The sequence below is a fragment of the Paramisgurnus dabryanus genome, chromosome 18 (genome assembly GCF_030506205.2).
Source record: "Paramisgurnus dabryanus chromosome 18, PD_genome_1.1, whole genome shotgun sequence".
NCBI lineage: Eukaryota > Metazoa > Chordata > Actinopteri > Cypriniformes > Cobitidae > Paramisgurnus > Paramisgurnus dabryanus.
Window position 1 is genome coordinate 24240115 of NC_133354.1, and position 111473 is coordinate 24351587.

General features: G+C 37.6%; 9 protein-coding genes and 1 non-coding gene across 17 annotated transcripts; 5 read left to right on the forward strand and 5 right to left on the reverse strand.

The window, feature by feature from the left end:
- The first annotated feature begins 12690 nt into the window (after nucleotides 1-12690).
- Nucleotides 12691-15296, forward strand: ripply1 (ripply transcriptional repressor 1). The gene is made up of 4 exons (XM_065287835.2): nucleotides 12691-13162; nucleotides 13631-13709; nucleotides 14401-14474; nucleotides 14635-15296. The coding sequence occupies exons 1-4, from the start codon at nucleotides 13092-13094 to the stop codon at nucleotides 14834-14836; spliced, it is 426 nt and encodes a 141-aa protein (XP_065143907.1). The 5' UTR covers nucleotides 12691-13091; the 3' UTR covers nucleotides 14837-15296.
- Nucleotides 15297-16082: 786 nt separating this feature from the next.
- Nucleotides 16083-22328, forward strand: LOC135776577 (transmembrane gamma-carboxyglutamic acid protein 3). The gene is made up of 4 exons (XM_065287389.2): nucleotides 16083-16176; nucleotides 17067-17112; nucleotides 17667-17827; nucleotides 19925-22328. The coding sequence occupies exons 2-4, from the start codon at nucleotides 17103-17105 to the stop codon at nucleotides 20474-20476; spliced, it is 723 nt and encodes a 240-aa protein (XP_065143461.1). The 5' UTR covers nucleotides 16083-16176; nucleotides 17067-17102; the 3' UTR covers nucleotides 20477-22328.
- Nucleotides 22329-26579: 4251 nt separating this feature from the next.
- LOC135776575 (transmembrane gamma-carboxyglutamic acid protein 3) lies at nucleotides 26580-31785 on the forward strand. Of its 6 annotated transcripts, none has more exons than XM_065287382.2 (8): nucleotides 26580-26652; nucleotides 27185-27402; nucleotides 27474-27583; nucleotides 28013-28107; nucleotides 29731-29910; nucleotides 30212-30277; nucleotides 30436-30511; nucleotides 31122-31785. In XM_065287382.2, the coding sequence occupies exons 2-8, from the start codon at nucleotides 27198-27200 to the stop codon at nucleotides 31251-31253; spliced, it is 864 nt and encodes a 287-aa protein (XP_065143454.1). In that variant the 5' UTR covers nucleotides 26580-26652; nucleotides 27185-27197; the 3' UTR covers nucleotides 31254-31785. The 6 variants fall into 6 exon arrangements, with proteins under 6 accessions (XP_065143454.1, XP_065143453.2, XP_073668616.1 ...); XM_065287381.2 differs by having other exon boundaries at nucleotides 29737-29910; XM_065287383.1 differs by lacking the exon at nucleotides 26580-26652 and adding an exon at nucleotides 26659-26844.
- A 5192-nt stretch (nucleotides 31786-36977) lies between these two features.
- On the reverse strand, nucleotides 36978-69936 carry amot (angiomotin). 3 transcript variants are annotated; one of them, XM_065287391.2, is made up of 13 exons: nucleotides 69688-69936; nucleotides 56059-56199; nucleotides 55433-55496; nucleotides 53582-54587; nucleotides 52320-52830; nucleotides 51936-52080; nucleotides 49810-49902; nucleotides 49484-49629; nucleotides 47272-47421; nucleotides 44843-45033; nucleotides 43071-43450; nucleotides 42613-42846; nucleotides 36978-42526 (listed from the first exon to the last, which is right to left on the reverse strand). In XM_065287391.2, the coding sequence occupies exons 3-13, from the start codon at nucleotides 55494-55496 to the stop codon at nucleotides 42399-42401; spliced, it is 3048 nt and encodes a 1015-aa protein (XP_065143463.1). In that variant the 5' UTR covers nucleotides 56059-56199; nucleotides 69688-69936; the 3' UTR covers nucleotides 36978-42398. The 3 variants fall into 3 exon arrangements, with proteins under 3 accessions (XP_065143463.1, XP_065143464.1, XP_065143465.1); XM_065287392.2 differs by lacking the exon at nucleotides 69688-69936 and adding an exon at nucleotides 59102-59367; XM_065287393.2 differs by lacking the exon at nucleotides 55433-55496 and having other exon boundaries at nucleotides 69688-69935.
- A 1465-nt stretch (nucleotides 69937-71401) lies between these two features.
- On the reverse strand, nucleotides 71402-83132 carry pgk1 (phosphoglycerate kinase 1). The gene is made up of 10 exons (XM_065287394.1): nucleotides 82974-83132; nucleotides 79800-79850; nucleotides 79306-79461; nucleotides 78876-79020; nucleotides 76282-76385; nucleotides 76057-76176; nucleotides 74967-75081; nucleotides 72851-73030; nucleotides 72201-72378; nucleotides 71402-72118 (listed from the first exon to the last, which is right to left on the reverse strand). Exons 1-10 carry the CDS (start codon nucleotides 83036-83038, stop codon nucleotides 71979-71981), a joined length of 1254 nt encoding a protein of 417 aa, XP_065143466.1. The 5' UTR covers nucleotides 83039-83132; the 3' UTR covers nucleotides 71402-71978.
- An 819-nt stretch (nucleotides 83133-83951) lies between these two features.
- cox7b (cytochrome c oxidase subunit 7B) lies at nucleotides 83952-85035 on the reverse strand. Its single transcript, XM_065287836.1, has 3 exons — nucleotides 84878-85035; nucleotides 84235-84356; nucleotides 83952-84156 (listed from the first exon to the last, which is right to left on the reverse strand). The coding sequence occupies exons 1-3, from the start codon at nucleotides 84912-84914 to the stop codon at nucleotides 84082-84084; spliced, it is 234 nt and encodes a 77-aa protein (XP_065143908.1). The 5' UTR covers nucleotides 84915-85035; the 3' UTR covers nucleotides 83952-84081.
- A 314-nt stretch (nucleotides 85036-85349) lies between these two features.
- Nucleotides 85350-85460, forward strand: trnal-caa (transfer RNA leucine (anticodon CAA)). Its single transcript has 2 exons — nucleotides 85350-85387; nucleotides 85415-85460. It is a non-coding gene; the product is annotated as a tRNA-Leu (tRNA).
- Nucleotides 85461-87460: 2000 nt separating this feature from the next.
- On the reverse strand, nucleotides 87461-91057 carry pgrmc1 (progesterone receptor membrane component 1). The gene is made up of 3 exons (XM_065287395.2): nucleotides 90710-91057; nucleotides 88352-88507; nucleotides 87461-88129 (listed from the first exon to the last, which is right to left on the reverse strand). The coding sequence occupies exons 1-3, from the start codon at nucleotides 90996-90998 to the stop codon at nucleotides 88035-88037; spliced, it is 540 nt and encodes a 179-aa protein (XP_065143467.1). The 5' UTR covers nucleotides 90999-91057; the 3' UTR covers nucleotides 87461-88034.
- Nucleotides 91058-95892: 4835 nt separating this feature from the next.
- On the forward strand, nucleotides 95893-103597 carry fam114a2 (family with sequence similarity 114 member A2). Its single transcript, XM_065287396.2, has 14 exons — nucleotides 95893-96042; nucleotides 96692-96998; nucleotides 97300-97399; nucleotides 98507-98608; nucleotides 98723-98826; nucleotides 99817-99951; nucleotides 100160-100318; nucleotides 100420-100543; nucleotides 101007-101089; nucleotides 101177-101293; nucleotides 101438-101577; nucleotides 101660-101732; nucleotides 101835-101888; nucleotides 101999-103597. Exons 2-14 carry the CDS (start codon nucleotides 96711-96713, stop codon nucleotides 102098-102100), a joined length of 1581 nt encoding a protein of 526 aa, XP_065143468.1. The 5' UTR covers nucleotides 95893-96042; nucleotides 96692-96710; the 3' UTR covers nucleotides 102101-103597.
- A 384-nt stretch (nucleotides 103598-103981) lies between these two features.
- mrps17 (mitochondrial ribosomal protein S17) lies at nucleotides 103982-104966 on the reverse strand. Its single transcript, XM_065287397.2, has 3 exons — nucleotides 104845-104966; nucleotides 104519-104663; nucleotides 103982-104348 (listed from the first exon to the last, which is right to left on the reverse strand). The coding sequence occupies exons 2-3, from the start codon at nucleotides 104639-104641 to the stop codon at nucleotides 104055-104057; spliced, it is 417 nt and encodes a 138-aa protein (XP_065143469.1). The 5' UTR covers nucleotides 104642-104663; nucleotides 104845-104966; the 3' UTR covers nucleotides 103982-104054.
- Nucleotides 104967-111473: the final 6507 nt, after the last annotated feature.

Genomic DNA, 111473 nt, shown 5'->3' on the forward strand with positions numbered 1-111473 from the left:
CAATCCTTTTTAAAGGATTTCATTTTTACTGATAAAGCCAAACAAAAAATTATTAATAATTTTCACCTTGCACATCGTGTTTTGATTGGAACACACTAAAATGCATCACTTCCGGTTTAGTTTAAAAAGTTTATTTTTTTTAATGCATCCCAAAGTTTAAATATTACGCCCCAGCAGATGGTTGGCACCCCACGCAGCCCCTTTCCGATCCTCCTTCTGGTTTATCGGCCGTCATTTGTCACGTACAGTAACCACATTGATTTTTAAATCAGATAAAGTTTCTCTACTATGTTGACACAGATTTAGTATTGAACGGAAATTTCATTCAACTCCAACAGTCGTGTCCAGATTTTTTTTAAGGTTTAATTACACATAATTCACGATAAATTAATGTATTTTATAAAATGTCATAAAACTGGGGCCCCCCGGCACCATCTCGCGGCCCCCCTGGGGGCCCCGGACCCCAGTTTGAGAACCACTGCTTTACATTATGTAGGATGATTTTATACAGTGAACGGTAAATAACAAATATAACTTCCCAGGCTGCAGGTCAAAGTTATTAACACCAATTATCGCTGATTATTTACTTAAAAATGCATTGTTTCGCGATCTTTTATACTAAAATGATTATTATAATACAATATATATTGTAAAATGTTAAAAATGTAAAATATGATTGGACTGTTCATTGGGTCACAGTGAGGTCTCCCGGGTCAGGGGTGATATGTGTAGGTGCAGCAGTGGGAACAGTGATCATGTATTTGGAGGTGTCGGTCCAGTATGAGGGTGAGAGGAGTGTGTCCATACAGAAGTGTGACGACTGGTGTCATTCACACACCACCTCAAATGAGCTCAAAGGTGTTGAGATGCACACGATACAGTGCAGTCTGAGCCTAAATGTTTATTCCCAAATTCAGCAGATGTCAACTCAACCTATATGACCAAGACACAAAGCGAAATATTTAGTTATGAATGAAAATGAAAAGCATACAGCAGCCATTCAAACATTCAGATTTAATGCTTACTATAAAAAACTGTTGCTTAAAATGTATTTGTATTATGATAATATGCGACCTCGTCTGAGAAATCCAGACTGTGTGTAATATACATATGAAGCTTTATGTGTTGCGCAGGCATTGAATACACTCTTATTATGTCTCGGGATTGTCATTCTCATCTCTCCAGAGGTCATTTGTGGAGGTGTGTGTGGATGACACCCGTCCTCGCACGTTCACGAACACACTTCTCCTCACCATCTCTGCTCTCTCACAGTAATGTACTCGGTTCCCACAATAGCACGTGCACACTTAGCCCTCCGAACTAGACACGCACGACCCCACTGCGACCTATAATGATACACACTTATTAGCGCTCTTGTCCCACTATCGGTATTGTTTATATTTCTTTTTCATCCCCAAACATTGTTTGTGACAAAGACGTAATTGATGCATTTGGGGGAGAGGTGTGCCAGTCAAAATGCTTGGGTCAGATAATTCCCAAATGGGTTGGGTTTGTCCATACATAATTTAACCCAAGTGGCTAAAACAACCCAAAGCTTTTTTAAATATAGCAATGCCCTTGAAAACAATCAGAATACATAAGCTATACTTGAAATGTTAGCTTGCAAACTTCTTTAGAAAATGTAAATATCTGGTTTTAGTTAATAAAGTTTTACTTAAAAACTACCATCAGAAAGGCTTCATTGAAATTGATTCAGAAACTAACAAGATATTTAAGATGGGGGTTGATCTGTGAGTCTATCACATCTAGATGACCCTAATCATCATTAATTCTCTTATCTATACATTTCTGACCATTTGGTCTCGGCACCCTAACACTAAAGTAAATTCAAAAGCTTATGTATCTAAAATCTCTCTTTGACCTCAAATACTGGCCAAATACTTTCTTGGCAAAATTAAAACAAAGCTTGAATTTGGATTCCCTAAGAATTTCATTTTTGATCCAGTGATCGCTTGTACAGGATTTAGTACACAACACATTTTTTATGCTTACAGATTTTTGCATAAGCTTATGGTTATGCCATAGGTCAGCGTCCAGGTCATGGATTGAGTATATGTAGGTGCCGATGTGGGAATAGCAGCCTTGGCTGAAGGTCTTGACCCGGGCACGTGTGTCTGAGCAGAAAGTGAGGAGAATCGTGATGATCTGCCGTGTGAGGTCTGGTGTCGACTCAACACCTCCTCAGATAAGAGATGAGGTGTGAGGAGCACGAGTGAACAGGGTCACTAGACGGTCGTTGCCTTAATGCAATTCTGGTAAATTAACCTTTTCATCTTAAATATAAATGCAATCATTTAAGAAAAGTATTTGAGTTTTGTACTGATACTATTAAAAAAAGTTATTTAAACAAAAATGTGCCCACGTTAGTCCCCAGCATCACTTGAGGGTTAAACTATAAAGAGTTTACCAACAGCAAATAACAGCAATTTTAACTTGTCCTCCATATACTGTGCTGAAGTTTTATGCCATCATGCCACAATTAGATGGATGTTGTTTTTGCAATTATATAGGGAACATTTACAGTATAATTACTTCTTAGTCCCTTTATTAGAATACAAACAGATAATAATATAAAAAATAAGCTCCTCTTACACTTGATCAAAACCAGGAACCTGCAGGCTCTCTTAAACCTTACTGAAATAAAATCCTAAGTTTTAATTCTAATCAAATGATTTCAGGACTGTTCTGAGTTCAGGTTGCGTTTAGTGCCAAGCCTTGGCACTTACTTTTACCAGAAGAAGCTATTTTGTTCAAATGGTGTTATTTAGTTTTGTGTTAATATTTCCTATATTCTGTTTTGTATTTTAATAAAGAGACCTGAAAAATACATATGGATGGGCATTAAAACTAATTTTAAAACATCAACGCTGACATTGGCCTAGACTTTTGCACAGTATAGTGACTGTATATTTTCTTCGACAGTATATTAGCAGAGATGTGAGTTGGTTACAATCTGTAAGTGTTAATAACACACTTGACAATCAAAGAGCTTCATGTTGGGCGGTAATTAAATGAATCAAATTAGGATGTATAGTCAGGCTTTAACAACTACTTAATAAAAACCATAATGAAATTTGGAGTTCCTGGAAGTTCCTGCGGCTTCATCAGTAAAGCATGCTGTTAGCAACGCATATCAAAAACACGCATAGTAAAAAAAGTATCAGTTGAACACAGTGTATACATGTAAGTAATTTAAAGGGGTTTGCATGATGCATACATGTACAGTAAATGATCTAATTTAGGTCTGTGTACCATTGTACAGATAACCCACATCAGTGATGTAAGAGTTTGGAAAATACTTTTATTTAAGACCAATAAATCGGTTAATCGGACAAAGTAATCATTTTTAGTTCTCTACCAATAATCCTAGTCATATAAATAATAGATGATTTACATAAAACACACATTTTCTAGAGACATGGTTGATGGGTGTGCTTTCAAAAGTCATAATAGTAAAGTAGTTGGAGTTACGCTCCCTCGTCAAAACTGAGCATTGGCCAAACTTTAAACCCTTTAACTGTGAATTTATGATAATCCAGCATTTCTTATCTAAAATAATATAACTTCACTCTGAAAAAGAAGATGCTGGGTTATTTTCAAAAAGGGACAAACTTAACCTGTTGGGTTGTAATTTAACCCATGGTTTAATTTTTGTTCTTGGTTAAATTAACCCAACGGCTGGGTTTGTCCTTTTGGACCAAACAGCTCAAAACTACTACTAAATTATTATTTTTTTTATTTTTGCAACAAGAAACAAAAATAAGTAAAGTGAAAAAGTTCAAGTTTATTAAAAATAAATTGTTTAAATAACTTAAAAATGTTACAGGAACTCCAAATATTTAAGTTGTTATACTTTTCTTTGTTAAATTAAGTTTACATTACTTAATATACATTAATTAATTAGTTGAAAATCATTTTTTACAGTGTTTAAACTGTATTTCTTATAAATATTTGATGTTTTATAGGCTATAATTCTCAATGAAACTGTTGTTGGGTTAAAGCGGGATCGGTGTGTATCTGTGTAGGTGCTGGTGTGGGAACAGTCACGCAGGTCTTGGTTCGTGTCTTGTAACTGGGTGTCACTAGACAGAGCAGAGGAAGGTGAGAGAAGTGTGTCCATGAAGGTGTGAGGGCTGGTGCCTCTACACACACCTCCCCAAATGAGCCGTGGCGTGATGCTTACGTGAGGAAAAAATGGGTCACCCAAATAAACCTCCAGAAACTGTGACCATGAACACAGGTTGACCTCATATTGGAAGAGCCATGTAAACAATTCATTTTCTGACTGCTAAACATGAGCTTAATGCTAAATCATGCTAGCTTCATGCAGTATGTCAGATGAGATAATACTTTATCATCGCCAACTTTTACATTTTGAAAGATATGCATTTTCCCAGATGCACTGTGAGACACAACACAGAAAGGGATCAAGGATGTTAAATGGCTGTAACCACTTTTATTCTCATCTAATCTGTCCTTTTAAAAGCCTTCTGTATGGACACGGCTGAAAACCATAAACTGCTTTGGGGTTCACATGTTTGAGCTTTGTGCTGCCACCTGTTGGACGACTTCTTATATTGATTTATTTTTAGAGCAATATCTAAGACATAAAATGAATTAAAGGTCACGTTCTTTCTGATCCCATTTCTTAAACCTTAGTTAGTGTGTAATGTTGCTATAATAGCATAAATAATACCTGTAAAATGATAAAGCTCAAAGTTCACTCCCAGGCGATATATTTTCTTAAGCAGAATTCCCCTTTTAAAGCCTACATTGAACGGTCGGTTTGGACTACAGCCCTCTACTTCCTGCTTTAATGACATCACTAGAACAGTTTTTTGACTAAACTCCGCCCACAGGAATACTTCAGTCGTCATCTAAGCTAACGGCAAGCTGAGCTGCTATCGAATCACAACACACTAATCAAACTACACAATCAGAACTCGTTATGTATTTCTAAAGGAGGGACTTCATAGAACAAGGAAGAGATCAGCCCGTTTTTAGGGCAGTGAAAACAGAGGTATAGAGATAAGTAAATTGTGTGAAAAATACTGCGTTTTTTTTACACGTGAAACGTGAACACATGTCATATTGCGCACTGTAAACACAATCAAAGCTTTAAAAACACACAAAGAACGGGAGCTTTAATGAATTATTGATGTATTGTCACCCTGCCTGGTGGAGTTAAGTCAGTTTTTTTTGTGAATTTCCCCATATTAAGAACTTTCTGTGAAAATATAACCTTGATATCTTTGACTGAGTAAGATCATGTTAAAGATTGAAATCAATGTGAAATTAAACTTTGATGCTCATAATCTCATGATTAGATTATGAGACTTCAACCTGGATATATGAACAGGGTCACATTTAAGTCAGGATGGGTCAGATTTAAGTGAGAATACTGGTGCTGATGTGGGAACACTGGTATTGGGACTGGGACATGGAAGGTGGAGTAAAGGGTGAGAGAAGTGAGTCCATTTGAGGCGTGAGGGCTGGTGCCTCCACGCACACCTCCTTAAATGAGCTGAGGTGTGATGCTTATGTAGACGTGAGAATGACAAGACACTGGAAGACAACATTACCGGACACTCTGACCCTGAGCTGGGGTCATAGGGTTATGTTTATCATTTTTAAAGGTAAAATAATGCATTTATCCAAAGTTATTGTATAGAGAATACAAATATAGAAAAGTGTACCTAACCCTATTTTCAACTCAGGATTTGGTCAAAAAGGGTTAAATTAAGCTATTACGAGTGGTATTTCCCTATAAACTGTAAACATTGTAACCCTGTAGGGCAAAACTTTAAGCTGTTTGTTACTAAATCTTTACCAACATGGCTCAGAATATGATTATCGGATATTATTGTGCCTTTAAAGCCTCAGTATGAGCAAAAACCAATACATTCAAGGTTACTGCTGAGTTAGCGCTATATGCTAGTTAATGCTATATGCTAACATTTAGGCTGAAGTTCTACTGATGTTACAGTTACGTTTTGCAACTTACCACTCAGAAACGTCCATTTATAATTTCCAAAATTGATTATTCCTCAAAATCTGTATCTATGTCTGATACAGACTCAAACATAAGATCTGTTTACACAAACACAGAGCTACTGAAAAGAGCTGCTTCGAGAAAGAGCCAATCAGAGCAGAGCTCAACATTATTATTCATCATGACCCTTTCAAATAAGGTAATAATAGACCATTTCATTCTAGGGTTGTAAATAGACATGTAAAACCATCTCTAAATCATTTTTTGCATTTATTAAACACACATAGCTCCAGAGGTGGGTAGAGTACCTAAAATCTGTACTCAAGTAAAAGTACAAGTACTTAAAATGTACTCAAGTAAAAGTATCAGAATTTCAGACTACTTGGAGGGTTTTCACAAACATCTCCTTAAAAGTCTCATTGCTCTGCTTATATGCAAGTAAAGCAGCCTATCTCAGTCCTGCAATGGGTACATTAACATCACATAACATGTCATTTGAGAAAAAATCTCAAACACACACACAGATGTTTTCTGACGGTTAACTCTGTATTTATTTTCATGTTCACAACACAAACTTGTCAGCGTCTGCCTTTAAACATGCAAACAGTAAACAAAAAAGAATGTGTGTGTCTGTTTGTTATCATGTTTTTATATGAATAGGTTATTTTCATTGCCATTAAAGTGCATTTACTGAACATAAACAGGAGCTTAATAAAAATTATCATTTTAGAATTTCATATGGAACTTCTGTTTGTGCAAATCAACTCTACATCTATTATAATATATAATACATGTTTCTTTAAAATCAAACTTTATTCTTTTATTTTTATTCATTCATTCTTTAGGAAAGATTTAAACAAAATACAATCCCGTTTTTATTTGAATGTATTTTCTACACATTAGTGAGGTGTCTGGATTTGTGTATAAATGCAAGACGTCATTACATTATGCTGTTCAGTTTGTTTAGTTGTGGGGAAATGATATGGATATGTGCAGATGTGAACGTGCTGTTTGTATGGTTTAACTTACACTAGGTTTTGTCATCGCTTGCACAAGAGTGCATATGGCAAAAAAACCTCGGACAGTGTGTGAAATGACCATTAATAGTGTTCAAATAGACATTACTGACACTTACCAGGTTGGATCTTGAAATTCCTGTACGCTGAGATGTCAGCTCGTTTATTAAACAAAGCATGCATCGCATCATGAAACTATTCTTTTTAACCTCTTGGAGTGAAAACATAGACCGAACTTGAAGCCACACATGATCTGCCTCCGATATCTCGCACAACATACACGCGCCCTCATCTGCTTCTCCTATCATCTACGCGCGGTCGCGTGCGCTAAAAATGGTGACCGCGCGGTCGCGCGCTAAAGGGTGACGCAGCCTGTCTTGCGAAACTTTCGAACACGCCCTATGAACTTTTAAAAATATATATATTCAGTAACTATTACCATTTGACAGTAGTGCAGTAACGCCGCCAAATGTAGCGAAGTAAAAGTACAGTTTTTTCAATAGAAATGTACTTGAGTAAGAGTAAAAAGTAACCATCCTTAAATTTACTCTAAAAGTACTAGTTACCCAAAAAAATTACTCAAGTAAATGTAACGAAGTAAATGTAATTCGTTACTACCCACCTCTGCATAGTTTCTAGGTATCAGAGAACAGAACATAAGTGCATTCTTTGGCACCTTTAAGTTCCAACTTTCATTTTATGCCTGTAATCCAAAGAAGCTTTTATCCAAAGTCACTGGGAGATACAAATAACGAATATACATTTATCAGTATGTGTGTTGCATGTGAATCAAACCCACAATGTGTTGCACTGCTAATGTAATGCTCTACGAATTGACCTATGAGGACAATTTCATTCTAAATTAAGCTTTAATACTTTACTGGTTTCAGGAGACACACACCAGTAGTTTAGGAAATGGCACTGGGTAATTTACCAGGGGTGAAAAAATGCAGGGCTATAAATTCAATGATGCTTGTCAGAAAGAGTTTAAGCTTTAAGCTTTAAGTGTAATGTAGTCCTGACCTTTATAGTAATAGCTGCAATAAAATGCATCTTTATTGTAACCAAAAAGTTTTAATGGAAGGTTAAGGACTTAGAGAGCTAATCTTCCCTCTCAACCAGTTTACAGTCAGGTAAACAAGTAGAGCAATACTTTGTCTATTAGCAATCAAATTTCACCAGAAGTGCATGGCAGCCATATTTTAAATTGAATAATACACTTCGCTTGGGGTTAGAACAACTTTCTGTTACATTTCAGACATCCTAACCCAACCCCCAACTCTAACCCCAAAAAATAGTTTTAAAATTGGAAGTAAAACATGTAGACACCAATGCATAAAATTACACCCAAACATCAAAGATTAAAAGAATAGGACAAAAACAATGAGGTAAAAAAATATAAAATGCCTCGAAAAAGAAAGTGCTACGTACACAAAAAATATTTATAGAAATTCGTGCTGAGTGGCACAAAAAAGACATTCATGCTCAATGGCACGAAAAATCATGTCCATGAACACAAATAAATAAATCAAATATTTTGTGACTATACCACAACTTTGAGATTTTGAAATTGTGTTGAAAGTTAAAACATATCAACTTAATTGTATAAGTTGTAGCAACTTATAAGATAAATAAGTTGAAATGAATTGTAAATCTGGGTTGAAAATTGAAGGCAGCAAATAATTTTTTACAGTGTAGTTTAAATAAAGAGTTTGGTTTTCAAAATGAGATAACTTTTAAATATTTCAAAAATCTGTTTTTTGATTTAATATTGATTTAATATTAATCAAACTGCAGTTGGTTTGTTTTGATTTAATCCTTAAGGACTAAAAAAATACAGCTAAGTAGCACAATAAAACACAATAAAAACATGATAACATAATAATAAACATGTATTTCAAAAATTAAAAAACTGGAACCAGATTCTTCAAATATTTTAAAGTAAAAAAGTATGTATTACAATGTTTGCTTATTACTTATATTTAAACATTTATTTGACAGAGCTTACAAAAAAAGCAAAATTATTATGAATGAAAGTATTATTTTCTGGGGGGGGCGCCAGGTTGGACACAGTAAGTGAAATATCAATATATTTATATGAATACATATCAGATTATGTCTTATTAAGTGACACAGTGCAATTAAAAAACAGAAATTCAAAAATTATTCAGATGTTCACAATTTATTTATTGTTTCCTACTTTCTTTCAAACCACACTTCTAAAGCAAAACTGTGAATCTGAATAAGGAATTTCCCTTCTAAATACTTTAAGTTACTTTTAAAACATTACTGCGCTCTCAGTGTTAATCTTGTCGTAAGGGAGAAGTTATTGCCTGGTTACTGCATTGTTAAAATATTTCACATAAAACATATGACTTAATCACACATTAATATCCGTTAGTGAAGAGCAACACACAAGACACCCACAGCTACTTTTAGTTTGGATTAATCATTTATTTATTCTGTCAATAAAAAAAAAACAAACGTAACAAAATAATGAATTGCAAATTCATTCATTCAAATGAGAGATTTGATATATTCTGAGTACCTTATCATGTTCATGTTGTTTTAAATTAAAGATTTGTGTTGACTAGGTTTAAAGAAAACACATTTGTCAGTCATGGGGAGCGGTGGGCTGGTGATTACTGACATTCCTGACCATGGGGGAGAAGATTTTTTAAGAGCTCTTGGTGGCAGGGGGTTTCCAAGACTCAGAGATCAGCAAATGTTAAAACAGACTGGGACTAGACAGACCACCATAAGCCAGAACACTCCCAAATGAACAGAATAAACAACATACCTTTTATTGCCACACATCTATCTATCTATCTATCTATCTATTTATCTATCTATCTATCTATCTATCTATCTATCTATCTATCTATCTATCGTTCTATCGTTCTATCTATCTATCTATCTATCTATCTATCTATCTATCTATCTATCAATCTATCGTTCTATCGTTCTATCGTTCTATCGTTCTATCGTTCTATCTATCTATCTATCTATCTATCTATCTATCTATCTATCTATCTATCTATCTATCTATCTATCTATCTATCGTTCTATCGTTCTATCTATCTATCTATCTATCTATCTATCTATCTATCTATCGTTCTATCGTTCTATCTATCTATCTATCTATCTATCTATCTATCTATCTATCTATCGTTCTATCGTTCTATCGCTCTATCTATCTATCTATCTATCTATCTATCTATCTATCTATCTATCTATCTATCTATCGTTCTATCGTTCTATCTATCTATCTATCTATCTATCTATCTATCTATCTATCTATCTATCTATCTATCTATCTATCTATCTATCGTTCTATCTATCTATCTATCTATCTATCGTTCTATTGTTCTATCATTCTATCTATCGTTCTATCTATCGTTTATCGTTCTATCTATCGTTCTATAATTCTATCAATCAAACGTTCTATCTACTGTATCTATCTATCTATCATCCATCTCTCTATCCATCTATCTATCCATCCATCCATCCATCTATCTATCATTCTATCGTTCTATCTATCATTCTATCAATCGAAAGTTTTATCATCTATTGTTCTATAATTTTATCATTCTATCTATCATTCTATCTATCATTCTATCTACCGTATCTATCTATCTATCTATCCATCCATCCATCCATCCATCCATCTATCTATCGTTTATTGTTCTATCTATCGTTCTATAATTCTATCAATCAAACATTCTATCTATCTATCTATCTATCTATCTATCTATCGTTCGTTCGTTCGTTCGTTCGTTCTATCAATCGAAAGTTTTATCATCTATCTATTGTTATATAGTTTTATCATTCTATCTATCATTCTATCTATCGTTCGTTCTATCTATTGTTTTGTATCATCTATCTATCTATCTATCTATCTATCCATCTATCTATCTATCTATCTATCTATCTATCTATCTATCTATCTATCTATCTATCTATCTATCTATCTATCTATCTATCTATCTATCTATCTATCTATCTATCTATCTATCTATCTATCATTTTATCATTCTATCTATTGTTCTATCCATCGTTCTATTGTTTTATCATTCTATCGTTCTATCATTCTATCGTTCTATCAATCGAAAGTTTAATCATCTATCTATTGTTCTATAATTTTATAATTTTATCTATCTATCTATCTATCTATCTATCTATCTATCTATCTATCTATCTATCTATCTATCTATCTATCTATCTATCTATCTATCTATCTATCTATCTATCTATCTATCTATCTATCTAGCTATCTATCTATCTATCTATCTATCTATCTATCTATCTATCTATCTATCTATCTATCTATCATTTTATCATTCTATCTATTGTTCTATCCATCGTTCTATTGTTTTATCATTCTATCGTTCTATCATTCTATCGTTCTATCGTTCTATCAATCGAAAGTTTAATCATCTATCTATTGTTCTATAATTTTATAATTTTATCTATCTATCTATCTATCTATCTATCTATCTATCTATCTATCTATCTATCTATCTATCTATCTATCTATCTATCTATCATTTTATCATTCTATCTATTGTTCTATCCATTGTTCTATTGTTTTATCATTCTATCGTTCTATCAAAACAGAAATCTCTGTCTGTCTAACTACCTACAAAAACATAATTCTCAATTTTAAGTGCATATATTGGCAAATTTATTGTGTATATTTGTTTAATTTCAAGGAAAAATGAGATTTATGTAGTTGTAGTACAACAAATTAAAATAATAAGTATGTAGACATATACAAAAAAATCTGTCTCTCTGTCTGTCTGTCCATCTTTCGATCTATCTAAATTAACTTTCTTGGTCATCTTGTTATATTTGACTATTTGAAGAGGTTCACTTGCTCGTCAACTCTTTCAGTAATGAGATTAGTCAAGTAAACACAGCAGTTTCAATCATGGTAAATGTTAATCGCATTATCTGTTGCAGTAATAGCACGTTGCCATCTCCATTTGTGCCGTTTGCCTGATGCGCGTCAGTTTGCTGGCCCTACAGGAGGTCGCGGTGACGCAGTCGCGCAAATTTGCTCCTCCAAATGGAGCAATGGAGTCCATCAAGCCCCCATTAGGACCTCATTAAATTCTCTTAGTGAGATATTTTGCACCCTTCTTAACGGGCTGAGGTGCGAGCGCGTGCTTTAATACAAACAGCGCTCGAGGCGCTCTGACTGACCGGGGGTCTGATTAAGTTTTGGGGGTTTTGAGTGATTCTTGCAAGTGCATGAGTTAAGAACTGTCTCCAGATCAGTTCATGTCAGTCAGAAGCGACAGACAACAAGCCGCAGGAAAATAAGTTTAAGCAATAGACTTGCAGGAGTTTTGTACTTCTTTCATATTTAAAGACCATTTAAAGTTAGCATAAAATTAAAGAAAAGGCCGTTAATGTTTAGTTGAATTTGTTGCGTTATAGCAACTGTATAAGCAATTGATGTTTCATGATGGTATTAATCATTAGCAATTAGCGCGATTTTATCCACTTTTTTCAGCAATGATGTACGAATTATATGTTAATTTTTAACCATTACCGTCAATGTTAGTTTGTGTGATCACGTCTGGAGAGTTTTTAATTTAATGTAGCCCCAAAACCTAATAACTAACTAACAGTATTATATATGACCCCACTCCTGTGTCGATGCCTGTGGTGTCTTTCTCACAGATGGTGTGCAAGTTTGCCCCTCTGTGTTGTTGCAATAATCTCAGGGTACCAGAATTCTCACCCTCACGCTGGGGCGCATTGTTTATACAACTGGAAAAGCCTTCACACCAAAATGTCTATAGCAGCCTCCATCGCAATCATTTGGCAAACAGCACCAGGCTCTCCAAACCCCCTCCTTTAGTCATTTGGCATTGGCACCAACGTCCTGCCTCCGCCCCTGCGGCTCCGGCTTTATATAAAGCCCGGCAGCGACTGTGCTTCATTCATTCACTGACCTGCCGAAGACTCGACGCCTTATACTTATCTTCCAGCTCCAGCACCATCAAATTTTCCTAACCGGGACTATTTGGGAATATCTCCCTGAAAAAACAAAGATGAATTCCGTGTGTTTTTCCGCTCCTGTTTCTAATACTATGAAGACTGGCATTCAGCAGACAAATAGCAGGTGAGCATTACATAGCCTACTTCATTTACCTACATATATTTGTTATATAATATTAATAATGCATTTATTAATTTAGCAGACACCTTTATTAAAAGCGTCTTACAAATTAGAGAGCATTGTGTGTTAACGAATCCTATTATTATCCGTTACGTTATAATTATTCACAAATACAATTAGATAAAATAACAGGTTAAAAAAATAACTAGTAACAATAAAATGCGATAGCTACATTAGCATGCCAATGACTATAGGCGAATTTAAAAAAAAAATGGGAGCCTATCTTATTAAAATTATCGATCTTTTGTAAATCGCAAGTTTATGTAAAATACATCCTTTATTATAGGCCTACTATCTATGTATAATGTTGCATTAACCTATAAAATATATAAATATTTTGTTGTTGTTGTCCTGTTTGTTGTGTACGCATCGTTTGATTGACACTCACCATGTTGCTCGTGTCTTTCACAGCCTAGCTTCCCTGTGGAGACCGTGGCTCGTGACCCGCAAGGATGCACAAACTGAATGCAGGAGAACCAAGATTGCTTGTGTAAGTTTTTCTTTTCATCATTTTAGTTAAAATAACCTTTCAATTGAATTTTTATCAGTGGTGTAATGTTATTAAGGTATAATATGGACTTTTATCAGTGTGACGTCATTTATCAAACCACAGCTAATTCCACTCAAACAGCACCTAGGAGAAAAAAGCAAAATTTACAATTGATGTAATTTTTTATCTTAATAATGTTATATGGTGACTCGCAGATCATTAAAGGGTGGCAGCAGGTAACTTTAAAGTGCCAGACAGCCATGTGTTGTGCATAGTCACGTTACGCCTGAGCAGAAGGTGTGACTCTCTAGCACTGAGCCACACATTAACGCAAAGTGAGGCTCAACTGCAGCACCAGAGACACTCTGCCATATGGCACCACAGTCTGAGTGTGAATACTGAGCCTGTGCCCAAAGACGAGGTGTAGGGAGAAACAGTTCCCAGAGACGAAGCGCTCGCTTGCCAAGATTTAAGCAGACACCTTAAGGTTTTGGGAGGCAGTTGGAATCAGTTTCCCACAAACACTTTAGCCTGACACCCTCCATGTCACAGCTTTCGCATCCTGCCCTGGGTGTTATACACCCACGAAAGCTGGCAGTGATTTCACCTCATAAATACCGTACAGGAAGCCTTGTTTGATGGTTTGTGTTTTGTACATGTGGTCTTACAAGTCTTTTCTCACTCTTTACAGCCTTACTCCAGGCCAACAGTACCCAGCAACACTACAACAGATGCCAAAACACAGTCTTTCCAGCACCCAGTCAGGTCAGTACACTGTTCATTTTGGTTGAGCAATAGTTTTGTAACTCAATTTCATTTTAGCCCTTAAATACCCCTAATCCTTTTCAAATAAACTGATAAATTTAAAAAAGTGATACCTGAAGTTTTTCAATGTTTTAAATAACATTTATTTTTTGTATTTTAGGCTTTACTGGCCCAGATCAAAGTCTTTTGACTACCTCTTCAGTGACGGTGAAGCTCTGCTCAGAAACTTCCCAGTGCAGGCCACCATCAACTTCTATGATGAGTCAGATAGTGAGGATGAGGAGGACAGCTGTGAGGAAGATGACGACAGTGACACAGAGGAGTGTGTTAAACTTAATGGACACTTTACCAGATACAACTGAGTCTTCAAACTTATCCACGGTTCTATGAATGTGGACGTTCATAAATTTAATATAAACACTGGATAATGATTTATTAGAGAAGTCACTATATTTAATAATTGAGAGAGCATGGAAATGTCATCTGTCTGAGCATGCAAAGCACAGCCAAGGATGATTTTATTAATACGGATTTTTTTTCATGCCAAAACATCGGCATTTTGGAACAGAACAGATAAGTCCTGTAAAAAAGTAATTCCTGTTGGGAACAGCAAAATGCATTCCCACATTGGGAAGTGTTGTGTCAGATTGATCTCAGGGTTCATGCCTTCTTTTGTACATAAAATTCTATTTGTATTTTATTATTTTCATGCTTAACTTATGATGTGTGTACATACAGTACATTTTATGTATATATGTATTTATGCCAGATTGTCTACTTTTGTACTTGTGATTTATAATAAAATCTATTTAAATGAGTGCATACCTTGTGCCTGTCTTTATAGATGTCTTTATTTAACTTACTCATGTTCCTTTGATGTTTTCTGCCTCTATCTGTTGACCAGAAGGGGTCTGCTGTTTATCTTTGCTTTTAGACAAGAAGAGGTTTGATAAAGGACAATGTCCTCTTAAGAATGTTTGATGTTTAAGATTTGAAGTCACAGGTCAATAAATTCCTGACTTGATGGTTTCATTACCTCTCTGAATAGATAATTGAAAGAAAAAGGGCAACAAAAAAAAACACATATTTATGATATTTAGCACCTTATTTGATGGTTATACATTTTCAAATGAGTAATATTGTACTTTTATTTTTTTTAGATATTTATTCAGATTGACTAAAAAATAAAACGTATAACTAAATAATATACATTTTTAAATAATCTAATAATTGCTATAAAATGTTCAGCGATGAAAGAGTGCAATAACAGCGGTTTGAATTATGGGTAATGCTGTTTTTTACCACAAGGCGTGGCATCGCGAGAGACCCCTGACTCTGTTTTTATATCGTAGCCTGTCTCTTTGAAATCTCACGTAGTGTCGTTGCTCCACAAATATTCCGATCAGAAAATAACATTACAGTTTAGACATAAATGCGCAAATGCCTGTTGAAATAACCTTGGAGACCTGTATACGTGTGCACGCACAGACTACAGTACCCAGTTTATTTTTCCCCCACTCCCCTCGCATTCAGATTTTTGCGCGTACGTAATCATCGATATTATTCCATTGGACAATCAGGGGGAATCCGTGGCTCCCATTGGTCGATCAGCATGTCAGTCAAACCGCATCTGTGACTCATGTGAGCGTTCCCTTGTTGGAAACAGGGATGAAATGGACTAGCAACTGCAACAGCCTGGAAGGTAAGCTTTATTATTCATTTGTGTCTCCGCATACGGTCAAAACATAAACATTGTTTTCTTTGAGTTTAATAAGAAATAAAAATATTAAACGGATGTGACACAGACATCGCTGTTTTATGAAAACCCCTACACGGACAACAGTCAGGTGCTCGGACTGAATATATATCTGATTAATATTTGATTTGCTTTCAGTGAAGGCAGCTTGAACTGTAATAACAGTACATGGTTTTGTCAATATTTCTTTAAAACTTACAGCATACTTTATTTCAGAAGAAATAATTTGAACGCACCAAAGTCGACAGAAATGAACGTTACCTATGCTTTAATGTTTTCAATGTCTTTTCGTTTTCATAGTTACAATATCGTTGGTTGTTTAAACAGTATGCAGTTTGAAGACTTTACTAAGGGCAAATGTACGGCGGTAGTTTAGTAAGTAACTAACGTTAGTGAATTAAATGAATTGGTTAAGAACTGGAGCTCAACTGATATAAATTTAGCTCGCGCATCTCTCTATCTGCCCGCTCCGTTACTATGGGAACATCCTCCCCCGCCCCTCCTCCACCTCATATCAGCGTATCTTACGTAGATTTATAAAGCAAGATATCAGTTTACAAATGGCAATATTTAATATATTGTGGTGTGAAGTTCAGATAAAAGCATGTTTCTATTCTAATATTGTTTTTAATAAGGTTATTGTGTGCCTGGTTTTAAAACGGGTAATATTTGATTATTACAGGTCATTTGTTGTTTGTTTTCCTGTGAAATGAACCAAAGATTAATTTATAATATCAAATTACCATAATAATTTATCGCTAAAAATAATCATATATTGCATAAGTAAACTTTTTTGCAAGTTTTAACTCTTTTAATGCATTTCCTCATCAACCCAGGTCACAATACCTCAGCTTAAGGTCTCTTGTGGTAGCATGGCAGCAGGTAAGGACCATGTCATCCATATCAGTTTTAACAAAATTGTGATTTAATAATGCCTTTACATTGGTTGTGCTAACGTCACAGATAGTGCATGGTATCATTTATATCATATCAAAACATGGTTTTGTATTTCTTAGGTATTGATATAAAAAAAGCCTTGTAAGTCATGACATGCCTTGTTAAATGACACAAACTTTGACGTGATAGATGATGTCACAGGTTTTAGGGTTCTTGTAACTCTTCAGCCAGTCAACTGTGCTGCACTTATTTTAGCTTTGAAAAAACCCAAATGCACTTAATTTCTGGAAATCCATTTTTCATAAGATGGAGAATGATGAACGGATGGAAAAAAATGAATCCGAGAACAGTATTAAAAATGTATATCCTTCTTAAAACTTTAAAAAGTTTATCTACTTACAAAACTTTAAACTATTAACTGGCAATACAACTATATTACACATACACACGAACAAACACAAAGTATTACTTTGCAAATACAGCCTTGTTCTAGATGTATCTGCTTTCCAAAGAAAACACAAAGATTTTCTCTATCTCAGCATTCCTTGATGGGAAGAATGCAAACTCTCTCCTCAAACGTTTTCCACGTGCCAATGGCTTTTTGGAGGAGTTTCGGCAGGGCAACATTGAGAGGGAGTGTGCAGAGGAGAGCTGCAGCTTTGAGGAGGCCAATGAAGTGTTTGAAAACAAGGAGCGTACGGTAAGTCTTCCTTCCATCTCTCTGTGGTCTCAGCCTCCGACGGCACGTTTGAAGTTTGTCTGCTGCGATGTACAGTGCACCTGATCTATACCGTATGCTTAGATTGTGATCTACTCAACTTCTGGTTATCAGTATTTTTTTAACTCATCTTTGAATATCATAATAGCATATATAAAAGTTTTACCTGTCACAGTAATTTCTTCATGCCCTAAAATAGCAACTTTAATGCAACTCTACACCCTTGCCTCATTTATTAGGGGTGCACGGGGCAAAAACTAATGTGGGGTTAGTTGTAACACGGACTGTTAACATTGTTGCACAAGGTTGAGCGTTGTTTTTTTCCCACTGCCAAAAGATGATCTCCTGCAAATTATTGTAAATGTATAATGTTTTTCTAGAGAGTTATTGATGAACAAGTGTTTTGGTGGCGTGTAAGTACATTTTTTCATCATATGTTTTTTGGTTTCTAAGTTGGGTGTGTAAGATACTAAATCCAATGCTATGTCATATTAATCAGTGTCTTGTTGACTAAAACATAGCATCATTTTGAAATATGTCTGCAGCTCTTAACAACTTTTTTGGTGGACTTGAAAATATTTTGACCCAGCGGGGTTAATAGCTGTGTCACAACTAACCCCTCATCACTTACGATATGAAATGGCTAAAATCAGACTTTGATGCTCATTATCTCATAATTTGAAACTGTAGTATGGTTATTACAGACTGAGTCACATATAAAACATTTTTTTGTCATAATTGTGCTGCTTTTTCTCACATATTTAGACATTTGTATCCATTTATAATTGAACTATTGTTAGAAAAGGGCTGGATGAATTAATACAGTGTGGATACCTGTCTATTATAGACAGATATATAAACAATATCCACTTCAAGTATATAGACAAAAAAGTATTGAAATATTTGCCTCCAAACTTAATTTTTATCAAGTGTTACAACTAACTACCCCACCTATGGGGTAAGTTGTAACGCTTCTGTCATGTTTGGTGTAATTGTCCAAGAATGATAAGTAATAGAAACAAACTTCAAATGTTCATTTGTAGCAGAGATGTGTGTGTTGCTTGTGTAAAAATATAATTAATCAAACTCAAATATTTTTTGAATGATTGAGCCAAAACCAAAAAGCGTTAGGTTGTGCCCTGCTCTCCCCTTTATGCAGACTGTGAATATGCAAATTAGTCCCTTCCTCATCAGTCACACAGCTCGGACCATACATATGAATATAGAGACTGTCTGGAGAAAATGCTTAACAATAAATGATGAATTTCCCCATGGCTTGTCTTAAAACACCATATAGACATATAAACAACAATAAAAAGCCTGATTTTCCCCACATTAAGATTTTAAAAGGAAGCAATATGTTTCACAAGGCTCACAGGCCACGCAATTTAAAGAAATTGCAAATAGCTCAATTTGCAGAGTTTTGCGAGGTTCATGGGATCAGAAATGCACTGCATAGTACATGAATACACTACAATATTTAGGCACATTTCCAGACAAGATGATGGTACATTTGCTACAATGAAAGCTGCTTGAAATCCGATCTGACCATTCAGACTGAGATGCAGTCCAAAAAAAATCTAATTTAAATCAGATATCCTACCACATAAGGATGTGGTGTAGTAGATCAGCCTTGCAATACATTTTTTTTTTTTTTTGCTTTTTGTTATTAAGGTTACAAACGAGTTAACAGATTATTAGCGGTATCTCCACAATCCACTTTTTTCGGAAACATTGTTTTATCGTGATTTGTGCCTACATCAAGAACGCAACAAGGGGCGCGCTACGTGGAGTAAAGGATGCATATACCTTTTTTCTGCGTCCGCATTCGGCTTGCGTGCACAAGCGTCCGCTGAGCTTTCAAAGTATACTGACTGAAAAAAATCTAAGAAATCCCAGATGCATTTTCTGTGTATTTTCAATAATGTCTCTATGAAAAGAGCTTTTTAGTGCATTCAAGCCAAACATTTTATCAATACGTTGTGTGTTCCCTGGGTATCAAACCCACAACCTCTTGCAATGCTCTACCACTTTTACACAATTATTTCAGTCATTGCTAATCTCCGACTTCCTCCCCAGATGGAGTTCTGGAAGAAACGCACCGTCTACACAGTAAACACCAATGCTGATTCGCGCTCAGAGCGGCCGGACACTGTCTACATGGTAGTGCCGCTGCTGGGCGTCGCTCTTCTCATTATCATCGCGCTCTTCCTCATCTGGCGTTGTCAGCTGCAGAAGGCCACGCGACGGCGTCCGGCTTACACCCAGAATCGCTACTTGGCAAACCGGAACACCCGCAGCCTTCCACGCATCCTGGTGCACCGCGACCCACCCTCGCATTCAGAGAACTCGCATGCCAACGAGAGGCCTAGCGTAGTGGTCAGTGGTGCGGAGAGGGGTGGAGCTCCCGTCACGACCCAAGACGCCCATCATCACGCTAACCACACCCCGAACAATCGCTCGCTGTACGTACAAGATTCATCTTTGTCCGTCGCATCCCACTTGTCTGGGGCCACCCCACCACCTTCCTACGAGGAAGTTACCGGCCACCTAGAGAGCAGCAGCGACGAGACGTCCGCCCCCTACAGCGATCCTCCGCCTAAATACGAGGAGATTGTTTTAGAAAAGTGAAAGGATAGGGACACATGTGTCGCCACCAAACGTAAGGGAACATTTGCACTAGTTCCCAAGCACTTATCCTAATGTGGATCTCACTCGGAGCAAAGCGTGCCAGTTTTCCGAGTCATAAGCAGTTGCCTTGTGTTGTCGGTCGGTACTGCACTGGTAAACATGGTCGTTTTAGATTCAATCACATCCTTAAAGTCGCATCTTCTTCTTTTTTATGCAAGGTGTCCTTTTTCGCACAATATCTTCATTCCATGCACCTTTTACTTCTCTTTTTTAAGCTTTCACAGCACAATGCATGATTCTCAGCTGCTACCTTTGAGAAAGATATAAAAGGGTCGGGAAAAGTTTCGGGTATAATAATCGGGTATCAAGCTTCAGAATCTGCTAGCCAAAAATGTGGGAAAACAGGTCGATGTGCCAAATCGAAAACTGGTATATCCTATGAATGATCAGACGCGATGTGAGACACTGTGGACGTTCATCAGACTGATATCAATGTGTGGCCTGTCCGACTCCTTTTCACATCATTTACAGGCATTGTTTTATCATTTCTTCAGCAACACAGAAATGTAAACCCTGTGAATTCTTATACCAGCAGTATCTCTGATTCCTTAGGATTAGTAATACACTATCGTGTAGATTGTAACTAACTCTGAGTAGAAACAACTATCCGAATCACACGACAGCAAGACCATCTGATATTGTTTGCACTCTTATGTATGCACAAGCGTTTGCTTGTTTACAGACACGTACACAGAAATTGTATTAGAATGTAATGCGCTCATATATATCAAGCACAGAGGATCACCTCTGAAAACAAACTCATCGTAGGCCTTAGCTAATGTACAAATCAATGGTCTGCTTGTGAATCTACGGTTAGTTACCTCAAATGCTGTGCTCACACAATCACTCTTTCCCAAAACACAAATGCACAAAAACCCGCGTCGAGGGCCCAATCACGGATAATACGACATTCCAGGCCTTCCGATTCCTGTTGTTTTTTCCTCCCCCTTATTCTCAGACTGTTTACAAGTGCTTAAGTTTGTATAAAGTCTTGACATCACTGGGTGCTATACTGTGCTATAATGCTGCTTGTTCTCACTTTGTTTTAGCCTTCACTGTCTCTTCATGTACGTGTGTGTATCTCTGACATCTGGCTTGTGCGCAAACCAAACTGCCCATCTATAAAATGCGGCTGAATCATGTTTTCCAGCTCAGGTTTAAGCCAATGAACTGCTGCCGTTGCAGTAAACGTGTAAATAATCTCTCACACTGCCAACTTTCGAGTGACTGGGATATGTTAAAAGAGCGGTGTTGTCATTAGACAATGTTGTGCATCACATGCAAGATCGACGTATAAAAGTATGCGTGTAAAAGTATTGGCAAGCAAGTCTGATGGAGCCTTAATATAACCACTGTATTACAAATGCTAATGCTAATGCTAAAAGACCTTAAAGGAATAGTTCTCCTAAAAATGAAAATTCCGTCATCATTTACACATCCTCGTGTTTTTTTTAAACCTGTATGAGTTTTTTTATTTTGATGAACACAAAAGAAGATATTTTGATAAATGATGGTAAGCACTAACCTGATTGTAACCACCAGTGTTGTGGGTAACGCATTAGTAACGTGCATAATATTACTTTTCTGAAGTAACGAGTAAAGTAACGCATTACTTTTTAAATGTACACATTAATATTTGAGTTGCTTTTTCAAAAACGTAATGCAAGTTAGTTTTTTTGTTTAATTAATTAGATTATTAACCCTTCTGGGTTGTTCAAATTCACTACCCTTTCGGGTTGTTCGTGTACAAAAACGGCCACTAAATTAAACGGCGGTAAAAATGTACCAGATAATTTTTAAATCTGTTAATCAATCTCAGTATTGATCAAAACTACCAAATGTTTACAAAATTTCCATGATTTTAACTCTTTAATTGCCAAGTTCATAAGTGGTGTCACTGATTTAGGGAAAAAACACACATATTGATCGTTTTTCAATATAAAAAGTGATTGTGGACTGGATTTTTTTTTAGTTTTTCACAGTCTAGAGCTTGTCAAAGATTGGTAAAAACATTGGCTCTGATGCATTTTTGTGCAGCATCAGTTTTTATTTTTTTCTCCCTAATTAGTTGTTCGTGGCTTTTTTTGCCCCATTGACTTCCATTATAATGACATTTTTTGATTGCAAAGCAATAACAGCTTATTATCATGCATTCCTGATTGTTAGCTGGTTTTCCTTTTGCTAAGAAGTCAAATTTATCATTTTTACTGTTGATCACCATGTGACACCATTAACCCTTTAGTAGGCCTGTGGAAAAAACAGAGCTTAATTTCTGGCTTGTACATTGAGTTATATGGAGTATAACAGCATCAGTGACACCACTTATGAACTTGGCAATTAAACAGTTAAAATCATGGAAATTTTGTAAGCTTTTGGTAGTTTTGATCAGTATCAATACATTTTTACAGCCGTTTAATTTAGTGGCTTTTTGTATACGAACAACCCGAAGGGGTAGTAAATTTGCCCACGGTATATCGTTGAGTTTTTGAAAAATAAAAGATAAACAGAGAAAGTCGTGGCCAATTTAAGACATAAAAAAAACCAAAAATGGCCTCAACAACCCATAAGGGTTAAACTAAACGTGGTCACATTATGCACTCTATGCGAGTATGCGTACATGCTTGTGTGGGAACAGTTTGAGTCAGAAACTGAGATGGCAGGCCAGAGCTCAACATTTTTGTGATGAAATATGCAATTTACGAATGCAGAACTTTTCAGTCATAAAAAACACCTGCAAGGCCTGAAAGAGATCAAGCCTTAGCCAAGAAAAAGTAATGCAAAAGTAACAAAAAAAGTAACATAAGCATTACTTTCCATGTAAAGGAACTATACTTTTTTTGGGAGTAACTTAATATCGTAATGCATTACTTTTAAAAGTAACTTTCCCAACACTGGTAACCATTGACTTTCATAGTAGGAAAACAAATATTATGGAAGTATTGTGATAAATGATGAAGAAGACATTTTGATAGATGATGGTAAGCAGACAGTTGACAGTACCCATTGAATTCCATTGTATTTCTTTTTCCTACTATGGAAGTCAATCTGTGCTTACCATCATTAATCAAAATATCTTCTTTTGTGTTCATCAGAATAATGAAATTCATACATGAGGAAGACAGAATTTTAATTTGTTAGGTAAACTATCCCTTTAACATAACCAAACAATCAGAGGGCTGAATGGATTAAATGCAGCACAGTGACCTTGCATATGCTCGAAGATGTTTGAAGATGGGATAGCTATGTACACAAACTGCTGATTCGACTTGGATTGTGTCTTTGGTTATGTCCCCCGATCAATCCCACAGTGCTTTGACAGGCTGTCTGTCGCACTGATGGAGCACCCAGCCCGGGAGTGGCTGGCAGAAACTGCAGATCAGGTTCAGGCTTGGTTGTGGAGAGACTGACAGCCAAGACAACTCGCCACAGATCTGCAGTGGATGATGAGTATTGAGAAGTGTCACAAAACAGGTTTTGTGTTGTCAGAGGTAGCAAGGTCTGTGTGGTTTATTGTATACTGAAAGAAAAATTGTACGTATGAACAAATGTGGGAATAAGTATGTGTATATATATATATATAAATGTATGTGTTCACATGCCTGTTGCCAGCAGCACCTACCTGTATGAAGAAAGTGCCAGTGGAGCCACGGGCTTTGGTTTATATGCTAAATATATGTGTACTGAATACCAAAACCATTGTTTTTTTTCAAAGCCAAACTGCATGATTTTTAATCATTCATTCTTTTTTACATTTTATTTTTTATTAATTTATTACTGTAGCACTGGTAAATTCAATGGCTATTTTTCATTTTAGACACATAACAACTATTGTAATTCATAACTATATATAACACAATTGTACTTTTGTGTATGTACTGTAACAGATGTCTTTTCCCAAATTATAGGTATCATGCCAGTTTCTATTCCAAGTTAAAGGTATTGCGGAGGATTTTCTTTTTCCAGGTGGATCATCAAGACTATTGGTCCTCCTAGTTGTCAATCAGGAGTGTTGCGCAATTGCATTTTGTAAAAAAGTGGAGAAGGTGATTCTTTTCTAAAATTCGAGAAAATTCTCCGCTACACCTTTAATATAATATATACCCATTTTGTTTGAATATACCTACATTTGGATATGTGACACATACAAGTTAATAGTAAACTGATGCATTAACTTTTATTTTTTACATTTTTTTTTTCATGTTATTGCTCATAAAAGTTTAACAAATATTTGTGTGCTTTGTGTCAAACGCAGGTTTGAATGCTTTTTTAAGTACTTTATGAGGTTTAGTTTGTATTGATTAAGACCACTGAGTTTAAAAACATTTTACGGTAAAATAGTTTTTGGAGTCTTCCGTAACAAATCTGTCTATTCATCTGGATCTTAACAGAGCTTGTATTCATGTATTCTCTCATTATTAGTTAAAAATTGTATGATTATTGTAATTTTTCATCAAGTCTGTATTCACAATAACAGTTTTGCATTTGATTCTTGTGAAAACAGGTCACATATGTTTGATAATCTTTAGAAATATGAATTTATTTTGTTTTATAGCCATTATATCTTTATTATTGATAACATTTGAAGAGATAAAACAACCTTTTACAGGTTTAAATTCAACTACAGTATGTTATTTCTTATCATTTGTCCCAGCTGAAGAATGAAATGAGTGAGAGGGCACATTACATTTTTTAATGTTGGAAAAAACGTCGTCCACTTAAAGATTGAGCCTGTACACAAACTCCTTGGCTATGGTATTAAGGTAGCTCACTACTCGCAAAATAATATATTTTTACTACACACATAGTAAACATTTTTGTTACCATGAATCAAGGTTACCATAGTTTTGCATTTTACATTTGGTTTTGATTTTTTTTTTTTTTTATCATACCGCTGACCTTACTGAGCTGCGTTACATTATAATTACAAATTACAAAATAAGAGCATAAACTCAACGTTGAACAAATTATAAAAAGAGAAAGAATAAAAAACTATACACGAGGCTTACGTAAATTAACTTATATTAATCAAAAAGTAAAATAAATTTAAGGGCTTTCTTATTATAAACACATTTAAGGATTTGTATATAAGTTTAACCTTATTTAACCACTGATTAAAGTTGGCCTTTGTACCATGTACATTTATGAAAAAAACTTTGCAAGACAAATCAAGAAATTGACAACCAAATGTAAATTCTTGTTTTCCAAAAGGATACCAAATTTGATTATCTGTACGGGGAGGGGTGGGAGAGTATAATCTCTTTGGCCTGTAACCAACTCTGCACATCTCTCCAAGTAAAAATAAACTGAGGGGGCACAATTCAGATCGGACAATGCCCCCTCGTGGCCTGTCTTTAGCCCATTTCCATACCTCCTCTTTACACTTTTAATTTAATGTTTCAAGTGCCAATTTCCGTTTGTAAAGGCTGATGTTCTTGGCAAAATAAATCTATTAAAGAAAGAAGTTCATTTTGTGGATGTCCTGTGTTTTTTTCGTATTTTTTGTGTTTTGGAATGTATTGCTATGTTCCGCCCCAAACTCACGCTATTGGCTGAGGTTTGCATGGAGCCTATTGCAGGTCTTTTGATTGGCTGAGAGATGTTATATATTATTTTTTATGTTAAGTTTTTATTTTAGAACCATAAATAAATAAATAACTACATTTTACCCAAGTTCCTAATTCTTTTTTATTTAGAAGTGCAAAACATACAACATACGACTAAACAGAACACAAAAACAGGAATTATGATAATGATATTATTATAAAGCATGATAATAAGCAAAAATTATAAAAGAATTTTAATAATTGATTATTTAAGTAATAATAGTATGTATAGTAATAATAACAATAATAATTCTAAAGATGGTTATGATTACAGGGATATTTTGTAATAAAAGTAATAATTGCAATGCTAAAAGCTTAAAAGTTAATGTCCATAATCTTCATATAAATAACAACTACAATATTACAATAAAATATGGTGATGACAATAATATTTTGTGATGACGGTAACATTTCAAGTTCAGATTCTTACTTGAAGCTGAAATGAATGCTCCGCCCTCTTTACGCCACGGACATATGACGTCACGTGCGTCACTCAACGTGACCAGACAGAAGGTGAGTTAGCAGTTCAAGAAGTGTTTACTGTTTATATTTTTGCAAAACGACATTTCAAAAACTCCGAACAAGAGCACACATTATTAGTAAAGATATGAACAGATAAAGCGCAACGGAACCGAGTCGCGGACAATTTATAAGCATGTGACACGTGCGAGGTTATACATTTAACCGATGAAGGTTTATCAACAGGTGTTTTGTTTGTTAATGCCCACTAAACAGTTACAGCTTTATAGAAACGTGTTTAAGGCAGAAATTTATATATACGTGGGCGACTTTAGGTAAAAGCCAGACGATCTTGAGTCGGTAATGGTTGACTTGTGGGTCACGGACTCGCTCACTTTTAATTTATATCAGCTAAGCTAGATAGCAGCTTACAACCACTGCATGCTATATTATATATATAATGTTAAGCTATAAGTAGCTTAACATTTGCTGTTTGTTGGCTGTCAGTCATGATGTAGTGTCATTAACCTTACCTTTACAAAGTCCCGTTTACCTATATGACAACCAGATATCTGTGTTCATGTAGTTTTGGGATAGTTATGGCATCTCCGGGGTATTTTGGTGACGGTCCGCACATGTCTGAACGTGACCCGTATTTCACTGAGGTCATCAACCAGAAGATGCGCGTGCCTGACAGGCTGAGGTTCGGTATCGGGCCTCATACGCACGAGCCTGGGAACCAGAGACCTGAAGGTCCACCTGCAGCCTACAGCATGCACATACCAGACAGACTGGCTTTAACAGGTAATTAGTGTTATATAAATGTATATATAAATGTTTAATGTCTTGTAATGATGGATTTAATTTATGCACAGATGTTCCTGACCTGAGTCCACGCCCTCTCTTCTCCAAAAACGCGTCATCATTATGGGACCTGCAGCATGGTTCTTGGGACAGGGAGGTGTTCATGAGAGAGCCTGTTCAGGTAGTCATCACTTGCTTTTCTTTGGTTGGATGTATAAATGCTGTCAGGCCTGTTAAATGAAGTGATTACGAAAGATGTACACAGGGTGTGATTTGTGAAATAAACAGAGGTCGGATGTTTTTCCAAATATTTTTCTTTATTGTCACAGGAGCAGAAGCGCTGACACATACTCCATTCCTGATTTTACTGTTGTTTGCACGATTGCATGGCATTTTTACTTAGCCTAAAATAAAGACAATGTAATATGTTTATATGGCAGTTTGATGACCATTAATCACAGGGGATAAATTTTGTCCCCACTAAAGATAAAAAAATTATTAATCTAGAGGCATTGATATAAAGGTCAGGGGGGTAAGCCACAACCCCCCCAGAAAATTGCACCCTTGCTGTACAGTTCATTAAATTACATCACTTTATATTGTTGGGCAGAGTCCACTGCGTAGGTCTTATAGTGACCAGGCTTTTGGTCGGACCCCACCTGGAACCCCCACACACTCCAAACAAGCCCTCCACTGCCAGTCACCGTAAGTGTAATATTTACTTCAGTCTTCTTTACGTGTTGATATTCATCATTTCTGATTTAGGCATCCGTTTTGGTGTATCTGTCTACGTAAGGGTGGGCAATAAATATGAGATATGATGAGATACGCATGAGAATCGCAGAGGATTTATCGCCCAACCCTAAGTAGTTTGTCCCATAACAAAATATAAGATCAGTGTAATAATCAGTGTTCGAATTATGTCAAAAATTATGGTGGTCCCCAGCTAAGCCCCCTGTCATTATAGGGTCTCCGTGATTTCACAAAGTAAGATGTGATCCTGGGTCAACAATTATTTTATTTTATTGGCCCTGGATCAACGTTTTAATCAAAGAAACCCAAAATTACCCCTTAACTCAAACCCTAACCATTTGTACCCCTCAAATTAGTGTGAAATAATAGTTTGGGTAGTTATATAATAGGGCTGGGTATCGATTCAGATGTTCCAGATCGATTCAATTTCAATTCTCGATTCAATTTTCGATTCCGATTCTCGGGTTGGTTTTTATACTCGATTCTTGATTCAACTCAATGAATATAGATTTAATACAAATACTATATTAATAAAAAAAGAACATTGAACATAAGTTTACAAGTGGGTAATTAATAAAAAGAAATTAAAAGCCACAACACTAACCTTGTCGTCTTGCTTGCAAACTCTAAAATGCTTCCATACCTCTTACTTTTTATGTGAAGGTAGCATCAACGTCGATGAACCCCCTAAAATTGCCATTTTAAACGCTGAATGAAAGAATGATGGGCTCCTTGGAAACATCGCGCAAGGCAAAAAAGATGGTGACATCTAGTGAAGAAGACTAGTAATTTGATTAACGTTAATCTTACGTTCAATGTTTGCAAAAAAATATGGGGAAAAAAATCGATTCTGCTCTTTGAGAATCGATTCTGAATCGACCACGTTTTAAAAAACGATTAATCGAAAAATCAATTTTTTTGCCCAGCCCTATAATAGTTGAAATATTAGTTTTTTTTAAAAGCCCCTAAACCAATCACAAATCTAACAGTCTGTCAATTCCTCCAGAAAAAAGCGTGAGGCGTACTTGAGTTTACATTTTTTAGACTTTTTTTTTTTTTTTTTTTTTCGTTTATCGCAAAATTTGGACAAATTATGTACAGTATCGCTATGTGGCGCAGAGTATTTAAATTTTAATAAATATTTATATTTTTGTACTTTAAAGGTGTCCCTCAATGCTTATAGGAGGTCTAGGACCACCCCAGCCTCCCCTCAATTTGAACACTGGGTTTAATGCACTTTATATTAGCGTGCACTTCATTCTGTTATATTTTACTCGGGCTACATGCTAAATTCTAAGTATCCACTAGGTGTCAGAGAAGGACATGATAATTTCCCATAATATCTCACTTGGGTTTTTAGTTCATTGATATTTGAACATTTCAAGATGGCATGATGCTAATCTAGTGCTTGTGGCAAAAATGTTGAGTGCTTCCTCATTTGTTGGGCACTTTGGATCTCCTAAATATATCTTTTTTGTCATTAAAATCATATCATATAGAAAAAACTCTATAGTAGCATTGGTTCGCAGTCTTGCTCTTATTGTGTTCGTCCCCCCTTCGATCTCCCCGTAATAGTCGCAGTGTTGGACGTACCCCTGTTGTACACACGATCCCGTCCCGGCCAAAACCCCCGGGACCTCCGAGCATCCCACCCAACCTGCTCTCTCCACAGAGCATACTGCAGGCCGCCAAGGTGCTGGGCCAACAGGCTTCTCAGAAAATCCTCCAGACCGTCACCAAAAAATACTCCAACAGGTGAACCTCATCACCCCTGCCTGTCCTCCTCCTCCTGCTCCTGCTGTGGGCTGTAACTAACCAAAGCTTGAGCTTAAACCCAACCTATCCCTATATGTGTTTACTGTATCAGATTAAGCAGCTATGTGTCTATAAAACTTTTGGGGGCTTTCACATTTGGCTGTTTTTTCTAACAAGCATCTGAAGCGGTTCAAAACAGAGCTATCGTGCTTGTTTGAGCTTTCAGTTCTCGCTTTAAATGGATTTGTACAAGTAACCTTGTTCATTTCCGACTGCTGTGGTGTCTCTACTGTGTTTTAAGGTTCGGTCACCCTGAAAACCGCCCGTCCCAGGCTGTGGTGGTTCATCCTGATCAGAGCAGGACAAGGTGAAAGCCTTGTATTTGGTGGTGTATTGTATTACGGGTCTCTTATCGTATTTTTTTTTTATATATAACAGCTAAACCAATCAGTGATGTTTGGTGTAGGACATAAAGTAGCTTTCAGTGGACAGGTGATGTATATAATGCTAATATTGGTCTTACAGTGCCTCACAAGAGTACTGGCTCAGCCCAGAGGACGACACAGGAACCGCTGTTGAATTTATGGTTCTCCGCAGACAGGTCAGTGCTTTAATATTTTTAAAGGGGACAGAGAATGAAAAACCATTTTTAGCTTGTCTTTGTTGAATAATGGTAGTCTACCCACATTCACAAACATACAAAAAGTGCTAGACATGCTAAACATCTCAGTCTCATAGAAATTCCTCTTTTAGAAATGTCAGCCAGAAAACGGCCCAATCTGAAAAACTGATGCTTATGACATCACAGGCATCTCACTGCCCCTCCACTTTAAAATAATTGGCTACATTTTTTGAGTGGCAGCAAAGTCAGCCAATCAGTAATGAGATTGCAAGTTAAGCCAGTAGGGGGAGCCAAATAGGTGCAAAACCACTTGTTTAAAATCCCCCACTCTAATAGAGCTATCTGAGAGAGGTTTTTAGGAAGCTTCTAAGGCATTACAGACCCAAACAAAACATTTTTGTCTACATGTCACATCACAGAACAAGGATAAATACTCCGTTCAATCATTCTATGTCACCTTTAAAATTGAAAATCCATGTCATCGATTGTTCGTCCTTGTCCTTATTTAAATGCATTGTCTAGGGAGCATGCATAATGCACTGTAAAATGCTTTTACATTTTCAATCTTGTTTCTTATTTGATGGTTCAGGTGGTGAAGATGAGCAGGCGGATAGCAGGTCTTGAGAGACAAAACGCAGAGCACAGACAGACCGAGCTGGTGTTGTTCTCGCTGCTGGCGTCTGCCTGCCTGATCAACGGCTGGCTGTGGATGCGCAGATGACAGCTCATACCACAGACATACCCAATAACACTATATAAACACACAGCTTTAAAAGAGAAATGCTGAAGATGTACGTTTTAGCTAAAAACGGGGTGTATTTGGGAGCCAGCCAAGTTGAGGGATGGATGGCATGGAAAGCGCTCCTGTATAGGACTGTACATTGTGAAGACAAGAGGCATAATTATGCTGTACTATCATAAAATCACAGTAGTGACATGAAGCACTAATGGAAGTTTGGTTTATAAATGGGAGGTGATGTGTATTCTCATATTGAGCAGTATTGTGAATATCTACACTTTAGCAGTTGTTTAGAATTGATGTCTCTGGCTCTTTTTATTAGAACCCTATAGCAGCTGTTGAGCATGGTCAAAGTGTATAAAAATGTTTGCATGCTTTTTAAAATTAGCTAATTTTGCTCCAGATAATATTATGAATTTGTATTTTGCTTCCAGTTAGGTGTTTAGATACCATTTTCAATAAAAAAATGAATATGTGTAATGTATATTTAAAATAAATATTGGAATAAATTGTTCTTTTTTGTTTAATTTCTATTAAGTTCATATTTTGTGAATCATTATATGGTACTCACAACACATTTGTGAAACCTGGACTACAAAAACAGTCATAAGGGTCAATTTTTTAAAATTGAGATTTATACATCATCTGAATGTTAAATAAATAAGCTTTTCAATGATGCATGTTATAAGACAATATTTGGCCAGTGACGGCCGGTGACTTATAAACGGTTTTGAAGCGTGGGCAGAAGGCACTTATTTTGACAAAACACATGGTTCACAAGATGCACCAAACACATATTTTGAAAACATGAGCAACATTCTGAACACATATTTTTAATTTGCACCCCTCAGAAGAGCAGTCACCAGCTGCCGCTGGATTTGGCTGAGATAAAACTTTAAAAAAAATCTGGAATTCGAGGGTGCAAAAAAATGCCTTTAAAGTTGTCAGAATGAAGTCCTTAGTAAAACATATTACTAATGATAAATACATTTTTGATATGTTTACAGTAATAAATTGTTAAAATATCTTCATTGAACATGATTTTTACATAAAGAGCACCTATGGTCCGATTCACATTTTTAAATTTCCTTTGGTGTGAAATGTTAACGAAATGCAAAAGGTACAAACCCCAAACGAAACGATGACACGAGTTATCGTCTCCAATGTAAATCTCTTTTCTTGGACTACAACAAACACACAAATTGTAGGCAACATTTAATTCCTGGGATTGGTGATGTAGACAAGACCGACATTATCATAATTCCTCACGCTTCTGACTCAACCTGTAAGTTAACTCCTGTTAGCAACCAAATCTTTCAAACATGGTAAGGAGCCAGGGCCGGCGCCACGAGGGGGCGTGAGGGGGCGTCGCCCCCTCAATGGCACTATCCCGCCCCCTCAGATCACCATTAATGTTGAATGGGATTTTAATGATAAAATGCGCTATTTAAAAATCACGTTTGCCTTGTGTATTGTCTTCCTAAAGGGAATTTTAAAGTCTAATTATTTAACAAAACAAAAAAACAAGTGTGCATGTATTCTACCGTGACACACGCCCACTCATGTATAGCCTATAGGCTTGTTCGAATTCATCAGGCGAAGACGTCAAAATGCCGCGAGAGCGAGACGAAACGACACTTAGTATGATTTCTCGAATCGTTCTCGCGGTACTTTGACGTCATGTGGATGTTGGTTCTTGCAGCCGCGCCTGAAGTTGAACAAGTTTGTGTTGACGGCTTGAGGCACGCCGACAATGAGCCCGCGTTCTGAGTCTCAGAGGGAAATCAAGATGTCGAAGTGGGAAATTATATAAAAATTTACAGACAGGAGTGTGAGAGTGACCTGGGCCTGCCCTGTAGCAATGGATATATGGAAAATAGCATTGGAAGTTCTACAAACCGGACTCCGGATTGTCACACATCAATTAATGCCGTGGCGTGGATGAATTATCGGAGCATTTCAGGTGCAAAGATCCAAATATTCGGCTGTCATTAAGTCAATTCGGGCACCATGAACTTCAGCCAGACTGTACATAGTTTTGAAAAGTTCAGATGTTCATGTTCTTCAGCATCCTTGCAAGTCAACGTACAACCAACATCCTATTATTGTTCTGCATTTAACGTTAAAGGTAAGCCTGTACGATCTCTCTCTCTCACACACCTGTTTATCAGGAGTAAATAGATAAAAAACAGACATTGTTAAATTTATAATTAACGAATTTGAATTAGCCTATCCTACAGCATAGCTGTATATGTAAACGAGTTATTGTCATTTTGCTATTGTGGTTCTCTAGCTGCTTAATCGCTAGCTTGGTGCATTACTTGTGGCAGTTAAAATAACTACGTTGTATGATCAAATTGAACCAAAATGTTGATAAAATGTTGCGTTTGGACCGTTTTTGGGCTGAAAACCATCAACTCTATTTGCCAACACTGCCCCCCACCATTACGTAAATTTATTTCTACCTCTGGGTCTGAACTTCAAATGAGTAGTGTTGTGCTAATATGTAACGTTAGGTATGCGTTTTTTGTTGTTGTTGTATTGTTCAGAGCTCTGTAAGTTGCTCACTATAGCTGTAGTTTTTGTGGTTGTATTACAGAGATGTTATAACACTTTAAAACTACCAAACCTATGTATTTTCTAGCTGGGGGAATTATATGCATTCATGTGATCGCCCCCTCTGGTATTTTAGACGCCCCCTCATCAGCGCTCGGCTGGCGCCGGCACTGTAAGGAGCGTCACATTTCCGGCTGATATCAGAGGTATTCAGGCCAATCACACTTTCATAATGTGATATAGGCATGGGCTGATTACTGGTTTCATGGTAGACCACTGAGGTTTTAAAGAGTTAAAGTTTCAAAACCTATAAAGTTTTCTGTGATACAATTTCCAAGGTATGAGCAAAAATGTATTAAATCATTTAGTCATGTAATTGATTTGATGTTTACATTTATTGTATATTACAAAATATATTTTTTTGAAAGATTATATTTCAAAAATATAATTTTTACCAGGCATACATGTTGCTTAAAGGAATAGTCAATTTTCTTAAAAGAAAAATCCAGATAATTTACTCACCACCATGTCATCCAAAATGTTGATGCATTTCTTTGTTCAGTCGAGAAGAAATTATGTTTTTTGAGGAAAACATTGCAGGATTTTTCTCATTTTAATGGACTTTAATAGAGCCCAACATTTAACACTTAACACATAACAGTTTTTTTCAACGCAGTTTCAAAGGACTCTAAAAGATCCCAAACGAGGCATAAGGGTCTTATCTAGCAAAACGATTGTCATTTTTGACCAGAAAAATAAAAAATATACACTTTTAAACCACAACTTTTCGTCTAGGTCTGGTCCAGCGCGACCTAACGTAAATGCGTAGTGACGTAGGGAGGTCACGTGTTACATATATAAAACGCACATTTGCGGACCATTGTAAACAATAAACTGACACAAAGACATTAATTAGTATCAGTTGACATACAACAACGTAGGAACGGTCCTCTTTCAAGACGCTTGTAAACACTGGGGCGGAGTTTTGCGTTCGTCCTCTGTGACCTCTTGACGTCATGACGTATTGCGTGGGGTCACGCTGGCGCATCACGACTGGATCTACATGACGAGAAGTTGTGCTTTAAAAGTGCATTTCTTTATTTTTCTTGTCAAAAATGACAATCGTTTTGCTAGATAGGACCCTTATGCCTCGTTTGGGATCGTTTATAGTCCTTTGAAACTCCGTTGAAAAAAAACGTTAAGTGTTGAGTTAAGTATTAAGTGTTGGGCTCTATTAAAGTCCATTAAAATGAGAAAAATCCTGCAATGTTTTCCTCAAAAAACATAATTTCTTCTCGACTGAACAAAGAAAGACATCAACATTTTGGATGACATGATGGTGAGTAAATTATCTGGATTTTTCTTTTAAGAAAATGGAATATTCCTTTAAGAGTAAAATATATTGTGTGTCCATTTAAAAAAAGTTGTTTTTATACGCAGACATTTGAAAATAATATGTTGCATTAGCAATACAGCAACACTGTGAAGCTGGTATTTTTGTTGAAGGTTATCACAGTGCCAAAATCTCATACTGGCTCATGCCTGATGTAATGTAGGGTGCACTTCATTGGGTATTCTTTGAAATTAAATAAAATTACAGCAGTGGCAGCTCGTGACTGCTCTTCTGAGAGGCGCAAATTCAAAATATGTGTTCGGAGTGTCATGTGTTTAGCTCATATGTTCAAAATATGTGTTTGTTGCGTCATTTGAACCACGTGCATCACGTGTTTTGTCAAAATAAGTGCCTGCTGCATTCGCCTCTAAAGGGTTTATGATAAAAGAGACGCTCACGTTCACAAAATACACTCAAGACGCTCCCTTAACAGTAAACTCTGATTACGCATGAGATTATGTGAGTATCTGGCAAACGCGAGCGTCTCTTTTATCATAAACCCTTTAGCAGTGTTGGGGCTAGTTACTCAAAAAAGTAATATATTACGTATTACATATTACTCTCAAAAATAGTAATGCCTTACTTTACTTTATTACTCCCTGGAGAAAGTAACTAGTTATATTACTAGTTATATTACTAGTTACATTTTTTTTCTGGACAAGAATGTTTATTTGGGCAAGCCACGGCCAAGAAAATGCTGGCTTCCTTACCCGCTACTGGACGTGGGGCACAGCGTTTGGAGAAACATTAAAGAGTGTGCACTTCACCGTCAAGTTATTTTCCTTCCTCTGAAAAAGAGCTTGCCGTTGTTGACGCTTCCATTTACCCGATCTGTCTTTGAGTGTGCCGCTGCCGCTCTGTCCTGCTGGCTGCCGGGTGTCGACCAATCGGTGATGGTAAATGATACCTCGTGCCAAACTTAGACCAATCACTGTTCCATTCACGCCCTCCTCCCCTTCCCTTTTGTTCTCTGTGTTTTGTGCCTTGTGTGATGAAGGTGCTACTGGCGAATGTAACTTAAGTAACTAGCTCGGGAAAACTGTAATAATATTACCATTTTCAGACGGGTAATGCCTTACACTACTAGTTACTGAAAAAAGTAATATTATTACAGTAACTAGTTACTTTGTAACTAGTTACACCCAACACTGCCCTTTAGACGCGTCTGTAGCAGGCACTTATTTTGACAAGACACGTGATGCACATAGGATCACTCGACGCGCAGAACACATATTTTGAAATTATGAACCACACACATGACGGGCTACATACATGTTGTGATGAACTTCGCATCGAGCACCCTCGACAAAAGAAGTCACCGGCCGCCACTGAATTACAGTAAAGTCAACTGCCGCTAAATGATATGTGAGCCGGTCTGTGATTTTCAGATTAAAGTTAGTTGATTTTCTATATAAATCTTTGACATGACCTTACTCATCTATATTTATTCACAGAATATTATTTAGTAAATGAAGAAAATCTCTTTTTCACAAACTGGGTCACATATATCTCATGTTGGCATAAGATGGGCTTTATCACCACAGTAGCCCAAAATAACACAAGATTAGCTATTGGATAACATTATTTCCACCCTATAGGTGCAGGGAGAGAGCAAGATATCACATTGTAATGGAGGATTACAAAGATAAACATTGTGTTCTGTGAAATAACATGCAGATGAATGGTGGATAACTCAGGAATGTCATATCAGGACACGGGAAACAGGACTTCAATGGCAAACATGAAAAAAACGTAACTAAAATTGGATCAGTTTATTAAAAAATTAAATTAACCAAGACAAAAAGTTATGTGAAACATCTTTGACTATAAACCAAATTAAAAATGTCAAGCCTTATACAAAATCTGCAATAGATAAGATGTGAAGAACTGATTAACAAGAATACAATTGAATAAAAAATGAATCATGATTGTACAGTAACAACATTGTCAAGCAGCAACTAGAGTGACACTTTGTAATAAAAAACAAATACTAGTGAAATGAACGAAAACATTCCTTGTGAGGACAAATAATACAATTGGAAATCTGATGATGCTGAAATACAAAAACACATTCTCGTAACTCGTCCTGAGATGGACTATAACACATTCTTCTATGGAAATTCAGACTTTAAGTAACAAATGTAGCAAGACCAAGATAGCAGACAATACTGAGGCTTTGGTGGACTGAACTGATAAGTGACCAGGTCTTCAAACTTAATCGATTTCTTGCCGTTTTTGTATGAAAGCACATTGGGTATAACTTATTTCTAGTGTATTTTGAAATGTTTATCAGTCCCACCATAGCCTCAATGAGCTCTCAGGTCCATTGTCCTAGTTTGTGCCCAAATTAGATGAGTGATCTTCAAACATTTTAGTGTCTAAATTAAGAAAGTGGTCATAAAAACACTGCCGTTGAGCGTTTTGACAATGGGCCTAACCGTGCCGGAAATGTTCATTTCAGAAAAGAAACACAGGAAGGCGGAAAACGTGGCTTTCTATCTCAGGCTAATGAGATAAAAGATTGCTTACAAAATGTCAAGTACCATGCCAAAGCAAACACTATGTTGAACTGAGACAAAGATTTAGTTACTTCTAAATGAAAAGATTTGGTCTGTATCAAGAATCACGAAGCAACTATGAAATGTTTTTCTACGTAAGAAAAATCCTGTTTTGAACAATGGAATTGACATTTTGGGGGGAAAGTTCAATGCTATCAGACCAAATAGTTGCATATGTTTTATAAAAACTGGTAAATAGGATCTGATTTCTTTGGTCCTGAACAGTTTTGAAATGACATTGCATTACTTCACCTAGCAGTGGGCTGAATCACTTCCTTTCTAAATGGCTAATTTACAAACATTGTAAATGATAAACATCACCCAAATATCTGCTGAATGTTGCTATAACATTTATCAGGGAATATTGTAGAATCATTGTGCTGATGTGCAAACACTAGAGGTGTGACGAGATTCAAATGTCCCATGGATCACTCTCGCAGTACTTTTGCGATAACCTTTTGTAGTGCATGCATTATATTCAGTTTTTTCCTGCGTGTGCTTTCTTTTTTAGGTTTCCTTTAACGTTTGTTTGGGAACTCATATAATTCCAAAATGGGTTGTGTTTGATCAGTAGCTGCGTTTCCATTACCCATGCGCAAACTGACATTGGGAATTGAAAATAGTGCCAATGGAAATGTTAATTTCACAAAAACTCCCATATATCACAAAAAATAAAAATAATTATGCTTGCATTAGGTGTTTTTTCAGGCAATTCGTAATAAGTGTATTTGGCAAAACTTCAATGGAAACAGTTTATTCACATTTTTAAGTCAGCTGATGCAAGTAAGTCAAATCATTATTTGAAGATGACGCTCTTATGCTGAGTTTACACCAAACGCGGTTTGGGCGTCAAAATCGCGTCTACCGCGCGTGGTTTGCCGCTTGAACAATTTGGATGCATTCGCGCGTGTAGAGCGGAGTAGACGCGCGGAAAAACCAAGCATTTGACGCGCGTCAGAGGCAAACTCCGCTTCTTGTGGGAGGGGCAAGTGCTATGCGGTTGTCTGTTTGCAAAATGACTGATGTTGATTGTGCATTTATCGAGAGAGTTACCAGTTTGTATTTGGTAACCTTACTATGGGGAAAATAAACGACACGGGTCGATAAACGTCACGTTACTCAAAAGTGAAGTGTGTAGGCTATTACAATTACCAGGTTCCCCAATGTCCTCACTGACACTCTTCCAAGCGAGGTCCTTTTTATTCCTGTCTCCTCTATAGAAATAAGAACTTGTGTCGTATAGCTCCGAGTGTCTGCTTATGGACAATATCAAGCCTTGGTTGAGTGAGTGACTCCGGGCGGGGCTGCCACCACAGCAGCAAGCAGGCTCCTGATTGGTTAACGCGGCGCGAAATTCCGCCAAAGTTCAAATTTTTCAACTCGGGCGTCAGCCGCAAATTCGCGTGAACCGCTAGATGCACAAAAAGCACAATTCGCGCTTACCGCGCGTACCGCGCACAACGCTCAATTCGCGCCTTTCGCCCGAGCTTCACGCGCGAAAGAGGCGGAAACGCGTCTTCCGCGCCGCGCCGAACGCCTCTTCCGCGCCGCGGGACCTCCTGACGCGCGTCAACGCGTCTTCACATTGACTTAACATTGAAATCACTCGCGCTTCACGCCCTTACCGCGGTTGGTGTAAATGCAGCATTAGAAACACCTCAATACGTGTGTGTTCCCAAGAAGGGGTTCCTTGCCAATGTTTGGATAACACTCCTAAATCTCTTTTGATTTAAAATAATGTACTTTCACCTCTAAGAAAAGAAACACCTGTACGTTGCTGCTTCTAATACTGTGCGTCAGTGTTGTTCATTCGAGTTCAAGTCAAGACCGAGTCCAGAGAGGGTTGAGTCCGAGTCAAGACTGAGACCAGAAAAGGTCGAGTCCGAGTCAAGACCGAGTCCACATAAAGTTGGGTCTGAGAAAATTATCTGTAGTGCCACTCTGTATTTTAGCACCACCATCTTATCATTTTGGGTAACAGTGGCTTATCTAATGCTTAAATCTCACTGGATGGGTGCGTTTTATTGCACTGCCATGAGGTAAAAGTCATGGCAGTGCAAAAACCTCCTCAGGTCTGACAATCTGACCTCGCGCCAGTCTGATGCATGCAAAAGATCACCAATCACTGTTCGTGTCAATTTTACATCAGTTTAAAGAAACAGTCACATATAGTTTTTTGACGCACTTGACATCGGCGGTGTGGCATTAATGATTGGATAATACTTTCCTTCGGTTAAACACCACCGTTTTTCAATATTTTACTATGTTCTTACCTTAACTTAGATAAATTAATACATTCCTATCTTTTTTCAATGCGCGCACTTAATCTTTGTACAGCGTGTCGTGAATGTTTTAGCATTTAGCCTAGCCCCATTCATTCCTTAGGCGGAAGAGCACTTTTATCCGCTGAAAAAAATTGCCTCGTTTTATTTTGTGCCACCATACTTACTTGTGTAACTACTCATGTAACAGTCTTTAAATAGGGAAAACATGGAAGTGTTTGGTGGCTTCTAAACCCCCCCGTTTGGATCCTAAGGAATGGATGGGGCTAGGCTAAATGCTAACACATTCACAACACGATGTACAAAAATTAAGTGCAAGCATTGAAAAAAGATAGGTATGTATTAATTAATCTAAGTTGAGTTAAGAACATAGTAAAATATAAAAAACAGTGGTGTTTTCCTTTAAAAATAATGCAGTGGATGTGATATTAGTAAACCTACCAACGTCAGTCTATCGCAAGAGAAAAAACTTCAGTTGCATATCATCGGTTAATGGAAACGCCGTCATTTCGCAATAGATTTTTGTTGGCATTTAAAAATAGCGCTAAAGGTTTTTGCAAATTTGTAAAGGAAACGCAGATATTGTCAGATGTAAAGTGTGTCAGCAGATTAAACCCCCACATGATTCAATATCTGCATGTTCTTGCTCAAGAATTACAGAATTATTTCCCAAATATTAAAGATTTAAATAGAAATTAGATCATTGTTTGGCTAAAAGTAAACGTTTTCCCAATAGTAACTGAAAATAAAGATAACATGCGTGAGTCCGCTGACGCCCTCTGCAGGCATTTGTTATAATACATATTTCTGTTTTTTTTAACATATTTATGTTTAATTAAACTGTGTGTTTACTTGTTTTATGTGTTTTAACCAATTATTATTGCAGCGTCATTATTATATGTAATGTTAAAGGTTTGCTCACTTAGGTCTTTTTTATAATCCAAAAAATATCAAATGACTTCAACTAAAATAGTTGTTAGGGACAGTTGTAGATTAGTTCAAACATTTCAAAATGATGTGATTTCAGTTTCCCATTCATATTTTATCATGGAGGATTTTTTAAAGCAACACTATGTAGTTTTTTTACCTTTAAATAATGTCTCTAAAATTATTTCAGTGATAGAACAACTTTTAACTGGACAAATTGTACTGTTGCTGCAACCTGAGCAGCCTCCTAGCTGCTACAAGCACACTCTGAAAGTGGCGGTGGAGGGTAGGAAACACGGCCCCGCCCCTCCCCCTGCCTGCAGAAGAGTGTCTGATACCAGGCACTGTTGCGCTTTTCAACCACATGGGGGAGCTGTAAGTCATTTTTACATGGAAACTACATAATGTTGCTTTAAAAAGTGTAAAAATCTTGTTCTCGTGAACCCAATCATGTATCTCGTCACACCCCTTAAATGCACATATTAAACAGATGTCCTGATGGTACACGTGCTATCAGAGACCAGCCACAGATTACAATCCACAATGTCAAAAAATAAAATACAAAGCACACAACAAAATGACGAATATCTGCAAAATCCCCTGATTTTTCTGCTTTTTACTGATTTAATATGGTCCATGTCACATCCTTGTAATCGTGAATAAGGCCCCTATTGTAACCTGATTTAAGTATAATGTTGTTATTCAGATAACTTTGGTCAAAAGCTACATATATATCTAGCACCATGAGGCTGGACATAAAGCTATTTTGTCTTCTGTAACTGTGGTTCCTAACAGTGACCAGTACAATGAACAAAAGGGTTGAAGGCTTTCCAAACTTTATACTGTATGTGGACCTCTGGCTTCCATCACAAGCAAAACATGGTACCTCACATTAAAGACACCTGGAATGATGGACCTGGGTTCTGATAGGACCCCTGCAGGCTCTCACACAGACAAACCCAATACCAGTTGGGTCATTCATACTTTCACATCCAAAGAGCTTTTGGACCGGAGGCGAATACTTGTTGAACTCTACAGACATAATGCATAAATAACCAAACGCTCTGTGACATTCAGTTCTTCTGCGTATATGTTTTACAGTATTCTGATTTACACGTAATAACTGTTCGGCTAGTTACCATACCGCTATATACTCAAGTGCCACATTTGAAATATTAGTACAAAAAACATACCCAAAAAAGTAAGAAACACAACGCGAGTAGTGCAATGTATGTATAAAAAAAAATTACCAATACATTTGGTCCAAGGGTCTGGAGGGGAAATGACCACCAGAAAATACTCAAACTGACTTTCCGCACTACAATGAAAAGGGTCGTTTCTGAATACCCCATCAGTCTTGATCCAAACATGTCGTGGAGTGAAACGTACTGTGAAGTGTTCATGAATGAGATCAGATGAGAATTTCTACCATTTCATTATCCACGTCCTGTTGATTCTGGTTCTGTTGCGGGAGAGATGGAAGGAGGTTCTGCACCGGTGCTCTCCTCTCCAGCGTGCTGCTGTGGAACACTGGCACATCTGTACACACAAATATTTATTTCGTTTAGTATTCTGCTACTGTTTAGTATGTGTCAAGTACATCAATTTTTGGATAAAGGCTTTACCGGCGATCCGGTCCGGTATGTAGACGGGGCTCGGGCTGCTTATCCGGCTAGGTGAGGTTAAGCTCTGCAGGGCGGGCGTGCTCGGCTTGCTGCTCTCCTGACCCTTCTCCGTCTGGGTGCAGCTGTCCCTGCTGCCGGTTTTTGAGTGTGTGGCTGGAAGTACTGGAGATGGAGACGAGGAGATGGACTCGGTCCTCAGGGAGTCTCCTCTGAACTCTGGACCCAACAGAACACCTGATTGTTCAGAAAAAAGCATGCATAGGGTTATATTCAACTTTCCATTTCCTACTCAGAATATTTTAATTAAGAAAAACTCCCATTCCTACAAAAAACCTGATGTGATCAGACATGACATAAAGCAATGGATAACATGTTCACTAGTACTCATAGTATTTGTAACATACAAATGTATTGAATAAAGTTCATATTTATTCTCATTTATCTAACATCTTGCTCACCCAGGCTGCCCTTCCAGCTGCGGTCCTCTCGCCGTTCCTCTGTGATTGGGCTGCTCCCGCTGAGACCCAGCGAGTGTGACAACAGCCCGGAGCTGCCCGAGCTGCCAGTTCCCGTGGCGATGGACATCAGAGACTTGGAGGGCCGCATGGCCGGGGCATCTAACTTGCTGGCGGGTTCTTTACGCGAGCGCTGGTGCAAAACCTTTATCATGGCGTCTTTCTCTATGATCTGAGCGTGCAGGTTCTTGATCCTGCTCTCCATGTCCAGGCAGCGACGGTTGGCCATAAGGATCTCCTCCTCTTCTTTCTGGATTCGCGCCTCCACCGAAGTGTCATAGCTGCTGCTGGGGGAGTGGCTGATGATGGAGGAGGAGGTGTCTCTGGATACGGTGAGACATTAGAAGTTAAATATATATTTTTTATTTGAGTTAGTTTCTGTGATGCATAAATACTTTTAATTTCATTTCTATGTAATGACGATTACTCATTTTAGTTTCATTTTTATTCAGTTTCACTATTAGTTTTTGTCTTCTCTCAGCATTCCAAGAATTGTTACATACAACGACAGTTAATGGGGACATTTCACAAGACTTTTTTAAGATCTAAAATAAATCGTTGTTGTCCCCAGAGTACAGAGTTTTAGCTCAGAATACCATATAGATTATTTATTATAGCATGTTAAAATTGCCTTGAATTTTTCCCCCCAGATTCACAAACTTTTAAGGACCCGTGGGAACCCTGATCATAAGGGGAGCCAAATTTCAATGACCTATTTTTTCACATGCTTGCAGAGAATGGCTTACCAAAGTTACTGGGTTGATCTTTTGCACATTTTTTAGGTTGATAGAAGCAATTTGGACCCTATTATAGCACTTAAACATGGAACAAATCTGTTTTTCATGATATTTTCCATTTAAAGGGATAGTTCACGCAAAAATGAAAATTCTGTCATCATTTACTCACTCTAATGTTGTTACAAACCTGCATAAATGTCTTTGTTCTAATGAACAAAAAGGAAGATATTTGGAGTAATGTTTGTATCCAAACCGATCAGATGCCCCATTCACTTTCATAGTATTCTTTTATCCTACTATGGAAGTCAATGGGGCTTCTAATTGGTTTGTTTCAGTGGCGGCCGGTGACTTCTTTTTTCGAGGGCGCTCGATGCGAAGTTCGTCACAACATGTATGTAGCCTGTATGTGTGTGGTTCCTTTTTCAAAATATGTGTTCAGCGCGTCGAGTGAACCTGTGTGCATCACGTGTCTTATCAAAATAAGTGCCTGCTGCAGACCTGTCTAAAGGGTTTACGATAAAAGAGGCGCTCAGATACTCGCATAATCTCATGCGTAGTCAGAGTTTACTGTTAAGGGAGTGTCTTCCTTGTATGTATGTATTATTATCATAATTTTTATCGTTATCTTATTTTGACAAAACACGCGATCTTTTGACACGCAGAACACATATTTTGAAAAAAGGAACCACACACATGACACTCCGAAACACTAATTTTGAATTAGCCCCCCTCGGATGAGCAGTCACAAGCCACCACAGTTTTTTTACAAACATTTCTCAAAATATTTTCGTGTTCATTTTTGGGTGAAGGATCCCTAAAAAATATCAGACTTACAATATAACAGTCAATATAATCCGTTTTCTTTTTACTTATAAATTAATTTCATTTAAATAAAATTAAAAAATATTTGTCACTGGTAGTCTTCATGATAATCTTAAGGAGGTGTAGGTTTAAGTGTACAGCAGCATACTACAGTACCTTTGTGTGGCCACAGAAGCAGCAGCGTCCAGTGCAAACTGTCTCATGACGCTCTCCTCCAGGTATTTCTGCTCCCATTTGGTCATGTCGGCCTCCAGGGCTAAAATCCTCTCTTCCTTTTCTCTCAGATGCTCCATCAAAGCTGCTGTGCTGAACTCAGGACCAACTGTGTTCTGAGAGCCACCCTGCCTCTGTGTGAAAGAAAGAGACAAGGAGGAGATAAATAAGTTCACAGGTATACTACACACGTATAAGGTCCAACCTCATATGTTTACATGTTTTAGGAGGGTACAGATAGTTCAAGACAGTCCACAAAACATGATAAACGTTAATTATAAATACATCCATTTCACTGATACAGAAAACGAATTATAAAACTTATACCTAAAATTTCAATTTACCCAATAAATATACTCAAGTACATTGCTATGCACTTGATTCAAATGTGATGGTTTCTTTCAAATGTCCAGAGCTCTTTTCACACAGATATTACGGAAAATACACAGAAAATACGTCCGGGATCGTTTGATTTTTGGTTCATTCACATGTTTGTGTTCACACCAAGCCTCTCTGGCAATTTTACAGAAATTTGTTGGGACCAAAGTGCTGTGTAAATGGGGTACAGATGGCATAAACAGCATAAAGGAAGAGCGTCTGCTAAATTACTAAATGTAAATAGAGGAAGCATGTGCCGTGTCTTGGCCCATAATGAAGAATACAGCTGTCTGCTGCTCCTCCTTGTCTCTCTCTCACATACAAAAACATACAATGCACAACCTTTCCTCCAGTTTATGGTAAGGACACAGGACTGGATACACAGGAAGAGGATTTGTAGATGTATAGTGTATTTAAACTGAATGTATGTGTAAACACACAAGCTTATAAAGAGGCAGACTCAATGGCACACCAAAACAACACAAGCACATTGAAACTGAATTGTTTTGAATGAACTACGTTTTTTACTTTGTCAGCTGGAGTGGATGAATCTCATAAAACCTGTCAGGAACATGTCCAGGTTATATTTCAACCCAAAAAAGATATGTATGCCATGACAGCTTTACTGTTATGAATCAACTATGGAGTAATAAAAATACATTAAATATAAAATGCGTAAAAATGCATGGAAGCGTAACTGTCTCACAATGCAAACTTTTACTGGTGCTACACTGCAAACTTTCTTTCTTAGAAAACTACTAAGTCTTATTTTCTGTACAATATCTATAAACATTAAAATCCAGATGCATTTTCTTGATGAGCAAAATGACCTGAGAAAATAAGTTTAGTTTTTAGACAAAAAACAACATTTAAAGAATTAGTCAATTTTCTTAAAAAACAAAATCCAGATAATTTACTCACCACAATGTCATCCAAACGATCCCAAACGAGGCATAAGCATCTTATTTAGCGAAACGATTGTTATTTTTGACAAGAAAAATAAAAAATATGCTCTTTTAAACCACAACTTCTCGTCTATCTCCGGTCCTGTGATGCGACAGCGTGACCTCACGTAATTGCGTAGTGACATAGAAAGGTCACTTGTTACATTTATGAAACGCACATTTGCGGACCATTTCAAACAATAAACTGACACACAGACATTAATTAGTATCAATCCACATACAACAACGTAGGAACGGTCCTCTTTCTCCACACTTGTAAACACTGGGGCGTAGTTTCAATACGTCATCCGTGACCTCTTGACGTCATGACGTATTGCGTGAGGTCGCGCTGGCGCATCACAGGACCGGAGATAGACGAGAAGTTGTGGTTTAAAAGTGCATATTTTTTCTTTTTCTTTTCAAAAATGACAATTGTTTCGCTAAATAAGACCCTTATGCCTCGTTTGGGATTATTTAGAGTCCTTTGAAACTCCATTGAAAAAAACTGTTAAGTGTTGAGTTAAGTATTAAATGTTGGGTTCTATTAAAAGTCCATTAAAATGAGAAAAATCCTGCAATGTTTTCCTCAAAAAACATTATTTCTTCTCGACTGAACAAAGAAAGACATCAACGTTTTGGATGACATGGTGGTGAGTAAATTATCTAGATTTTTTTGAAGAAAATTGACTAATCCTTTAAGTAAATTTGTGCTTATAAAATAAGTTTTCTTTTATCTTAAAAACTTAATTCTAGAAAAAAAAATTGCTTATCCCATTGGCAGATTTATTGCTTGTTTTAAGCACAAATCTACTTAAATGTTATGTTTTTTCTCTAAAAACTAAACTTATTTTCTTAGGTCATTTTTTAGATATTTGTACTGAAAACAAGACAAAAATCCTGAGTAAGAAAGCCATTTTTGCACTGCAAAAAAAGAAACTTCATATGCAAAATTTTTACTGGAATGAATTCTGAATTTGGTGACAGGTTTGGTTAGATTCACTTCTGTGTAAATCAGACATGCATGTGCATGCGCATAATTGTGTCTTGTACCTGTTGCATGCGAAGAGATTCCAGCTCTCTCTCCAGCCGTGTGCGCAGTCGATGCTCCAGCTGCTCTCGCTTCTCACACGCAGCCTGAAGCTGGGCAAGAGCCTGCTGCATCCGCTCCACCTTTTCTACATACACCTGCTTTTTCTTCAGCTAAAAACAGACACAAAATACAGGTCAGACACCGCTACTCCCTCCTCACAATGCCCCATTGTATCCTTCATTTCTCTACATTTTTGAAAACCACTGACGGCCATAATTGAAGCCAAAATGAATGCCCCAATTTAGCTCGGGGGGACCAGAGAGCACAGAAGTATTTGGCTCTCGTTTGGAAAGGGTGGGTGGAGAGGGCAAGAATTCAGCCATCTTCAAGTCCTTTCATGGCAGGCAACTCAAGGGGCTTTGTTAGGGGAACAAGTGAGCGTTTGTGACAAGACAGAACAAAAGCGGAGCGGCCCGGTGCATTTTGGGACGGGAGATACGTGTCCCGTTCAGCGCGGGCCAAAAGGCCATATGGACGTGCACCAGAAGAGCTTGACCAAAGACTCCAACTGTTGCAAACGCTCAGTTCAGAGCAGTCAATGCTACTTTGGTTTGAAAGATTTTTTTATTGCTTTCTTCTATTGAAGTTTTTTTTGGCCTGAATAGAGGTTGTGTGGTTCCAGGGAAGGTTGTGGCCAACGGTTCATTTGAGCTTAGATCTTAACTGTTGAGAGTCATTGGGAAGGACTTCAAAAAACTTCTGAAGGCTGAGATTAAACACTGTGATGTAGTACCACCAGTACAGTGTTAAATGTGAGTCGTGACCATAGACTGTAAAAAATATGGGCTGTGACGTCACTGTGACGGTTTGAGAAGAGCTTTTTTAGAGCCAATAGTTGGCGGGCCTGCCATCGCTAGTTTGGCATCGTGTCACTGCGCATCAAATAAAAAAATGGGTGAAGAGGCGGGACGTGGATGAAGCTGAATTGGCTGGTTGCTTAAATCACACCCACCTAGCTTTACGGTAGTGACGGCAGCAGCAGTTTACCCATCACTCAAGTGGTCAGTCCCTAAATTATGCAGAACTCTAACCGCTCGAATGCAATCTCTGAACTCCTCTCAGGCGGAAGTTTCCGCCTTCTGATTGGTTGCCGCTGAACATTTCTGCCATCCGATTGGTTGCCGCCGAACCGCGTCATATCTCATTACCATAAAGTTGAGCTGATTTCAACTCTCCTCGACGCTCATGCTGTACATGACGCGCCGCGCCGCTGCTCGCCGCCGGCTTTCATTGAAAATGAATGACTTGCGGCCACATTGATGCTCTCGCCGAGGAGGTCTGAATGCACAGTAAGGCTTAATACAATTTAAAAGAACAAGCTATATACACCAAAAACAATTTTTGTACCATGCTGTAAACACTTTTATTTCTTGTCACAGTCGACAAATTTAATGTTTAATGGTATGTTCAAACCAGACGCAAATGAAGCGTTAAGAGTGATTTACATGCTAAGTCAATGCAAAGACACAATAGTCATCCTGCGGTGCGAATGACACGATTCGTGCAGATGATGCGGCGGGAAATTTGAGTTTTGGGCATTTGATGTGCAAATCGCACAAGTTGAAAAATCCGATATTTGGTGGATATTCGCGCTGCGTTAACCTATCAGGAGCTTGCTGTAGTATTGACATGAATACAACGTAGCGAGCTGAGGCAGAAATACAAAACAACAATGGAGGACAAAATCATTGTCGCTGTATGTGGACAACCATAGCTGTACGACACATCTTCGTACTTTAATAAAAACAGGAATATGAAGGACCTTGCTTGAAAGAAATTTAGTGATAGATATAGCGAATGTAGCATATTTGTGTATAAATTTCATCTTAACATATATCAGTGTCATTGTTTCATCTCAAGATATACACCAGTAATGTAATACTTTGTAAAGGCTGCTTAAATGTCCTAATATAACTAAGGGCTCACCAGGGGTCATCAACCCAGTCCCTGGATATCTACCCTTCTGTTTACTTTAGCTCCAACCCTGCAACAACACTTTTAAGGCAGGTCATTTTTAGGTAGGTATGAAACGCTTGAATGGCAGGTTACGGTGTGTTTAATTGGGGTTGGAGGTGAAGTCTGAAGGAAAGTAGATCTTCAGGAGCAGGGTTGGTGACCACTGATTTACAGCATGAAATGCAAAGACTTTACAAAAAGTATAAGGATCTATACCTCTTCCTCCAGTTTGACCACTTTGGCTTGGGCATTATTTAAGGCCTGGTCACGGATCTCGATGTGCCTGCGCTGGTCCTCGTTGGTGGAGCGAAGTGAATTCAACTCGATCTCCAACTTCTCCTTCTCTCTCTGGGTTTCTTTATCTGACAAGTAAAATGAAAATAAGTCATTCTTTAGATATCGAGTTTCTGTCCTAAATATGTCACCCAATGTTCATACGCACAAATCAATAGCATTCAAAACAAGGCCACAAGTAATTAAAGTGCATCTCTTTGGCTTCAGGGAGATTTCTAGATTTCCTCCAGATGTAGATGTCCACTCACTTTGAGCCAGAAGCTGAGAGATAGTTTTACGATTGTCCTCGGTGCCCTCGCACTCTTTAGCGGCTAACTGCTTGTTGGCTGTATCCATTCGCTCTGTTGAAAGAAAGAAAACACTATAATACTTTCCCCTCATTTTGTGGTAAAAATCTGACACGGCTTTGTTACGTTTATCCATGTGTGAAAGATTAAATAAGTTGGATACCAAAACCACAGGATGTCAAACAGTATTCATGCTAAACTTTATATAGCATTTCTATAGCAATGTACTTATTATTATTTGACTATTTCCCAAACTGCTAATCCTAAAATGAAAATGTTTTTGCATTGTATTGTAATTGATACATACAACAACTAGAATTATTTTAACAGATGCATCATGCGATATTCTTCGTCCTCCGGGAGAAATAATCTTGCTTGTATTCCAGGAATCATCTCATAAATAAAATACTATTGAGACCGGTTGCTCAGCAAATTGGAAAACAAAAAATCTAACAAACATTTTACATGAGAGTGGTCTTGACAGAGATCACAACATGCTCTCGTCAAAACCTGGCCCACATAAAAAGGCCATTATATCACATGGTTGCTGTTTTCTGCAATGGTGAACCATTCGTCAAGGAAGTGGGCCAAACGTTAAAACAATATTTCCCTCTGCGTAAAGTCAACCAGACTGTGAGATGAGCATTCCAGAATTAAATGCCTTCTTTCTTCACGTCCTTATTCCTCTTTATACAAATTCAAATTTACATAAAAAACATAAAATGTTACCATTTTCTGTAAGAAAATTTGACTGGTATGGGTTTGCAAAATGTGGTTTTGTGTGTATGGTTGCTAAGGTCCTCTGAGTACTTTTAGCATATTTCTATTGAGTTTCTAGGGTGTTTTTATAAGTTGGTAGGGTACTGCTAGCTAGTTGCTCGGCTGGTTGCATACTGGCTTAAGGCAAACGGCTATGCAAGCCTCTATGATGTTCTGGTCTAAAGTCACGTTGCCTTCTTTACTTCGAAAAGTAAAAGCAAACCTCTCCTCTTTTGTGTCCATAGCACAAACAGTGTGTAATGAAAGTTGAATCCTCCCTATTTTACTATACTAATATATACTTATTGAGTTATTTATGAGTAACAGTCATACCCAAGCAAACACCCCAGATAATTATTGATAAGAAATACCCAAAGTAAGTCTGCTGTTGTTCAACACAGCAGAGTATGAGAAACACAGAAAAAAATAAATGAGGGACAAGAGAGGGAAGAAAAAAATAGCTGTAAAACTCTGTGGAAGCTCCCTGTGGATTTGAAGTCTGGGCACGTTGCCATAAATCAGGATTTCTCTGTTGGACTAAAGAACACAGAGTCATGATTGTAGCGGTGGCCAGACTCGGGCAAAGCGGGTCTGCTGACAGCAGTGGAGAAATGAGACAGAGACCGTTGCTTTGGTTTGAACTCAAAGAGATACTGCACAGGGCCGTAAGACATCAGACAAAAGAAAGCAAAGTGAATGAAAATTGAAAGGCATGACCTCTGGAGAAGATTACAAAGGCTCTCTGAATAACAAAATGGGACCACCCCAATGTTTTTGTTAACTGTAGTATGACTCTCATCAGATTTTTATTCACATAATGTTCAACAAAATCTTGAGGTTATACTATCGTAACTGTTCTCGCAACCCTTCACATAATCAACTATAAACATGAAAAGGAGAATATTGTTTGTCTATACCATGGGGGTGTTGAATGCTTTATATTCTTCATATTATCTTTCAGTAAACACACACCTATGAAGCAGTTCCAGGTCTGGAATTGGCAACGGAGGCTTTAGATGATATGCGTTTGACACAGTACGCGGCAGTTGCGAGTGTCTAGTTCATTTTCAATAGCAGCAAAACGTGGGCAGTTACAGAGGTGGAGCAAAGTTTTCTTTTTAACGCCATGCCAGCTTCTATGGCTATGTTAATGGCAAGAAATTTATTTAATCATATAGAAAAAAACTAACAAAGTTGTTTGAAATTCAAGTCGGTGCTTTCCTATTATACATCCTAATATAGTAACCAAGTACAATTTATGAACACTCCCTTTATAATAGTCGGGTAAACTTCTATTACTCTCTTAAATAATGCCGCCGTGTTCTCACCTCTCAAGTCTCTGTTGAAGTCGTGCAGCCTGCGCACCTCCAACTCCAGCTTATTTCTCATGGTCTTCTCCAGAGCCTCCCTTTTAGATGACGATTTGGCCAGGTTCTCGTAAGCTTCGGATACAATCTGAATCTCATTCTCCATCTGCAGGACAAAAATATGCGTTGCTGCATTGTTGAAACAGGATAATATAAAGTCTGTTTTTTGTATACAAAGTCCTGCACAGAAGCAAAGAATCTTTCTCAGCAAATATGCATTGCAGTTTTCCTGCACCTTTAGTCCCTTCCAAAAAAGGCAACTTTGGGATGTCTGCTTGGATATGATGCTATACTGGTCTTTATGCTCCAAAACAATTTGAAGTGAACATTCGAAGAGGTACTTGCCTTGTGCAGTTTGGACACCTTCTCTCCACACACTTCCAGCTCCTGTTTGAGTAATCGGTTCTCTTCTGACAACATGTCCACCATTTGCTGGGCCCGTGCTAGCATGGCGTAAGGATCTCCCTGCATGGAGTGTGGATGTGGGTAGTGTTGTCCTGGACTCTGTTGCTGCTGTTGGGGACCCTGCTGGTGGTACTGATGCTGGTGCATATGGAAGCCCCTGGGAGCTGACCCATAAGGATCATGAGGAAATCCGTGGCTCCGCTGGTGGGGAGGGTGTCCTTGGCCGTATGGATCGCCTTGGTGGGAGCCAGGACCCTGCGGGGTTCGTGCACCAATGGGATAGGGTGGTTCTATTTGATGGCCCATAGGTTGAGGATGGTGGGAAGATGCCAAGATGTTGCTGAGAGCGGAAGCCTGTGCACGGGAGAGAGATCCTCCTGACGTAACGGAAGAGGAGGGGCTGTGTTGATGGACAGACCTTTGGGAATGACTTGAACTCTCTTTATTTGACCTAATGAGGACAGAGCAATAAATATTCAGATTTGGATAGATTACCAAAATTAAATTTAAAATTCAAAGCAAATCCAGTATGTAGGGTCTCAGTGAGTGCTGGGGTCTACCCAATAGTATATCATGTGCAAAAGACAGGAAAACATCCTGGACAGGTAAGCAGTCCAAAAATGTTTTCGAGGCAAAAACCTCAAAAGGATTTCCCAGCCACTGCTGCAGAGGGTGACATGCTTAGGGTCTTCAAACCCATGCCCCGCCTCCAGGGAGCCCAGCAGATGGGTACCCGCATGGAAAACTCAGTGAGCGACAAATAAATTGAGCGGATATAGAAATTGCATCATCAACGACTTTTCTCAAAAGATTTAATCGTTGTTGGGAAACAATGACTCGCCCAATGTGGCAGCTATGTGAGGTATTTTAACCGTTCATAAAAATATTTTTAATGGTCAACATTCCTGGTTCTCCTCTACAACATAATGGAGAAACTGTCATGTTGTGACATGTCTTACATGATTGCAAGAATTCTATATGCATTCTTTTGCTATATACCAAACACTGGCTTTGAGGTAAATCAAACAGGCAAAACTGGATTTTCCCATAACGCCTGACAACAAGTCCCAGCACTGTAGGGAAGGGCTGTTTAAGACTCATTATTTGAAAGTTTTCAACAATTAATGAGCAATGATTTCACCTGTATGTGTCAAAATATTTCAGTTCCCATGCATTCTTCAAAGCCTTTAATGTAAACTCACCGGAAAGAGCCATACTCGGGTGGTGGCTGGTAACGGACATGGGGTAGGTCAGCCCTGGATGGTTGGTTTGTGGCACGGTGGTCTGGGTAGAAGTGTCCAGGCTCCTGGTGTGGAGGCTGATGGTGCTGTTGTTGCTTGGGTGGAGAGGGCATTGCCTTGAAAGGGTAGTCTGGTGGTGGACCCCTGTGTGGGGGACCAGAGGGTTTATAGTAGTCTCCTGGCAGTCCTGGTGGAGGCAGTTGGGGGGAAAGTGGAGAACTGGTAACAGGTGCATGAGCCTTAACTCCACTGGTCGCCAATGAAAGCTGCATCAGTCTTTCGCTTAGAGAACGCACATGACCTTGCTTTAGATCTTTGAGTCCATCATCTTGGTGCACTTTGCCCCCAATTACCCTCTGCAACGTTGCCCTCCCCTCTGGGGGACGCACCTTAGGGTTGCTAACACCAGTCACATAAAATGCAGCACCTACTGATGGGGGTAGTTGTTGTTGAGGCTGTTGAGGCTGGTGGCCACGGAAGTACTGCGACTGCACCTTGGCTTCCTCGTAGGTAGGAAGGTCCTCGGGATTAGGCCCTTGTCCACTCAAACAGCTTCCAGCACCTGACCCTGTGCCCGCACTGCCTCCTCCTCCTGCATTGCGCGTACTCAGCTTTTCCATGCCGCTGTCGGCCTGCAGCTCCTGGCCCTGAGGCTCCTGCCTTGCAATGTGGGGGACCATCGAGTGCTCGTCCCCTGGACTGCCAGGGCCCGGGTAACCACTTACTGGACCCTGTTGCTGTTGTTGTTGCTGCTGCTGCTGTTGTTGTTGTTGTTGCTGGGCAAGGTAATTGCGTCCCTCGCCATAGCGCATTTGCTCCTGTAGGAGGCGCTGTAGAACAGTGTGGCTACTTCCGCTGCTGTTGCTAGCCGATGTGTCCTCTGAAAGTGAGGCTGCTGCCCTCATTTCCAGCTCTTTTGACCTGCGCACCTCATGGAAGGAGGAGCTTCGGGTGCGGTCCACACTCCCTGCATAAAACACCAATGGGCAATGAGTGATAACCTTATACACTAACTAATATTATAGGCTGCACCACCAAAAAACGCCAGGATGGTGCCAAGAATTAAGTGTAAAAAGCTGCAAACGAATGGAAATTAGTTTAATGACTTTGACGAGTCTTCTGCATGTGCTTAGAAATATGCCTGAAATCTCACATCCCAATTGTCCCAAACTTTTCACACGTTGACATCTGGGCAAACATTGTTTTATAAACCAAATTAAGTAACTATTTCATTATACCAGTTTTCACATTAAACCTGACCTTTAAGGTAATATTTAATTACAAGTAATAACTACCTAAATTGTCACTTTGCAATTAATGACATTGAATTATACTTTACTGTAAGTGCCCAGAGGTCAAGGTGCTAAAGTCCACCCACAATGATGATCATACCAATACCCTACATATACCACTGGATCATTGTTGAATGGCTCATTTTCTTTAACATGCAGTGAACTTGAGTTGAATGACTATCCAAAGCTTTAAACTTGTCCCATCTCCCTATTGTAGGCTTGAGCTGTAGACACTTACAAATCACACAGAGTAATTTTAAATAATAGTAAGCTGTTAAAGCAAACAAAGCCATTAGGTGGAAACCATTCCTTAACATTAATGACAATCTGTTATACATGTTTAGTATAACATTAATTACCTCTACATCTGCATCACTAAACCGGAAAGGTTACATGCTATATAGATATTATCCACTAAATTTAGTTTAATTCGGAATGGTTGCCACTACTGGCCTTAAACAGAGTTTTTAGTTTAGTAGTTATTGCACCATCTAAAAAGTAATGAAGGTGAACATATTACGTTTACTATTGTTTTCTGACATTCTTCGCATTCTCAAGGAGGACGAGGCTTTTTTCCGAAACATCTGTAGTGAATAAATCAATAAATGAATAAACATAAAAAGTCAGTAACAAGAGCAGTAATGTACAGCTGCCTTCCAACTCAGACAGCCAGACACAGGACAATAAATAGAGATAACAAATGCATTTTAACGGCACAACCTCCATTCCCTCTATACTTCCACTTCCTATCATTCTTCACTTTTTAGCTAACCAGCTCTGCAGAGCCAATGAAAAAGGTGGCAAAAAACAAAAGCAGGATTAGGAACGTGCAATGCCGAGGTCAAAGACCCCAAGGTTAAGACAGATGAAATATTGCTGGCTATTTTGATGCATACACAAGGGAAAACAGGAATTTTTAGATGCATGCCATAAAAAGGGGTCATTTGTCAGCAACTATGATGTTTGTGTTTTTTTGCAAATACATTGTTTATGTTATACATTTTAGACTTTGAAAACACATGACAGGACAGGGCAAAACTCAACTAACCTATAGCTTAATGTGGTTTCATTTGTCACAATGATGTCCACCCCTGTGTGATGTTTAGTCTCTTAACCCTACTCTATACATTCGACCAGGTCACCTACCTGTGTGGCTGCTTTAGCTGCTGTCGTATGTCACTATTGGCTCATGGTTTTGACATTCACCAGGGTCACTGCTCTGACGAAGCTCTTCAAGTGGCTCCAAAACACACAGCCGGTCCGTGGGGTCCCAAACACCAAGCCGCTCTAGAACAGGAAGGCACTCCGGCGAGTTAGAACAATGAGGGTGGGGTTCAAAGACAACCTGAGGGGCTTAAGTTAAATACGTTTGATGTGATAGATAGGTACATTTTCCTGTACATTAGTTTCCTGATTGTGACAGCCAAAAAAAGAAATGCTCTTTTTATGCCCCCGTAGCCATTAGGGACTTTGGCAGCTGTGTGGCTATAATACAAAAATACCAGAATTCTGACATGCAAGTTTAGAAAGAGAGGCTGATTCCCGATCAGCAAAGAGCAGGACAGCAGTTCAATTCAAAAGCAGGATGTGAGGATGTGTGGCATAAGTCAAATAATAGCATCTCTATGAAAACAGTGTTGTATTACATGTAAACTGTGTCCTAATTCAAAGACTGGGTCCTTCGAAGGACGCATCCTTAAAAGCGAGGTCACAGCCTACAAAGTCTGCAAAGAGAAATGAGACGTGAAGCCTTCGGATGATCAATAGGGACTTTAAGCAACAGCTGGGAATGGAACGGCTACGGCGACCGGAAGTAAGCTGTCAGACCACCGTAGCCAAGAACGTAAAAATCACTAAGCAAACGTAAACAGGACAGCGCAACGCGGTATTAATTCATTTATTAAGATGCAAAAATATGTCATTTAAAAAAGCATGAGAAGAAGGATTGCTGGCATTAAATGACAATATTTTGTCAGAAGAAGAGTTTTTACTATTGTATGATGTAAATAAGTCTAAAAACCGAGATTTAAAGCAACACTATGTAGTTTTTTTTTACCTTTAAATAATGTCTCTAAAATTATTTCAGTGATAGAACAGCTTTTAACTGGACAAATTGTCCTGTTGCTGCAACCTGAGCAGCCTCCTAGCTGCTACAAGCACACTCTGAAAGTGGCAGTGGAGGGTAGGAAACACAGCCCCGCCCCTCCCCCTGCCTGCAGAAGAGTGTCTGATACCAGGAACTATTGCGCTTTTCAACCACATGGGGGAGCTGTAAGTCATTTTTACATGGAAACTACATAGTGTTGCTTTAAGCAATACTGAAAATGTTGAATACTAAAAATCTTTAAAATTAGCTTAAATTTAAAACATTCGAACACATATTATATAAAATACTGGTAAAATCATAAACTGATGCAATTACAATGTCATATGCCATAAAACATAATATTTATGTACATAATCTCTCACGTTGTAGCGACTACGGCAAATCAGCTGCTCTCCCGTAGTAGACCGTTACAGTAGAACGTCGCAAAGTAGCAGTTAAATTCGCGCATGCGCAATACAACGCCAGAATGCCGTTGCCGTTCCACCAGAGGCTGTTGCTTAAAGTCCCTAATATGTCACGTCACCTGCTGTACGCGCCCACCACGTCTGTTAGCGGGACACAGAGGAGGTGTTTCTGACTTATTAACATAAATATGGAACCAGAAAAATATTAATTTTATTTTAGAAAACATGACACGTTGATAGATTAAACTAACCAACAGTACTAAATCAAATTAATACACCTTAGAAATATACGCAATATATTAAAACGCAACATAACTTATAATACTAAAACAGTGACAAAAAACTTTTTTCTGGTAAATACACACTTTTATTTAATAAAAATGTTCAGCCATTAAATTCATCCATTACAGGCACTCAGTGAATCTCGAAATAGCCTAGGCTGTGAAGGATCCTATCGTTTTATCCTTAGCAGTGTGGAGAAATAAGTTTGCATTTTCATCCTTCGAGTTGGGATGGCCTTACTAGCCTTCAGTTGCAATGCTGTGACGCAATCGAAAATACGTCCTTCGAAGGTCGCAGCCTTTGAATTGGGACAAAGCTGTAGTGTGTATTGCACAATGAAAATATTGAAAGAAGCAATCCTACTTTGCAGAAAGAAAATTAACTATTAATACCGTATAAATATAGTTTAACAATAGAGTAATGAGAATTGTTAGAGGAATGTGCTTAAATGTAAATGAATATATGCAAGATAAAAATATAAGCCACTTTTTCCATTAACAAAATATAATTTTACACTCTAATCTTTTAGCTTCGGAGTAAATACTTTTTCCTGACAGGTTTCGCAAGATTCACCCATGTCTGTTGACAAAATGTTTCACACATTTCTCAAATATAACCCACTACGACAGCTTGATAATCCTTTACACACTCTGCTATGAAACAATTTGAATCGCACAATAAACCAGACCCCTCTCCAAAACCCCTCCAACTTCTGCAAACACATAAATAGGCTACAGATGCCTCCTCCCCTCTCGCCTGCTGACGCCTGAACATGAAGTTCCTTGACTGTTTCAGATAAACAGTTTATTCCACAGCCAGAGTGCCCAGAAGTGAATTCGGGGAATCTGACATGCCTAAAGGTCCACAGATAGGTCTCTGAAAAAAACTTTTCCAAAGGCTTTGACCTAAGAGTCTCACCATGTTTGTGTCAATGACACTATGTGCTTACAGTTAAAGTACCGGCTAAGGTATGGAATATGTCAAGCATGCTGTTAACCACTACAAAAGCAGAATAACACTAATCTATCTTGCTGGCTTCAAAACAGCCTACGGTGTAGATAGTCATTTTAAAGGCGCATTCAACAATGGCTCTTTTGTCTTGAATAAGGATTAGTTTTAAAGAAGTTCGTCAATGTTTTATTTGATAATCTCTAAAGTTTTTTATACACTCTTAAAAATAAAATGGCTTCACAATGCCACAGAAGAACTACTTGACTGTATGTTTCCATAAAGAACCTTTAACATCTGATAACCATTTCTGTTGCACAATCAGGAACCTTTGACTGAACAGTTCATTGAGGAACCAAAAATGGTTCTCCTATGTCATCACTATGAAAAAAGAGCAACTGTGGGAAGACAATTAACTGAAAAAAAAAACAGATTTTTTTTAACTCACCGAGTCCGATTTCCACCAAATCTCCTTATTGCATGAAAGCCCCTATACTTCACTCGAGTCAAACTCCTTCGTTCACACGCTCAACAATACTGCTGTAGTACACACGACTACTCTGATGTCTACACACACTGTCTAATGCATTCCATCAGGTGTGGCCGTGAGGATTGGTAAACCTGGATAGGCGCCAGTTATCTCTACACACCTTTAAACCTGCCTACTGCTGTTTGCTCCCTAACTTATATTAAAATGAGTACGGCTAATTATCTGAGACAGGGTGTGCGATACATATCTCAAATCTGACTAATAAATCACAGTTGAAAATGGAAGCAAAACCGGGGAAAAGTATGGTGGTTTAATTCATTTAATACACTATTAAAAGTGTTGGGTTGTTTTAACCCACACTCTCACAAAAAATTGTTGGGGTGGTACACTCAAAGGTAAATTTTTGTACCTTTATTGGTGTACAACACATTGAATTGTTGTACCTTTTGGGGTACAATATTATACCCTGATGACCTATTGTGTACCTTAAGGAACAATTTTGTGCCAGTTAAATTTTAGAGGTACAAACTGTTTAAATGTACACAATAGATCTCGAAGGTACAGTAATGTACCCCAAAAGGTACAACATTGTATTATGCTTAGTATACCTGTAAAGGTACAAAACGGAACCTTATGGTACATTTACACGAGTCGTAAGCGTTAACGCTTTACGTACGCGTGTCTGAAGCGTGGCCAACAGCCGCAACACATGCTCCTCTGTTCTCCAGTCTTGCATAAACGTAATTGGCTGCCTCTGCACTAGGTTATTTGCATAAGGGGACTTGATTGGATGACGCATGCGTTGGCGATTGAAAAGTTGAGAAATATTCAACGTCTGCCGAATAAAAGTTTATTGATGTTTATTCAAGCCAATGGTTGGGTTTATCCATATTTTACCCAACCATGGACTGAAACAACTCTGAAGCTTTTTTAAGAGTGTATCCCAATATCCCAAAGTTTCCAATGGAATTTTTTTGTTATAAGATTAACAACGCGAGTACCAAGGTTCAAAGCAATACAATCCAGTGTACATCCTCAACAGGCTTATTCAAATTAAAAGCAGCACTTGTACTGATAAAGTTCCCTAGCTTTTTTAAACAATTGATAGTTGGTATCTGTAAATAATTAGGATACGGAAGCACCCTAACATCTTGTCCACAGACACAACTCTGAACATCAGGCCAACTTGAGCAAAGGCTGCACCTGCTGAAACAGATGAATAATGTAGAAACAGGTGGAAAAACACAAATCTTCTGATAAGAAACTAAAACACCTGGCTACCATAAAACAATCAGCAGTTATTCCTTCCTCATATTCATCTTACCGCTGCCAGTGTCTCTTTTAAGACCAGCTAAATAGAGCCAAGACCAAACATATGCCCTGGGCACTTACTGTGAAGCTATCACAAAAAGCACAAGAGACAGAAACAAAGAGACGAATGCCAAAAAACAAGTGATGTCACATCAATCGTCACCCACACAAAAAACAGTACTTCTTACATAAAATAATAAATGAGCCATGTAAAACAATATCCTCTCTAATACTCTATGATTTAGGATTCTTGACAGGGAGTTATTTGGTTATGCAATAAAAAAAACACATGACCGGATGTTATCAAGTTTCTACATTACAAAGTTTGTAAATGTCAGATTTTTAATTTCATGGAATAGCAGAACTGCACATCATCAAATCACTTCAACTGGATAGATCCCTTTGACTGTAACCATGTATTTTGAGATGATCCGAAACATTCTGAATGGACCCTGACGTTGTCTAAATATTTACTTTTCATGCACAAGTTTCCCAGAGCCCCCACGCAGACAGTGTTTACTCTGGAAATACATCAGGAATGTAGCTCAGGGAAGGTTTAAATATGAGTCTGGCGCTGGCACTCAGTCAAACAGTCTCTGACACTACAGTCCTGTTCCTGCCCTCATTACCCTGAGATGATCCAGGTCGTTGGTACAGTGTTGACAGATGTCCAGGTTGATTTCAGATCTGGGAATGATGCTGCATAACACGTTATAAAAATGTAGGATGGAAACCACACACCCCAAAAATGTTTTTTATATGAATAATGTTTCACGACCTTTAAGACGTGCTTGTTAAACATCAAAACCAGTTCCAAAAATACCCAACACTTATGTTTATAGGATGACTAATCAGCTAATCTTTCGACACAACTTCTGATGCACTTCTCACAAGGTTTCCAGTATTTTTCGTCATACGACCAGACGCACACACAATAGAGGTAATCACAAGACAGATTTTGTGTGCACTTACAGAACAGGAGAACAATAAGTACTAGCACTAGTTTATTAAAAAACAAACAGTGTACATGCATATTTCCGTACGCGTATTCAAACGTGTGTAACTCAATAACTTTACCCTTTGGTTCTACTTTAAAAAAAAAAACAGAGCCACAAGATGGGCAGGATTTTCCATTGCATTTTTTTGTTTTAATTCCCAACCTCTAGCGCGAAACGCTGAATATTGCCTCTGGCAACAACGGTAAAACGTCTAACGCTGACGAGTGGTAGGGCTGCATTCCACAAGGGCTAGAGTTTCACCACAACAACCTCATGACATCAAAATATAAAAGCGGGAAAGATCAGGAGGAGGGTGACCTCAGAAAACTTCTACTGAGGTACTCTCTGATAGCTAAAAACGCTACCCCCACTTTTCACATGCACTGTTTACATAACAGGGGAGCATTAGTGGAAGGTTTCCAAGGGTTTAATGAACTCAAGAGAGCTTGTCCGTGTTAAGGGTTCTTTTATACTTTAAAAGAACATGATAACATTGACAATATTGCTACAGAGAAGTAGATGCTAATAGAAAAGAAAGTGTGTGATTGTGTTGTGTGAGGGTTCTTTGAAGATAGACTGTAATGAATGAGAAAAGATGCATGATGATGAGGTCACAAGAGCAAACTGAGCACAGCAGATGAAATATTTGTGGGAAGTTAGGGATGATAGAATGACACAGAGAATACAAAAAAGAAAAAACTTATTTTTTACAGTTTTCAAACTGTATGATTGTTGGAATAAACATAACTATAAGACGGTGTCATCGGACGCACGTGCGGTGATGCGATTACGCATCTGGTCGGAATTTAACTTCCGGTTTCTGTTTGTTTAATGGTCTGACTAGTTGCTGAAACTGAACTCTTTAACGAATACCTCATCGAAAATAACAAATGTTTTGGTGCCCTATGTAATCTTCTTGTTGTTTATTTTGCTTGTTATATAAATAAACTACTTTAAAATGACTTTGATGTTATTTATTCTTAGTGGAGTTTAGCGGAACTTATGTGTGTTCCACGAAAGCCGCTTGTTTATGTTGTTACTGCTGAAACAGTCTATAACTTTGACATAACTACAATGTTACCATTAAATATTTAGTAGACATCTTTAGTACGGGAATTATTCCTGCTTTTTGTACAATGTATTTATAATTTGAGTAACAGGTAGGGCTGGGCGATATATTAAATATACACAATTAAAATATCAATACATGTGAGTATCATGATATTTTGTTTGGCAATACTGTTTAAATGCAATATTAATATTTTTCAAATAAGACAAGAATCAGAAAATACTAGCATGGTGTTTTGCTAGGTTTGCATAGTGGTGTGTTCTCAATCACAGCTTTCCTAAAATGATATCCTATTATATCCCTAAAAAAGGAAATATCCCAATTTATACCATGGGTTGTTAAATGCTTTATTCTGATTGCTTGAAAAATGTTCCACAGGTATGCATTATTTTTCTATAGATGCACACCTGACCTTTAAAATGTCTTAAATAACCCCCAGAGCAATGTCTTTGGTAATCATGATATAAGCAAAATAATTGACTCCGGTCCTTTGAATTATTTGAAAATAATGCACACCTGTGGCGTGCCGCATTACCACCTTGGGTTTGCATTATTTTTTAATAATTAAACAGCCCGTCACCAATTTTTCCTTAAATATCATCTTGCTTTAATATTGCATAGCAACCCCATGTATCCTGATACGTATAGAGTCCTATGAAATCAGTAATGTTTCCCTTTTTATTTATTCTCAAATTCTGTTTTCCATTTTTTTTTCTGGATTCTGCTTTGGTTAAATTAAATTTCAGTAACCAAAAAGCATATCTTATCAACTAGAAATATTAAACAAACACAATTTAACAACAATAGTTGTATTAAGAATTTACATATAGGCCAATGTACTTTGGCTGTCACTGTAACTGCAATGTACTAAAACCATGCTACTGACAATAAACCAAATGTTTCCTTTTTCCTTTTAATAATAACCAACAATCAATACTCATCTATTTTTTTGATGAGTGGATGATGAGTTATCCCCCCCCCAAATTTTTTGGTAAAGATCTCTTTCATCATCTCAAAAAGCATTTACATGCTAATTTAATGAAATGTAAGTGGTCAGTAGGTCTACAGGGTTTTTCAAATATTCTATCAAAATAATGTTTTTTTTATTGTGGCAATTTATCCATTTTAATTATTTGAATAATTATTTATCTCGATAATTAATTGCTGTAACTCAATATATCAAATATTATGTATATCGCCCCAGAGTTTTGTTTTGGAAGAGGGCTGGTGTGATGTATTAAACAACAAAGTGATTTAGGAAAACACTTTTTTGTTTTGTACATGTAAACTACATAACAGCATGCAGTTGTCCCACATAAATAAGCATTTCAACATAAATTCCATTAATCATGTAAAATAATGATCACAATTAACTACATCAATGGGAAAAATCTGAATTGTGTGACCTATTTCCAACTACCCTCACATGAAGTATTCATACAATAAATAAATCCTACATGATAAATCTAATAAGTGTATAAGACAGTGACAAAGGAACATTCAGGGAACAAAGACACATGCAGACAGAGAGATTAGGGCAGAGGGGGGAATTGAAAAACACATGGCAGGAACCAAGCAGGAAACGCAACATTCCTTTCTGGAAAGGTCTGGCGCTGCAACCGTGGAGAAAGCATAAAGCTCAGCCTCCCCCTGTGTCCATGACTCCCGGCACAGAGAGAGATTCTCACACTGCTGTACTGGAAAAGAACTAGGCCAAGAAACTCTGACACATCTGCTCCTTCTCTCTACCTCCATTTCCATGTTCGCCGCAATATGTCTCCGGTGCATTAATCCACCTCCTCCCTCGATTGTGCTGCTTTCTTGGAACGCACTGTGATTCATTTCAATGGACTGCGTTCTTTTAAACATGCAAGAGGGGCCTGATGTGAAGTGAACGCAGAGAGAAACCAGAAGACAACACTTGGGGCCATAACACTTTAGTTTGCTGAGTATTCAGCTATTTTAGAGCAGAAAATTCCTAATTGTTGAACATAGTTGTTTGTAACATGCCTTGAGATATTAATCTTCCAAAAATCTTTAAACAGGCATAACCTTTACTGGAATAGTTTTGAGGAAATTCAATCTACTCGTTAAAAAAAGTCACATTTTATAACCTTAAATAAATTATAAAGAAAAAAGAAGTGCATGAGAGATCTTGCAAACCTGTATGCCATTATGGCAAAAAAGAAATCCAACATGAGTCACCAAATAACTCGCTCTATTTCTTCTTTCCCTTCATTCCCTAACTGTAAGAAGGTCTCTATAATGTGGTTTTTCCCCCACAAGTCCCTGATACAGGCCCAAGTATTTGGAAACACAGCGCTGCTCCCCTCAACTCCCTCTTAACCCCCCACCCACCCACTTCTCCATCCAAACCCTTAATGAAAAGCATGTGGTGGAGAGATGAGATCCCTGATTCATCTTTGCCACTGAAGCTCTGCACCAGTTTCCTTCATCTACATAAAAAGATAAATTCAAGCACCCCCCCCCAACACACACACGCACTTCCATTTTGTCAGGGTTTATAGCTATAAAATTCAAGATTTATGACCTAAGTGACAATGAACAAAGTTATGGTCATGTACAAGACAGATGTGGGGGTTAAAAGTGGCAAGATCTTGGTCAAATGTATACACTGCTTAATATGTTACATATTATAATCTTTGTACTATAGGGCCCTACGATTTCCATTATGTGGAAAACATGAACGGATTCACGGAATCCAAGCATAAAAATGGAATTTACTGTACAACACGGAATGTCACGGAATTGGACACATTTCATTTTTTAAACCCATAATAACTTATTTTCAAATGCTAGATTTTTGGCGTGGTTTCATTAATCTGCAAATAAATTGACAGAATAGGGGCTAAAAAACTTTTCTTTTGTGTAACGTTGGACGTAAAGAAAAGGTACGTCCGTTTCTCGTCAAGCATTGGAAACAATAACAAACGTTGCATCATCAGAGCGCAAGCAGGTTTCGTCAAAGCAAAAAAAAGAGGTACAGTATAGTTTCTTCCCACATCCGCCTTGCGCACGCATACGTCGCCACTACGCACAGCTTTGCAAATATACTTCAGGATCATTCACAATTTTAGGATAGATGAAGAAAAGTAGCGGATCTTTGCAAACAAAGTTTAGAACAAACAACAAGAAAACAAAGACTAGGAATGCAATGCCTTTTTACATATTAGAAAGTGCATTTAGCTCAGTATACAGTATGTTCCTCAGTCAACATGAGGGCTCACAACCGAAGCACACAGCCGTGCACACGGGAGCATCGGCAGTCAACACATGCACGATCAGTAAACCAAGTTAAACATTTGGTTGATTGTAAGTAGCATTGTCGTAGTGACAGCAAAAATACATCGGTCTATATGTAATTTTAAATAAAACTTTTAATAAATTGTTGTTAAATTGTATTCATTAAACTGTATTAGTGTGTTTAATGTACGCGTAGGGTCTAGCGCACAGGCTTGCAAAGAATAATTTATTTGACTCATGTGTACGTAGACGTTTGACATATGCCCATATTGCGACAAAATGCAATGCATCTCGTGAGCTACATACTACATTCCCCTGTACACGCATGTGCGACATACGCCTAGAAAGTAGGCGGGGTTACAAAGATTTGGTTACAAAAAAATTATTCTGATGACAAAATTTGCTACACATGCACTGCATGCAAACCCTTGCGTATGTGTAAAAACTAGGTCAAATTAGATGAATCTGTGCCGATAAAGATAATAATAACTATTATAGTCTCCTCCTTATAACGATTGTTGCAGACGCAACAGGAAAGACAGCGGGAAGCAGTGCACTGCATTACAAAGTAGTAGAGCGCCCTCTACTACAAACAACATTAGTGCCTCGTGCTGATTGTTTTGACACATGATGTGATTCTACACACCGCTGGGGATTATACATAGCAACAGAGGATACATTGCACGTGGACGTAAAACCAAGTAAAAAGGTACAGAACACTACAGTTCACATTGTCATATTATCTATTATAAATTATATACCTGTATAAGTAAGAAATAGATTAGATAGTAAGTAAGAAATAGATAATATGCTGCATTAGTTGTATACGTTTTCCAACAAGGCTGAGAGGATGCTAACATTAATAGACTACCTGTCTTTTTATGATCGCTGTACACAGCGCAGTAAAGTCAAACAGACATAGCGTGCTGTAGTTTTATGATAAACTTCTTAAGGTAGCATGCCCGACCAAAATTAAAAATGCACTCTGAAATTAAGTTTGGACTGCTCATTTGCGTACTGACATGGTTGCAACTTTCCTGCACATATATATATATATTCATTTTTTACGAATTTAAGTACAAATTATTTGGTCAATTCTGTATTATAATTTTGTAATAAAGTTCAACACAGTTTGTTGGTTATCGGCAGTTAGTGTCCACCTTAGTTCGGCAAATTGGCAACATCCAATATCTGTCAACCTCTAGTAGAAACGGGACTCCGTGTTCTGAGATGTTGTCAGGTTGTTTTTATGTAGTAGATTGTGTGTTTTGTATTACTAAATGTTTTTTTTACTGGTCCATGTAAAAAGACACCCCAACACTTTTTTATTCTTATTGACACATAAGCTATTTGGTTTTTCAGTTTGGTTTTATAATTTGCCAGGAAAAAATAATAAATTTGATTACTTATGAAAAATACATAGTTTAAGTATACATACAAATACATACAAACTCTACATGCAACACGGTTTGAAGGATGATTTATATCCATAGCTACGTGGCAAAGCATCAGCACCACTAAATTAAGCTAATGAAAAGATTTTGGCAAGGTAACCAATCAACCACACAGTTTGACCTCAAAAACACCTCCATTCGCCACAAAGGTGAATATTCCAGTTGCATAACTGGACTACCTAAAACTTGTTTGATTTCCTACCATTAGTGAAATTTTGAGTAACACATCCTGTTTGAGCAATAAATGGACTGAAGATGAGAGAGTGGTGTGACGCTAAACCTCACCCATGGTGTCTGAAATATGGTGACACATTCCAGTGTCTGACTTCAATGCCCTGAGGTAAGCGGATACAAATCACACTGCATGCTTCCACTAAAAGCATTAAATTACACAAGAAGTGTAGATGACAGTATAGCCAACAATTGTCCTAGGGATGCACCGAATATTTGTCAATCAAAGCTTTTCGGCCCAATATAGCAAAAAAGCATCTTTCTATGAGACTTTAAAAGCATCTCCATATGTTTGCTGCATTTATAAAACGTGCACACCTCTCACTCTATGCTGGTTGCTATTTGATAGCATCACCAAAAACGCTATTGTTCTGTTAAATTTATTCAGTCTTTTCGCTTATTTGGCTGAATAACATAAAAAATGCTATTTTGGGCTAAATTCAGTTGAATTCCTAAACATTAGGGTTCCAACCAACGAACTAATGCTTCAATGATCGATTAATCAATGTCTTATATGTTAAACATAGTATCCGAAAGCAAATTTTTTATGAAAATTCTTATTTTTCGTAGTGTTTGTGTAGCTCAATGTTGAAGCATTGCATTAGCAATGCAAATGTTATGGGTTCGACTCTCAAAAAACAAACATGTTGATAAAAAGAAAATGGTTAGCTTGAATGCACTGTAAGTTGATTTGCATCAAATGTAAAATGTTTAACAAAGGGATTAGAGGTCAGGGGCTAGAGGTCAACTTGCAGTAGACTCTAACCATAGTAAGATAACAGCTTATTGCTTTTTAATAAGCTTTAATTAATTAAATAAAATAGCAGTTGTAGCCCTAGTTGGCATCATGCCCGTTTATAGGTGCATGTCTAAAAGTGTGATTTTGTTTTAAATGGACATGGTAAATGACAATTCTCTGTTGGACACAACCTAATTGTAAAACTTCAGTAAGCGGTGCAGACTTTAGGGTCCTAAAATCTCAGTGGAAAAAGGCAGTTGGGTGATTTGGAGGCTGAGTCAGCAAGCAGAACTTTGGCCCCTTTTGAGAAAGAGGAGGGAGGCAGAGGAAGTAAGAGATGGAAAGAGATGGAGAGAGAGGAGGGAAAAGCGAAAGAGAGCTGACATTCCTGCACCGTGAGTCAATGCCGCTAGGCACTTTTCTGGCAGTCATTCGCTACCTTTACAACTAAAAGCGCTCTGGCTCTTCCATGAAACTGTTGTGTTGACAGGAAGGGAGAGGATAGCATCCGAATGCTGAATGTACTTAATAAAGCCGTGGGTTCGTTCTGTACATTTCCTGGAATGGCGTCCACGGCTACCCTAGCAACTTTTTTTGGGAAATCTGAATAAACAGGACCTCACGGCATTCAGAAAGGGGCGCACACCAGAGCACTTAAATGAAACGGACTCAATGAAAGCATTATGAGGCAGGACCTATGCTTCTGCTAGCAACCGTTAACTAGTATAGAGCAATTAGTTGCACCTTATAAAGGCGAGTCTGAAACCCTGAGTGGTCCTCATAACTGAGACCCATGCTTTGATTTACAAAACACATGACTGCATTCCTGCCCTATGTAATGTGCATATCTGTGTTTTCAGCTCCCCCTCGCCCCTGGGCAGCATTCCTTAGAGGAGAGAGGGGTGACATCCATCCACAGGGCCTCTAATGAACCCCTGTGCAGTTTAATTCATTACTGGGGTCACGCTGAAACTGCAGTCACAATAAATAAAGGTGCATGACTGACAGTTAATAATATGATGCATCAGTGTTATTTTTAAACTGAAGTTTTTTAAAAGCCATATACAGCTATATAAATATTATTATGAAAACACATATGCACATTATAGGAACTTGTATATTTAAACATGATTAATTGTTAACCCATATCCATGTAACGTTATGTCTTAAGGCCATAAGGAACAGGCTGACTGCAGCAAATGTGTCAATACAGTGCATGTAACGTTACTCATTTTTAATCTTTATTAAGCAACAGCACTGTCTTTCTTTGACTGCAAGAGGGTGCAAACTACCTAAAATTCGCATTTTTAAATGCTTACGAATGAAATTATATAATAAAATGCTCATTGTTTCCTAAAAACAAGCCTTGTATGTAATTTTTTTCCTCAACGAAACTCTTAGGTTACGACTGAATAAAACACATATTTACTAACATGATTACATCAAATAATAATCATTCACATGTGTAATTTATTTACCTTCATAAATCTCGCGAAGATCCGCTTACTTTATTTCGACCTGCCGCCGGTTTTGTACTTCAGAAGTTTTTATGTCCGTTAAACGTCTACTTCAGTTGCATCCAACGCGTCTCGCGCGCTTCACAAAAGTTTAAAAGCGTCAACCCGAGGGCACTTTCCGATATTGTTTGCACTTTTCCTCACATGAAACGCGTTCACCCTGCTCCATGACATTTTTTGAGTTGGAGAAATGTGTTTTCCAGTTGAAATGCGCCGTGAGGGGAAGGACTGCCCTCTTCTCTGCCCTCTCTGTAAAAAGGCTGCAAGCAACGAATTCTAATTCTTTAAAAGCTGCGCATATCGATTGGATCATGACATCAAAGTACCGCGAGAGAATTTTGAAAGTCCAGCTTTCTAATCGCTCTCGCGGTACTTTGATGTCAAGTCTAGTACACCTACTTAAAAAAAAGAAAAAGAAAAAACAATCCCCCTTGCTTAGAGAGTTTCAGGCAATCCAAAGGGTTTTTGTAAAGCTCGGAGAGCCCTCCTCCGGATTGTTCTTGCCTTTCTGTTGGCTTTGAGAAACGCCGCTCAGGCGAAAAAACACAAAAAGCTTTTGTTCGTCTTAAGATCAGGAACCCGTCATGTGTTGCTTCCAGTAACATACTTTTAATGTACCTTGAATAGAATCGATTTATTTTTCCATATCTTTCTGTAATAAACATCTAACCATCAAAATAAAACAAACATAATTTAACATAAAAATTGTAATCTTATCTTTGCAGGTGTTCTTGTTTAGTAATGCAGATCTTTTAATGCGTTTTAAATACATAGCGAGCCCATATATGCCAATGAGACCCACAAATTACTTTTGTGCACCTGTGACACAAAAGAGTTGCGCTTCAACATTTCCCTGTATTATGAGAACAGCTGCACAACAAAAGCAAAGAGTTGCATTTGTAAAAGCTTAATGAAGGTGACATGACATCAACTATATGTGCTTAAAAGTTGCCTTTCACTAAATAAACAATAGCACACCCTTCCTCTATCCTTTCTCATTTTCTAAGATGAATAGAAACTAAAGCCGAGCTCTACTTTTGTTTGATGAAGTAACGGTCTCATATCGTTCAATGGAAATGCCATGTTTGTCCTGGGGTTTATATACTAACGTTAAATAGATTTTATTACGAAGACCAAACCCATACAAATATAAATTGTTATTTTGTACCTAAAAAAAAGAAGAAAATATACGATCAACAATAAGCATATTTAAACCAATCAGATACCATAATTTGTAATAATGGCGTGTGCCTTTAAATGAAAGACTGTAAACAGATGTTCACATTTTAAGTGTGATTGAATTAAGCAACACGCATGCGCACACGAGTTCCAAATTAAAAAAGAAACAAAAGCTTTTGTTTTTTTCTGTAAAGACACATACAAAACTACATCCAGTGCACTGAAAGAACCATACCCTATTAATTTACACCTCTGTGCAGACACATGTTGACTTCATAGTGTGCTTTCCTCTCAGTGTAGTCTACACACTATAATTGAGCGCCCCTGTGTGGTAAAAATGCATAACAGTGATGTTACATTCACTCTTTGAACCTTAATTTTATTAATCTGATGAAATTTTTAGTAGAATAAGAAATAGGCTCCCATGTTTCTCTTTAAGTGCAATACAAAATAAGTCCAACATATTTTCAACACACAAAATGACTCGGACCAAATATTACGTTTTCATATTTTTATTATTTTTTTGTTGTTGTTCTTATACCACATCAGACTGCCTGGGCCTATCATAATATTTCCAGTGAGGAACATCTATCTCATAAGCTGCAGGTCAAAGATGACAAGTGCAATATGGGGGGCAAAGTGTCTACAGTTTTATATATATATATTTACTCAACATCTATGAGGGACAAATATTAAATATCTCATCTACAGTTACAACACACAAAGCTTTACAGACACTGAATACGTACATTCAAACTGTAATGGGATGACATCAACACTTGAGCAGGAAAAACAAATGATCAATCTCTCAAAATAACAGTAACAACTGGTCTCCTTATCTCTCTTAAAAACACAATTTGAGAAATGATGTCCCCCGTTAGATAATTTGATAGAAAGCGAGTGGATGATCTGAATGTGTATGAGCAAACAAGAGCACAGCATACTGTTAGCTGTCCACAGAGAGAGCAGGTGCCATCATTTGTATCGCACTGACCAAACGCCGAGTGATTAAGGATGATTGCTTTTTGGGAGACGATGAGTACCAAACCTCCGGCAGAAGAGGGTTTGAGCGCTTATACGTTGCTGAGGGCATCAACACCAGGCAACACTTTACCCTCCAGCAGCTCCAGACTGGCTCCGCCCCCTGTGCTCACATGACTAACCTTGTCCTCCGTGTCCCACTTGGCACAGCATGTCGCTGTGTCTCCTCCACCTGAAAAAAACAAAGATGAGTTGAGTTATAAATCAAGTGATGATCAAGTTTGACATTTTATGATATTTTGTGAAATTCTTACCAATGATGGTGATGCAGCCATTTTTGGTCACTTCCACAACTTTGTCCATCAAGCTTTTGGTTCCATGAGCGAAGTTTTCCCACTCGAATACACCGACAGGTCCGTTCCAAACAATCTGCTTGGCTCTGGCTACAGCCTCAGAAAAGAGCTTTGAGCTCTCAGGACCACAATCCAGACCCTGGATAGAAAGGTAACCAAAAAAAATTAAGTACAGAGAAATTTGTGTGACAAAATTAATCATTTATTATTTTTAGTTAAACCTTATAGAGTGCAGCAGAGATGATTTATTGTTGTAGGCTAAACCAGAAGTTAGCGGGACACTTTTCATGTGACCCATAGACTTTTGTATTATCGCATAAAATAAGCTCTGTGTTTAACAAAAGTTTATGACACTTAACACGATTTGTCCAACAAGTTAGTCTTCACAGATTAATACAACTTTTATGAATTTTGAAAACAAAATTTGTATTCATCTGTGAAGTTTATCTTGTTGCATAAAACATGCAACTTTTGCTTCTTTTTTTGTGATAAGTTTATAGAAAAAAAATGAATGGTCATTTTTACGAGGGAACCAGTGTCCTGCAAACTTCCAGGTTAAAAATACGTCATTCCTGCGTCCGTCGCTTTTTATTATTATGTGCATGTCTTACCATCCAGCCGGCTGGAATACCATCTGCTACTGTGGCAGTCCCGGTTGTGGCCTTCTCATCAAACTTGTCGGCAGTGATAAAGTCGACCGGAAGTGCGATCTTCACGCCATTTTTCTCTGCCTTAGCCATCAGATCTTTCACAATTTTGGCACCCTCTTCATCATACAGGGATGTGCCGATCTGAGCAGTACAAAAGAAACCATTTTAAAACTACAAGTGGTAAGATGTTACAAGTTCCTCAGTAAAGAATCTGCAATTCATTGGATGACAAAGCAATAAAAAAGGGAATAAGCACACCCCCTTGTGGATGATATACACAACAGCATTATAATTTAGGATTCATGTAAGGCATCCGTTTTCAAACTGTGGGTCAGGGTCGCACAGTGGGATTAGGAGGGGTCACGCAAAGTCACTTTGTTTTAGTGTTGTAGTGAATGACACAAAAACAGTTTTGTCCTATTAATGGCAATGGTTTTGATATCGGGTATTTTGAGATTGCAATTAAACTTACATTTTGAAAATATAAACTACTCTCTTCTAAAAAAAATTAAAGAAAAAAAAAAAAGAGCAATTTTATTGCATTTCTAAACCTTTTTTCTGTATTTTCTATAAAAAATATTTTTTATTTTTTAAATGATACCCGTCTAAGTGGGCTATGGAATAAAAGTTTAGGAACCATTGGTCTAATGGGGCGTACACACCAAACACAAATTCAACTAAGTCAATGCAAAGACGCGAATTGATGCCAACTTGTGCAAGGTGATGCCAATGACGCGACTTTTGCGAATTGGGCGACTCAATTGCCATGCAAACACGCATCTTTGTACAAGTTGGACATATTCAACTCAAGTGAAAAATTCATAATCTAGAGCGAGTAAAGCAATACACACCAAATGCGAAGTATGCAGCATAATGGGGCGTACACACCAAATGCGAATTCAACAATTTGCGAGACGCAAACAGACGTGAACTTGCGTGGGGCAGTGCGAATGACGCAAAGTCATGATACGAAAACACGGGCTATAAGCCTTAAACTAGCGGTCTTCATGGGTCCGGTTAGATCTGAAAACCTGAGCTTCGACCTGAGACCCGATCGGGTTCGGGTCTAAAAGTTTCAGGTGTGCCTCGGACACGGGTCTGGTATAATATAGCGGCATCAGTTCTCGGGTAATTTAAAATGAATGTGTTTTTGCCGAACGGACACAAACTCTCTCGTGTGTGTGCGTCAATGTCCTTTTCAAAGCTCTCCTGTTTGCCAAGAGCGCTTAGCGACATTGTGTGGCTGGCAGTAGGTTAATTTTCATTGAGACAGACAGTTTTAAAATGTACATTTTAGAAGTTATCTTGGTGTCTTACCATTACCAACAAATGGAGCAGCTCACCAAATTGGTTGCGAGACCAGCGAAGTTTCTTTCTGACTGCTGCATGCTAAGCTGCAGACTGCACACACGCCGGTGTCGTTTCCTTTCGGGTCCAGTAAAGTAAAAAATAATTGCCACTGGTTTGGGTCAAATTTTCTCAGGTTGGGTCTTTTTTATTATTTATGCTTGTCGGGTTCGGGTATAAAGTGATTTGGGTTGTTTCGGGTCGGGTACATTTATTTGGAGCTGAGAAGACCTCTACCATAAACGCATCTTCATGAAGCGAAAAATTCACATGACACAAAGTTAAATCCTGCAAGTAATATAGAGTTGGAAACGTGATGTTTCGCGTTTGATGTGTGCACAACAGACACAAATAGATGCGGGACGATGTGAATGATGTAAACTGGGCGGCACAATTGCCACTTCGCGTTTGGTGTGTACGCGGCATGTGGGGAGTACACACAAAATGTGAATTCAAAAATTTGCGCGAGTAGATAACATACAAAGTCAAATATAAAGATGTGAATAGATGCAGATAGACACGAATAGATTCGTATGACATGAAGTTAAATCCCGCGAGGAATCGAGAGCAAGGAATTCGATGCTTCACGTTTGGGGTGTATGCAGCATAAGGAATAAAAGTCCTATACATTTCGGATTGCATGTTGATGAATAAATCAAAAACTGTTGCAGACTGCTGGAACTAGATGTTTTTTTTTGGAGGTTTGGCTTGGTAACCTCAGTCCACTCACCTCCATGTTGTTAAGGACCTTGAGGAAGGTAAATGCCATTCCTCCACCAATGATCATCTCATTCACTTGATCCAACATGTTGTTGATCAGTTGAATCTTATCTTTGACCTTAGCCCTGTAAACATTAAAAGACAGAGTCAAATAAAGTATTTACACTACATTGTCCATTTTCATTAATTTTACATTTCATTATAATGCGATTTAAGCTTCTTACATCATAAAGAAAGAGTAAGGAGTAAAAACTTCATTAGATCACAAACAGATCTTATTGAACAAATGCATCATGGCTTATCAGTGTGTCATTTGCTTCAGTGAACTTTGTTATTGGGACAAACCACACACGTAATGTAATCATTGCAAGTTCGTAATAACCAATGAATACTTTTTGCTTTCAAGAGCAAAAAAAAGACATAGTATGTGTGGATGTTGTGCAACAACTCAGTAAAAATGCAAATCATTAACACTGGAGTCTCTATTTCCACAAGAGGACTTGGCACTTGGTTATTTTGACTGACCATATTCCTTTACCTGTCGGCTTGGCACATAGATTAATCCATTTTAAATGACAAGAAGCCATGAATAGGATGGGATTATTCAACGTTTGGAGGATCGCTTGACAGTGTATGCAATATACATAACTATCAGTGGTGTATAAAGACCTTACATAATAAACCGTATTGTTTTTATTACATTAGAATGAGCCGTTTTATCTACATACAGCGTGGGTACTCTTCCATGAAAGTGGCCATTTTGCGCAACCATGTTTCTACAGTAGCCCTAAATGGACAAACTGCTTTACAGAGCACGTAGATCAGACTCACTGTCACACATCTTGTTATTGCATAACCGCATGAACGCAACTATTTTTGGAGTGTCATTAATGCTTACTGCAGGGTTCTTGCTCCTGGTACATTATCTAACAAACAATTATAGTGCATTAGCTGTCTGGCATATCTGGGGAACCTTTACTTTAAAAATGCAGCACCAGTTTTCTTTCTCTCACCTCTGTCTGCGATTATAATTTCCTTCCTTTACAGATGTTACAAGATTAAAAAGAACCGTTCATCACTAAACCCAAAAAAAGTCTCACCCTCCGAGGATGGCCAGGAAAGGTCTTTGGGGTTTCTCAAGGGCCATGGCAAAGTAGTCCAGCTCCTTCTTCATCAGAAAACCAGCTGCCTTCTGGGGGAGGTTCACTCCAACCATGGAGCTGAAGCGAGTGGTATGAAAACAATTAACTTGACAAACGTATAGCAACAGACCAAACTTTCTAAAGTAGGCTAATACGATTTTGTGTAATAAAGCAACCTAGTACCTGTGTGCCCTGTGTGCAGTTCCAAAGGCGTCATTGATGTAGACGTCACCCAGCTTGGACAGGGAGGCGCGGAAAGAATCAATTTCCGCCTGACTTGCTTTGGTCTAAAAATAAACAAAATCATTTATTAGCTTATAAATATGATGTCAACTGCAGATTAAAACATATTTAACTAGACATAAAACACTGCTTATTACTTATGTGTAAAAATTATGTCCCCGTAACATTCTTAATTTTTTCATGCCATGTCCCCTTTAATTGATAATTCTTACGTATTGTGCTCTTAAATAAAAAAAAGATAAGCAACTTAAAATTATGTAACATTTTATTAGAAAATGACCCAAGCTGGATATAAAGTGTCATGAAGCAGATCTTTCTAATGCATCGATTTTAAAGGGACACTCCACTACAAAAAAAAGGCTAATTTTCCAGCTCCCCTAGAGTTAAACATTTGATTTTTACCGTTTTGGAATCCATTCAGCTGATCTCCTAGCCTGACGTTGTCATACTCAATTCTAGTCAGAATTTGAGTCTGATACCGCTCCATTGAGCTATAATTATGAGGTGTGTCTCAACCGAAAAATGCCTCTGCACTCAATTGGATAGACCTACGACCAATCAGAGCAACGGAGTGTGTGACGTACGTTACGTCTTTTGTAGCCTGACCGAACTGCTAGTTATTTCGCTACAATGACACTAAGATTGTGATTATACTAAGTCTTAGAGAACGTACATCAACACCTACTATGTTTACAACATTTCGTTTATATCACATCATTAAGTATTTACTAAGTCATACAGTAAGACTATCTCTTACCATTTGTACGTTAGGTGAACTTCATCCACAACGATACCCTTTACGTTGGCTTGAAAATATTGGAGCCTAGCATGTCCCTCCACTTATTCAGCAACCACGATTCCGGGCTTCCGAAAGAAGCTGGCAACGACCGCTAATTATATCCATCTCGTCATGCACGCCGAGTTGCATAGCCTAGATACAACTTTCAGTTGCAACCAACTTTTGCCAAATCCCGTAGGAATGACGGCAAAAACATCAACAAATGCCTTGCTCGCGTTTCTCTGTTCCTCTTTTAAAATCAATGCTCTGTCGATATCTTTTAGAACAGACTCAATGTCAGAATCCACACATCTGAATTCTACAGCGGCAGCCATTTCGTTGTCACAGATTAAACACACACGCTCTTTGGTGACGTGGTTCATTACGTTACTGTTGATCATCTGTCCATCATCGTATAAAGCCCGCCCTGACAATTTGATTGGTTCGACCAGCTTTGGGTCTAGCATAGTAGCTCCTCAACGCAGAAACCCCAGACCGATCTTCCTGTCCTCAAAATCTTGTGGGCGGGGCTAAGATCGGCTGGCATCCAGGCTACTGATCTCCAGGTCTGGTGTTATCACTTTTAGCGTATCTTAGCATAATCCATTGAATCTGATTAGACCATTAGCATCGTGCTCAAAAATAACCAAGTTTTGATATTTTTCCTATTTAAAACTTGACTCTTCTCTAGTTACATCGTGTACTAAAATCGAAGGAAAATAGTCCCCTGCTATTGAAAGCTACCAAGGGGACTATTTTCGGGCACTGCGTAATATCATTGCGCCTGCTGCAGCCACATAACAGCAGCAAAGTCCTTGATTATTACGCCAGAATAAGAGTGTAGTTCTTAACTAAATCGGCCTAGAAAATCACAACTTTTAATTTTCTGTCGGTCTTAGTACACGATGTAACTACAGAAGAGTCAAGTTTTAAATAGGACAAATATCAAAACACTTTGGTTATTTTTTAGCGCAATGCTAATGGTCTAATTAGATTCAATGGATGATGCTAAACTATGCTAAAAGTGCTAGCGCCAGACGCGGAGATCAGCTTTTCCAAAAAGTTACAAATGTGTTTAACCCTAGGGGAGCTGGAAAATAAGCCTATTTCCAAAAAAAGTGGAGTGTCCCTTTAATGTACTATATAAAATGACTATAAAATACAATCTCTATTAAAGTATAGTACAAATAAAAAGGGTTACAGAGGAACCTAATGGAGAAAACTCTATATTCATGTAATCATGATCATGTTACTTCTTTCCAAAAGCACTCAAAGTTCATGAAACTTGAACTACAGTAAATGAAACGCTGCAAAGGTGCCAATAAAACACCAGGCACCAAGTTCACTGTATTCGCCTGCGAGACCATGGCTGTTTCGTTTTTTGTCCCCACCCCGTCCTTCCTCCCTTCTCTTCTTCCCAGCATGCATTCCAATCAGGGCCATGAGGACCAGAAAAGCCACATGGACAGATATGACCTTCCTACAAATGTCAATGGGGTCAACTGTATACAGTATCTCTGTATACAGTATCACAGCCACCTCTGGCCTTTGAGAGCAGCAAACTTCTCTTTGTGGATATTTAGCTTGCACGACTTGTTTTAAAGCTTATTAGCTACTTGCTAACTTAAATAGTAGTTTAAAAGTTCATGGTTTACAACAAGCCACCATCTATTTACTTATTCTTCAGGTGCCATTTCAAGCCACTGTTGCTACTGTACAAGATGCACTTAAAAGTAGCCGCTGCCCGAAAACTGACCTTGTTACCCGATGCGTCTTTGCCTTTGCCCTCTTCGGCCACGTGAAACCGCAGGTTCTCCAGCAGAATGACAGAACCTGCCGGTGGGTCTGCACAGGCCTTTTCAACTTCTGGACCCACGCAGTCCTTTAGGAACTGAACTTCTCTTCAGAGACAAAAGTAACCGAAGAAGTTTAATATAGATCAGTGCAGACGTGTGAACAGCAAATTGTTTATCACTGAAAAATGTATAACTATTAAAATGTCACTTTGAGTATACTGTTTATGTAGAAAACACATGCAGCTTCATCACTGTTGTCAAACAGATGTGGAGGGATTTGCCGAAGTGCTAAAGGTTAAGGTTATTAATAACCAAGATTTAAATACCCGTGTAAATATGTGTAGGTTAAGAAGCACGTGTTGGGTATTGTAACTGTCATAGCTCTCTTACTTTCCCAGCAGGCTCTTGAGTTCTGCAGCCACGGGCCCCAGAGAGTATTTGTCTGGCATTGGGACACCATCAGGTCGACCCAAGTGACTCATCAGGACTACAGCTTTAGCTCCATTGTCCAAACAGTGCTTGATGGATGGGACTGCAGCCTTGATTCTGAGCATGTATAGATTTTGTTAGTTACTAATATAACAGGGGCCAACATGACATCATTTAATTAAGTCAATTAAATATAATAATTTTACATATATTTTATATATAATTTTAGTAGTTGGTTTATGGTGCATTTATATCATCATGCAGACATTACCATTTAATACAAAGATGAATACATTTCATTTATTTATGATTATTTTATCGTCAATGGATCCATTGAGAAAGAAACTAACATGAACAGTTCAGAATATAAACTTTGATGGGTGTGATGATTACAGTCATTTGAAGGGATTAATGAAACTTTATACAACACTATTGGTATAAAATTACTAACTCACCTCTGGTTATTTGTTATTGTCTTGTCCTTCATGGGGACATTGAAGTCAACCCTATGGGAAAGAGACAAAATAACATGATGCCATCTGACTTTAAATGCATTAGCTACATAAAATGTTGCAATTATGTCAAACTTAAAATTATCCATAGAAATATTTTAAACTTTAGGAGAAATAACTAGTATGACAACTTTTCCAAGCCGAATCCCAAGGGTTCTGAACCTTTTTCACTTCAAGGCCCCCCACTGACCACAATTTCTACCATACAGAATATTCTGGAGCTTGGCAAAACTAGACAGATGTATATTTGTTGCAAAAAAACGAAACACTTAAAAATTATTTGAAATTTAGTTTATTTAATCGTTTTGTTTTAATACTAATAACATTTTAGGTAATCTTGAGGGCCCCCTTGGAAGTTTGTCGAGATGCCCTAGTGGGCCCTTGACTAGGCATGGACCGGTATAAGATTCTGGCAGTATGACCTTTAGCAAAAACACCACAGTTTTAGGGGTGTTGCGGTATTGCCACTGCAACACTGAAATGTGTTATTTTCAAATGCCAGGTAAAAATTAAGCCTTTAAATAATATTTTTTCAAAAAATAAATAATATTTTCGTTATGTAAACATCAAATCAATCACATGACTGACTGATTTAATGAATTTTGTATAAACACAGCTCACATTTCAGTGGTTTTGAAACCTTGACTGTTTAAAACCTCGGGATACCTTGAAACCGGTAACCGGCCCATGCCTACCCTTGACCAGTGAGAAACACTGCTGTATCCCATAGGACTCAGCATCCTAAACTTTGGATTACTTTATTAGGTAGACAAACTGTTACTGACTATGCTAAATACTAAAGACTAACAAAAATAACTGAGGAGCTCAGATGCAAAAGGCTCTAAGGGGGCGTGCACACCAAAGCTTTTACTCCAGCAGCCGGCATTTTTTCTATTGTTTCCAATGGAAGCGTTGCGCTTTTCAAAAAAAACAGCAGCAGCTCGCGTTTTTTTCCACGCTGAGCTTGCCGTGGTTTTCTGCGTTCATTGTGGAGCGCAGCAGAGAGTTGAAAAATATTCAACTTTGGGTGAAAAAGCTGTCAGAGCGTCCGCCTGCCGTTTTTAAAAGCTATGGTGTGCACACCCCCTAAATGCCATTTAAATAAAAAAATAGATAATGCTATTAACCAAATGTTCTCAGCATACGTTTATCAAATACTTTTGGTTAAAATCTGCTTATTTGTGACTTCATGTCATGCAGAAATACCGGTTTGTTGGCAGAATCCATTAAGAGTTTGATAAAAAAAAACATACCGGTACAAGAAAACATGAACAACACATTTGAAAGGGTTTTGCATCGGAGCTCTTCAATTCACTCTTTATTCTTTATGTTCAGTTACAATATATTTATTTAAACAAAAATTATCCTTTAACTATTATTAAAGGGGAAATTTCATGCCAAAATATTTGGTGTCCAAGAGTACGTATGTGAAGTTTTGGCTAAAAAAAAGCATTATATAGATGGTATAATTTATTATAGCATATGTAAATTGCCACTGTGTAGGTCTTTGTTGCAAAAATGTGCCGTTTTGGGTGTGTCCTTTTAAATGCAAATGAGCTAATGAAATGTAAACACTGATCACCATAACGTTGGTTTGCTTAAATTTAAACTCAATAGTAAAGTCAATTATTTTCTCTTTCTTTGCACTAAATATCAGTGGCGTGGTTAGATATACCACCCCTTAATCTGCAATTACTATAAGAAGATCCCCTTCTGATATCACAAGGGGAGCTCAATTTCAATAACCAATTTTTTTACATACTTGCAAAGATTTTTTTTACCAAAACTAAGTTACTGGATTGTTCTTTTTCACATTTTCCAATTTGATAGAAGCAATGAAGACCCAATTATAGCACTTATTTTCAGAAATTCTTTCATACCTTCCACTTTATTATGTCAACTTTAAAAGCTTCTCAATAATGTTTTATAAGCATAGCAATGTAGCATGTTGAGTCAACAAAAAAATAATCCCTGTCTGTGGTCCACTACAGGAGCACACAGACTACTGCACATTCACACTGTCACCATGACAACTGTGTATTACATAATACTAATGTCCCCACACGTCTGTAAAATGAATCAGGATAAAGAGCACAGTTATAGATTGTTTTGCACAGGCTTCTGATAATAATTGATATTAAAAACTTACAAGGCAGTGGGGTCACAAAATCAGATTTGATAAGCACCTCACAACAGATGCTAACTAGGTGCCTGCCACATTACAACTGTTAAAACTATGGTTAGACATTTGAACAAAACCCCAAAAGTCTACAAATGAGTCAAACAAAAAGCTTCATTGGAAGATTTTGATTATGAATCACAGACAGTGGGCGGGGCTGGGTTCAATGAAAAAACTGCGCATTGGCTGACAAGTGTGGAACGAGGCCAAAGACTGTTTCCTGGCAGGCCTTTAGGTTTTAGACAGCGTGTTGAATACTAAAGGTAATTAATATGTTAAAACATCTACGGTGAAGAGTCTGTTCAATACATAAATTACAAATAATCTTTAATTATGTATGTAATAAGAAAATTCCAGAGCAAGTGTGGGCACTTAACCTAACGAGTACGAACATGCCATTAAACTAGTGTGCATACTTTATACATGTATAAAACAACCATGGCATGCTTAACCATGAAATGATGTATGGCACAGGGTTAGAAAGCCTTAAACAGTTTGGAATGTGAAAACGCACAGGTTGTCGGTACGATACAAAAATAAATGACCATTTGACATTTGTAGGGTGGTATCGTTTCACCAAGACATTTTTATAGCGTCTATGGTCAAGTTTGTATTGAATATCTACCATCACAGAAAATAATCAGGGTAACGCAACAGACAGTCAGCAAAGGATGTGGGTGCTCTTGGTATATATGCCATCCTGCACGTATCTGGGATTTCTAAAACGTGACGCGTGACAGATACACTTCCGGTTATCAATGATCGAACGGTTTACCGTTTCAGTTCATTCACATAACCGTAATCGATGCCAATACATCATGGTAGCTTGGCATCTGTACACTAAGCACCTAAAATTGAAGGGTAACTTTATCGACGTTTTTGAATAACGGAACTATTCGGAGGCTTTCTTCGTATTTTAACGTTGACGATTAACTTACCTCATAACCACGCGCTTCCCCTTCACATCCACCTTGTCCAAAGTGAGTTTGTTTGATAAAGACATGGTGGCTGTGGATTTGCAGTAAAACTCTTCCTCGCTCGTGTGCTGCTGCTGGGTATGAGATTGAGTTCCCGAATGAGAGTGACCTTAGCTTGATGCTGATGCACACGGGGTGGGCGGGACTAGTTGAGGTACGTGTAGGAAATCAAGCGCTCATTGGATAATGAGATTGTCGATCAATCTTGTGTATCTAACCGAGGACATACAGTAGGATGTTAACAGAAGCGTGTTGTAATTTTGCTGCCCACATTCCTGCAAACACAGCAGCATACAATTCTAAGCTCTGGCAGGTCTGTATATATTCTTAGTTCAATATACTTTCAGATAAAAAAAAATAAAAATAAATGTGTAATTTATTACCCTATGTTAGTTTTGTAAAGTTACATTTAATCTTCAAATATCTGTAAATAATCTAAATGCAAACATAGACTTATAGTCCTACTTAAAAATCAATTGGCTATTTATAGCAAAAGTCCTACATGTGACATTGTGATCCTCTATAGATTCTTAAAGGGATAGTTCAGCCAAAAATGAAAATTCTGTCATAATTTACTCACTCTGATGTTGTTACAAACCTGTATAAATTTCCATGTTCTGATGAACACAAAGAAAGATATTTTGAGGAAAGTTGGAAACCAAACTGATCATGAGCACCATTCACTTATATTGTATTCTTTATCCTACCACGGAAGTGAATGGGGCCGTGGATCGGTTACAAACATTGCTCAAAATACCTTCCTTCATGTTCTTCAAAACAAATAAATGCATACAGCATGCAACAACATAATGATGAGAATTTTCATTTTTGGGTGAACTATCCCTTTAACATATCTCAGTGGTTCTCAAACTTAAAGCCAATTGCTGGATCAAGTGGACATCACCTCATTTAAACAAAATTTGAAGCAATCACAAAGTGTAAGATTTATATTTAATTTATTCAATTTTTACAGACATGCCAAGACAGCAACAGAACTGGATTAGGTGAAAATGGTCTCCATTTGTAAAATGGAAAAGTTCAGAATGTTATTTCAGCGTTTTCAGATTTATTACTCCTTCCATTCTTTGGGCTGAACCTTGCCTACAGGTGACAGGTTCCATGCAATGCCTGTTGATGTGATCACCTGCAAAAACATTATTACATGTATAAGAACAACAATTACATAAGAGTTACTGATATGTTTGTGTTTGCTGTCACTTACATATCCCCAAACAGCTGTGCAAAATGTGATTCCCCCAATCAGCAATGGGGCTCCATACTTGGCATGAAATTCATGGGATAGATCAGACTTTTGTCTCACAGCAACCTGGCGGGCAGTTTGACCTGTTGCAAAGGAAAAGGGTTTCCAGAGTATTAAAATTATATTAGTCAAAACATCTTCTATTAGGAAAAACAAAACAATCACAGTGAAATTATACTCCCAATATAAAACTCCATGACCTTTCTATCTTCATATACACAAATACAACAAAGTTTAGGCCAATGGACATCGCTTTTAGAGAGGTAAGTTACTGATTTTGCAATTGCTGTATTATTTTGAGTCACATTAACTAAAACTGTAAGCTTTATGGGTAATCTGGTGACAGATTGATACATTTAGGGTTGTGTATGTCAATCACTTAATTACAATAAAAGCAAGTACAACGTCTTTAAAGATGGTTGGTCAAAACATTAAATGAATGTACAAACACATATACACAGATTTAGCACGTAGGAAGTATTTCATCCTAATGCTATATCCAAATGCTAGCATACAAGGAACAAGCGCTCAGTTTTAAAACCAGAATTTAAACAAATGTAAACCCCAATAAAGGGTTATTCATCTATTATGAATTTGATCTTACCACTGAGGTTCAGAGCAGCCTTGGCGAAACGAAACATGACGATATCTGGGCACTTTCAACTGCGCGTGCTAATACCCTTGAACTGAATGGCAGGAACAAAATGGAGAAGAGCGGAAATAGCCGAGAGAGACCTGTGCGCATGCGTCAGAGACTATCTAGAAATACAACATTGGTGTAATATTAAGTAAAACAGAAATGCTAGATAGTTCAAAATAGTTTAATTTATTCTAAGTATTAGTTTAAAGTAAAGCTGTTTAATGATAACCCAATATTATATGGGATGAATTTGAGTACGGAAATAATTTCTTTTGAGTAGACACCATTGTAGTATTGCCGACATACTTAAAGATCTTTAAAGAATTCACTAATCGTCCTTTTAGACTGATTTTAACGTGTATACGCGCACAGAACAACACTTTTTTTAAACACAGATAATTTATATATGACCATTTTAAAATCTTGTTTCAGATGTGTCAGGATGGCCGAGTGGTCTAAGGCGCCAGACTCAAGGGCTGTACCCTTCCGAACAATCGGGTATTCTGGTCTCCGAATGGAGGCGTGGGTTCAAATCCCACTTCTGACATACACTTTTTTTCAAAATTATGTTGTAATGTTATAATAAGATTAATACATTTATTACAAGAAACAGGCACATTCAAAATACATTAAAAAAGGGGGTTTTAGCTTTGACACATTAGTTCCAACGATTATGGAAGCCAAGGAGCGCAATATAGAAAAATTGTGGTGGAAGAAAAGATACTTCCTTTATGAGCCGAAGTCCTGAGATTTTTTTTCTTTCAATTTTTTCTCTGCAAAATGTTTCTTTTATTAAACATTTCTTTTATGTTCAAAAATTTGTCCTTTACAATTTTTTGTCCTTTACAAAATTTCCCGTAGCAATCAGAAAATGCTTCAAGCTTCAAAAGGACCCAATTTTTGACAACATATTATATATAATTTTTTTACTTTATGTAATCATTATTTTTTATGTAAAATACTTATTTTTATCGATTAATATGATCACTTTATATTCTCATTTAGAATTTTACAATTTGGCTTCTTTTCATTGTCACTCATTTTATTTCAGAGGTGTAAAAAGTACCTAAAAACCATCCTCGAGTAAAATACCTTACTGCAAAAATGCCTCCATTACAAGATAAAAGTCACTAATTCCAATAGAACTCGAGTTAAAGTCCTAAAGTATCTTTTTCGACAGTACTTGAGTATTAGTGATGCACCGATGTATCGGCCGCCAATATATTTATCGGCCGATTTTTGATGAATTTGAAACCATCGGCATATCGGCAATAGCACGAGAAAGGCTGATGCAGATTGTTTATTAATTAACTGCATAAAGAAATCCATTATATGTAAAAAAAATGAGTTAATGTTGTTAATAAAATAAATGCTGAATAGCAAAAACCACCTTTGAAGGTTGTCATGCTGTCTTATTATATTTGTTTTAGCTTAATTTGTGCCTCTCTTACTAGGTTGGTCAGTTGAATGTTAATTAGATAAAATTCATGTTCAGTAAAAATAATTTGATGCAGAAATAAACTAGCTTATAGACCAACTGTATAGTATTCTATACAAGTGTTTAATATCGGTATCGGCCAGAAGTTGTCTGTTTAAATCGGTATCGCCCCCAAAAATCCTATCGGTGCATCCCTATTGAGTATTTTACTCATACTGAATGTACGTTCAAATATGCACTAGGCCAAGAAATAACACCAAAAGATATGTTAAGGGTTTATTTCCTTAAATAGAAATGAAATTGAACACCTTGATCTTTTATTAAGTCAAGATCAACAACACTCACAACTCAACAAATCTCACAAGATGTTGGATTTATGTCTGGGGGTGGGATTAGGATGAAACTGCGGTTCTGGCTAGATGAGATACAGCTATGGCCTAAATCCAGTAAAATTTTGGGTTTAGGGTTGCAAAATTTTATAAGAGTTCTACATTTGCTGTATCCCTTCTAGCCACAACAGTCTCCGAGCACCACAAGCACATAGACCGTTGTGCTGTATTGCAATGAAACTGCACTTCTCCTATTTACGTGTGATGCTTTTGTGTGTCGGAGACTGAAACGAAGAAAAGAAAATGTGGAATAAAGTCATTCTTTTGCAAACCAAAGGTATTCTTGTCACTTCATAAAATGAAGTTTAAACGGCGGTAAAGACAAAATGAAGTTTGTCTTTACCGCCTTTCTAAGCCTTGAACTCGGTAGTTGTGTTGCTGTCAACGGGAGTCAGAAATTTTTCAGATTTCATCAAAAATATCTTGCGTTTCTGTTCAGAAAATGAACAAAGTTCTTACGGGTGTGAAGTAATTAATCACAAAATTTCATTCTGGAGTGAACTATCCCTTTAATTGATTTGAAACAGCTGACATTCAGCAAGCTTCTTTCCAGTTCACGTGGAGTAGCCTCATTTGGCGCATAAAGGCCAAATGTAGTGGAATAAAAAGTACATATATTCAATCAAAAATATAGTTGAGTAAAGGCTTCTTATATGTTTGATACTTAGTAGCAATGTAGCAAAAAAATTAAAATTATTTTTAAATATGCATCACACACAATGCAAATAACTCATTTTTTAATAAGGAACATTATGAACAGAGAAATACTTGTATTGGTAAATCAAAAACACAATATCATGGAATGTTATGTCTTTAATCTTAAACTCTTCTGAGCAGATATTAAGACTAGTATGTGATGCGTTAATGACTGATTCCCTCCCTAAATCGTTTAGCATGGATAAGAAAAACTAGAAAATCTCCTTCCCTACATATTGTCTAATACTCTAAAAATTCAAAAAATATTTTTTGCAGGGTCTCTTAATATTATTGGTTTAAACCTTCAGATATAAAAAGTGAGAGAAATTGTCTCATTGCCTATATTACCAAGAAGCTCAGAAGTACATCATTTCTGAAGCACATAAATTACCTTAGAATAACTATAAATGACACAAGTCACAGTCACAGTGGATACATAGACAGTGATATGAAGTTTTATGGATAAACACAAGAATAAATGCTAATTAAGGTCATGGCAATGCGTATGAAATGACGTGGAGGCTCAGACAAAACATCAGCAAGTGTGACTGCAAAAAACTACGCATACATGGAAACATCTAGGTTTGGATCCAGCCTTCTAATCCTTCTTTTTGTCTTTGACTTCCTCATCATCTGTGTACTCTGTTGGTTCTTCTCTGGGTTTAAGAAGCTTGCCAACATAATCATACTTCTCTGCAGAACAAAATGCAAAACATTTACTCAGGAATTTGAATGAAATGAAGATAAATATAATACTGCAACTGAACTCAACAAAAATATGTGTAAGCTTGTAGCTTCACAAGTTAGTTTATGTTTGTTGTTATGCTGACAACAAACTTTAGCCATAACTTTGATACCCCATTACCTCTAGTATAGTGTGAAGTTGGGGAAGGAGAAAAGTGCACTTCAACTTACGCATGAACTGGGTCTCCCACTCGCTCAGGCTTTCCTGCTGCATGGCATTGAGATCTGAAAGATCATCGTGGGTGTCTTTCAAGGCCTCCTTTTCCAAACAGAATGTGGCTAACCCTCTGGAGGCATCCCTGCCTGCAAAGACCCCATAAGGGCCCTCTAAAAGTGAACAAAGTGCGTGTTAGTAGGTTCCTCTCCAGGTTCTGACCTCCTTACACATACAGTGGTTTAAAAAAAAGTTTTGGCCCCCCTTCCTTATTTTTTTGCATGTTTGTCACACTTTAATGTTTTAGATCATGAAACAAATGTAAATATTAATCAAAGATAACACAAGTGAACACAACATGCAGTTTTAAATGAAGGTTTAATTAACAAAATCCAAACAAATATGGCCCTGTGTGAAACAGTGCTTACATAATAACCCTAATAACTGGTTGGGCCACCCTTAGCAGCAACAACTGCAATCACGTGTTGCAATACCTTGCAATGAGTCTGTTACAGTGCTGTGAAGGAATTTTGGCCCACTCATCTTTACAGAATTGTTGTAATTCAGCCACACTGGAGGGTTTACAAGCATGAACTTCCATTTTAGGTCAGTACTTTGACTAGGCCACTCCAAATCTAAATTTTTACTTTGTTTACACTGTCAGCCCATATCCGATTTTGGTGCAAATCCGTGATATTGGTGATATTGTGTATCACAACTGTTCAGATCCGCTCGGTGCGTTCTGTAGCGTTCTGCAGTGTCCGGATTATCTTCGCTGTTTTTATGGCAATGAAGTCGCGCTGGCACAACTATCTGCCTCGACGTCTGCCGTTGTAGAAACTATATCCCCCAACACATTAACTTTCCAAAACACCCCCATCATTTCGGCAGAAACGGACTGTTCCAAAGTTCGCGCTGGGGTTGCGTTAAAGCAACACTAAAGAGTTTTTGCTCTTTGCTCTCCCTACAGATTGGAACCGGAATTGTCCATTACCACTGTTGTAAATAATTTAGCCTACTGCAGCAAAGCTGGCTCTAATTGGATTGTAGGTCTGCCATAAAGCAAGTTTTTGTAGTTTTCACTCGAACTACAGGACCGCGACCCGACGGGTGGAAACGGTTGTGCGGTTTTGGCCGATAGAGGGCTGCAAAGCGAATGTGAAAGTCCCGTTCACCCTGTTTCGAGTGGATAAACGACTGAAACATTTTTGGAAACGTTATTTTAAGGTAAAAAAAACTCTTTGGTGTTGCTCTAACATGACATGACAGCATGATGTAAAGCTACACAACTGCCATCAAAGCGGTCAGACTGAAATGGATTTCAGGAAATGAATTTCTAACTACCTCTGGATGTAGCCTGAAGTGGATTTGGAAAAAAAAACGGATTTCATGTGGTTTTTGGCCTTTCATACATTCTAAATGTTATTGGATTCCAATTGGATAAGCACCAAAAACGGATTTGGACTGACAGTGGGAACAAGGTATGAGTTTTTTTCTTCAGCCATTCAGAGGTGGACTTGCTGGTGTGTTTTGGATTATCGTCCTGCGGCAGAACCCAAGTTCCCTTCAGTTTGGGGTCACAAACAGATGGCCAGATATTCTCCTTCATGATTTCTTAGTAGACAGCAGAATTCCTGGTTCCATTTATCACAGCAAGTCTTCCAGGTCCTGAGCAGCAAAACAGCCCCAGACCATCACCATGTCTTGCAACTCGGACATGCAGCACTTCCACACAATGCCAAGTTGGTTTGGATTTTGTTTTTCCTTCATAATAAAAACTGTAATCTTTGATTCATTTTTACATTTGTTTCATTAAAGTGTGACAAACATGCACTTTTTCACAAAACATCATTTTAAAAAGTTACATTACTAAGTAGCATCTATGAATGAATCCCTATTTTCTTTGTATGGGCTCGATTGCATGTATCGGGTATCTTGTGGTTCTTTAACCTTTATCCGAGTTTAGTTAATCATTCACTAGTGACAATCAGTTTTGGCATTGCCAAAGTGTGCACAAAAGGCGCATGTATAAACTCAGAAGCAGCTCTTTGTGATGTTATCTCAGTAACGTTAACAGATACAAAGTTGCGTGACTTAAAGTTGCTCACTGGCCCATTACTAGGTAAGAGGTTATTACTTTACAATGATATTGGTACGTAGTTAAAACGGTGCAACTTAATATGAACTTACAAGGGGCGTGGCTAAAGTGAAATGATGCGTTTTTAAATTATTGATGAATTAATATTGTGGGAAACTCTACAGTATCTTCCATGTATATTGTATCGCTTGTAAGTCACAAGCATTTTCTGCCAATGAGGAAAAACTCCTGAGGTAAGGGGTTGCACGTACATTATTAAAACATTTTTGAAGATTACCTGGACCGTAGAACTTCTTTCCTCTTGTAACATCAAACACTTTCCCGTTGATAGCCATCAGGATTCTGGGGTTTTTCGTCCCATCAAACTCCAGCAGTTCTGGTAAAGTGAAATCCCGTTTCTTGAGTTTAGGCAATGGCTCTTCAACAGGGCCAAAGTCTGCGGGCTTGTCTCCGCGAACGATTTTGTACAACAGGAACAAGCAAAGACATAGCAAACTGATGTTAAGAGGCGAAGTGAAAATCTCCTGAAGGATTCCTGAAGTTTGCTCGACCTCTTCTTCAGCCATTTCGATTGTGATTGCAATAAACTACACGAGAACATAGAGACTCATCGTAGACACAAACACCCACCAATCACAGCATCCGAAAACACACAATGGTGTGACGCCAGCCAATAAGATTTAAGGAGGATTTTGGGGCGTGTAGTTCCGTGAGCGTTGCGTGACTGTGTCCAACAACAGGAGAAGTAAAAAAATGTACTGACTTCTTATTAAAAAAATAAACAAACTATTTTATTGAAAAAATATTATTTTTCATAACTGTCTCCTTGTGTTCTTGAACTAAGATTCCAATAATCGAATGATTCAATAAAATGTTTACAGAACAATTAATGAAAATGTATGATAATTTTTTATTAAAAGTTAACGTTACTTACAATTTAGCATTTTTGCAAGATGCTACATTGCGTAGACATGATTAAAACAGTATAGAAAAAAGAAAGTAAACATATATGGTATACACTGTAGAACTGTAAAAAGATGTAGATAAACCACACCAACTGTATTTTTTATATAGGATTGTAATATGGAAAAGGGTCATGTCGCTTTATGTTCATTGCCAACTGAAGTTATATACATCTAAAGTGAAGCATAGTGAATGTAACTATATAATTTGTTGACTATGCATAAGCTCTTCTCCACATTTTAGTGTTGATTAATATGAGACATTATGTGGTAGAACAAAATAACGGAAAGCCAAAGGTTTTTTCCAACTTTGATTTTTATTTTACAAATAATACAGGGTCTTCTCAACAAGAAAACAATAATAAACAGCCACAAAAATACAGAATACATAACATAATAAAATTCATGGGTTTAATGATTAAGAAGACACTTAATTGTTGTCTTAAGAAACGTTTTTATTATGTAAATATTTTAAGGATCGTATCATCCGATATGAATGTCTTTGTAAATGGATGTAATTGCGACCACCAAACAGCAGGTGGAGGAATCAAATATTGGGGCGATGTTTTAATTCCTCATGAAAGAGGATTATGGCCAAAATCTCGTAAAATCTCGCTGGATGAGCGCTGTAGTTTTAATCCTAATCCTTACCCCAAACCTAACCCTACACCCAACATTCCACGGTATTTAGTTCGTAGCTGAATCGTATCTAGCCAGAACCGCAGATTTTCATCATAATCCTATCCCCAAACCTTACCCTAAACCCAACATCTCGCGAGATTTTGCAGTAGCTGTATCCCCTCTAGCCTTTGCCATGGATGAGAGTCCCCAGGGAAGTGTGAGTAGGGCTGGGAAAAAAATCGATTTGATTTTAAAATCGAGTTGGCAGGTCAAATCGATTCATATTTTTAAAAAATCGATTTTTTTAGATTTTTTTTCTCACCCTCTGCAGTATAGAGCAGTACATACAGTGTTTCCCAAACATAGGCTCTACTGGGCATTCCGCCCAGGTAAAATGGACCCGCCCAGGAAAAAAAATCACTTTACGAATTTCCGTATTTTCTGAATTCGACTGGATGACCCGTGTTTTTTTTGAGAGAGCCCGTGAAGATGCACGCGTCATAAACTCATTATCCAGCGCATCATAAACTCATCATCCAGCGCGGCAAACTGGATCAACTGCAGCCTAACTGAGGTAACTGAGCAGCCAGGGAACTACACTGCGACCAAAATGGTCGCATATGCTTATGTGCATATGTGTTTATAGCATCCAAGTTGGCTTCATTTTGCGTGCAAGCACGTTGTGTCTCTCCGGTTGAGTGTCCGTTCACGTGCTCTTCGTTTCTCAATGAATTGGGTGCGACGCGAAGCAAGCTCAGTGTCACATTGTATCCTTTATGTTTCTGAACTTGAGCAGAGTTTTACCATTAGAGGTCTTTCTTCCCTGAGAGGACCCGTACGGTTCCGGGTTTATATTAGAAATGGTCAGTCTGGTCCGGGTCGGTCCTAGTTTATTACTTTGAGTCCCAAGTATGATTAATATTGTGTGTAAAACCCGATTCGACCGGAGAACTGCCGTGAGTGCTACCTAAAGCTCGAGTGAAGTTTCAGCGTGCCTCCGGTTTCTATGGTGATGACAACTGGCTCTTGTTGCGCCCATGCGCTGCATTTTCTTTAATCCATTTTTTTATAATCTAATCTATACTATTAATAGACCATATCTTTTCTAAAATCTAAAAAGTTTGCACAGAGATTGTAGCAAAAAGCAGTGCTAATGTCAAGCCCATTGCACTGAACGAGCAAAGCTAAAGCTGACTCAGGATATAAAAAAACGCTAAGCTGTAATGTAAAGTCTGTCATCAGGACAGCAAGTAAACTTTTAAATCTGAAATAATGAGTGGATTAAGCTTTTTTAATCGGCAAAAGAGAAATAGAAAGCAGAAGCAGTAAAAGTGCCTATCTCTAGAAATTATTACCATTATAACATCAGTCACATTTATAATCTATAGACCTGCACTGTCTTTTAATATACTGTACATAGTATTGTATATATTGAGTTTGATAAAAGGGGTCGTCAAATTGCTTCATATACCAGTGCAAAAACAGAAAGTGTTTTCGTGGTGCTTTGACAAACAGTGTCAGCTTTGTTCATGACAAAGAAAGTTTGGGGTGGTTAGATTAATGAACTATAATGTGAAATTAATATTAATGTTCAATAATTCAAAGTATTGTGTTGTGTCACACATTATTAGTTCTGTGTCACATGTATAGTAGACCATTTTTTGTCGGTGGATTATAATGATTGCCCTTTTCACCAGCTACCACCACAAGTAAATTTCAGATCTGTGGGAAACACTGACATACATTTTGCATTCGCCAATCTTCATTCCTTCCCAATTTTTTGTTGATGCATTTTAATTAAATATAATAAATATATATTTTAAAAATATATACAGTTTGCAATTATTTTGTTTTAAATGGGGTCGGGGAAAAAAATCGATTCGAATCGTAAATCGAGTTTTTTATAAAAAAATCTCAGATTTTTTTATGGGGACGAATCGCCCAGCCCTAAGTGTGAGTAGTCCTATTCTTTTTAATTTAATGATTAATGACATTTATCATAATGTAGATTCTGGAATTGGAAGGTCTCTGTATGCTGATGACGGAGCACTATGGAAAAGGGGGCGAAATGTTCCGTTTGTAGAAAATAAAATGCAAAAAGCAGTGAATGAGGTGGAAGAATGGGCAAATAACTGGGGATTCCGGTTTTCTGTGGCAAAAACACAAGTGGTTTGTTTTTCGAAAAAGAAGAATAGTCCAAGACTGAATATTAAAATGTATGGGTATAAGCTGGAACAAGTAAATGTTATAAGGTTTTTGGGTATGTGGATGGATTCTAAATTAAATTTTAGAATTCACATTCAGAAACTGATAGAAAAATGCAAAAAAGGAATAAATGTGTTAAGGTGCTTGTCAGGAGCTGATTGGGGGGCAACGTGTCAGTCATTAAAAAGAATTTACTATGCGGTGGTTAGGTCAAACATTGATTATGGATGTTTAGTATACAGTTCTGCAAACAAAACAATACTTAAAAAGATTGAGGTTGTTCAAAATCAAGCTTTGCGAATATGTTGTGGTGCATTTAGATCATCCCCGATAGTTTCACTACAAGTTGAAATGGGAGAACTGCCTATAGAAATGCGTAGGCTCCAGCTGAGACAAAGATATTTGCACGGGGTAAAGGGACATCAGGAAAATCATCCAGTTAGAGCACTTTTGAAAGATTGTTGGGAGTATGAATATAAAGAAATAACTAGCTTCGGTTGGGTAGTAAGGAAAGAGATAAACAATTTGGAGTTGAAAGATCATGTAATAGCTCCTTCTGTGGCTATACCAGCAATTCCCCCTTGGCTGTTTAAAATGCCTTCAATAGATTTACAAATTCACAAAATATTGGAAAATTTGGAGATGAGCTTACCAACTGATCTGGTAGTGCAACAGTATATTACACAAGAGTACTATGCTGTACTACAGGTATTCACTGATGGATCTAAGGATCCAGAGTCTGAAAGAACGGCAGCAGCAGTATATATTCCTGCTTTTAAGACAAATATTGCAAAAAGACTATCAGATCAAGTGTCAGTGTTTACTACCGAACTTTTAGCTATTATAATAGCTCTACAGTGGATTGAAGAAGTCCAACCAGAAAGAACTGTGATATGTAGTGACTCAATGGCTGCTCTCACTAGTCTAAAAAGTGGAAAATCAGAATCAAGGCAAGATTTAATATTTGAAATATTACAAAGTCTGTTTAGAATCAGGCAGTTAAGGATGGAGGTACATTTCCTTTGGGTGCCTGCTCATGTGGGTGTGGATGGTAATGAAATAGTAGATTTGCTAGCAAAGAAAGCTTTAGATCATACACAAATAGATATTAAGGTAGCTTTGAGTAAAACAGAATTCAAGAGCGTGATTTCGTTTGAAGTAAATAAGAAATGGCAAAAGATGTGGAATAATGAAACTAAAGGAAGACATCTCTTTCAGATACAGGAGAAGGTTGGAAATGGGAGGAAGTGGAATGGAAATAGAAAGAGGGATGTCATTATCTCAAGACTAAGAATTGGACATACAGCATTAAACTATAGTCTATTTAAAATAGGTAAACATGAATCGGGAGAATGTGACAAATGTGGAGAATTAGAAACAGTAATTCATATTATTAATGAGTGTTCTGCATATGAAAGGGAGAGATTTCAGTTAATACAAGAATTAAGATGTATGGGAGTTGAAAATATTTCATTAAAAGTATTGTTAGGAAAAGAGGGTAGGCAATCAAGAATTCAAGAAGTATTATTTAAATATTTGAAAAACATAGGAATAATAAACAGAATTTAGGTTTTAAATAAGTTTTTTTTTTTTTTTTTTTTTTTTTGTATTTCTTTCTTCCAAATCTATGCCCACTCCACACTCCAGATCAGTAGGTGGCGGTAATGCACCTTTTTCGTTGGTTTGCCAAACCGCCATAAAACACCAGAAGAAGAAGAAGAAGAAGGATGAGAGAGAGCGTTGCGTCACTGGAAAAGCAAAACACAGCAGGTCTGAAGACAGTGACGTGGCCACGGGACAAAAAACACACACGGGGCAAAAGGTTGGAAATGTTATTTACTTTATTTATGTCTGAATTAACTTATTTAATAGTGACATTTATAACGGTGAGCTCACTTGAAGCTGTGATGATAACCAGTTATTGCTGAAGAAAGTTAGCTTAGCATTGTAGCACAATGTTTATCACAGTTTGACAGATGTGATTAGGTTTACTTAAACATAACATGATTTCTTGAGCTCATTTTGATCAAGTCACCTAACTATGTCTATTATATGCGACATTCTAGTTCTAGTATCATCTTAATTTTTAGCTACATCAACTTATGATAGATAGGTAAAATCATTTAACCAGTGTTTTCTCTAACTTTAAGGCCAACCCTTATGAAAATAGACCTTGGTTTTATTATACGGAAAGTGCAGTAATGAATTATATTTGTTTTACCATAGTTTTACCTCAGATATTATGGCTAAACGGTGATTCCTGTAGTAAGACAATGGTACATTTGTGTTTACTGTGGTTTTACTAGAAATACATATTTACTGTAAAATTTGTGTATGTATAGTTTTGTGTATATACAATTTGAAGCATTATAGTAACAAGAGCTAACTTATATGACATAACAGAAATGTTCACATACCTCTCCTTTGGCCATTAAGCTATTTAACAGTGAGGTATTTGTTTTATACTTTAGGATAGTGTGATGAGTTAAGATGTCAGACAACGAAAGCTCAGCAAGTGACCATTCAGAAAAATCAATGGACCAAGAGTCCAGCGAACCCTCCTCACCTGCTGGAGATGACCCCTCCTCACCTGCTACAACTGACCCCTCCTCACCTGCTCCAGCCGACCCCTCCTCACCTGCTCCAGCCGACCCCTCCTCTGATAGTTCTGCTGATGTGGCTCCAGCCCCTAAGACCAGAAAGAGACCAGAACATAAACCTGCACCTGAAGAGCAGAAGACCTCAGATACACCACAACCAGCAGAAACTGCACCAAAAGTAAGCTTGTATCCCACAAATTGATATTTTTAAAACGTTACCAAATCATATTCTTACTATTATTCCTGTTTTTAGTGCATATAGTAATAATAAACCCAATATTGCTGTTAAATGCAGTAAACTCATCAGATGCTAATTTTTTTGCTTATATGATGCTACATCCCCCAAGTGATCATGTCTACATAAATGTGCTGCTATATAAATAGATCTTAGTATGTTTACACAAAAGTAACTCATCTGTGTACTGTATAAGCAATGTTTTGAATAACCCTGTCTTTATCCTTTTTTATCCTATCATAAGTCCTCCACAGAGACAACTGTATCTCAGGGAGGATGGGGTTACTGGGGCAGCTGGGGTAAATCTATTATTTCCACTGCTACTGCCACTGTAGCCACAGTAGGTGAGTGTCTACCAATGGAGTTCCAAACAGAAGTTTAGGATGAGTATGTTGATTTAGTTTACTGGTGTAAGCAATGCATATTTAAACCACTGCTTACTTCACTACTGCTACAGTTCTTCCCACCCTATGTAGATTTTTGCATAAATCATTCACACATTTTTTATTTGTAGCAAACAGTTCAGTCTATGTATTATATAGACCGTGTTGATCAACCAACCGCTTCCTTTAACTTTCAATTTAAATTATTAAAACTTTTAATTCACATCAAATTATTTTTTTATATAGTACTCAATATATAGTATATCTTCTATAGCAGGGATGGGCAACTTCGGTCCTGAAGGGCCGGTGTCCTGCAGAGTTTAGCTCCAACTTGCCTCAGCACACCTGCCCAAAAGTTTCTAGTATGCCTAGTAAGACCTTAATTGGATGCTTCAGGTGTGTTTAATTACGGTTGGAGCTAAACTCTGCAGGACACCGGCCCTCCAGGACTGAAGTTGCCCATCCCTGTTCTATAGGATCAGCTATGTCTGTTTCTCTTTCAAGGTTTTTTTTCTCCCAAGGACTTTTTCCCCAAGGGGTTTTTAGAGAGACTAGAAAACTATGTTGGCCTCAGTGGTCAGGCGTTAGTCTGGTTTAGATAATATTTATTTGACCGCTATCACTTTGTTTATGTAAATGATGAAAGGTCATGTCACTCTCAAGTTCAATATGGCGTACCACAGGGATCAGTTCTAGGTCCTGTCATTTTCTCATTAAATATGTTACCCCTAGGAAACATTATCAGGAAACATAACATCAGTCCTCATTGCTATGCATATGATACCCAGCTTTACATCTCTAGTGATGTCTGACCAGTGATCACCGACTGTTTTTCTTTATTTCTACATTTTTTAATTCTTAATAAATGTTATAGTATATAATTTGTTTTTACTGGATTGCACAAATCTGCCCAGCTTTCTTTAACTTTCCATTTAAATTATTCAAACTTTTAATTCACATAAAAATTATAATATAGTACTCAATAATTAGTACGTAATTGTGAAAAGCGCTATATAAATAAAATTTAATTAAATTAAATATACTAATGTTGTTCTTTCATTGGCTAAGGTCAAGGGTTGTCAAATGTCATTGAGAAAGCAGAGACATCACTTGGAATCCCAAGCCCTGAGGAGCTTTCTGCTCAAGTGGAGGAGGAGAAAGAAAAGGGTGGTAAGCATTTGTTCATTTGACTTTAGCTTTAGGCCAATTGAATTGTACCTGGAAATTATTTGATCTTGCCTGAATCTGTATTGATGCCCTGACCTTTCTGTCATCTTCCTGCAGGTTCAGCCAGTAGTGAGGCAAATAAAGATGAAGAGGAAAGGTCCTCTGGAATAAGTGGTGCTATGGGAATGATCTCCTCCTTATCCAATGTAGTACAGAGTACGGTAAGGGCAAACTAATGTATTTGTATGATAGTAATGCCTATAGCATTGGTCTGCACCAGCAGTGGGCACACTGATAGGACGAATAGAAGAGCCACCTTTATAAAGTTACATTCTGTCATAAATAGCATGTCTGCTTATTAATCTGTCACCCATGAATTTACAATAAACAACCACATTGGGGGGCCCCCTTGCTCATAATATCATATTTATGACAGGATGTAATTTTCTGATCGTATTGATGTCATATTACAATCACTCAAGCTCTGTATGAAGTTGAACACGCTTTTTGACATGCATATTGATAAAATGGGTATGGTAGTGTCCGGAGCAGAAAAGACTGCATGACTGCATGATGATATCACCAAATTAAGGGTTGGTGAGCTGTGCAATGCGTAATACTGCTTAACTCTTTCCCTGCCAGCCAGTGCCAGCATTTTTTATGATTTTCACAAAAGTTTTTAGGCATTTTTTAGCCTTTATCGGGAATGCTAAGGTGTTAAATATATAAACATACAATATATTAAATAAAAGAAAAGACCCTCTGCTTTTCAAAAAAAAAACAAGTTTCATCCTACCTTGATTTGTTCTCTTTTTATCCTCTCTCAAATATGGGTAAGTTTCTTCTTCTTCAAAAAAAAAAATAAAGGAATTGCATTACTGTAAATAACTTTTGATAGAGATCAGATTCAGAGCAATGATCAAAACATACACAGAGTTTGAACTGTTTCGCCTTAGCGGTTACTTCCGGGTTTTATAAGTTGGGTAAGAGCACCACCTGGTGGATAATAGCGAAAATGTGGATTGCCGGAAAAACTCGTCATTGGCAGGGAAGCGTTTTCTCTTAATTGATTAAATAATTTGTCAATAGCAGGGAAAGAGTTAATAGGCTTGATTTTTATAGACTATTATTTGTGCTTCTTATTATTGGCATATATAAAATATATTTTGTTTTATATTTATACATGCATTACTTCATTTTTTGTTGGGCAGGGTAAAACCGTAATAAGTGGTGGTCTGGATGCATTGGAGTTCATTGGTAAGAAGACTATGGATGTGATAGCAGAGGGAGACCCAGGCTTTAAGAAAACAAAAGGGCTGATAAACAGAAACACAACGCTGTCACAGGTACAAAACGTATAGGAGTCTGTCTGAATGAGATGGAATATATTAAAGGAATAGTTCTGAAAATAAGCCCATATTTCACTTGCGCTAAATGCAATAGGTTTTTATAATGTTGGATCACAGGTCAGCCTTCCAACTCTCTCATGAACATGTGTACGGCTGTAGTTTTGTCATAGACTTTTATTGTAACTACACTACTGATCTCATCAAGGTCCTGAGGGAGGCAAAGGAACGCGAGGAGCAGCAGACAGCTGAAAACGTCACCTCGGACACCGAGAGAAAGGCTCATTATGGGATGTTGTTTGATGAGTTTCAAGGCCTGTCCCATCTGGAGGCTTTGGAGATTCTCTCTAGGGAGAGTGATACTAAGGTTACAATTTATACCATTTAGAAAATACACAAAATAGATAGCAATAACCTATTACATATAGTTTCATATGGTGTTTATTTATGTGTTGTGTTTGTCTACAGGTGAAATCAGTGTTGACCACTTTGTCAGGTGAAGAGTTAAGCAAACTGAGAGAAGAGCTAGAGGAAATTAAAGAGCCGTTTTCCCTCACAGAGTTTGATGATGAGGTGGAGGACGATACAAGAGGTAAAGAAGTTAAAAGTACATTGAAATTAAAGGTGCAATGTGTAACTTTTAGAAGGATCTCTTGGCAGAAATGTAATATAATATACATAACTATATTATCAGTCATGTATAAAAACCTTACATAATGAACTGTATTGTTCTTATTACCTTACAATGAGTGGTTTTTATCTACATACACCGCGGGTCCCCTTACATGAAAATCGCTGCTATATTTCTACAGTAGCCTGCTCTATAGAGCGCATTTCATCACGACGTTGTCTCAGATGATGATATGTTTGTCCTGTGGTGGCTACTTGTAGCTTCTCTATGGGTTTTGAAAGGGAGGGGTGAGCTGTGAACTGAGCCGTTGGTTGCAATTCACAATCTCGCCACTAGATGCCGCTAAAAATCTACACAATGCACCTTTAATACATTTAAAAACAAAACCTTCTGTCAAGAATAATCTTCAACTCTTAAATCTCAGGTGATGGAGAAGAGTTTATAAAGGAACTGACAGATGTTCTCCAAAGTTTACACATTTCCACATCAGCAGACAAACTTAGCAAGGTATCGCTCGTTCATCATATCTGATCAAATGTAAAGTTCAGTTTTTTTATTTTTACTTAACCAAATTTTTGTATCATTTTTTCTCAGGCCAGAAAGAACGCATTCAACCGTATCACAAACCTAAAACTACAAAGTGAAAATCCACAGCAGGAGGAACAGGAGGAGAAAGAACAAGAAATGACAGCCAAAAAATGCAGTGTTGAGGTCTGTACATTTTTATTTTAAAGCTAATCATACATAAATCTTACATTTGAATAATATCAAAGTCCCTGTGGAGAAGTCGCGCCATAATAGCTTATATCTTTGTATTGTTTTGATTATTTGAGTTATTCTTTTTTTTTTATAAAGGAGGCCCATTTGTCTGCCATTACAAGCTTGGCCGAGTTCACAGCAAGATCCATAGAGCAGTTTCACAAAACAGCCGAACTACTGCTTCACTGTAACACCGATGAAGCCAGCGCTGCAGAACAAGCCAAAGTCTTATCACAGTGAGTTGTTGAAATGGGCTAAAATGTGTGGTGCATCATTAAAATGTTGCAGAATTAATACAATGATGTGTTTCACTTGCAGAGTGACCATTATTATGTGCAAGGAGATATCAATACTATCCAAAAAGTTCACATCAGGCTTGACTACCATTGGGGTAAGATAGTTTACTTCCATGCCTGTATTTTAATCTTTAACATTGGTGTTAGTTATGTTATGTAAAATAGTTTGCCTCTAAAAGTAAATTCCACCTTTTCAGGGAAACGAAAAGGGCGAAGTTCTCAATCCACTTATTACTAGCGTCTTCCTGGAGGTTTGTGTTTTTTTTTTAAATATCTAATATTTAAACCTGTTACAGCTGGTTCTTAAGTGTGATGAATGTATATTTACAGTATTAAATCTGATTTTTTTTTAAATTTCAAGGCTTCAAACAGCGCATCGTACATCCAGGATGCATTCCAGCTCTTAACGCCAGTGCTCGAAGTGTCTCATATTCAAAGGACAGTGGAGTCTGCACAGCGATAAACACTTTTCTGTGTCAACACAGCATATTAACCAGCATGCATCATCATCAACACCTGATGGAAGCGATATCATGTGTGGTTATCCACTCAGGTAGATTTGGTAACCACATATCATGAATCAAAGCTTTAGTTGATTGGTAACTAACTGTAAATACACAGCGTTGTTGGCTCTTTTCTATTCGAGTATATTTTGGAATAGATTCAACGTGAGAAGTCTCCCTATAACTGACAGTCTATAGAAGTATACTGTTATTTAATTGTATGTCTCTAGGGTTTTGTTCACAGACAAGGCTTGGCTAAAGCAAGACTAGGCCTTAGTAAAATTAAGATGGCACTGGGATATTTAAAGATTTGTCAGTGCAAGTTATTTTCAGTTGAGACGGCTCAAACAGGACTAGCCTTGAGCCTGTGAAACCGGAGGTTTATGTCTAATTGAATAGATATCATCTTTTTAAAATCTTTAATAGTTATATTGCTCTCAAAAATTTGTTTAAGGAAGTTATATCAGTATTAATTGCCAATTGTTTTTTAAATAAACTATTGTCAGGTGTCTTCTGGATTATTGAGCTTGGTGTGGACATACATTTATTATACCACATAGGGGCAGTTTCTCGGACAGGGCTCTGCAAAACAATAAGCCATAAGTGCGGTGGTTCTCACACTTTTTGGAGTGGACAACTTTTGTGTTTGTCCCCCACCCAAGGAAACTTTATGATATAAAACAATCTTAATCTTAAAATTTGAATTAAACAAAATGTATTGGGGCGGTTTCCCAGACAGGGCTTATCCTAATCCCAGACTAAAATGCATGTTTGAGCTGCCTTAAAGGGACACTCCACTTTATTTTTGAAAATATGCATTTTTCAGCTCTCCTAGAGTTAAACATTTGATTTTTACCATTTTGGAATCCATTTAGCTGATCTCTGGGTCTGGCGGTACCACTTTTAGCATAGCTTAGCATTATCCATTGAATCTGATTAGACCATTAGCATCGCGCTGAAAAATAACCAAAGAGTTTTGATATTTTTCCTATTTAAAACTTGACTCTTCTGTAGTTTCATTGTTTACTAAGACCGACAGAAAATTAAAAGTTGCGATTTTTCTAGGCAGATATGTCTAGGAACTATACTCTCATTCTGGCGTAATGATCAAGGACTTTGCTGCTGTAACATGGCTGCAGAAGGCGCAATGATATTACGCAGCAGCCGAAAATAGTCCCCTTAGTAACTTTCGATGGCAGGGGACTATTTTCGGGCACTGCGTAATATCATTGCTTTTGTAAGGTATGTAAAAACTACTTTAATGTCCTAATATAACTAAGGCCTAGTCCTGGATTAATCTAAACCCTGTCTGGGAAACTGCCCCATAAATTGCTACATGGTTTGGTATCTATATGTTTATAGATATATAAAAAACATTGTATATTTTCTGAGGTTTGATTAAATGTATAATGTCTTTTATAAAATGTCATTAAACTGGGGCCCCCTGGCACCATCTCGCACATTCTCAGTACTGATTTATTGCCATATTAATGCTTTTTATAAGTGTTTCATAACAAAAGCTTTCAGAAAATGTAAATCCTATGACTTTAAAATTGTACAACTTGAGTTTGTGTGATGAAAGGCATGACGTAAACTGGATTGTTGACTTTTACGTCCACTAGAGAGCAGTGGCACACTGGATGTCTTCATGCAATCTCACTATATTTTGGCTGCAATATTATCATTACTACTATTACTATTCAAATTAACTTGGATTAAAAGTGTATTTTGCTTCCTGTTATGTATTATATGCCTGAAATAATCAAACAACACCGCATACGCTAAACCAATCGTGAGTTTAAGTACTTTTGTATCTTATTCAGATCAATTAATCACAAACAGTAGGTAGTATAATAACTTTATATGTGAAAATCAAGACAGTAAATGTACATAAATCAATGAAGAAACACTACACTATGAGGACGGGGGAGATGCAGAGGCAGTAATGTTCAACTGTGCCAACTTTTCAGTTAAAGACACTTCCGTATCCTCTGTGCTTTCTGTAAGAGGCTCTAAAAACTGCCGTCCAGCAACTCTTTTTCCTGTGAGAGGGTCGACCACCTGCCCAACTTTATACACAATTTCTGAGAGTTCGTGCTTGACGTGTTTGGATCTTCTTTCTGGCAGGGCCTTCAACAAAACAACATCCCCAATAGAGCATTGCTCCAAAGCATCATGTGCGAAGTAGGTCCTCCTTTTGTTGTAAAACTTAACAAGAGAGGAAAAATATATTTAGATTAATATGCAAAACAAACGCAAGTGATTTGAAAAGCAGGCACGTGTACTACGCTAGTTTATAATGAGAGACGTGTAAATACATCAGTCTTTTAAGCTACAATATAAAATATACTAACTTAAATGATTTAATGACTTTATACCTTCAGCAGGTACGGATCAAGCACGAGTCTGGTAACTCGAACTTTTGCAGTCTTCTTCATCTTAGTCCCGATCACCCGACCAATGATCCATTTAGCATGGACCGATGCTTGCTTGACGGACATGCCGTTTAAGAGGTGTAGTGCCCTTAATTCGAGAAATGTTAAACGAACTCGGTCACTAAATACACAGTACTGAACCCACAGCTGTTAGCTAAGCTAACTAACGTTAGTTATCTGCGCACTTAATCCAAGTTGCGTAGCATGAGAATGACCACAGCGCTCAGATTTATCTGTATGCAAGTTAAAAATGTAAATACTTTGCTTACCCGATTTACTTTAAGACAAACGTCAATGTAAAGGTCAAAAACTCATGAAAACATCCCGCACGCGCCTGAATGTCAACGCTGACGGCGCATGTTGATGACGTAACGGAGCGTGAAAACGGTGCCTTGTAGTACTGTAAAAAAAGAACCGTGTTCGTTTCAGGTATTTTGTAATCTTTAATGATAAACAAACCCACACTTATTGAATTTTTTTTTCAAAGGCAAAATTTCACATTTATGAGTGTTACATTTCAGGAAAAAGCATTTAAAAATGACGCTGTATTTTACAACCATGTACTCTCTTTTTAGGTATTCTTAATATTGTTTATACCTCCCCCTATGAAATGTTATTTTTAATGTATTGTAGGCCTATTTATAATTATATTCATTGTTTTCTTATATTTTCTTAAATAAAATAAAAACTCCGTGATGACATCACCTACAAATCATCGTCAGTGTGTTTCTAAAGGCAATGTAAAAATGTAATTAATTAATCTAATCAAATGTTTTCCCCCAAAAAATACTATAATCTTAAGTATTAAGATCCTAAAAAACTGGAAACGTATTGAATATCTGGGATTCAACTTTAATTCAAACATCAAAATAAAGTTTAAGGGATGAAAACAAACTAAGAAAACCTTATGATGTAAAATGAATAAGAACAACAACATTGGATAACATGGATCATAAGAAACTTTACACAAAGTTTCATGCCAGTTCAATTACATGCATGTCATTATATCAAAACATAATACTCATATCTGAATAAAACCCCCTTCTTTATTTTACAGAGATAATATTTATATATCTGTGTGCATTCTGATGCACAGCACCAAGCTTGTCTGACCTAACCTAGTTTCTGTTATGCATTTAAGTATATTAGTAACACAATAGTAACAGCACCCTTAGTAAACGTACAAACTGACCTAAAGGTTTCCTCCATAAAATCTGCCCTGCACACAGTGAAGTTTATTGCAGAAAAGCTCTTTGTGTATAAAGGTCCAACTCCCATCTGAACTATTTGGCTGGTTGCTCCAAGTGGCAAGGAGTCAAGACTCGGGGAACAGGCATTTTAAAATAAGAAAGATGTGTCTAAAATAGGGGAACAGATCATGGCATAGCCTACTCTAGTATGTGTTCAACAAAAAGAAAGAAATCGGTTTGTCCCTGGGTGGGAACTGGATGAGGGCCAAAGCAGTCAAATCTGGTATTAATCAGAACCACACAGAAAACATGGCCTGTTTCTATGTGATTCCCATTTAAGGCAGTGCAATGGGATATTTAGTTGAGGGCTAACACACCATCACTCTGCAATGCTCTTGCACATTTAGGAGCAGGTTATATATCAGTCAATATACTGACTGACCAGTTTGACATTTCAGACCTTATAGATTTAAATGAATGCAGTATACGGACACATCGACATTTAATGTCTAGCAATGCATAATAGCTCATACTTCATGCCAGAACACAGATTTCCAAAAAGCCATGAAATGCAATTGACAACCATTTGTGATTTTAACATTATTTTAACATCTCTGACATCATTAATAGTTTGTTAATATTAAACCATGGGGTTGTTGAATGCTTCATTCTGAGATACAATGATATGAACATTTTATACCAATAGCGATAGCCCGTTATTCACAATGATGCCAAAACTGATAGTTTGGTGGTTTTATTAACTTATTATCTAAATTCTAAAGATTAAATTTTTTGAATGTTATGAGCCTTGGCTGCCTATGACCCTGTCGCCGGTTCACCGCTTTTTCTTCCTTGGACCACTTTTAATATGTACTGCAGACCGGGAACACCCCACAAGAGGTGCAGTTTTGGAAATGCTCTGACCCAGTCATCTTGCCATCACAAATGGGCCCATGTTAATTGGAAAATTGTTAATCCTCAAAGCAGTTCTTGTGCGTGTTCCCGGTCTGCAGTGATCAGTACCTATTAAAAGTGGTCCAAAGAAGGAAAAGCGGTGGACAGGCGACAGGGTCAAGGATGCTCATTGATCCACAAGGGTAGCGAAGGCCTCGATGGTTCAGGGCTGTTTTGGTGGCAAAAGGGGGACCTAGACAATATTAGGCAGGTGATCATAATGTTATGAGTGGTTGGTGTATATTTGAAGAGTTTGGTTCCAAAACGCAATAAAGCCATTTTGACAAATTTCGGTAAAGATGTGTTTTCTATACCAAGAAAGTGACAAGATGAAAACCACTATTTTCTGTTACAAACTTTCACATAGCATCTTTAGTTTATAAGAACATAAACAATTCAAATTCATAATTTGATTTTCAAAGATTTATTATAAAAACTGATTATTTTTTTTCGCAAAATGCAATAAATCCATGACTTATTTTTTTCAAAATGCTATAAATCTATTGAATCAATATATAAATGTGCATTCATCTTTGCCATGTTATATTCATTTAGTTGACTAGTGGTATACACTGATTAAAAAAAATAAACATCATCGGCATTAATCAAAACACTTCATATTAAGAACACTGTCATTGCTGCTGTTTTCATTGGGACGTCGCTGAACTTTTTTGACAGCGATCAGCTGTAAAATGTTTTGGTCCTGCTCGATTTTCATTGACTTCAAATAATGTAAAGTTTTTCATAAGATCTCCTATAGGGTCAATTTGATAGCATGACAGAAGCTTGATGCTGTCCTGTGAGAACAAGCAACAGCCGGCATTTTTCCTTCGCCCGAGTGCCTCTCACGTAAATTATCACCACAGGTTTATCAAAAATTACTATTTTGTTGTTGTTCGTTTGTTGATCAAGAAATACAAAGTAGGTGAGGAAAACTAGAATTTCTGGTGAATATAAAGCACAGCCATTATTGTTTACAATGTGTGGAATGGTGCACTGTGATTGGTTAGGCGGATTTATTGCATTCTGCAGAGAAGTAGGACTGGCGTTTGTCATGGTTTGGAAAAAAAGGGGAAAAGATGACAGAATAACACAGCGAGATCGGATTTTGCGTAAAATTAAGAATTTACTTTTTAATACTGAATGTTTATGGCGTTTCGGAACCTTGGAATTTTATTAATTTGATATATTTCATTTAATCAATAAAGTATAAATATATGTGTGGTTGCGAAAGAAATGAATAGAAAAAAAGAAAAAAAAAAGAAAATTAATGCAGTAAATAAACGCTGAATCCCGGCTTGTTAAGTTTGCTTATGTCTCTCTCTCTCTCTCTCTCTCTCTCTCTCTCTCTCTCTCTCTCTCTCTCGAAAAAAGCAGCTTAGATATTCTGCCAACCTTGGTTTTCCACAGAAAAAAAGACCGTCATACTAATTGTGTAATGACATAAACGTTGTAATTAATAAATATGGACAGATTATCATTTTGTTGACTTGCCTGATTTCCACGCTGATCTCCAAGGAATTCATGAGCATTTTATGACATCACTAATTTGTATAAATTGGTATAAAAAAATGATTAAAAATGCTTACGAATTAGACAACTTTTAATAAGTAACGAATTGCCATAAGAATGTCTTTACTGTTTCTTGGGTGGTTTTCTGTGTTAAAGTATTTAAAGCATTATCATTATTAAAGTGTTATTTCAACAGTAAGAGTGAGGCTGAATAGAGAACAGCAGATAAGACATCAGCGACAGACAGGACAGGATGAAGGGAGAGGTCACCTAGGAGGAAACCGCAGCATGTATTTTGGGTGTTAAAGAGTCAATGACTCATGTAGCTGGGTTTATTTTCACAAGAGACTGAAAGGTGAGCAATTTCCCCAAAGAAATGAAAACCTAATTCAAACGGATATGAGTGATTAACAGGGTTGCTGTTTAATTTCCACCATATTCCTGTTTTTTGGGCTCTGTTTGTTTAATATTATTGCACGAGGTTGGCGTCAGCGGTTTATAAAGCGTGACAAATTAAATAAATTATATATTTTTTTCTTGTAAACCTGTAAAAACTGTCCAGCATAATGGCTTAGTGTTAGCATTTCCAAAAATGCATTGGACCTTGCTTTCTGAAATACGTATCGGTCAATGCATGCATGCACACATAAGAGTGTGTTTACACTTTTTGCGACTTTCCCAAGCAACAACTTGCTTGATGGAATAAAAATGGCAAAACATCTTATTGACTTGAGCATAGACTGTAAAAAAGTTGGACCACGCATCTCAATAGAATTCCATTGTAAAAAATAAAAAAAACGAAGCCAAAACATCTAAAATATGGCGTCTGTCATTTTGCACCATGTCTGAAACCTTACCATTCGTTCAGACCGCAAGCGACTTTCTCACTGTGTGTCGCTTGTCTTTTTCAAAGAGGTCATTAGGGGGTGTTTCTAAATCTGGTTGTCATAAACACATAAGTAACGTCCACTCCAATAACTTACAAGAAACTGATGGCGTGACCTTCACTGCTTTGCTCTCATTGGAAGTTGCTACAGAAAGTCGCTCATCATTTGCATAACTTTAAACTTTTCTCAACTTTGTCGCAGGACTGGACACGCACATCCGGTCGCCAACGGTCACTGTCGCTCGTATCGCCGGAAGTCGCCAAGCTTCCATTGCAATCAATAAGATTGCGTCGTTCTGCTACTGCTAGTCGCTGCTAATGTTAATGAGGCTTAAGGCAGCTGACTTGTTGCCTTGCTGCCTCATGAGGCAATAGTCCCTTTCACACATACAGTCTTTACTGGTAATTTACTAGTAAATTGCAGTTAACATGTCATGTGTGAACAGAACCTTTCCGGTAAATCAGTGCTCCCAGTTTACCAGTAAGACAGGTTGTAAGATTACCAGTAATTTACCGTTAAGGGCTATGTGTGAACGAAAAATATAGGATTACCGACATTTAGAATGGACGACGTCAGACCGCGCTGACAGATCGGGCCAATCACACATGCTGTTTCAAGTCGAGCACACCTGAAGTTAACATCCACATTTCTTCACCAAAGTTGTTTAAAACAGCTTACCATATATTTGCCAAATTGCTGACGTCCTTAGCACACCCTCGGTGAAGCCTAATGTGCAAACGCAGGTTCCGTTTGATGCCACCTAGTGCAATGTTGTTTGGTCACGAGCAACTTCGCGACCGTCAGCGTTTGCATTGCCACGGATGTGAAAACAACAAAATACGGGCCGACAATATCACAACCCACCATTGTTTAAAAATACGACACAGAGCTCGCCGGCCGCGCACCACAGGTAACTTCCGCTTTCTCTCCGAGTTTTTGATACTGATGTGTAAATGATGTCTTACTGGTAAAAAGACGGAACGTCACTGCATGTGTGAACAGCACATTTTTTTATTTACTGGTAAATTATTGGTAATTTACCAGAATTACTGTGTGAAAGAGGTAACTTCGGAGGCATGAAGGCAGCTCTGGGAAACGTTTCGGACAACCTTTAAAGGCAGCTTAACGGGATTCAATTTGAAATATAAACAGAGAGCACCTTTGTGATAACTACGAAACTAATTTCTTATTAGAAATGCAATCAAAAGGTGTAAAAAAAGTGAAAAATATAACTTTATTTACACAAAATTTGTGCTTGAGCCGCTTTTTTGGCCACCCTTTTATTTTATCGAACACGAAAGGCTTGACCAATCACGTTCACCATGTACACATGCATAGAATTGTGGGACAAGATGATGAAGGTATCTCTGGATTTAGCAAGTAAGCAAACATATTATTCGGACTTGCCTTGGAATGCTGCTTCCAAAGGAGGCAGACAGGGTCTGCGCAGTAGTGATCATGGTAACTATCTACCTAAGTAACCAAAACCAAATTTATTAGAAAAATGAACACTTAGGTACATCAACATAGAAATAACTTTAATAATGAAACCATTATTGGGGATTTTTTTTAAGTTCATGACCCATTCGGTAATTCGGGGAGGGTGGGGTTTATGACCTATACCGCAGCCAGCCAACAGGGGGCGATAAAAATGTTTTGGCTTCACTTTTCAGGACGTGTGGCACCCCTGGACTCATATCGATCATAGGCAACACCCTTGAAACCCCATAGCAACACATAAGCAACCACAATCAATAACGCAGCAGATTGTACCATTTGTTTTGTTTAGTGCCTTGAATTGTTTAGTTTCTCTGTTTATAACTAAGTTGCCCCATATTCAAAAATATATTTCCAATTATCTTTCCCGATTGCTTCAGTGAGTTGAGTTGACTTCACGTTTTGATGATAAAAGGATTTTCAGTTTGACAGCAGATGCCAAAACGTAATGTTGATGTCTTCCAAGCTGATGTCATTGTCATTTGAAAACAAACATGAGATCATACCTCAGAAACCATGAGACATTTATTATTTATAATTACTTCAATAATATTTTGTCCACCTCAAGTCACGGCCCGTAAAAGTTGTCACACCCGCAACAACATCACCTGCTGTTTTCACGCAAGCCGTATATATGCGCTCACATGCTCGTACGTACATCTGAAGTATGCCATGCATGTACAAGCATATAATTAATAGTACAGTTCGACTATGCATAAAGAAAATACTGTCAAGAACGAAACTAACCGTCTCGGTACACTCAAAGGGGGAAATTGGATAGCAATGAAGCAAAACACCCAAAATACACACACACAACACAAACAACCGGACGGCAGTGAGCCGTATTGCAAAGACTTT

What these genes read in the sequence shown, in the direction of transcription:
- ripply1 (XM_065287835.2), top strand. Translation starts at nt 13,092, where the DNA reads ATGAATTCCGTGTGTTTTTCCGCTCCTGTTTCTAATACTATGAAGACT. An exon ending in ATTCAGCAGACAAATAGCAG is followed by an intron (nt 13,163 to 13,630) that starts GTGAGCATTACA and finishes TGTCTTTCACAG; the next exon opens with CCTAGCTTCCCTGTGGAGAC. An exon ending in TCTTTCCAGCACCCAGTCAG is followed by an intron (nt 14,475 to 14,634) that starts GTCAGTACACTG and finishes TTTGTATTTTAG; the next exon opens with GCTTTACTGGCCCAGATCAA.
- pgk1 (XM_065287394.1), bottom strand. Translation starts at nt 83,038, where the DNA reads ATGTCTTTATCAAACAAACTCACTTTGGACAAGGTGGATGTGAAGGGG. An exon ending in CTCAAGAGCCTGCTGGGAAA is followed by an intron (nt 79,021 to 79,305) that starts GTAAGAGAGCTA and finishes TTGTCTCTGAAG; the next exon opens with AGAAGTTCAGTTCCTAAAGG. An exon ending in AAGACGCATCGGGTAACAAG is followed by an intron (nt 76,386 to 78,875) that starts GTCAGTTTTCGG and finishes GTTTATTTTTAG; the next exon opens with ACCAAAGCAAGTCAGGCGGA.
- pgrmc1 (XM_065287395.2), bottom strand. Translation starts at nt 90,998, where the DNA reads ATGGCTGAAGAAGAGGTCGAGCAAACTTCAGGAATCCTTCAGGAGATT. An exon ending in AAAGAAGTTCTACGGTCCAG is followed by an intron (nt 88,508 to 90,709) that starts GTAATCTTCAAA and finishes GTTCACTTTTAG; the next exon opens with AGGGCCCTTATGGGGTCTTT. An exon ending in GTGGGAGACCCAGTTCATGC is followed by an intron (nt 88,130 to 88,351) that starts GTAAGTTGAAGT and finishes TTTGTTCTGCAG; the next exon opens with AGAAGTATGATTATGTTGGC.
- cox7b (XM_065287836.1), bottom strand. Translation starts at nt 84,914, where the DNA reads ATGTTTCGTTTCGCCAAGGCTGCTCTGAACCTCAGTG. An exon ending in GGCTGCTCTGAACCTCAGTG is followed by an intron (nt 84,357 to 84,877) that starts GTAAGATCAAAT and finishes CCTTTGCAACAG; the next exon opens with GTCAAACTGCCCGCCAGGTT. An exon ending in GCACAGCTGTTTGGGGATAT is followed by an intron (nt 84,157 to 84,234) that starts GTAAGTGACAGC and finishes ATGTTTTTGCAG; the next exon opens with GTGATCACATCAACAGGCAT.
- mrps17 (XM_065287397.2), bottom strand. Translation starts at nt 104,641, where the DNA reads ATGTCCGTCAAGCAAGCATCGGTCCATGCTAAATGGATCATTGGTCGG. An exon ending in TTGATCCGTACCTGCTGAAG is followed by an intron (nt 104,349 to 104,518) that starts GTATAAAGTCAT and finishes TCTCTTGTTAAG; the next exon opens with TTTTACAACAAAAGGAGGAC.
- fam114a2 (XM_065287396.2), top strand. Translation starts at nt 96,711, where the DNA reads ATGTCAGACAACGAAAGCTCAGCAAGTGACCATTCAGAAAAATCAATG. An exon ending in TGCCACTGTAGCCACAGTAG is followed by an intron (nt 97,400 to 98,506) that starts GTGAGTGTCTAC and finishes TCATTGGCTAAG; the next exon opens with GTCAAGGGTTGTCAAATGTC. An exon ending in GGAGGAGAAAGAAAAGGGTG is followed by an intron (nt 98,609 to 98,722) that starts GTAAGCATTTGT and finishes ATCTTCCTGCAG; the next exon opens with GTTCAGCCAGTAGTGAGGCA.
- amot (XM_065287391.2), bottom strand. Translation starts at nt 55,496, where the DNA reads ATGTTTCGGAAAAAAGCCTCGTCCTCCTTGAGAATGCGAAGAATGTCA. An exon ending in CTCTCAGCTTCTGGCTCAAA is followed by an intron (nt 49,630 to 49,809) that starts GTGAGTGGACAT and finishes TTTACTTGTCAG; the next exon opens with ATAAAGAAACCCAGAGAGAG. An exon ending in AATCTCTTCGCATGCAACAG is followed by an intron (nt 45,034 to 47,271) that starts GTACAAGACACA and finishes TCTTTCACACAG; the next exon opens with AGGCAGGGTGGCTCTCAGAA.
- LOC135776575 (XM_065287382.2), top strand. Translation starts at nt 27,198, where the DNA reads ATGGCATCTCCGGGGTATTTTGGTGACGGTCCGCACATGTCTGAACGT. An exon ending in AGACAGACTGGCTTTAACAG is followed by an intron (nt 27,403 to 27,473) that starts GTAATTAGTGTT and finishes ATTTATGCACAG; the next exon opens with ATGTTCCTGACCTGAGTCCA. An exon ending in ACCAAAAAATACTCCAACAG is followed by an intron (nt 29,911 to 30,211) that starts GTGAACCTCATC and finishes CTGTGTTTTAAG; the next exon opens with GTTCGGTCACCCTGAAAACC.
- LOC135776577 (XM_065287389.2), top strand. An exon ending in TTGAAAACAAGGAGCGTACG is followed by an intron (nt 17,828 to 19,924) that starts GTAAGTCTTCCT and finishes CTTCCTCCCCAG; the next exon opens with ATGGAGTTCTGGAAGAAACG.